This window comes from Labrus mixtus, chromosome 5 (assembly GCF_963584025.1).
Source record: "Labrus mixtus chromosome 5, fLabMix1.1, whole genome shotgun sequence".
NCBI classification, from domain to species: Eukaryota; Metazoa; Chordata; class Actinopteri; order Labriformes; family Labridae; genus Labrus; species Labrus mixtus.
The window spans coordinates 7,511,794-7,629,214 of record NC_083616.1 but is presented as its reverse complement, the minus strand read 5'-3'; the positions used below and the strand labels follow the sequence as shown (position 1 = coordinate 7,629,214).

At 39.5% G+C, this 117,421-nt stretch overlaps 4 protein-coding genes across 5 annotated transcripts; 3 read left to right on the top strand and 1 right to left on the bottom strand.

The window, feature by feature from the left end:
- Window positions 1-21,190: 21,190 nt before the first annotated feature.
- Window positions 21,191-72,616, bottom strand: LOC132973885 (leucine-rich repeat transmembrane neuronal protein 4). 2 transcript variants are annotated; one of them, XM_061037533.1, is made up of 3 exons: window positions 71,998-72,616; window positions 69,999-71,551; window positions 21,191-22,555 (listed from the first exon to the last, which is right to left on the bottom strand). In XM_061037533.1, exons 1-3 carry the CDS (start codon window positions 72,047-72,049, stop codon window positions 22,337-22,339), a joined length of 1,824 nt encoding a protein of 607 aa, XP_060893516.1. In that variant the 5' UTR covers window positions 72,050-72,616; the 3' UTR covers window positions 21,191-22,336. The 2 variants fall into 2 exon arrangements, with proteins under 2 accessions (XP_060893516.1, XP_060893517.1); XM_061037534.1 differs by having other exon boundaries at window positions 22,418-22,555; window positions 69,950-71,551; window positions 71,998-72,615.
- A 12,354-nt stretch (window positions 72,617-84,970) lies between these two features.
- On the top strand, window positions 84,971-88,692 carry lrrtm4l2 (leucine rich repeat transmembrane neuronal 4 like 2). Its single transcript, XM_061037532.1, has 2 exons — window positions 84,971-85,294; window positions 85,691-88,692. Exons 1-2 carry the CDS (start codon window positions 85,240-85,242, stop codon window positions 87,310-87,312), a joined length of 1,677 nt encoding a protein of 558 aa, XP_060893515.1. The 5' UTR covers window positions 84,971-85,239; the 3' UTR covers window positions 87,313-88,692.
- Window positions 88,693-103,566: 14,874 nt separating this feature from the next.
- vsig8b (V-set and immunoglobulin domain containing 8b) lies at window positions 103,567-110,374 on the top strand. The gene is made up of 8 exons (XM_061037531.1): window positions 103,567-103,721; window positions 104,066-104,145; window positions 108,149-108,318; window positions 108,511-108,712; window positions 108,937-109,089; window positions 109,197-109,319; window positions 109,531-109,669; window positions 109,759-110,374. The coding sequence occupies exons 2-8, from the start codon at window positions 104,073-104,075 to the stop codon at window positions 109,997-109,999; spliced, it is 1,101 nt and encodes a 366-aa protein (XP_060893514.1). The 5' UTR covers window positions 103,567-103,721; window positions 104,066-104,072; the 3' UTR covers window positions 110,000-110,374.
- A 2,613-nt stretch (window positions 110,375-112,987) lies between these two features.
- Window positions 112,988-115,783, top strand: LOC132974961 (uncharacterized). The gene has a single exon (XM_061039318.1). The coding sequence runs from the start codon at window positions 113,297-113,299 to the stop codon at window positions 114,272-114,274; it is 978 nt and encodes a 325-aa protein (XP_060895301.1). The 5' UTR covers window positions 112,988-113,296; the 3' UTR covers window positions 114,275-115,783.
- Window positions 115,784-117,421: the final 1,638 nt, after the last annotated feature.

Genomic DNA, 117,421 nt, shown 5'->3' with positions numbered 1-117,421 from the left:
TGAGATTTATCTGCCTGTGCAGTTGAGCGAAAGCCAACAGCAGGTGTGAGATTATGGTTTCGCTCTTATTTTGAGGTGAGCAGATGTGATGCTATTAAAGCCTTACAGGATACAAAAGCTTCTCTTTTGTATCATTCTTATCGTCTGTCTAATCGACACCAGGACCTCAACATAAAACCAGGCAGCTGGGATGACAACTTTGAAGAGACAAATATTAACCACTTACGTGCACTTTATCATTAAGGAAATCCATTTCAAAGTTGTCACATAGGACTCACGAGGAAGGCACTTAAATCTTTTCTATCTCTGTATTGTTGTTTTGATAAGTGGGATTTAAGCAGCCTTAACATGGATGATCTACATGATGTGACAAAAAGCTACAAACAAGCTACAGTGTTAGTTTGATGAAAACAATCCCAGAATGATGAAACGTTTTAAGCTCAAACTTTCTGTGTTAATAAGTAATGCATTTACATTTGTAGATGGCTTCAACAACAATGCCAACTAAATATTAGCAACTCACTTTTAGCCTGCGTTTGCTTACACATGTTCACAAATGACAAGCTTAAAGGAGCTGAAGATTTAACATTGAGCCTATATCAATATTTACAGTTGGCTAATTGGGTTAATTGATAAAGGCAACACAATAAACTAGAAATATAGCATTAGCACACAACTGTATCATTAACGTCAAATAAGCTGTTTGTCATGTTTCAGTCCTGAAGTATTTGTTTCTGTTTTGATCTTCAAACACGTTAGACATTTTGTCTAACTATTCAGTCACTAAAAGCTCCTCTACCACTTTGTCTTCTTGTCACCTGCAGCTTGGAAGGTATTATCAGATGTTTTAAAGCATTTTCTGATATCACACAACAATACCAAATTGATTGGAAATAGAAAATAGCCAGACATTGATCAAAAATAAATTTGCATGCCAAACACCCAAAATATTAGCTGTAGATGCTGAATGTTTTATAGAGTTATGGGTCACTACAACATGGATGGTAATCCTCCTTTAGATCACTTCTCACCATGGCTATATATATATGTATATATTTATATATATATATATACACACACATATATATATATATGTGTGTATATCTATTAGTGATGTAAACATTTTGACTAGAGCTACTTTAATGGAACATTTGAGTTTAATTAATTTCTTTAAATTGACATTTGATTTCTCAAACATGGTTTTTGTTCAACCTTCAGGGAACATGAACACATCACCACTATCAAATAGCACCTAGCTTATTCATTCCATATCTATATTTACTGAAATGTGTGAAACTCGTCTACTGTGAATCGTTTCTCCATCGAGGGGCTGAGTCCTCTCTTTCTGCTGTTCCTTTCCCTCCAGACGCTGTAGAAACGGCTGATTGGTGCTTCATCTCAGACAGATTTTCTTGCTGCCACTCAGGCGCCGAGCAGCTCGCAGAGGTCTGGGCTCAATGTTCTGGTCGTTAGTTCAAGACCATTGACTTGATAATCTCACCTGGGAAGGACAGGTAATGGTTCCTATCGGCGCAATTATGGCTACTCACACAAACAGCTATCCGTACTTGTCATGTACATACCTGCTAAATTTCTCTGACCTCTGAGGCTAAGTGGTGGAGCCTGACATCTGGCTCAGACCCCGGGGGCATCGTCATAAAACACAGTCACATTTCTTCTATTGTTTTCTAAAGTTTGACAAAAACTCCCACAGAGAGTAAATCATTTAAATATTCATTTTAGATGACATTTGCTACTTCTACTCCTCAGTGTTCATCTCTGCCCACAGTCTCTGCTGTGGACCGGTGTACTTGGGATAGCACACTATTTATGTAGATGTCAGATGCCCTTTTAAGCTATGGCTAATGGCTCTGTTTTATTGGCCCTTTTCACTCATGCACTCCTGAAAATCTTTAGAACATTTCAGGACAGGCCTTTTCTTAAATCTTTCTGATTTGGGGGGGGGGGGGGGGGGGGGGGGGTCTAAGGAGGCAGTACAAGTTAAAAGCAGTGGTGTTAAAAGAAACGATGAGGAAATCGCAGACATAGCAACAGCTTCATGTGGGAATTTTACCGGTGGGCAGGGAAAATTCTGGGTAAAGTTGGGATGAAAAAAATCAGCTCAACAGTTTTGTATATCTGTAAAAACGGCAATAATGTTACGCATCCGGAAGATAATCGTTCAGTATAGCAAAAAAATAAAGTCTTCATCGTACCTACATTGAGAAGTAATATGAGTCTGTAAAGAGAAATGGATATATTCTGTACTGTTAAAAGTCAGAAAGAGGGTATCCTGGTTTGGCCTTTGGGTTAGGAGATGTGTGCCATGTAGGCTAGTCCTGGTGGTCGTCCCAGTGTTTGAGTCCGGCTCTCTGCACAATTTGGTGCTTTGCATCTCCCACTCTCTCGTTTCCCAGCATTTCTCGTCTCTCTTCTAATGTTGTAGTACTCAAAATGTGTCTTGGTCTCAAGAACGTACTCGAGACCATCTTTTGAAGGTCTTGGTCTCATCTTTGAATCGAAATAACTTTTACTCGGTCTTGTCTTGGTCTCGGACTTGGCGGACCCCTGATCTTAAATCAAGACCACCACTGACAGGCTATTCTTCTACATCTGTGATTTGAATGAAAACGCCCCTTTGGTAAAGAACAAATAACTTTGTTTAATTTGTAGTTTGATTTTTATCCTCCTGTTACGACTGCAACCTTCCCAATGTTCCGGTCTAAGTGAGTGACAGCACACCCAATGCACACAAGATGATGATTTTTCGTTGATATTTATGGTCTTGGTTTTGTCTCGGTCTCGGAGCACTGGTCTCGGGTAAGTCTTGGTCAAGGTAAGTGTGGTCTTCACTACAACACTACTCTCTTCACTGTCCTATCCAAATAAATGTAAAAATGAGCCAACAACACAAGAACACATTGTGACAGAGAGAGCTGTTATCCTGTGTTGTTGCACATGGACACACACACATGCAATGTCCTCCTCTCACACTGCACCGCTGCACTTACCACATCAGACTTTTTTCCTCCTTTTTTTATTTGTTTGTTGTTTTCACCTCCAGAATACAATTACAAAGGCATCCAGGATAGTATTGTGACATTTCACAGGTATAAGTGTTAGTCTTTTTCTCAAACCACCGAAAGGTCAGGGCCAGTGACACAGTGTAGGCCATTATTATTGGCTGAAATACATCAAAACAAAGAAGAAATCGGTCCTGTGACTTCAGGCAGGAAAAAGGGAACAATCCTCCGTTTCCACTTGAGATAGTGTCATTGCCGGGGATGTTCAATTACACACTTTTCAAGCACTTCAGTACCTACACAGCAGTTAAGTAGCTTAAGGAGGATTATATGTACTATTGTCTTAAGAATTCTTTAATTTATATCGTCTGCAGATAAGTAATCCAAAGATCAGTAAACAGATCATTTAGTTGAGTTTTGTAGAAAAAGCTGAGCAGCGTGAGTACAGTTTAAAGTCATTTAACCTGCGACACATTGAAATTAACCTCCCTATCCTCTGAGATGTGTGCTTTTCCAACAAGACTGAACCTTTAGAGCTCCAAAATTGACTCCTGCTCACTCCACTGCCCTACATTTCTCGCCTTTCAAATGGAATGTTTCAGATTTGATTGATTTCCGACTTGATCCATCTCCACACCTGCACCCAACCACCTCCATCAACTTGGCAGAAATGCAACTAGAGAGCTATTGATTTTTGTACCCCTGAAATCACTTAGAAGAGGATATACACTTTGCTCTCACTGTACCAAAATAATTTTATCTCTCCAAAATGGTTTTTCTATATTCTCAATTTTACAAACCCATTTAATTCGGGAGAACATTACTGTGGGGGGAAATTGAACATGGAAAGTCAATGAAACTTTAAGATGAAGAGCCAACATTTCCTGTGTGTGGAAACACTTTGCAGCCCACTGTGCTCAGTTTGAATGCCGGGCCAGTATAATAGGTTTCGATGGACATTTATAACTTCAAATAAAGGATGGCTGGGTTCATATAGTGTGATTGCTGCTTTAATAAATGCAATATTTCATGTGAAAACTCCAGAGAAGTTAATGATAATAGCCTATGATGTCCTGGCTCTACAGTATCCTAAAAAAAAAACCCTGACAGATTACATCACAGATTATGCCAAGAGAGGCTCTCATTATTACAATAATACACTGTCAGAGATTTAAAGGTCAATGTTTTACACACCAAAACAAGCCAATGACCACATCTCTTGCAGTTTATCATCCACTGTTGCACTGAAATTGCAAAAGAAACCCCAGCTCAAACATGACAGAGTGTCATCCGCAGCTCTACTCTTTGTGTCAAAGTCACCTTTCATGTCATGGCTTCATGGAAAGCTGCCCAATGATGAGCTGCCAGGTATTAAGCATTTTTAATCTCACTTAATCTCCCCCGAGTTTCACCCAGCCTTCCACCTTAAAGAAGGGAAAAGTTTACGATATGTGATTCGCTCTTACGATTCTCATCTCCTCATACTTCCCTTTCCTTTCCTGGTCCCTGAGGTGACATCAAGTGCTCCTTTTTCTTTAATATATACTGTAAATATATATTCTCACTGCAACATAGAGGCCAATGGCCTGGCCTGAATAGAAACAATCGCATCCTTGATTATTAAATCTTGCATTCTGTGCAACACTCAAAGTCTGGCTGAAAAAACTCTCAAGATGGATTAGCAGTAAATGAGATAGAGAATAATCCCATCTTTAAGAAAAGTAATCTCATTTTTTCCCCGTGTCTGGGTGTTTAGTGTGATGCTCCATGACCGGATAAGTCACCCAAAGACTAGAAGACAGAGCTGTAGTCGCAGTAGCCAAACTCTGTCGGCACATAAACAGCAATATTAAAGCTGTTTCAATTTTGCAGAGCTGCATTTACTCCACACTTGACTGATTATGTTATCCAGTGCACTAAACAGTTCTGTATAGTCAAGGCCATGTACAACCCACATGCAATATGAAGAGGACACATGCACAACCAGCCACAAACCTGAGGGGTCTTCATACATCCGCTGATTGTGGTCTGTGAAGCCTGTAAATCAAATCATTTGTTCATTTTCAATCCAAATTATATTACTTCAAGGGGATATAATTAAGTAAATGGATTCCAGAAGAAATGAAATTGTTCAACAAAAACAGACTCCCTGGCTTCAGAGCACAGGCTGATGCTCTGCACAGCCCTGCACACGCACCATTTCTTCTTCTGGTCCCTTTATCTTTATCTGCCTCTCCTTTGTCTTTACCTTTTAGCCCTATAACTTACACCCTGCAAGAGGCCAGACAAGCCGGCATAGCTTCAGTGGAGATTGATGTGTTCTGCTCATAGGTCAAGTCAGTCTCAGATGCAATTGAGAAAAGTGGATATGACGCTGACAGGGAAGCACAGCTTGAATCCGTTCTCTGGATGAGTGAAAAATGTCACAGAAAAGGCGACGTATCCCGCACAGGTCATGATGGGAACAGGCTGGAGACAGGTTTGCATAGTAGCTCAATATTGCCTGCAGGTATTCCAAAATGTTCTGTGCTGCAACTTTTTCATGTAGCGCTTATAAGGCGGATAAATAGAACCGCAGGAAGCACAAATAGATTTCTTTCTGATTTCTGACGAATTAACTGAAGCGTTTCCTAGGCCATAGTCGGTAAACACAAATAACCAAAATAGATTTTTATGTTCCTGTGTTTTGTTTGTGCTGTATAATGTGGAGGAAAATTGGTGCAATGTTCCTCTGCTCTGAAGTACGAAGAACTATTTGAATTCCTGCTGTGCATAATTATGATGGATGTGCACAGGTCTGGGTGGCAGTGGAGGCGGTGAGACTGTGTGTGTGTGTGTGTGTGTGTGTGTGTGTGTGTGTGTGTGTATGTGTGTAGTCCACAGAGCCTGTAGCTGATGAGCTGTTACTCGGGGCAGACAGACAAATGCAGAGATTGTGTGGGTGATCTGTGGAGCTGACAGGTGTGAGAGGTTCTCTGCGGCTTGTGTAGGAACATTTTTAATAGATTCAACATGATACAATGGAGCAGCTCTCAAAAAGGACTGACAATTTAGATTTTTCTTGTCTGACAGGAAAGAATGCATTTTTCTTCATTCATGTCTCTTTCAGCCTGGACATGCACATCACAGCTGTGAAATGTTATTATGTTTTTTGTGTGTGCACAGTGTCATCCTTTCTACTGTATGTGTCTAAATAGGACATTAAAAAGCTTCCCTTTTCTCTTAATGTCCTCGAGCATAAAGCACTTTAAAAGCAGCTTTGTTTCAATTTTTGGCGGCCCCAGTGGACAAACCAGTGCGTCTTTATCGTTTCCCGAAACAAGCTTGTATTGAATTTGCCAAAGCATCTCCCTGCAAAACTTTGGGGAAAATAAAAACATAGGCTCTTTGGATGCTGGAAATCCCCTTTGTCAGAATTCAAACTGGTAACAGTGTTGTGTTGAGAGGCATAAAAAATATCCACAGAAACAGTCGATCCTCCAGTTGTAGTGTGGTTTGCCCATGTGGGCGGTTAAAACTGAAGAAAAAAAAATCCTTAAAAATGACAGTACTATGCAATTTAGTGGGACATTTGTATCTGTCAAGGAAGGTAACAATGTCCTAAATTAAACACTATCTTTGAGGGATTATATTTTGAGATATGTAAACAAGATTAGAACTGTAAAAATCCCAAATCTGTATAACCACCTGCATGAGAAATATCTTCCCCTCATGCCAATCCAACCTTTCAGATTGCATACTCTATCCACTGTCCTCCCTAATAAAAGCATAACAAGCCAAATAATACATCTACAAAATAAATGCTGTTATTGTTTGCTGCTGTAAAGGTTGATTTACTCGTTTATTTGAGACAAATCCCACAGAAACACAAACACCAACACTGAATGCGTCCTAAACATACAATAAATAGTGTGTGAATCAAAGTCATTATTTCCGAGCTCTGTTGACATATTTTCATTTATTTATTACAATGAGCTGGACATAAGGAGCAATTTATCTACTTTGTATATAACTTCTGGTAGAGATCAAGATCAAGCAGCTATACAAGATGTCAGGAATTTAATCATAGATCCTGCAGTAAATGTGACTAAATGAAAATATTTTGTATATACAGCTGTGATCATTTAATGTAATCGTCTCCTCAGTTATGTTTAAAAGTAAAGAAAGACTACAGAAACTAACACAGAATGACAACTTGCTGCATCCAACATCCTCCATATATTGACCTTAACAACAAAACAATAAGAAACCATTTCACGTCTTATAATAATTATAGTAATATATTAGACTTACAGCGCTTTTCTGAGTACTCAAACGCTTAAAAAACAAACAGCAAACTTATGACAGATCAAACATTCAGTCCAACACAAAGCATGATGGTAAACGAGGCATGGCGGCCTGTCATAATATCTTGTATGTATGTTTGTTGTTATACACTAAAAAAATACAATACTATTTTCTTTGTCTGTTAACTTGACACAAATGCTGCTGCTAGCATACCGTTATTAAAAGCTACAGTGAGCAGGTCAAATATACAAACTCTATCACATGTCTAATGTTATCTATTGAAGATTTTTTTCTCAACATTTCGTATTCTGAGTGCATTTATGAAGAAGTTTGGGGAATAGATAGTATGGAGATCTCAAATGATAGGAGCCAATACCTATTCTTCATTTTTGCATTTGCAGATGAGGTGCATTCGTTGCATGTTAGCATCTCTGACAAATCACTAAAAAAATGTTTTATGTAAAAATCTTATCTTCTGAGATTTTAAATAGATTCATAACTTCCAAAAATCTGGCTAATAGCTAACCAGTCCATCTCTGCTGAGTGTTAAGGCTAGCTCTTTAACCCTGAATGCCAAATGGAGTAGCACGAGTTTCAGCCAGTCTCACAGATCAATGGAGTAGATCCTGAAGTATGTACTGATTCAAAAATAGACTTTGAATCCATGGATCTAGAATCATTTTGAATTGAAAATATATTCTGAAAAGACTCATGACCCCGAGAATGAAATCCAACCGTGAGAGACCCAAAGATTTCCAGCCCTACAAATCAATAACATGCTTTCTATGTATGTATCTGTAGGACCTGCAGAGACAGTTCTGCATCAGTCAGACTAGTATTATCACAATTCTTGTATCACTCACAGATCTGCAATCTCTGTCTTTTATGAACATAGTATTCTAAGGTAGTCTTCACGCAAATCATTTGCAGAGTATCATTTACACATTTGTGGTTGATCCGTTTCCCCTGTAGCCTCAAGTAAACTTGATTCTTATGTCACAACTCCATTATCTTTAATACCTTTGGAACATAAAGGACACCATGCCGCTGAAGTTCAGTCAGATCACCAACTTTTCAGCTGGCAGAGGAAACGGACCGGCATGAGAGCAGCACATTGTTTTATCATCCACCTGAGCAAACATCAAAGCCTCTCACAGTTATTGGGTTTGGTATGGACATACGGTGGTAATCCTGGAGATTTAGGGACATCTTTGATGCCGAGTCCTGTGGTGTTTATGCACCGCACATCCAGAGATCTCTCAGGTTTAGGCTTCTGATGGCGCTCTTTAATTTAGTCTGTTCAGCCAAGGCGACTCCTGCTGCTCATGCTAACTACACAGCTCTAGTATGTGGCTACTCAAAAGATACTTTCAACAACAAGCACAAGAGAATGGATTGAACATACTGATAGGATCCATCTTTGTGCAGTTTACATAAAGCAGCATAGAAGCCTCTGAAAGAACCATCAGCTACAGCAGATGTGCTGATCCTCTCTTATTCACTATAGAAACAGAGCAACATATGGATGCATCACATTTTCTTTCTGCCATATTTTACATGAAGCTCTCTGAGGAAATGATTGCTTTTTCAGTCAGAGAGAGAAAGAAGTAAAATAGACATGATCAAATTAGTTGCCCAACATTAATTAAATTAATAGTTCACATTAAAGCCACAAGAAGTAATCTAATGTTTACCAGAAGGACTCACGTCCTGTAGTCGGGTTACAGTTCAAGTCCACAGTAATGATACAGCTAAATAAAAACAAACTCCAGAACAAGTTAAAAAAAAAACTGATCTCTGATTCTGTAGTATTTGCAACATGAATATAAAAGTGTATCCTTGTTTGTATTGGAATCTCAGAAGCTCATAAAGACCTTTACCTTACAGGATTTCCCTCTGGGATCAATAAAGTATTTCTGATTCTGATATTCTTACTTATTTATACACACAACACTTTTCAAAATCCAATGAACAGTTAATGCTTTACAGAGGTTGCAAAACAAATAACCATGTGTTAAAATAAATAAATATCAGTGTAGGCAAAAAATATTTTTTATACAATTAAGGTTCAATGTAAGTGTGTGTTCCTGTGTCGCAGGATGTTTGTGCACAGGATCTCACTCTGCTGCTCTTGATGTAGTTTGTCATTTTTCAGCACCCATGGTCCAGTCAACAGTCTCCAGCTTTCCTGTCACAGCTGTAACGAGGGGATATCTGTGGCTGTTATATGAGGTAAACAATTTTATAAATCATCAGTTCATGGCAGGACACACCATATCCCTCGGCTTTACACACAGACAACATGATCTCAAATCAAAAATACTCCAAAGGAAAGAGGAGAAAAACAACTACAAAACAGTCCTCTTAAAGACACAACACCACAGTGCATCTCAACATTTATATTCCCAGGGCCGTGCTGAAGATAAACGAAGCATTAACTGAAAAGGCTAAACTTCACAGCAATAAAAGTATCATTTCCTGCAGCATTTGCAATTGTTTACAGTAATTTCTATCTATTAAAATTACGCTAAATTAATTGTGCGCCTCTTGTGAACATAATAGAGAAACAGGAGATTAGCTGTAGATTAATTGAGGAGGGTAAATGTAATAAGGAGAGCAAAGTAGGGTGAAAACAGCCTCATATCTTTAAATGAAATAAAACAGCTTAATAATTAGTTGTTATGCTTTCCCTTTTTTTCTGAATTCCTTTTAAACGCCTATTTTCTGAACTTTGTCATCTGTGAAGTAGGATAGCATTAAAATTTCATTGTGACATGAAATAAAAAAAGCAAAGAATAGTTAAATATCCATTATTCATATGTGAACGAGCTGTGAAAAGCGTCATTGACTTCTTATGAATACGCACAGAAGTTAAACTTGATCTGGTTCCAGGGGGACAAAAGCATTTCGTACACATTAAAATGATTACATAAAAAGCATTACATAAAAATGAAAGCGATCACAGACAGACGAGTGTTGCACACACACCTCAGCTCTCTCTAATGGATTTCCCCCCGCCTGGCCTGTTTTGTATGTAACCCAAAAAGATGAGTGAGACCATGCCATTCACAAAGAGCCCTTCATGCTGAACCTCCTCTGACCCTCATTATTACGAGCTCCACCAGCGACAGGATCATCCTGTCACTGAACCAGGTCCAGTCTTCTAATTCATTTCTGATTAAACATACAATCTCACTGATTAAAAAAAAAGAACAGATTCTTCCAGTAGCTGTTCTTGACGTTCTTGATTAGATCTGCCATGATAGATTCCCGGCCATGTGGGGGTAAAAAAAAGGGGGAAAGTGCTGGATTTCTGCAAGTCATGAATTGCCTTCTGCCAGGGAGATGTAAATCAGCATGGCTAGCTAAAATTGATGGAGCATCCTCTTGTTTTATCCTCCTCTCCTGAGATCACCCCTAATGCTCGGGCCGGTGCATACAGACACTAAAAGATGGATTACAGGCAAAAATGAGAGGTGTGAAACAAAGAATTTCAACACTGAAGCTATCAATCACATCGATCCTGTGCTGTTTTTTTTTCCAGCTTTTTAGTTTGTTACATAGACTGTAATTATAGACACCGCTGAATACCGGTTCTGTATCTGTTTTGATCCCTATTGACAGTGCTTATGTAGAGTTAATTGAGCTCATATCCCTGGATACATGATGAGAGGCTGTAACATTAGCTGCTTCCTGCATGCAGCTCATTGGGATGCAAGGACAGTGCTGGCAGAGTAAACTGCGCCTTGGCAGAGATGCTGAGCAGTGGTGGAGCTGCTGCTGCAGGGACATGACAGCTACAGTCTTCCTGGCCATAAATCCCCCCACTCTCTGCAGGGCACACAGCAGCACCTGTGTATTAACCTGAAAGACAGTTGAATTCAATCCGCCCTGTCGTGCTCTGTCAGTGGTCAGTGGGTCTGTCAACCTGCCCGAGTGGAAGACATTTGTGCCGTTTCATCAACAGACCATTATTTATTCTGGGTGATTTTTTTTTCAGAGGCTCAGATTGGAGGGAGGGGGGTTGAGAGTCACTCAGTCTCCACCGAGTGCGAACCCAATTACACCACCTCCTTCTCTTGTCCCACTCAGAATCAGAGCAGCTTGCTCGAAGCCACATCCCAAGCTTTTCTAACCCCACTGTCATGGGTGTAAGCATGTAATATCCTGAATAGAGTCTGATGAATGTCAAGCTTTTGTTTTCTTTCCCTCTGAAATAAAATAATCAATCACTGACTAATTCAAAGAGGGCACTTAATTGTTCACGACGCCTGTTGATATCAACCACTTGCTGCTGCACATGAGGACAGGAGGTAAACAGCTTCATTCAGCAGCTCGCTCCTCTCATTCTGCTCCATCGGCTCAGCGTGATATGACTTTGATTGTCTACTTGCAATTTACCCAGCAACTGCCAGCTCTCTGTCTTCACCACATCTCATACAGACCTTTTCTTAGATCTCAGTGGATTGCCTAGCAACCTTTTTTCTTCAATACAAATACCAGTCTGTGCACTGAGCTCAGCGTGGTGACCAGAATAATTATTATGCATGGGGAGATTAAACAGAGATATAAAAATAAGATTAAATCACAGGAATCATTGAAGACATGTACAGATCTATAGTTTAACAACTTACTGATACATACAAGATATACTAAAAGTTGATCTATTGATTCATGTTATCCCCAATATGAGAACAACTCCTCCCCTCCCGTGAGATCTTTGGCATCCACCTTAGTAGGGTGCGGACCCCAGGTTGGGAACCATTTGACGCTACAGTACAGGTCATAAAGCAAACCTCCTCAATGTTAACAGATGGGATGTGTGTCAGACTACAAAATCAAATTACACCTCAAATCAAGTTTTCTCAAACCCTGTTTCACAGTGATAATTATGATCTTTTTTAATTAGTTATTGGATGCATAAAAAGGTATAAAATGCCATGATTTACAGCTCTGTTTATGAGTTTTTTCCTCTGGGGCTGTGTGCACATGATTAGCAGAGTAGAGGGGAAACGGTGAGGGGATACTTAACATACATTAACACACAAGTCATTGAGCTTTCATAAATGTGAGTGTCTGCTTCAAACCGGCACAAGAATCTGTTCTACTGTAGACTGCACCGATCTGAGGGATCCTGAAGTTTTCGGGGGAGCTGGATGTCTGAACACAATCTAAAAACATTTTTCAATATAGCTTTAATCGTCAGTCTAAGTGAGCTGATGTGAGAACACAGCAGGATATAATCAGGGAGTGGGAGAGGGTGGTGACGTTTATAACCTGCGATCGGTGCACAGCCAAAGACTGTCTCCAGGTGACCATTGCAATCTCTGTCTACGTACTCAAACTGCTGCATTATGTTCTCTGTTTGCCAGTATATGATTGTCTGCTCTTTTGTTGATTTTGTGATTTTTGATGATGTAAAAGAAAATATTCATGTTATAGCATTACAAAGCCGACTCTGTGTCTTCGTCTGCCACTTCCGAGTCTGATTGGATAAGTCTCCCGCTGTGAGATGCATATGAATGGCCAGATCCAGTCCTGAAAGACTCTTGAAATATTCAGGAGTGCTGTGTGAAAAGGGCTTATGTCAGCTCCCATCACATGGCTATTTTGGCTTCATCTTTGAACAACAGGAGGAGATTGAGGTGCAACGTCCATCTGTATACAGTCTATATGCACTAAACCTGCAGCAGCATCTGGGTTAGCATTATGCTACAGGTAGAGGTTAGATAGAAAGGATGTTGGCAGGTCTTTTAAGAAAATGTGCATTATTAATTACAGCCTCAGAGCTCTTCACATTCTTCATCTCTTCTACATCCATACAGTCCATAAAGTAGCAGATATACATCCTGTTGCAGATTATTTGAGGTCATGTATTCAGGTCATTAGTTTAAAGCAGAGTTACGATAATCATTTCTATTTTTGAGTGGAAGCTGCGTTGTCACAATCAAGTCACATTAAGGATATTCTCAAGATTGAAAGGTTGATAGAATCAAATAAAATAAACAATTTTTTGAATTTATCAGGTTAACAAAGACATTGAACACCACTTCCATCTAGTATCTGAGTCTGCATGGAGGAATCTAGTAAGGAATGTATTTAGTAGAAATCCTTGAGGCAGTCCGTCCCAGCAGCCCTTTAATCTAAACTGCAGCTTAATGTAAAACTAGATTAACTACATTCATGAGATGGGGCTTGATGGAGATTTTTCACATTATATTGCGCATACTGCAGCTTTAATCCTGAAGCGAGCATGTGTCTGGTAAAGTGAGGGACATTCAGCCTTTAATACAAACCACACAGCACAATACAGGCTTAACTATGCCTCTATTTACCATAATTGATTTGTATTTCAACACTGAACGTGGCATTGAGGGAGATGGATTCTGAAACTATTTAAATAGCAGCAAATGACAAAGCGTTATCCCGGCTTTCAGGTCTCAGCTGCAGGAGCACAGAGTGAAACAGCTGCAGCCCTAGATTTTAAACTTAATTTCATTGTTTACTGGCTTTTTACAAAAAAAAAAGGAAGACACATTTATTTCCTTCAACCACAGCCACCAAATGTGCTTTCAGTCAAGCATCATCCAGCATTAACCCTGATTTGAGTTTTAAGTCGACTCGACTTTTCCCAATTGTGTTACGTTGAAGTCACGTTCTGTGCAGGAAATCTGTGGAAAGCCTTTGTTATCAAATCTTAATCCAATAATGCCAGCAATCCTCATGTGAGTTGTTTATTATTATTCCAATAAATGAAGATGTATTTTTTATTAGGAATTTGTTTCTACATAAGCAGATGACAGCGGGTAAGGGACAGTACCACATTTATCAGTGACGAGAGGAAGGGAAAAGGTGGGAGAGGTTTTTATGTTAATGCATTAGGGCAGTGGTGTAATGGTGCCTGATGATGCCTGATTTCCCCCTAAATGTTTTTTTTTGTGACCCATCCAGCAGAGGATAACAGCCTCTGTTATAAACAGTGGCATGTAAGACTACTATTGTACATTTAGTTAGTGCATACTAGCCAATTAGAGAAAGAGGCAGGACGGTTATCCCTTCACCATTGGAAAATAATTACTACTTAACATTGTCAATCAATTAATGATGTGAATCAGAGGAGATTTAGAAATGTCTAAACTGAAAAATAAGTGTGTATACTCCGTATACCTGCGTGTACCCTGCACTACACCACTGCATAAGAGTTATGACTTTTGGAGGACAGGGTAGATTATTCAGGATTTTCCTCACCAGTAATAGTTTTATAAATCATCGCAATAAAAAGCCTTTCTTTCTTTTGAGATAGTTCATAAAGAAGCACATTTGATCATTGTGTCAAATCTTGTTACAAATTAGAGGTTACATTAAAGTATTTAGATTTAAAAATCTGTAATCATTTAACCCTATTTTTAATTCTACTAAAAAGTTCTCAGGTTGTAGATGTCAGTTCATTTTTGTGTTATCAATCTCCATTTTTGATTGGCTGCATAATTATAGATCTATAGTATTATGCTGCGCACAAGACCTGCCCCAAGTAGTTGTATTCTCTAATAAGTCATGTAACAATGTAATGCTGTTTTTTGAGGTTCATGTTAGGTAACAGTCTAACATAATATACTGGGATAACTTCTGCTGTGTGTCTGATACACATTTCATGTCCGTCTCGGGTGTAGTTTCAACCATAAACACATCAACGCTGACAGCTGTGATACATCACTCCACTTGTGAACAATATCACGTCACCAGCATTAACTAGTCACCTCAAAGGCACCAAGTCTAAAAGTTATTCTTTCAGATTGATGTCAGAGAATGCGAGATAGTTTGTTCATGTCCATTATTTAGAGAAACTGGATAGAATCTGTAGGCTGAAGCTGTGTGTGTGGTGCAGGTTATATATAATTATATATTGTTTAGATAATTCCATAATTCATGTTTTGAAAATGTGTTGTTAACCAGCCAGCAGCTCTGTTTCCTACACACAAAGACCAATTGTTCAGGTCAGTGGCTTATAGAACAGACAACAAACAAAATAAAAATCGTTATAGAAATGATGAAATGTTTTTCGCAGTGGAGACAATTATATTTTTAACTGGAGACCCCAGAGGAATAACTTTTATAGACCAGACTGGCCAACAGAGACATGGGAGGTGAAGTCTGTGATAGTTTAGTGATATTTTTGTTGATTTAGTACCAGCTTTCTTGATGATTCGGCTCAGTGGCGCTCTTTAGCGGGAGACATTATGGTGTGGGTTAAGCTTGCCACAGCTGTCTGAGGCAATTATCACTCAACAAAACCCAATGCAATCCATAAAGTGACCAGGGCACTGTTTGTTTGAACAGTCTGGAAAAGCACAAACAAGCACCATGAAGTGATATCTTCAGACCTCAGTTTGTTTCAAGTCCGAATAGAATACAGCTCGGTTGTATGGATAAAATAATATAATAATTTGATATAATTTATCATACAGAGTCACTTTAATCACTTGTCACTTTACCTTGTCATTCTCTGTAAATACTGTCTCAATTCTCAATTCCCCCCTGCTAACTTCATCATTCATTTTGTACTTGTATATACCCCTTGTTTTTTTTATTTTTTTATTTTATTTTTTTATTTTTTTTAATTTTTTTTTATTTTATCTTTTTATTTTTTTCATTTATTCTGTTTAATGTGTATTTTGTATTTTTGAGCTTTCTTGTCTGTGCTGCTGTAATGCCCGAATTTCCCCTCTGGGGATCAATAAAGTATTATCCTATCCTATCCTATCCTAAAAACCAAGCAGCTACCGGGGCGCTGGTGGCGCAGCGGTTAGTGCGCGTGCCCCACGTATGGAGGCTATAGTCCTCCAAGCAGGCGGCCCAGGCTCAAATCCAGCCTGTGACTCCTTTCCTGCATGTCATTCCCTACTCTCTTTCCCTGATTTCCATCTCTATCCACTGTCCTATCTCTCCATTAAAGCCACAAAAAGCCCAAAAAGAAACCAAAAAAATATTGAAAAATGAACTGCAGTTCATCAAGTGTCCACTTGAGGCTGGTTACAGAAGCCCTGGGAGTCCTATTAACACTGATCTAAAGATGTCCAGTTCAACTACAGAAATTGATTGATTATATCAAGGCTAACAGTAATGCATCATTAGGGGTGTGGCTGATCTGACTGACAGGTGGAGGTGTTGTAGATGTTAACCAGGAGGTTAAAGGCCCGCCTCAGCTCCACCTCTCTGTCACTATAGATAAGTACCTCAAAAACACCAAACTTTCCTTTATGCTTCAGCTCAGTGAGAGGGCTTGGGTTGGGTCCTCTCACCTCACAAAATAATGATGGCCTTCTCTGAAAAAGTTTTTATTTGTGAAATGCAGACTAACATCAGCATGTGGGAGTTATAGAATCCTTCACTTCAGAAAGATCTCTTTATTAAAGCGACTAAGATGCAAACCGACTGATGAGTCATGGGGAGCTTGAAAGGCTGCCACACCTTTGACCCTAAAATGTATCAGGGAAGCAGTCGATTGCCTTGTGATTCAGGAGACAGTTTTAAAATAAACTAGCAGCAACAGTGTCATAGTGAGCTTGTGAGATGGTAAAGGTAATCTCAAAGTGTGGGCAAAGCGGCTGTGTGGCTCTCTGGGGAAATCAAGAGCTTTCACAGCTGCCCTAGCCGCCAGCAGTGGCAACACAACTTCAAAATGACACAGCAACGTGCAGGTGGACTGAGACGGACCCAAACTTTAGCTTGACCTTAAATTGAAATATATCGAATAAAGTTCAGAGACAAAGCTGACTGTTTCCAGATAAATACACCCAACTTAAAATGAGTACAGCTACACCCTGCAGGTTTGAGATGAACTGTTCGAGTTCTGAAAGGCAACTATTCCCTCTTGTTCTTGTTCTTACCACTCTGTGCAACCATGGAGGGAATATAGATTAGACTATACCCAGAGCAGGACATCTGGCCCTGTTTTATTGAATTTTAGATAATCTAAGTAAACAAGTCCACAGAGTTGCTGTATTTTAATCACAGGCGATTGTAAAGTAGTGCAAAAGGGACATAAAAAGAAGAAGCTTTCATGACTTTTCAGACTTCTTATCCTTTGGTGTATAAGGGCTTTTATGACTCTTGTAAAGAAGGGAGCTTTCTCGATGAAGTCCCGAATCCCCGCAGAAATAAGATCACCGGATGAAATCAATGGAACAGAATGAGGGATGAGAGGATTTTAAGCTCCACATAATATCAAGCGTACATTGTCTGTCTCACTTCTGACAGCTCAGAAGAAGTGGGGAAATGGCTCGGGTCTGATTTCGACAGAGTGCCAACAGACTGTCAGAAAGACCGATACGTTGTCCAAATAGATAAAATGTCAAGTGAATAACAAACCCAAAACAGCTCCTGCCATTACCTGGACACTTTTCATATCTGAGGAGTAGAACTGGGATAGAATTGAACATAAACAACAGCCAGGAGGAAACAAAAATCTGTTTGCAAGCCACACACACACACACACACACACACACACACACACACACACACACACACCTCACTACCCCCGTGCACCTATTGAAGAGTTTGAATTCCAATTTCCAAATGTTTTGTATTCTGTTTTTCAGCCTATTATTCTTAATTCTTAGAATTAGTTGAATCAGTTCAAGGCTTCAAGTGAGAGCGTTTCTTCTCTGCTTTCAGATAAACTAAAGAATTGAAGTATCTTGCACTTCTTTTGTGACTATTCACATAGTTGAATTAAGATGTTGTGTGGGTGTATATTTTTCTTCTTTTCCCATAGTTTGTAGAGAAAGAACAGCTCCAGACATTGATACTGAGTGAAGCATTATGAGACATCAGCCTGTTAGTTCAAATGCATGTGAGCAAATAAGTCTGAACATCGGTCGCTCCTTCTTTCCGTCCTCATTCTCTCTACAAGCCCTCATCTGAACACTTGGAGCGAGTGCAGTAAATATGCGATCTATCAGAGTCGTTAAACTGTTTCGTGTGTGCAGCCACAGAGCAGTAAATCCTCCAGCAGCGTGAATCTGTCATGTGTCAGAGCCAGTTGTCATAAGCAGATATATCTTCGCCACTGCCTTTTTTTTCTTTTTCTTTTTTTTATAAACCCGTGTTTCCGTTCAAAAAGGAACACAAGGCAGCTTGCTTACGAAATGTCACTTATTTAGGACTCATTGAAAATCTGACACACAACCATCTGCAGTGGTACACAAACAAGGCATCATTCATTTTTTCTTTGGAATGAGATGACTGGTTTGAAACAGTCAGCTTCAAAGCACATTTGGTTTACTGTTGAATGATCGGCAATGGATGAGTTTTTACAATAAACTTGAAGTACCGTACATCCGTTATAAAAGGACAACATTTTAATAAACCACAAAGTGTTAAAGGAAGAATGTGTGTATCCTATGTAAATATCTCTCTGAGTCATGACTGTCTGGAATGAGTGAGAAGTGCGAGTCTGTGTTGTTGTCGGAGCCATATTCACATCAGGTTTATATGGACGGGACGGTTGACTCCTCCCCTTGCGTATAAAAGATTAGGGAAAAGAAAGAATAACATCTCACTCTATTTTGGATGTCACATAATCGTTTGAGATCACGCTCATTCCATGTCAATTCATGTGCAACATGAAGCTATGAGCTAACTATAATGTGCTAACATTAGCGTGCTAACAGAACAATGCAGGCCACAGGCAATTACAGCTCGAGCCATAGACAATTTTGTGCGACTTGTGCGCTTAACTCCTTTGTGCAAACATTTTTCCCAGTCCACAGGTCAGACTCCGTTGGAGTCTGACCTGTGGTTCCTTTTCCTGCATGTCATTCCCGACTCTATCTCTCCTCAGTTTCAGACTCCACCACTGTCCTCTCTGAATAAAGGTTCAAAGAGCCCCCCACGTCACCAGTGCGAAATGAAGTCTCCATAAACTAAACCTGCGCTTTATTTTAACTTAAAAATACAATCTGTCTCAGATGTTGTCTTGCTGAAAGATTTAATCTAATGTTGCATGTCAGAGTAAAAAAAGTCCCTCATCTTCGTCTGCTGAACCCAAATGTAGAAGAAAAGGGAAAACAGAATTAACATGCTTACAGCAGTGTTGAGAGCTAGTCTCACTTCTGATACAAGAATGATAAAAGTTTGATTTTACCTTTTTTATTTTTTACTGTCTGTATTTGGAAAGCATGTTTCTCATTTGATGTCTAAAGAGAAAAGCGTTTCTGACGAGGATTTACATGATGCTATTTTTGCTAATGACTTTGACAGGGGTTACTTGAGTGTGAATGTCCTTACAGTATGTCCAACAGTACAACAGGAGCAGGACAGAGCTGCTAACAATATCACACTGATTTATTTGGATCCAGGGCTGGCTGCCATGCAGCGGGGGCATACTTCCTGCTGGTTGTTATATGAAGAATGCTTTTTGTCCAGCAAAACCTGTAAACTTAAAAATATAGTAGCCTAAATAATGAAATGCTCAAAATCAATATCACTGTAGGGGAAAACGGGAAATTCAAAAAAAAAAAATAACAAAAGTGGTTTTGATGTCAAAAGAAGCTATCTGGGTTAAAAAAAATGACTAGCAATGACTACGCTTACATGGACTGGAGTATACCGGTTATGAGCCTAAACCCAGGTTTTGACCATATAAAGGACATGCAACGCACACAGAGAAACCTAGTTATTTATTTTCCTGTATACATAATTAATTCAAGTATTGCGGTTTCTGATAATCTTATATGCGCAGGTTTTTAGAAAAACAAACTGCAACAAGTTGGAAATCTGAGAAAGTTAGACCACGATGGCTTATTGCATATTTAGTAATAATAAATACCAACATCAAGTTGCAATTATATTTAATTATTGCATTACCAAAAGAGGGGCTGCACAGTGGTGCAGGGGTTAGTGCTGTCACCTCACGGCAACAAGGTTACTGGTTTGAATCCCTGTTGGTCAGAGCCTCTCTGTGTGGAGTTTACGTGTTCTCCCGGTGCATGCGTTGGTTTTCCCTGGGGACTCCGGCTTCCTCCCACATGCTCATTAAGTTAATTGGTGACTCTAAATTACCCGTAGGTGTGAATGTGAGTGTGGCTGGTTGTCTGTCTCTATATGTCAGCCGAATGGCTGGTGAACAGTCCAGGGTGTACCCCGCCCCTAGCCAAATGTTAGCTGGGATGGCCCCAGCCCCCCCGAGACCCCGAACGGGAAAAGCGGTATGGCTAATGGATGGATGGATGGATTACCAAAAGACAAAACTAAATTTTAAGCGTTGCTCCATCATGCCATGTTTGGCACTTGACACATGATCCCATATTCTTTTGGAGTTCTCCAGGTAGCAAAACCAGGCTTATCTGGCAAGAAGTTTAATTAAAGACGGCACACATTGTGAGTTTCATGGTTCCATCTAGCTTCTGATTGGTACAGTTGGAGTTGTTACAATTGCCCCACATAAACAATTTCCCCCGTCTCACATTAGCAAGCTAATTAGATGGGGATGCTAACGGTTGTAGCTTGCATTAGAGCAGATAAACACTCTGATAACTTTAATTATTAAGCATAGGCTAATGTGGGAACCAAGAATTTAAAAGGAAAAGACTCTCCTCACTATTAAACTGCGAAGGCTAAAGCTCTCACAGCTCGACGAACATCATGTGTGTTGAAGTCCAACACCTGACAGGTCGGCTGCACCTCTTTACGGCTGCTAAGCTATGCTAAGACAATTTCTCTTAAAAGGACTGGCTTAAATTAAAGAATTGTTTCACATTCACTATTTTGAAAACACACTTTCTGCATGTGAAGAACATTAGATTTCTTCTCCTGCTTAATACAAACATAGGAAATCCATAAAAGTCCACGAGCCAGGTTCAGAGAGTCCAGTAATCTGTATTTGGTCACGATAACAGTAACAAACAGTAACAAGGGGAGAGAAATGCAACGTTACCATCAGGGTCTTGATCAGTAAAAACAGACACATAATCAGTCGTGCCTTCAGTGCTTCAGTCTCAAACACCGACGCAGACAGTGTTTGAGTTTAAACCACTGATCTTGAGGAATGACACCAGTACCGGTCAGTTACCACAGTTTATTGACCATATATTATATTGTAACATCTTGTAAAAAGCACACACATGTAGATATATGAGTGCACAATCAGAAAGTTGGTAGAAGAACACACTTAAAAAAAAAACATTAACTACAAGAGTGATTTAAATGGATGATGTAAAGTAAACATCAGAAATCCCAGTGCATCCAGATCTGAACTTACTGTTTATTTTGTTTATTTCTCAGCTTGATTAATTAAGTTATGATGTGATAAACATCCCAAATCATTTAGGAAATCAAAAGTCACCATGTAAATTCAACTTACTGCCGGCAAGATGTGTAGGCTGTACATTTTATATGACAATTAAAGTCCGTTATTTTCTTCTTTCCTTCGTCTTGGGTGATTTCATTAGGGCGTCTCCTTTCTGGAGATGAAAAAATGCAACAGGGGATTTGAGTTGGAGAGAGACCTCTGACTGACAACCTGATCAGAAAAAGCAGCGGCAAACCTTTTAGCTTGGCTGATCTTTCATTTGTTCTGCTACTCAATTACTTATCATGCTGTTCCCCCGCTCTCTTCTTACCATTTTGCATGTGATTACTTTACCTGACGCAGCAGAGAGTTGCCAGGACGAGGAGAAGCTGAGGAAAAATGTTTAATAAGATTAACAAATCATTAAATTATTATCCTTAATACTCCTCAGGAGGCAGAGCAGAACGTGGAAAGTCATGCTGCTGCTCAGCCTCCTTTGCTAATTGAGGACACTGAGGGTCAGGTAGGTGAGAGGCTCACAAATCGATACCGCTGCAACCCTTTATTTCCACTGAGAAATATTTTCATTTTCATTACTCTCAGTCCAGGAAGATTAATTGTCTCCTTTGCTTCTTGACCAGTTCCAGTTTCTCGCACATAGCCTTGCATTTTTTTTCGGAGTGGTCCAATGACTGTGCAGCATACATACAGGAGTCTGGAGCCTCTTTGCCCCAGCTCACTGGTGGAGGGAGTGGGTCTGGGGGCAAGGCAGCACAGGCTCAGAGGGGAGGGCAGCCATTATCCCCGGGTGGTACCTGGCTGACCTCGGATCTCCCAGTGCCTGAGTCGGGGGCTCCATGCCCATATTGAGGTGCAGCGACAGGTGGGCATGGCAATAATCCAGAACCGACTGCTCACACCTGTACAACGTAAGAGCACTCAGCTGGCCCGGAATCTAAACAAAGACAGGAAACACAAAAATGGAAAGAAGAGGAAGAAAAATAAGAGCCAAGATAAGCTTTTTAAATGAGCCAAGAAAGCCTCCGTTTCAAAATTTTCTGCTCTCAGAATATTTGGAATTGGCTTAATTTACTTCATGCCATGGCACAGCTTTGTAATTAATGTAGCCTTGGCCGCTGATATAGTGCGGGCCCCCAAGACCTGAAATCTGTGGTGCTCAAACACCCACTTTGAGCTGGAGTGATTTATATGCAAGATGAAAGCCTTAAGCAAGAGTGCACACATATTTTCTGCCCTCTTTTAAATGGAGTCAAGGCTCCATTTAGAAGAGAGTGCTTATTACATTACAAGCACTTTGCTGATTCAAAGACCCCTCTTAGTTTTACGTGCTGGTACAGTCTGAATTATGTCAATTAAACGACATATGGCTGCATCATGGTCTTTGGGAAATTGATATTCTTATTTATACTCATGCTGTCATAGAAAATATGGATGCACTCATGCTTCTTGAGATGCACAAAGCCAAACGATAAAGTGTACAGAAACATTCATATATGACAAGAAACACAACACATGCAGCAGTGCACCACGGTCAAGCTCATGGAGAAACTTCAGTCTGCATTTTACATAAGTCTTATTCAAAGCAGGGGACTTCCCCATTTTTCCCCATCAGAAAGTGATATGTGATAACCATGTATACAAGTTCTTTGGTCATGGTGAATAGAACTGGTATACATAGAACAGACTATTTCTGTGTGTTTTTTTTCTGCTTTGGAAACTCTTTGGATATACTCTTGGAAGTAGTGCAACAGGAAATTCTTCATAAAACACAACAATTCATCATTTAACTTAAAAAATTAAATTCATAGTTTCGATGAAAGTTGAGGATTGGGTAGAAGACCTACTGTAAACATTCTGCCTTGAAATATTACTTTGCATTATAGAAAAGTTGAACTTCAAGCTGATCTAAAGAGAAAAAACGTCTTTGTATTCAGACCCTTACGTCTGAAATCACAACTTCCAAAGGTTATGTTTTCCTTTCCAGGAATGATCCTGCTCTGTTTTCCCTTCTCTTTAATGTGTAGATGCTTGGAAACCCCCCTTTTTTTCTAATTCAGCTGCGTTGCACACTAGTTCAGAGGAATTTACAAAAAAATAGATGGGGGACTGTGTCTGTGTCGGGGAGTTTGTTAAGAGAAAGGCTGCACTGTTAAAGCTCCACTGTGGACTTGTTTTTTCCAATTATTCCAACAGATGAAGTCAAACATGTAAGTGGAGAAGTCAATGTAGACTTGGTTGGCTGGTTGAACCTATAGCCCTCTCTCTCTTTCTGTGTGTGTGTGTGTGTGTGTGTGTGTGTACACAGTAGTAGTTGGCAGAGCTCTACAACCTTTGTCTCTTCAACATCTTCTCTGTTTAACTTCCTCATTACCAGTTTCTCTTGACTGAATAAAATATTTATTACATAAAATAAACTGAGCTGCAGTTACTGAGACGATTTATTTCGATCTAACCTACAGATCTGTAAACACAAATAAAAACAGCTTTGAGAAAAGTATGCTTATAAAGGTCTCCTCACTGCGAACAATATGAATAGTCCTGAGGGATTGAAATGAATTGTTTAAAATAGTAACGAGGAATAATGCAAGTTTTGGAAGGACTGAAATAGCATTTGTGTTTTCTTGAATATTTTGTGTCCTTTAATATGTCGAAAGAGAAAGTATAATATTCAAAAACTGCGACGCTGAGCTTTGCCACTGACTGCCTGTGTCACAGTTTTTCTGCTGTGTATCAAACTTTAAGTACATCCTGCTTACCACCACGGCACAGATGGATTTAAACTTGCTCTAAGAACTTGACTCAATTGGCGCCTCATTTTTCATCATTATGTTCAGCCTGCAGGGAATGCATCAAAGTCAAGGTTTCGTCTCTGTTTGCAATTTACTCTTTGGAATTGGACCTTTTTAGAGTCAAGGAAATGAAAACGACATTTTATATGTGATATGTTTTAACCATAACATTTACCAATGACACGGCAGAGGTTCAAAATCGTGCCAATGTCTAACTCATTTTTTCTGCTCGCCCAGGAGGTACAGTGTGATGCAACATGGTCGCCTGAGCTTCCGTTTGGAGTTTCTGCTGCTAGAATGGGACATCTACTCAGGTAGAAGTAGATTCAAAAACCTATTTACAATATAGCATGTTAGCACAGTTAGTGGTTTGTCTTTCATTGATTTCATGCTGTCAATAAAACAGCACACCTATAAATATACATACACATACAAGATCATATATTGTAACAACAATCCTAAACTTGTATTATTCTTATTGCCTCCTCCTCTTGCAGCCTCCTTCAGCACTTTGCTTGAACTGTCACCTGTAAACCCGTCACCTTACATAAACTTACATAAAATGTCAGTCTGTAGTCCGCTCACATGTTTTATTCTCATGGAGCAGCTCGGCATGAAATAAACTCTAATTTCAATTAGGCATGGTAAGCATGTAGTTCTTTATTGACAGCTGGGGGGGGGGGTGTATCAGTGACTTTTCACTTTTAATTTAAGTAAGTAAAACTGAAAACTTGACCTCATGTGACTTACTCACTCTCCCTGAAGCACTTCATAAATGCACAAATTCAATATATAAATCCATTACAGTGGGTGTTTTTAAGAAACTACAAAGTTAAAGACAAAAGCATCTCTGTGTTTTGTCTCAATGCTCCAGAAATTCAGTTTCTGAAGAGGTGGGATGTGAATCAGCAACAGGAAACCAGGATTAAACATCATAGGTATGAATCAATCTAATGTCACTTATTGATCGTCTTCTGGTCTGCTGTATATTTTGGCACAGACTTATATATACCAGCATATATCTGTGTTAAAAACAACAACAACAAGCTGCGTAGGCGGTGGTGTGTTGATCCAGACACTGCTCAGAGTCAGACATATATAATTTATAGTCCAGTTTGAGGAGATCCCTGCATTTAAACTGTTACCATGATGCCAAATACTAATCACCACTCTTTACCATTCTTTAATCTTTCATTACAAGGATCACAGGGTAAACGGGAGATATGTGCACTTCAACCCAAACATATATGCATTTAAGCAACTGCATAATTTGCCAGATGGTATCTCTTCGCCTTTGAGGCCTCAATTAAAGAATGAAAGGGCTGCATTATTGGCAGAGCAAGGCTCTCACTTACATGCAAATGTTGACATCTTATAATTACAATCCATTCTGATGTTAAGCAATAATGTTTACCATCTTATTGATTCTGATCTTATTATATTGACGAGTGCTACGATTTGGTAAAATGAACTAAACATTGCATTGTGATTGTCCATTTTACCTTCAGTTCAAAAAGTGTTTCAATTCAAATCAAATACCAAAGTGATGAAACAACCCAGCAACATTAGCACACATAGAGCATTAGGTTTGCTTGCTTAAAATCTTCTGTAAGCTTTCAATCTGGTTAGATGATGAGAATAGAAGCATCGCAGATTTGGCCTGTTTCAAAATGCTACGTCTGAAATAGAACCACTGCTTGTATATCTGTCAAAGTAAGATGAAAACCAGCTTTCTAATGTACAAACGGTCACATTTCATTCCTGCAACATCCTAATATATCTTTCAATTAGCTAACTGATTATTCTATTTTAGTGAAACATATCAAACTGCTTTTTTAATTCACTGTCGGGCTCTCTAACAACATAAACTCATTACTGGAAAACTAAATGCAAAATGTCAAAACAAAATCAATTCACTAAATGTCAGCTTTCTCCACAAGTGTTATAAAGTCTAAATGCAGTTTAGAGCCATTTAAGTGGATTACATTTCGTTTTTGGTCATTTTCTTACATCTCACAGGTCAACACAACACTGCATTGCATTTTAAACACGTTATTTTTTCACACCAAGCAGATGCATCTTTTTCTCACTTCTTCATGCCTGAGTTAGCTATTAAATATGTGTTTCCTTAATCAGTAAACTGAAACAGGATCTGTGTCATGTCTTAGCAAAGAACAAAAGAATAAAAGCCTTTTTGGCCAACCGAGCAGAGTGAGCGTTCAGCTCTAATTAAGAATATTGGGGGAGCGTTGGCTGTTATGGTTGGAGCGCTTAGAGAGGTGACTCATTGGCTAGCTTCGCTTGGACAGCTGCCAGCCGAGCTGCTTGGAGCAGAACGCAGCATACAATACAGTCAGATTTTTTCCCAAGGTATGATCACCATCTTTCCTCAACTTTAATGGCTCAGGAAGTCGTTTCCAATCTACTTGTAGAACACAGCAGCGGATAAATATGAAATGAATTCAAATATCTTGATTACAATAGGTCTCTAAGAATAGCCTTGTTTCCTCTTGACAAGTGTAAGTCGTTATTCAGTGAGTCACTGGCTAACGGCCAACATACAGTAATAAAGCTGGAATCTGGCATGAGCCTGATCTTGTCTTCACTTTGTGTTAACTGTTTAAACTATAGCTCATCTGAAGTGAATTTAAAGAGAGGACAACTCATGTCCTGCACAAACCTGTATTCGAAAGTACCAAACCAGTCCAGGTAATAAATTTATGTTCCTGTAATGTAATACATGTAAACCTGTAGTCAATATATCCAGTTTAAAGTGATGATACAGTTATTGTTGTATCTTCTTCTGCCCTGAATTGGAGTTAAGCCTAATACTAAGAAATAATCTTCTTAACTGTCTGGAAATTTAGGCTAAAGTGGCAACAGCTATTAAAATAAATAGATAGACAGACAGACTCTTTATTGTCATTATATAATAGAACACAACAAAACTTTGTTGGCAGCAATCCTGTGCAGCAGCATTTACTAAATCTGTTCACATATTATAATAATATATCCCTAGTTAATAAATAGTATCAATGTATTTTGTATGTATGTATGTATTTTCTTTAATCTCCAGTTTTTTATTTTGTTGTTTGACCGTCTTTACTTGTTTAGGGGTTGACAAAACAAGACTTAAAGTTACAGTGTGTTACATTATTTCATTAAGTTTTGGTTGGTTAAAATACATTTGATCATTACGTCCATAACAATATATTACATTTAAATATCCCTTTGAATAAATGTGTCTGATCTATATCTGTGAGCTCCCTTATCTGTTTATTTATTTATTTATTTCACAGAACTGAATCACATAACCAATCAGGGTTAGCTTGCACGTGAAGAGCTGGTCACAGCGACATCTGTGAGGAAAATGCTCGGGTTGCTTGGCAACAGCCAAGTTTCAAACATTCATCCTCTGGCTTCTATGTCGTTTTTTGTAATGCTCATGTTGGTCACTGCCATTTTATTTTGAAAGACAAAAAGTGATTGTCAGAGAATTCATGAGAGCAACCCATCCGGGTACTTTACCCAAACGATGCCGGCCCCGCCCCTTTCTGGGTGAAATCATTTTATCTGAATGAATGGCGGTTAATGGACAAGTTGGGGTCATTACCGATTTAAAGTCTTAAAAAATGAAAACCGTACTTTAAAACGGCAAGTATGAGCCTAAATCTGATGACCAGCGATGTAAATATTTAAAATATGACATTTCTGAACTGAGATCGGCATCATAACGGTAGAAAATTAATCATGTACGTGAGTGTCTGTTCAATCTCTCTCCGTCAAACTGCTCAAACGAGTCATCAGAGGAAACTGACTTTAAACACCTGATGAGTCATTATTAACCGAGTTACCTGAGAGGGATCTTTATTTTTAAATAATATTTATTTGTAATAGTTTCTAACAGTGTTCATAGCTGTAATGGAGTGGTTACAGACGTTTATTTTAGAGAAAAGAGGAAATAAACTCTGAGTTATCAGCTGATTTAGAAAAGAATAACACATGTAAAGTCACCTGGATGATATTAAAACATTTTGTATTCATATGTGAGTGTAAATAATGATGAATGGGGCGAGACGAGGTGTTATATCGAACTAGCAAACTTTTATTTTGACATTTATTTTTCAGTAAGAGGATTTGGTGTAGTGTTCCTTTGTTTAGAGACATTTTCACCAACATATCTATGTGATGTGACAGTCTAAACGTTGTTAATACGTTAGTGAATGAATGTGTGAAGAATCTGTTAACAGACTTCTCTTCTGTCACGGAGCGATCGCTGCTTTAAAGCTAGCAGGAACATGACAGCGGTCCCACAATTTACCACTTTAATCCTCTCTAGTTTCACACACAGCTCTTCTTTTACCCTCCTTTGTCATTTGTAAATGAAAACCCGATACTAAATTGTGTTTTTAAAATAGTTTGAAGTACAAAAAGCTACGCAATCGCGTTTAATCTCACGGCTACCAGTGTTTTCTAATCCACCGCCGATACATTCTCAGGGCTTGTTTTCACCCAAACGGGGGCGTGGCCACTCTGGCGAGCTGGAAGTGACGTTCGACTGCTCTTATGAATCTGCTAAATATAAATGACAAATGATGAAATATAAATGACAAGAAGCTAGGGCGGCTTGATTATGGCAACAATCCTAATCATGTTTATTTTGATTGATATCGAGATCACGATTATTAAACATGAATCATGATTAGTCATTGATGTTACAACATCTGCGTCACATCCATTTATCAAACTTAACACTTTAACATCCTGAACTCTAAAACAAGCAATACATTAAAATAAATAAGTAAGAAATATATAAATATATCAAAATACTAATATACAACAATAATAATAAATACATGAAAATAAATTAAGTATGTTTTCCAGGTAGTGGTGATGGACTCTTGAGGCCAAAAGATAAAAACAAAACATCTGATCACAACGAGTACATAATTTGGCACAGTAATCGTTTAATCTTGATTATCCTGTTTTCAGGATCGTTAGAAGCCAATATTGTAATCGAAATTGAAACTTGATTAATTGCCAAGCCTTACAAGAGCCTTCAACATGGAAAACATCATCTAAATGGCAATTTTGAGGAAAATAAATCACAGTCGTCCTGATGCAGAGACTGAGGTAATGGGCAAAATAGAAGTCTGGTTTTCATACATGTCTGAGTCTGCTCTCAGCAAAACATAAGCACAGAAATCCTCACCTCAGGCAATATGACAAATTATTCAATCCCTGTTCCAGTGACCACTTCTAGAAAGGACTGCAATGTGTGGTACAAACTTTTTGCTACAAGAAAACACTATAAATCTCATGACACAGAGATCAATGCAAAGCACATTTGAAGGAATAGCTGCCATTTAAGGAAGTTTGCTTATTTGCTTTTTTGTCAAGAGTGAGATGAGATGATGGATTCTTCCTCAGTAAATATGAATCTGCCATCTGAGTTACCTTTTCCCCTGAAAAAAATGAATCTGTCCCTCCTTTGCTGTGATTGGCTGGTACTCCTCAACTCAGGGGGACTCAGGGATTTATGCTAAGAAGCTCTTTCATCCCAGAGTCATGTACATCTATCAGTGAGGAATCAGAGCCAGCTGTTCATGTCCGACGTATAAGTCTGTGTTGACATTTAATCTAACCATGTTAGTGGAAGGTTGTTGAACGGTCATAGCTAGGTCAGGTTTGGATACCAACTGTACTCTGTAAGGTTTAGCTAAAGATCATTGTTAGGGTCAAAATATAGCCAATCGCAGAACAGGACGGTGGGGTAAGTTTGAGAATTGATGGAGGACAACCTTCTGCTGGCTAGCTATCGTCATATTTAGCCAAGCACTAAGACTAGAAACAGGGAAACATTTAAATAAGCTGCATTTATATTTTATACGGATAACTGAATAGATTCCAATCTCTACAGTAAAAAAAAAAATGTCAGAAGGATTGTAAGGCATACTTTCTCTTAATGCTAGCTGTATTATGCTATGCTAAGCTAGCAAGTTGCTGACGCAATATTTACTGAACAGATATATCAGAGCGGTTTGACTCTTTTAATCCGACTTTGAGCTGAAATGTGAAAAAAAGTACACATACAAAAATGTGAAACTGTTCCTTTAAAAGAAACCATCTAAAAAAAGAGCTATGACTGTGTTCCTCTTAATGAAATTAAAATATTCCCAATGTTACATAAAACTACCACTCTATCAAATTCACTGTTTCTAACAAAGCCCTGATTCTGTAATAAAGCACTCCACTAACCCACTCCAAAGCACTCTACTGCAGGTGTAGAAGAGGAGAATGATATAAACTCAGCACAGGGCAATTAATTGTAACCAACTCCCGAGTGATTAGCTTTGGATTGCTAATAAAACCATTCACATAGGTGGTCCCCCCTTTTGCACTGCTCTGAATGTAGGTCAAGCTGCTGCTAAATGATTCCCAATTATGTGATAGGCAGCTGCACCATGTCAGCATGGCTCAGACTGGCATGGGAGGCTCGAGCTCTCATTGGCATATTAACAACATCCTCCGCCTCCTAAGCTGCGCTGCTGCTCTCTGTCAGCTGGATAATTCACTCAGTGGTCAACGCCGCGGCGAGAGAGCACAGACAAGCCTCTATTATCATCGCTGTCTATTAGGATACACACTCATGGAGGCTGAATAGCATGCTAATGGCCACAAGACCCCGCTTCCCTGATTGTTGCTTAGGTTGGTTAAATTGAAAAATGAGTTGGGTGACACAGACACAAAGCAGATAACAAGCGGTCAGTGACCATGTCGTTAGGGAAGGCTAAACATATTGTAGGTGAAAAAAATGTTCAGAAACGTGGCATATAGTTCATTTTTTATTGTTAAAAAGTGACTAATATGCATCCAAAAGCTAGCATGAATATTCTCCTGTTCAAAAACTAATATTAAATAAATGAAAGTACTGACATCACAGACAGAAGATTATTAGCTTCCATTCTGTGTTTTAACATTCATGAAAATAGATAAATTGACATCCATCTGAAAAGAAACCAAAAGTTTTACATTGTAGTGCTGCATTTGCTGTAATTCCAGAAAGATGATCTTTTGCTGACTTTAATATTCAGCATGTAATTACATTTCTATTTGAAAAGCGCTTTGCATTTGTCAAAATAACTATAATCCTTCAGATGTGGGGATTTATCTTCTCCTAATGCTGCTCATCCCATTTTCTGCTCATCAATGTGGGCAATGCATGCTGAGATTTACAGTTATTTAGTGGATAGACAATTTATGAGTCACTACTGAGTCTTTTCTGATGTATGTAGATATAAGTAACCTGAATGTGGATGCCAAGAAGTATAGATGCAAAGACTTATCCTCATTCAAGGGTAAGAAGATATCTGCGCTTCAGTGCTTCCCTCGCTGACTGTTTCTCCCTCTTTACACTCCCACACACACACACACACACACACACACACACACACACACACACACACACACACACACACACACACACACACACTCCTAGTGCACACATGAACACACACACATTAACACACTTACACGTATAGCATGTGCCAATGCTGCTTGTCAAAACAGATATGAAATGCGTCAAAAAGAACAAAAATCACATGAAAAATATGTCTCTCAGGGTTATTCTTGTTTACTTGGTGAGTTGTGTTGGTATCATGTTGTATTATTCTTTCATATTTATTTTAAGCTTTATAGATCGCTTACGTAACAAACATCACACACAATGTAGGGCTAACTGCTGCTTTTATTCTGTAACATGTATTGTACTCAGGACTAAATATTGCTGTCCTTTGTGCAATTCTTATCATTCTTATGAAAGAAAATAAAATATACAGCATAAGCTGTTTTATATTCACATGCAGACCTTGATTAATTCCATTTGATAGGATGTCCCATGCTCTGTTGGCATGCTTTATAGTACAATATTTAGAGTTCCCATGAAATGAAAAATATATTTTCCTTGTTTTAGTCCAGCGTTCCTGTTTTAAATATTAATTTATCTGCCAAATATATTTCAATAAAGCATCATCTGAGTATTTTTACAGAAAAATAACTGTATTTTCTCTTTCTGTTAACATTTTAAATGACTCATGACTCATCCTGCACTCAGGGGCATTTACCATTTTTCACGCAATTAAAAAGTTTTTGTTATTTCAACAATCCAGTTAAATTCATCCCAAGGTTATGTCCCACCTTCTATCTTGTGATTGGTTCTATCCTGTTTCAGTAGGAAATACTTCACAACACCACAGTTAGATACTCTCGAAGCTCCGTTTCATGTGGACTTTAACTTGAACTTTAGAGCTGCAACCCCAAATAATTCTGTTTTGTTCTCTTTGGCACACCTTTGGCAACAAAAGTGAAGTGCAAGTGATTTTTTTAAACCTCATTTGACTCTGAGAATCAAACAGTATTGCCTCCAACCTTCGTCATCTGTAACATAATTTGTCTTTCATTGTCCGTTCGGTCGTAGTAATAGTAACTCTTGAATGTGTAAGGATACACTAAATAGAAGAACAATATGATGAGATTTGGCCTGTGAGAGTCAAGTTGTAAACTCTATTTATGTAGTATTACAGCCAATGAAAGGGATCCATCATTGGGCCTTGTTCAGTGATAGCAACTTAACATTAGGGAACCAGTTAAACAACACCCATGCTGGTCTCTACCAGAATTAAGAATCGGTTAAACTAATTATAAATATTTTGGTCCAACTGCACTGCAGTCACCCAACACTAGCTGGGGTTTGTTTTTCCAGTAAATGGGCCTGCTCTCCCCTCTCTACTACCTGGACGTAAACAAGCACAGTTAACGGTTAGCTTCTTGTAGGAGCAGTGCGGTTAGGCAGTATTTTGATCTAGAAAGTGGAGATAAAGTTGGATATGGCAGTATCAGGTTGTGATAGGTTGTCTGTCTCTCTGTGAGAGAGACAGACAACCCAAAAACATAATATTTTAAAAGAGGCATAAAAAACCCCCAGCTTCAAATGATCCGTCCATCACTAAACATAAATGCACACTTTTGCTTCTGGTGTTGAGACCAAAAACAGAGCTACGAGAGTCATGTTGATTTCTATTGGCCTGAAAACCAGAACAATGTCTTCATATGATTGCGAATGTTGCTCCCAAGTAACTTCATTAGAAAAAGCACCTCTTTTCTGGCAAATAAGCTCTAGAAACGTAAAAGATTAAAGTGTCAATGGTGTGTCAAAAAATAGTACTAGCGTCATAGCTCTAGCTACCTTATTGATTGGGAATGGATGGTGCCTGGCCCAGCACACACTGGAGGTAAAACAGAGACAATCAGGTGGTTAGTCCATCATTCTAACAATAAAAAATAAAACGTAATTACAGGCAAGATATTATTGAGGCTGGACTCATTTTAGAATCACATTGTTTTTTTAGTCAAAATATTTTTATACCAGAGGTAATGAGTTTTGTCAAGAGGGGCACAGTAAGTCAAACTAAAAGAGAGCCTTGAAGGTATTCACTACGCCTGTTTCAATCTATTTCACTCTCTAATGGATCTCTGGAGTTGATCAACCCTCCTTCATCCAGATGAGATACCAAACTAATGTTGCAAATCAAAGATCATTTAGAAGTCTCAGTACAAAAAACAATACAAAAGACTAGACAGACAGAGGAGTGTTTAATGGATATGGTAATAATACAATCACCTGGGTTCAGATTGAAAGCTCATTGATCGTGCGGATGGTTGCTCAAGAAAAGTTGGGTGATATTTTGTTTGGGAGGAAGATTTCACAGAAACTGTGTCTTCAGTTAGAATCTATACCCTTCCCATATTTGAACCCTTATCTTAGATCTGTGAAAATGCTGATATGCAGGTACTCAAGGACATCACAGATATGCTAATTTTACCACATCTTCTTTAGATATGGTCCAATTAAGTGATTTATTTTATTAGTAACAGGTCTGCAGAGTTTAGACAAAGCTACAATTTATGGGAAAAGGGTAAGTGATATTTTGGGGGGTAAATATGGTAACTGTACTGGTACTATGGTACTGTTGAATTTATTTTTAATCCTAAATCTCAACCTCTATGCACTTTATTTTAATAAAGTGCATAGAGGTTGAGATTTAGGATTAAAAATATTGTTGGGATAAACCACAATTTAGCTTTAGGGGCTACACCAGTGTGACTCTAGAGAAGCTGCAGCTTTAATCCTCTGCTCAACTTTTTCCACTTCTTTTTCTGTTCCTTCCACTTCCACTCTTTTCCCCAGTGTTTGTAGTCATTGTAAAGAAGCCACAACAACACTACACAGTCAAACTGTCTGCTAATTAAAGAAAACTCTGACAAAAACTTGAACTGTGCACAAGGCAGGTAATTAGTCATGTATAAATTGTTCCTCGGTTACATTTCCCCTCCAGTACAATTTTTGATTTTGAGCACTGCCCAAAAAGTTCTGCATTTGAATATGTTGAAGTTCTGGATCTGAGTTTACAACTTGTGCTAACTTTTGTGAGCCAAAAATGTTAAATGAATAGACAGCAACTACATCTTAGACAACTGTTTATAAACTTACATAAGCTACTCAACTTTCAACCAATAGAAACATGAAAATAATATTATGAACTTGTTTTGTGTAATGAACTGCATCAACTTAATTATTTTGACTCCTGGGACTCCAGAAACAGGCTAAAAACTGAACTGAGCATGAAAGCACATTGAAATCAGTTATGGCTAACTTGTTAGCTAACAGTTAGTTTAGGACATTAAAAGAATATGGACAATCTTAGCGTATTTTGAGATTCTGTCCACTTGGGTATAAGTCAAATAGTCTCCCTTTTTGGCTCTGTATTAGTCTAAACATGTCAACCACACAAGCTAATAGCTTACTTTATCTAGCTGGAATATGGCTCTTGGTAGTAGCATTCATTATGGTAATAAGAGCTTTTTTGCCATACAGAGAAATTATGCCATGAGTTTTAGTATAACTGTGAACCAAATCAGTAATTTTAACTGTAAAACCATAACACTGAGCTGAAAGATGTTAAAGGCCTAATCCTCTGTAAAGTAAAATGTGCCAAAGCTAATTAAATTAATACAAGGAGGATGTGTTGAGTTTCTGTCAACTTAGCTTAATCAAATAGTCTCCCTTTGTTTTACTCTATTTTACTCTAAGCAAGTGAAATATATCTTTGTAGCAACTAACAACTCCACAAGCTAGCTTACTTAAGTCACTTTCTGTATGATGCTAGTTAGCATATGTAGAATCCTTTTGCCATAAGTAAAAAATGTTGCCATGCATTAGATAGCCATGAACCAACACAGTAATATTGTGGGCTGTAAAACCAGCTTAATGTGCTAAAGCTAATTCAATTAATTTAGCATAACGTTGAATGTCTCAACTTTAAATTGGCTGTTCTTTGCAATCCGTATCATCCTGCAGAGAACCAATGTAGTGCAGGGATGGGTAACTGATGCAATGTGAGATTTAAGCCACATACCCTGAAAATAAATCGAACTGCAAATGTGACACCCTAAGACATTACTTCTCAAAGTGTGGCCTGGGAGTGTTGTGCTCAGTGTTTCCTACATAGGCAGACTATCCAGGTATATTTACAGCTGCCCAGGTATATTGTGTATATTGTATATACTGTATATGTGTCTGATAAATACTAGAGATTTGAAAAAGACAAAAATAAGGACAAAAAGATAGATCATAACCATAAAATGTTCCTCCTCCAAGGGGGAACCACTGCCTTAAGTCATCTAAGTTAGATTGTAATATTTGACGCAAATTATTATTCAAAACAGAACTTTAAAGTTTCCAGAAATATGGATATAGAGTGCTGGCTTTCTGAGGCATGAAGGAACATTGGTAATACCTTTAATCCAGCCATAAAACCATATGAGAGCTCAGAATTAAACCATGAAAACCTCTTTGGATACTGATGTGAAACTGAACAGTGTTGCTGAAGAATTCTCATTACTGCTATCACTTTCACATTTGTCCTCGTACATTATTTGAACATCTCGGTTCTCTGCATCTCAGGTTGAATTGGGATCTGTGGCGCTCAAGTAGTCAAAAGGAAGAAAAAATGCTTGAGTAAGAAAACTAATCTTGCATTTTGTTTGTTAGAGGAGCTGATGGTTAATGTTTATTCAGTGTGTTAAAACATTATATGTAAATGTCACAGTATAGGACCCAGGATGCTGTCGAGCCACTGCTCCATCCACAATAATAAAGCCTCTTCAATCCTGTCCAGTTTCCATGGTGATAACTCTAAAGAATGGGCTGTATGTCTAACTCTTTATACTAGGGGAGATTGTGTATGTGTGCGCATGTGTGTATGCCACAAAATTTCTAATGTGCTCTGTCTAAATTTGAATATTCACTTTAGTTTCTACTCTGATATTTAATCATAATGGATGTTAACATGAACTAACATAGAGGCATGACTCTCTCATCATGACTGGTTGAAGAACAAATCCATCCTCGAGGAAACAATACGTGGCACAATCTATTCAAGACAACAAACATCAGGGGAGAAAAATATAGGATTTGCTTTATCCCTGTTGCGTTTGTCTGCTTCCTCGGAGGAAAAAAAAAGGCCAGAGGATGGCCATCTGTTTAAGTGCTACAGTCTCAAACAGACGCTGAACTTGAACAGACTTGTCCAATATTGATGTGGCTGAAAATGTGAGGCGACAAGAGATGAACTGCAGCCAGCTGTTGGCCTCCCGTGGTATTTCCACAGAGAAACGATCTGCACTCTGAGGGTTGGCCTGATATTAAGGGCCGAAGATTCATCTGCGGTGATGAGATGTGAATATTGCAGAAGGATAATATACAACTCAGGGAAAATGGCGTGAGGCCAAGTGGCTGTATGAAACCATACATTATCTTGTCGCTCTTCTCCCTGTCAAACAAAAGGATTTATGTAAATGGAACTATGTTGCCCTACTTTAGATGGTCCCAAACTGTCATCTCTAAGATTTATGTTTTTTTTTAGTTTTAATTTGGTGTCAGTGGTGTTGATCGTGCCACTTCCACACAGATGGACACTTAAACCATTAAATCCTTGTTGCACCTGCACCCCTATGGAAGTGGGTATGACTGTGCATCGCCCATTGTACTGAACACAGAACCCTCTTGTGATGTCTCTGTTCTCTACAAACTGCTTCAGTGGCTCAATGAGAAACCCTATTTTCAAAACAGTAAAGTCATTGTGTTAACTTTAAATAAAACATAATGTGATGATTTTTAAAACTTCAAAACCCAATATTTAAGTGAAAATAACAGACATATGAAATGTTGAAACATTTTTTTTCAAAAAAACATGACCATTTGGAATTTCATGCCAGAAACAAAAAAAATAAAAATAGGACAGTGGAACCAAAAGACTGGGAAAGTTGTGAAATGCTTAAAAACACCTGATGGAACATATTGCTATTAATAAAAAATAACTTGCAGTAAAAACACGATTGGTAAACATGACAGGTATGTTGACATTACTGACAACAGCACAATTAAAAAAAACCTGTTATGTTTTCTCTTTACATTGGTACATGATGAGTACAAAAAAGAAAATCCTCAAGCAAAAAATAAATAAACAAGGAAATTACAACTTGGCACATCTACTCGGCTAAACTCCAGTCTGTACAAGCTCATCTTCAGAAGAAATGGCTGCACTACCTTTACTATTGTTGCCACCTCAACACTTTTATTTGCAGCTCTGCATGCCTTGAAGTCTCTCCACCTGCCAACAGTTGCAAATACCTGAAAGGCGTTTACTTTGTAGTACCAAGCTATGCAACAAACTGTTCACTCACAAAAAAACATCAAGAGGCAGTTTTTGGATCTTTTTTTGTAAGAAGACTAGCACTGCATATTTTCCACACTATACCACTCCCTTGAAAAGTGAGGGAACTTGTGCATGGCGACCAATCATAGTGCTGTTAACGATGTGTTATCACTGCTGTGTGGTGTTTTTGCACAATATCAGTTGTCACCTATTTCCTTGCATTTTGAAAACTTTGAGCCTCTGAAGGTTGTGCTATTTTCCGTATTTGCTTACTGCTTGTGCTAACTTCCCAGAATTTATTACAAACAAACTGCTGCCAACAGAAAATGCATCATTCCCCAGTGCGGCAGCACATTTCTTATGGGAAAAGACCTTACAGACAGTGATTGTTTAAAAGAAATATGCAACAGCCTTTGTGAAGTGACAACACTTTGAATCACTGTTGTGCAACAGTATGTCAGCAAAACACTGTTATTTATGTGAATGTGGGACAGATTTTTACTTAAAAGAATAATTGTGCTGCCAGGCATTTGGGAGTCAAATTAAAATGCGCTTTGCAGCAGTTCTACAAAATAAGAGTCTCTGCCAGTGATGCCAACAGGTAGACAGGTACTGTGCTATTCAGAGAAGTGTTGCTGGGAAAAGAACATTGTGTTTACAGCTGAGAAATCTTTCCTATGGCCCTGTCTGCTTCTCTCCTCTCCTCTCTCCGTCTCCCTGCATTTCTCCTTCTGTCTAAAAAGAACCTCTGCAGCCACATCAGTTTGATGCTCAACTTTATTAAGATGAATGAATCTCATCCATGTGACGCCCTGCTTCATTTTACTGCAGAACATTCCCCATTTGCGCGGCGTGCTTTAGCTGCTCAGCTGTCACCTTGGGAAGCCTGACAGGATCTCCCTGGAGGTCACCTTGGGGATGTAAGTTCACATTCCTGGTGCAAACGTTTCGATACCCTGACAAAACTGCTGCAGCATGACTCAGTTACAGTCTCTGTCTGTCTGGTGCAGTGCAATGTACCCCGCAAAACGCATGGTAATAAATCACTGAGAAAAACAAGTGCTGAGAATGAAGGCAACAGGGGAGTGGAGGTCAGGAACCTCAATGTTTTTCTGAGCAACATATATTTAAATTCAGTGATATGATGAAGAAGAGGTGGGCGTAAGAGAAGTCAGTGGGGTCCGTCTGCTTCCTGCACGGATGGAGATGAGTTTCTGTTTTTATGAAGGGGCAGAAGCACAAGTCTGCACCTGTTTTTTAATCCGAGCAGGATTGGAGAAAATGTAATTGATTACAAGATCTGGAGGTTGCGATAGATTATTCAGCAGTGCTCACAAAAGGGCATAAAAAAACAAGCAGATTAAGGGCTGACTATTAATCTGCTACGCTCAGCAATCACATTAACTCAGACACTTCCAACACTGCTGTGGCTGGACGTCCTTGTTTTGAAACATGTCAGTGGCGTGACAGTATGGATGTCAGGATTGATTGGCAGATTTGCTGGTCAAGCCTCAAATCTGACCAAGACTAGTTGGAGTTACAGCTACAACAGTAGATCAAATGACTACATGCTTGTTGATTGTAATGAATGACCCACACATGAATACCACCAAAGTTCCCACAGCTGAACAAAATCTTTCAGTTTTTTTTTTTTTAGCTCTGTTTTCATTCAGTCTTCCCCCCCTCATTTTCAGCAGAGGCAGGAATGAGCAGATTTCGCATTAATTCATTGAAAAGAAAGCAAAGTAGACGTTTCACATCCGTATTGTCCAGACTTTCCATTTCAGTGTTGCTCACAGCATGAGATTTGTGTTGCACACGTTCTCACTACTCACCACTTGTTTGTTAAGTGAAAGCAGCAACCTCCAGTGTTGAAAAAATGAAGTCAATACAGAAGTGCAGAAAAACCTTGCAGTGTTCACTTGATACTGGCTCCAAAAACCAAGGATCGACCATTTGAGCCCATATAAAAAAACATCATTTTTTTTACTGTTTACAGCTTGGTACAAAACCAGTTTTGCTCTCCACAGCTCATTTCTTTATTTGTAGAAACTGTACAGAGGGTTATATTAATACAGGAGGAGTCTCCTGTAATGGTGACTGTTTCTGTGATAAAATCACCACAACATGTACAAGGAGGTTTCCATGATACAAACGCAAAAGTGGAAAACAATATAGAGGCACCTAAGATGAGCAGCTATGATTATAGAGCGTCAATGTGAACTGTTTCATTGACCTGTCCATTTTCTCGCTGTGTATGTTCCCGACTATTACCTGCTGCATTCACAATTCTAGCCAATCTGACATCATATATATTGTGTACCATGAAGTTGCCAGGAAAAGGACAGTCCTACTGTAAGTCATGGTCAACAGGTTCAACATTTGCACTCTCATGATGTGGTCGGTCTGAAATGTCTTGGCATTGTCAGGACTGCAGTGCATGTGAGAAAGGGGCTTTAGACTTAGAACTGATAGGTTGGCACTAACACATTTTACAAAAAAAGAATGAAAAGTCATTCAGAAAACATCATAAGGTCATACTATGTCCCTTAGGTGTCGGCATACTGTTTATCTGCGGCAGTGAGAAAAAGATCCATCAATGACAATTTGGAGACAAAGTGAAAGAACACAAAATGATTACCCAAACCCTAATCTTGTGTCCCCATTTATTTATGTCATTATATAACGTTCCCTATTTAAATGTTGAAAAATCCTTCTCCAATATGTATTTTTTTAACATCAAAATCCTTCTCTTTTCTCTTCCTGTAAAATGTTAGATGACGCATCCTGAACTCGGAGGCGGTTGCATACATTAATTCAATTAAATGTGATAGCTAGCAGTGGGTGTCATTGTAGGAGGTGTGTGTTTGGATCCCTGTTGGCAAAAACTCTGTTTATGTTTCCAAAGACTGGTTGGGGCTTAATTTATTCATTTCTCCCTTGTCCTCCTCCTCCTGATGTAATGAGGTGTCTGAGGGAGGTGTAGGTGGAGGTCAACGATCCTCCACAGCTCCGTCTCACTGTAGCTCCATATCAAGGGCCTGTATTTGCTCAGTCACACCCACTTCAGTCAGTTCCCTCCAGTACCACACCACATCACACAAGATAAGAATGTTTAAACTTCTATTTGACGACGGCTTAAAGTCTGAAAATCTGGATCACAGCCTGGCAGATTGATCCTAAGTGGATAAACCCCCTTATTATGAGGTAGAAAAATGTTTCACAAATGTAACTCTATTTTATTCAACTAGTGGTTAAGGTCTCAGGATAGCAAACAATTCTCAATTTTTCTTCAAATTAATTTATTGTTTTCTGCTTTGTAATGACCACAAAAGCATCACAGGGCAGCTAGTGTGGCTACAGACTTTTACCTTTTAAATGTGATTAAACGTGGCACTATACAGAGCACTTTCATTAGCCAGTGTCTACATTCTGTGAGCAGACTCTTCTAATTACAGGATTACAAAGCGTGTTCTAGTCCACCTTAACAAAGATCATGGGCTGCTCAAAAGGAATAAAACAAGACAGAGGCCCTTATCTAAATGAATACCATTGAACAATACCCAGCTGTTTATTATATCTATAAATAACAAGAAGGTGTCTTTTAAATAGCAATTAAAACATCACTGTTATATCTTTCAGGAAACAAAAGGGCCATGAGGACTATTTTTTCCGAGGTCAAGAATATCTCACTAAAAAGGAAAGTTGTCTGTTTTTTTTTTCCCTTCACTAAACTTGGGGCGTTTTCAGCTGTCTCTCTCCTTACCTGCTGTCACACACAGCTGACATTAGTATTCTGATATAGCCTCCTGCAAGCAGTGTTCGGTGCCAGCCACTTAATTTGTCATTTATTGCTCCATGACAACTGAAGTAATTGAACGTCTTGCCCATGGACGGGATCTGCCAGCCTTGTGGCCGATTTCCCTCATTGTGGGAGAGATGGAGCTACAGGACCTTGGTGCAAATAAGGGCGCAGATCTCATTTTATGGGGCTATGAGATGGTGTGCATGTACCCAGGCCACAGGGGCCTCTGAGATGCTTATTGCAAGCTCAGAAAACCAGGAAGGGGGTAAAAATAGAGGAAATTAAAAAATATAAATAGATATGAAAATGAAGGAGCAATGTCAGAAGATATGAACACAGACCTGCTGATTCTTTGTCGTGGAAATTTTTGGGTTGAAATAATGGACTTTTCAGAAATCCTATCACGGGCTGTAAGAATGAGAACGAATTGTGTAGCATCAGACTTCAATCAATCAATAAATAAATCTATCTATCTTTAATTGTATAGCCCCAATGCATAACAAATATTATCTCAAGACACTTTACAAATAGAGCAGATCCAGACCATACTCTTTTTTATATTATTTACAAAGAACTAACATTAATCCACCATGAGCACAACGCTGAACAACATTTAGCAAAGTGACAGTGACAAGGAAGACCTGCCTTTCAGAGGCAGAAACCTCGAGCAGAACGAGACTCAAGTTGAACGGCCATCTGCAGAAACTGTGTGACGTGAGAGCATTTGGGGCATGCTTAGATGTAACAAACATCATGCACCTGGATATGAGAGTGCTTGGGTTCCAGATGAAGGTAAAACAAAAATAAAGATTTTTGTTTAATCTGCTGATTTACTTCTTCCAATGTTCCCGCAAAAGAAGTAATCACCCTGTTCCATCTATTTGTGTTTGTGTGTTTCCCTGTTTGTCTAATGGCTTGATTAACATGAGATGCTATGAATATTCACGCTTCAAACAGAAAGAGATGTATTGATTCACATGACGCTGACCTTTTCCTGCAGAGCTCTCACTGAGGCACATGTGCATTCTCTTATTCTGGTACGTCTCGTTTTGTCATCTTCTCGACACAGTGTTGACTGTGAAAGTAACATATTGTCTGTGTGGTGATATTAAACCAGTTTAATGTTGACTCCATTCATGTCTTCATGTATTTTTCAGCAAAAACAATCAAGTCACATTAAAAACAGATTCAGATCCAATTGTGTAACTGCAGGAAGTGTTCTTATCGACATTAATGCCAGATAGCTAACACTGTAAAGTTTGCATATTTATGTCCTTAAGCAACAAATTAAAGTGTCGCTGCCTCACATGTAAAAAGTCATATTATACTCATGTGGATGAATGAATAAAGCCAAATAATCATCTTAAATAAGTAGGGTCTAAAACAATACAGTTTAGTTTAATAAACACACACCAGTGTTTCCATAAGTTAGTAATACAGCTCCATTGGATCTAGGTGTTAACTTTATCACTTTCTGCTGGACACTTAGCATATTATGAGTTTATCAGAGATTGTATAAAAAGAAAAAACTAACGTCTGTGAGTTTTAGATTGGGGTGAACAGGCAGATACAGTGAACCAAGATATTAAAGCTGCTTTGAGGACCTTTCAGTTTGTTTCAATGTTGGTGACCTCTGTTGACAAAAAAAGTGTGCCTTTACTCTGTGCTGATCCTTTTTCTGACAAAAACAATCTCTTCCTGAATTCTTTTAAAAGTCAAACTTGTCCCTCACTGTTTCCTCCACAGTGCCGTCATGAAGCTCTGTAGTCACTCCGCCTTTGTACAGTTACATTGAATCTGCAGTGGCGCGGGGCGTGGGGTTGCCTAGCGGTAATGTTGCATGACTTATCTTCAGAGGCTATAGTCCTTGATGCAGCAGCTGTTGGTTCAAATCCAACATCCCCTCTTTGCTGCACGTCGTCCCCCACTCTCTCTCCTCCCAAAGTTTCCCGTCTCTCTTCAGCTGTCCTATCCAATAAAGGCAAAATGGACCAAAAAAAACAAACAAACAAAAAAAAAGAATCTGTAGCGGCACAATATTGATGTCCCAGTATGTGATTTCCCATTGTGTTAAGATATTGTGGAAACACGAGAGGCAGGACAATAGACAAACAGCAGGAGCTTCACCCACACACTCAGACACACGCACACACACACACACACACACACACACACACACACACACACACACACACACACACACACGTATTGCGGTTCTATTGTGATGTATCCACTGCGAATGAGCCGGCTCTATGTGTTGCCTCTCTCATGTTAACAATGAGTGATCAGTGGTCTTACATTAATGTTTGTAATATTGCTATTCTGGGTTTTATGAGGAGTCATTTGGGATCCGAAAGAGCCGACTCCTTTTACTGATCTGAGCCAAATTGACCGGATAACTAAAAAGAGCCCTAATTCCCATCACTACCACTCTGACCTGCTGGCACCTCCATTCATCATTCATAGTTTTCACCCTTAAGACACCCCTGTTACGCCTCTCTTACTACCTCTGATGCCGGCTCAGAAGCATAACGAACTTCCAACCTTTTCACCTCTGAGGCATTTTTATTGACAGCATGGCTTAACAGAGGCGTATCAGTCCTATACTGTACAGACAATGTAAAAGGGGCTTGTGAAAACTTAAACAAAGGCCATGCAGTTCTGTAGTGTGCAGTCAATAACCTTTCCTGTAGCAGCAGATACAGATATTTAAAATTACTACACAGAAATTCAGTCAAAAAGCAGATGTATGGAGTGCTGCATGGGTGTAGAAAAATGGTTTCAAATTGTTCACAGAATGTGTCCCTCTGGTGCTCTTTAGTGTGGGTATCCAACTTAGAAGGTATTGAAGAGGTCTGAGGCCCTCAGAAGGGTAGTTAATAAAAAGCCTTTATTTCATCAGGGGTACAGACTCATAAAAACATGCCAAGATGTTTCAGCCATGCAAGAAGCTCTGTCACATTATTTGGAAAATAGACAACCAGAACAAAACCTGCTGCATTCATCTTGCAACTTGCAGGATGGACTTTATCTAACAATGTTTTTCTGTTTCAGAAGCCGTTCATGGGGTATTAGGAAGACAAGTTTGTCCAGCCTGAATGTTTACCTTGACAAAATCATTTGGTGGGGCAGGTAGATGACATTCTTTTACTTTGGTCAGAGTTAGAACTTTTACAATCTCATTTATATCTTAATAAAACAAATAGCAATTAAAAGCTAATCCTTGACATTTCATCAACTGTAATCCATTTCCTTGATCTAATTATCTTTAAAGGTCCCATATTATACTCTTTTTCAACCAGTTTAAACAAGTCGAAGAGCTCCCCAAAACATGTCCCCTTTTTGTTTCTTGCCAAAAATGCACTCTGATCCTGTATTTTAGCATATCTATAAACCCCTCTATTTCAGCCCTGCTCAGAACAGGCTGTTTATTATCTGTAGCTTTAAATGCAAGTGAGCAGTGTTCGACTAGGGGATGTGTCTCGGGCTTTCTCGCTCCATGCCCTATAGTTTACGGTGAGAAGGCAGACTCAGAGAGCAGAACAAACACCTAGTTGTGGGAGTGTCACACACCTGGGGGAGGGGTTGCTGCCCTTTGTGATGTCACAAAGAAAAGAAAAATGGGGTTGGGGTGGGGGGGTCGACTTTGGACCCATATTAGTGTTGGAAAAACATGGTAAAGTGTATTTTGCATAATACGTGACCTTGTGACCTATGTGATCATAATGGTGACTTACACTCGGCCATTTTTTTTTTATAAAATGTGGGCATCCAACTGATGTTAAAGCCATTCTGAGGGCAGACAGTTTCCATCCTCCTTGGCTGATGGATAATAAACTGTTTGGCGCCTTCACAGAAGTGAAGCATCTGAGGGGAGGAGAGGATTTTGAGAGAAATGCGCAAGATATGAGCCAAAGATTTAAGAAAAGAGGATATCAACATACGACTATTGCTACAGCTTATCAAAAACCAAATGTCTCCCTCGAGAACAGCTACTAGTCCTAAAACAGAGGCAACAACAGTCTTCTACTTTGTGACAAATTGCAGCTGCAGCGCAAACCAAATTAAAGAAATAATTGAAAGAAACTGGGACATATTACAAAGTGACAGTTTTCTTAGAGAAGCTTTTCCAGATGCTCCTACCATCATCTGTAGAAGAGCTCAGACCCTGAATGACAAACTGGTAAAAAGCTATCTCCCCCCTGTAACCTAGAAAAACCTGGTTCGGTTTTAGAACAGGTAACCACAAGCGTGGAAATTGCAATCACTGTGATATTATGACAAATACCAGAACCCTAACAGATGTTACTTGAGATTGTAAGTTTAACATTAAGTCTTTCATAAGTTGATATACTTTGTGGTCTATAGACTGGAGTGTCCTTGTGGTTGTTTTCACATGGGCAGCACTACATGTAAACTGAAGGTCAGAATGGCTGAACACAAACATGCCATTAAAACTGGCAATCCACAATATCCCATGGCTTTACAATTGAAAGAGGCTCTTCATGGAAGCTGCAACTCTGCAAATGCAAGTACAACTTTTATTAATAGCCTGGTCTTTTATTTTCTTTAGTCTACGAAATGACGCTGCCATTTTTGGGACAGGCATCCATACGAGATGGGCTTTTAATTATCTTAAAGATAGATGGGAATTGTTATAGAATTGTAAATTTACACCAGAAAGAATATCTGTGTACAAAATGAGGATATCAATTAGCAAATTAAATAACAAATCACTTATTTGATCTGACTTTGTAAGATAGTATGGAAAACTGCTTCACGGCCTGAACGCATACGAGCATTATTCAATCTTTATTGGAAGGATGTTGAAGTTCAGCTTGAATTTTTGTGGGCTTCAGCTTTTTCTCCTTAATTTTGATCCACACACTAAATCTGATTGAGAGCTCCCTTTATTCACCCAAACATGTGGCAATAGGCTAGTAAAAGGCAGTGGGCTTTAAATTGGGATTGGCTTTTATTTTATGTTATTGGGTATTAATCACATACCAAGCTCAATCAAAGTAGTAGACAGATTAAAACATCTCCTGCAAAGATGGTCTTTTTGGATTTATAAATTGAAAGCTATACAATATCCAGGTCTAAAAAAAAGTGAACTGCACTTCTCTCTTTTCCTCTAGTTGTCTTGCTGTGGGATTTCAAAGTTCTTTTCCAAGTTTCCAAGTTCTTTAAAGAGTAATTTGCTTGTAAATTCAGTCAATTATATATGTCATTTTCATCTGCCTTGGCATCATGTGAACATTTACAGTAGATGTTTGGCTTACTTTGTTTAAAAATGTAAACTATTTACTTCATCACCAGACTTAATATCATGTGACTGGCTGTAAATCTTTAAAGGAAGTAGTTTGGCAGCAATTGGTCCTAATGAAGTCCTGTATGGCTAAAACATGTTGGTATATGTTTATGAGTCTGTAGCTCTGATGAAATAAGTACTTTTTATTAACTACCCCTCTGAGGGCCTCAGACCTCTTCAATTACTTCACAGAAATATTTAATCTTGAAAGTGTTGGTCTAGTAGTTCAGTATGTCGTAAGGAAGAATCAGTCTTCATTTCAGTTGGTTTCAGAACCTGTTTAACGCTCCTCACAGGAGTTTTAAAGTCACGGGCCAAAAAATGCCAAATGCTGCTTAAAGTTGAAAACTGCTTAGTCAGAGTTAAATTAATTGGTTGTCACTACAAAAGACACTTTTATCATTACAGATTGTACTTTAAGTCAGTGGTGGTACGAAAAACCATAGAAGCTTTAAAAATGTACACTGCATCCAAAATGCAGAAAGCCAATAAGCTAAAAATGTGCTGAACCATTGAAACCAATCACATTGAGGTGGAAATGATTTAGGCTCGTCCCTGTAATGATCTCCATTTAGAGTGCTGGAGTTACTAAATATAGCAATGAAACTTCGACAGCTGATGGAGACACATTAATTTCCAGTAGATTCCCAATACACTAACAACAAACCCAGTAGCCTGTCCTTACGTGTCCTTTGCTAACATTCAGATTCAGATAAGAAGGGCTCCCGGGTTTGAAATTAAACTATCTAGCAGGGAGATATGTAGAAATGCACATCACCATTTCTTAGGTTGGTAGGATACAGCAGCTTTGTACTGTTGTTGATCCATCCTTTAGGGAAAATATGCCTGGACACATTTCTTTTAACTGATGTGTGGGTTATACGAAATGACATTTCTTTCTCCAAATTGTTGTGTTATGGTTCTCTATTTAATTCTGTAATCCATCCCCCAACCCCCACCCTTTGCCCTGGGCCAAGTCAGTACATTTTAATTGCTGAAATGCAATAGATAGAGGTAAAAAAAAATGCATGTTCCCATGCATGCAGGGTTTGGATCTGTGGAGCGATTAGCACATATATGAGAGAACAAATTATTAGCATCCCTTCAGGCATGCATTATCCATGATGAGATGTATTCTCCCTTATAAAGGAGAGTTCAGATTCTGTAAAGTGGGGCTATACGAGGTAATTATCCATAGTGTGTTTTCAACATTAGATAGCGAGTCAGCAAGGTCCCTGTTTGGAAGAGCCACCAGAGGTACCAACATGAAAGCTGAGCTGAAACATTATAGACAGGGTTTGAAGAAACATGAACTTAAAAGCCGTAAAAAAAAACTACATCAAACCATTTTTAATATTTTCACAGCTTCACTCCGCCTTCAAACAGCCTTTTCCTTTGACTCTACTTTTTTTAAGTACTGTGTTCCTACACATGCAACATAGTATGTTAGCTGTTTATAATTCATAATATAATCAAACTTCACTTTTCTAGAGATTTCAAAAAAGGGGCACGCACACATATCTAAAGCTCTTCAAACAAAAAGTGTCCTAGTCATCATTTAGGTTTCAACAAGTTCTCTCGAGTGATATTGCTCTCAGACAGCTTTTGCATGCAGCACTTCTTATATACATTTTAACACTCCATGTGCAACACTGAGGCAATTTTTTTTAATTATGTAAAACCATAGTGAAATAAACCAGCTAGATGCTTGTTGAATAACACTTGTGTCAATGGAGACTGAAAAATAAAACCCTCGATACCCTACACTACACCACTGTCAGCCCAATTTACATAAATCCGAACTATTCCTTCAAAGCCGCAGTATTATCAGAGGCATTCAGAGAGTATTCAGAGAGAAAACCTCTGACCAGTTTGAATTATTTTCACAAGTAAACATATGTCTACATTCATAGTAAATATTAAGATTTAAGAAAAAGTTAAGATGGAATTCATCATTCATATTAAATCAAATTCTGAAAAGTGTTAAATGAAGTAAAAACAGAATGGATTTTTATATGACCAGGTAAACTTGCATTGATAAGATAAATGCTGAAATTATCAATTCCAAGACCTTAGAAATGTTCAGAGTCTCTTGAGAGGTAATTATTTAAAAAGAAATTCAATATATGATCCAACTTTCTCCTCAACTTCTCTTCAAGGACTCAGAGAAATAGAATATTTTCTACCAGAGAATCTGACATCTTTGTACTCCGAAAACAATTCTCAAAACTTCAAGGCCCGATCCAAGCTCATGAGTCATCTCAGGGCTTACTCATTCCTCAACATCCCTGATATCAATCACTTCATCACATATCAAGACTAATTAGCCCTGAGGTTTTGGCACTCAATGAGCTGCAGTATCATCAGCAAAGGTGAAAAGTACAAAATATGTGAACTGACTCATCTCTCGCAATGTCATAGTTTAGATAAAAGTTTCATGGCACCATAAAAGCACTTGTTCACTATTAAGGTAGCGATTTAGATATGGAGCTAATGATATAGCTGAATATATCAAACTCAGCTAATTATCTGTGTTTGTGTCAGTGATAAAACATTTTGTTGTCAACAGTACATGTTTTCCCAAAGCACTGCTGACACTCTAACAAAAGTGGGATAAGTTAAAATAGACAGAAAAGGTAAAGTAGAGGCTAATCAGAAAAGATTTTGCTTTGCTACTGGTTTAAGTCTGGGGTTAGCAATGTCTGAGTGTCTGCTACTTTTGTTCAAAATGAAAATTACAACAATAAATTGCACTTTGAGTAATAATTGTGTAAATAGGGGCCTACATACATGCTACCGAGACTGAGGACGAAGGCTCGAAACTTTAGTACACTCCTCGAGCTCTTCAGAAAAGACAGCGTGACAGCTAACTGTTAGCATACTAACATTAGCCAGAAAGGACAGGACAGGTAATGCTAGCTTGTGAGTCACAGGCAAACAAACAAATAGGCCCAATTGTTAAATTCCGATGCGTAATAAAATTACTTTCCATTGTAAAATTAGTGGGATATAACATAATGCTTTGGGTGAATATAAAAAACTGGACCTTGTACATCACAACTCAGCTGTAGTAATTGCTACTATGATAACATGCTAAAGTAAAACCTAACAAGTAACCTATCTATCCTAGCAAACATCATCACATTAGCATTTATAATTTGAACATACAGTATTAGCATTTAAACATCATTTTTTTTACCGAAACACTGCTGTGACTAAATACAGCCAAAAAAACCCTTATACGGCTGAAGGCTTTTAAGTTTGCAGTCAATTGTTTTCACTACAAACCCTTCAGAAATGTATGTCAGACCTGAAAGTCATTTTTTATATCTAAAAATTCCTAAATTATGTAAAAGATAAATTGTTCCTGTGTAAGGTCACAATTACGTATTTACATAAAAAGTCATGATTATTATGAGGATATAAGTAAAAGCAACTTCAATACATTGAGATCTGTTGACTCATTTCTGTGTTTCCTGTCAGTCTGAGGACATAAACACGAGGAATGTGGGGTATAATTTCTGCACATGCCAACCAGAAGGATTCACTATCACTATCCTGACAAGAACATGAGCCGAAAAAAACAACAGTGTTCAATTGCTGCCCAGCTAAGAGTGATGTGTCATGTTTTTTCAGCTCTCTGCATGTGTTTGACTCACATGCTGTGTTTGTACATGGACGAAGTCTGAGCGACGGTTTCTGAAGTGCTGCTCTGGAGGCCTATCGATGGCCATTGTCACATTGGAAATGCTGACTCTATCAACCTTTCACTCAACGTGCAGTAACAACATGCAAAAAGCTGGAGCTTAGGGGGGCCTAAAAGTGTCCGCTTGCCGTTAGATATGTCACGCCCCTAATTATGTACTTGTATTCTTCATCAAATGAAAACGGGTGATTTATGAATACATTTACTCCCTGTACAGTCTGTTGTAGTGTTGTCGTCACAACAACACAAACAGAGACCAAGACATACCTGAGACCAGAGTGCTCCGAGACAGAGACCAAAACATTTAGGGATCGAGACTGAGTCGAGACCAAGACCAAGGCAGGACGAGGCTGAGACAAGACGAAGACCAAAAATATCAATAAAATATCTTCATCTTGTGTGCAGCAGACGTGTCACTTACTTAGACTGTAACACCGGGAAGGCTTCGGCTGTAACTGGGGGATAAAATGTAATTATGAATGTATGAATTTAAGTTATCTGTTCTTTCAGAAAGGGGCGTTTTCACAGTAATGATGTGCAAATAGCCGATCAGTGGTGGTCTTGACTGGTTTTGATTGAAAATCAGGAGCCTGTCCAGTCTGAGACCGAAACAAGACCGAGTAAAAATGCTTTCAATTTAGAGATGAGACCAAGTCCTTCAAAACGTGGTCTCTAGAGCGGTCTTGAGAACAAGACCAAATTTGAGTACTACAACACTAGTGTGTGGTTGATAAAAACATTAACTTCACCTTTAAGAAAAATCACCTTTTGTACCAGGCTGTAATAATGTTGATTTCTGCTCTCAAAACTGACATTTTAAAACATGGACTTGTATGGGACTTGCAGGTCTTTTGGATCTGGCCTCAAGTGGACACTTGAGAAACTGCAGTTTTCTGCAGTTTAACTGCTTGGTTTGACTTCACTTTTATGATGGAGCTCTATGACAGTGTGCATCCAACAGGGTAACGGACAGTAATACTGGGCTGCCTTTATCTTAGCCTTGTTAGATGGTGCAGACATTTTGCTTCCTTTTCACTGCACACTTCTTATCTTAATGATGCTCACAATATAATTTTCACTGGTGTATATTTTACCTGGATTTCATAATGCATCAATCAAGGCTGTATCCAGATGCAGTTTGTCCTCATTGCTTTCATATTTGTCAAAACAATTTTTATCAGCTACCACATAGACCTATCATAATGTTTTCACCTCTCCGTGCTGTGCTTCTCAACACGAAAAGGCACTTTGCTTTGACAGAACTACCTTTCTCCGTGACAGTTTACATCTGTTTTCATTGTACTGCATTGTAAGTCTTGTCTGTGTCCAATGGCTGGAGCCAATCCCAGTGTGCATTGGGCGGAAGGCAGAAAAACACAGCAGACAGGCCTCATGTCTACTCCAGAAACATGTAGTCAAACACACACACACACACACACACACACACACACACACACACACACACACACACAGGCAGTCATAGTCTTAGTCACACAGCATGAGTGTCATCCATGCACCTGGTTTGGTTGCAGTGATTGTGTGGATGTGTTGTGCATCTGTGAGATTCACGTGTTTTCTGAGGAGTTCACAAAAAATAATCACTTTTTGTTAATACTCAGTGTGACAAATATTTACATAACGAGGAAGGCCACTTGTGATCAAACTGCTGTTAAACAGCTGCGTGGTACAGGTTGAAAACAAAAGTGGATGAAGTTCTATTGTTTGTTTTAAGAAAATATACATATCCTGTCTGAAACGGGGTCAATGCAGGTATGCATGTTTGTGTTTGTGTACTTGTGTGGGTGTACCATAGACTGTATAAAAGAAGTGGATGTAGCCTCAAGTTCTAAGTCAAGCATGTGCAGAAGTCTTAAACTTGCAATCTTTCTAATGGCCAGCAGGGGGTGACTCGCAGCAAAAAGGAGTGTGACTGAATAAGGAATGGGAAAATCAAAAACTGCTCGTTTGATTTATTGTCCAAGTAAACATTTTTGTGTTGGGTTTATGGTCCACAGTTTTAAATTCCTCTTAAATACAGATAATGATTTTTCTCTATAAGTTATGGTTCTAATTAGAGACAAATAAAGCAAGTGAGCTGTGGGGCGTGGCCTCCTGTGATTGCCAAGTTGCTACTGCAATTAAGTCTATATTGTCTGGTTTTCTTCATAATTCTTTGCTACTTGACAAGAGCCTGAGGTGAGTTGCGGAGCGCAGCAATACATGTACAAAAGCTGTTTTAATGTCCGTATCCACACCTGATGGACTGAAATGCGTTTGTAGAAATATTGATGAGATAAGCCCTGTATGGGTAACTGTCATTTTTAAAAGCTAAAATGTCAAAATAACAGCATTGTACATTTATTAACCTTCTAGCTTCTGTGTTTAAAAATCACCTGCTGTCCTTTTGTAGTGTGCTGCCCGACTGCTGCAGTAATGAGCCGACTGTATGCCAGCTCCAGTTCAGATATAAATTGAATATTGAACCAGCCAGCAGAAATGAAATGTAACTAAAGGAGGTAATATACAACAACAACATGTCAAACAGGATAGAAGTACACTATATCAATGCATATACAGCCTGGTTTACATGTCCTTTGGCCGGGACAGTCTTGACAAAGGGATTTTTAATCTCAACGTGTTTTTTTCCTGGTTTAAAAAAGATTAAATGTAAAAAAATAAATAAAAAATGTCCTTTAAAAAAAAAGATTATGGTTCTGGTATAGCACCATGCAAACAGTTTATTTTTCTTTCAACTAAAAATGACCAGAATGTGAACTTTGGAATAAAAATCTACCTCCAATGGTATCAAGCTATTATCCATAAATAGTTTAGGCATCATTAGAATTAATATAGCCTAGAATTGAAGGACATGGAAGTAAAGACTACATTTGATTTATTTCAGCTATTGGTGAGAAGTAGGACTCTAATAGGACCCTCGTCGTGAGCTCTGTATCTGCTCCTGTAGAAGAGTGAGTGGGCAGCGTTTGCCATCACAGCAGACATAACAACCTGTTAAGATAATATGAAGCTATAAAATAATGGCTGTGGCTGAAATCACTATCTAACCATTATGAAGGGCTCTTAATTTCCTCTCCAACATTTGGATTGAGTGTGTGCATGTTCAGTTGAAAATGTATTCATGATGTAGTGTCATCAAAGAAAATGCCACAATATTACAAAGAATTAATTTTGTCCAATGCACACACAATCATTTCTGGTAAAAATTCCACAATGCCACGTTTTGTATTTTGTAGCTGCAGAATTAACAGTTTTGTAACACTACATCTTTCAGTGAGAGCGCAGAATGATGATGATTATTATGTGTTAGAAATCTCCATTTACTGCTCCCCAGTGATCAACTGAGTGTCTGTTATAGAGAATTATAAATATTTGGACAGACAGAAAGTAGTTCTGACGACATCGCGTCCTTTATTTATTTAAAATGTTAAATAGATTGTAGGGCTTTATTATGGTCGTTGTAAATTACTTGATTAGTGTCTAACCCATCAATCAACTTTAAACTTTAAAAATCTTTGTTTAAAAATATTTTTATTACTCATCCTTTTAGTTTATGAAAGATAAGAGTTATGCATAATAAGGGAATTACTGATATGACCGCAAGCGGGTACGTTATAGCTGTTTACCAGGAGCTTTAGGGTCTGCCTCAGCTCTACCTTATTGCCTGTTGCTAGGCGGACCAAAAGTGATTTTAAGACAGAATTTGCAATATGTTGACCACCATCGTTTGGCTTCAAAACTCCCTATCGGTAACCAGTAAGTGACGTCACTGAGACTACGTCCATGTTTTGTACAGTTTGTGTTGAAATAATAGAAACATGAAACTCAGTCAGCATTATCAAACTTTCCTTTTTTAGACTTTCTCTGTGTTTAAAATTGAAGTCTGGCTAAATTAAAAGTTGTGAAATCTAAGAATCACGAGTCAAATGTTGTGTTAAAACTTCAGAAATTGAAAAAGCAGATTCAGAGATCAAAGCTTAAATTCCCTGGCTGATCGTTATTCCAGCTTTACGCTGCAAGGCGTTAAAGCCCTATCATTTCTGACACAAGCAACCAAATGAGATTCCCTCTCAGAGCGTCTGGGCCCACTTTGCATAACAACAGGGTGAGAAGTTCAATGATCTGAGCGAGGCCCCGGTGTCCTGCTGCTGCTCAGCCATGGCTGAGGTTTTATAAGTTACAATATCACCTGCAGCATAGATTCCTATAAACAGAGCCCATGGCCTCCACATAGGTGACACATTATGAAGGTTATTTGACCATGTCAGGAATTTCATCTTTGAGATTTTCTTTCCTCAAAAGTTACAGTTATTACACAATCACAGTTTTCCTTTTCTAAACAGTGGATCTAATTTCATCATGAAATCAGGTCCCATAAATGTTTCAAAATTTGAAAGACTACTAAATAAATTCCACCCGAAAGAGGCCCTTGCTGCACTTGTTCTAATCCTACAGGATAATTTATAAGTAGTGGGAGAAACCTCTCTGTTAGCCTGACCCGTAGGAATTTAAATACAGTTTACCAAAGGGAAAATTCATGAGAAAAATCTCTCCATTCAGCATCTTTCGAGCACATTAACAGGAACATGATGGGGTGTCAGCGAGCCCTTTTGCGACACACAAGCTTTCGGTGCTGCTTTAGGGCTCTTGTCATGGCTTTCCAGTATCTGTTGTGGTAATTGTCACTGAATTGGAAAAATCCACCGCCAGCCCCCCCTGGCTCTTAAATGCTGACAAGCGCTACATGATAAAGGATTTATACATAATTTCCTTAATAAAAGGAGAAAGTTGCTTTCCTTACTCTGCTCTCAGATGTAACCGCCACACATGTTGGCCTCACACGACTCTTTGCTGATGAATGTTGTAGCGTCAGTGTAAGTGCGTGTTTGTGTGTGTGTGTGTGTGGGTGGGTGCTTGTGAGTAAGCAGTGGGGAGAAGTGGAGCCACACATGACTCCAGCAGTATGTGTGAACGTGCAGCTCTCTGGCTTGTACAGTAACGTCTTGATGCAGACCGAACTAAATGCTGCTTCTCATAACCATTCATACCAGCAACCTTTTTGTGACACGTCTGACTGCATGGAGCCCGTTTCTCGCCTCTTTAAGTGTTCAGCGTAAATAGCCATATTTCACAGAGTGTATCACTTAATGTGCTTGGAAAACATTACCACTTAAAATACATTGTGGCCAATAAAATGCTCCGCAGGGGAAGGTTTATCTTCTTTTATCGATTCTATAATATCTTGAAGAAGACATTAAGGTCCAAATGAAGCTGCTTTAACAGATAAGACTACATTTAATTTATAAAGTGCACAATTTTCTACATTTGCATTGACACTACACCATAAAGCCGGGCTTGGGAAAAAGAAGAATAAAAAAAAATGAAATAGCTAAGAGCTGGAATCTTCTTTTTAAGACACAGTACGAGAGAGTTAAGCTGTTACAAAATAATAAAGAAAGACGTTAAGAAGGTCAAAGTGTGCAATACATTTAAACTATTACGACAAATAAAGAAAGAAAGAAAAAACAAAAACCTCAAATCCAGCTTTTGATGACTATAATGCAGCATATTACATAAAAAAAGAAAGAAAGAAAGAAAGCACTGCTTTTGAGAACAGAGCCTTTGTTGTACAGGTTACATACTGTATAAAAAAAGAGAACAGTGTGACAGGTGGGTGGAAAAAAGAAGAAAAAATCTACCTCTGGAGTATCGGAAGCACACAACCTCTCAGCTCTGCCGCTGCAGCCGGCTCACACCTCTGTGCTCTATGGAAATTGGGATTGACTGAAATCCAAGAGTCACCAAAAACAGGGGGGTTTCAGTAATGTCAAACATGCATGGGCTGCCGGATCAATACAAAGTCCTGATCTCCAATTGATGAAATGCCTCACCTCCTGGCTGCAGGGATAATCTCACCCACTGATTTATCTGAGGAAGAAACGCTCTGCACAACATGCCGTGTTCCTGCACTCTGGGCTCTCGTGTTTGGAATCTACTTGTTACAGCAGGTTTGGATCCAATTAAGCACAAGAATCACATCGAGTGCAGGTGGGAGACTGTCTATAACAAGGAGCATCAATCATTTAAAAAAATTACTTAAATCTCTCCTCTTTCCTGTTACAAGACAAGGACTGTGTCCTGTGTGCATTTTAATGACAAGGATCATCCCCCTCACTTCAACCATGCTAAACAAAAAATCTGATTTAACTGGATAGAAACTTCATAGATCAAGACGTCAACATCATAGTATTTCTTTTACCATGATCTGTGCCTGAATGCAGGATATTTATAAAGCTGAATATGTTGTCAGTAACTGTTATTGGTTGGGAAATAAAATAGTATTTTAAGAGGGAGAGTGAGTGACGACCCGCTGCCACACCGAGGGGCCACACGGCCTCGGGTGCAGGGATCTACCGGTAATGATCCACATTGGCTTGCAGCTCCTCTATTTTCTAGAGAATAATAGATTGTGACCCAATCAGGACAGGGAGAGCAGGAATATATTTCACTGTGGTGTATACAGACATCTGACCACTGTAACATTAGAACGGTTTGTGTGATTTGATTCTGGAGAGTTTGAGGAGAATCTGATAACTGAAGCATAAAGCGCTGTCAGATTAAAACACTGTCCAGTATAAAGGTTCTTTATAAGGCAATGCATTTTGTTTTTTACATGTTGGATAAAGCAATATAATGTGTGTTTGCTTTAAACAAACCTGACATTAAACTGCTTCACACAGGGCAATTTAACATCTAGTTGAGTTCATGTGATCAGGACCAAAGCAACAAATATACACATGTTGTATTTTAGAGGATCGATGGTACACCAGCTCGTTACTAATCAAAACCTTCAAACATGAAGTAAAACAGACTGAGACCATTATCAGGGGCATGCATTAAGGTCCTCTAGTGTCACAAGGAGCTTGTGAAAAATGAAATAAAAGCCTCAGTAGGGTTATGAAATGCTAATGACAAAAATGGCTTTTTACAGGGGGATTCCTTTAATTTCTAAGTTTAACATTTTGAATGGATTTTGAATGCCAAAGTACAAAGAGTAGAGAAGTCTATTTTGGAATATCATATGTCTGATCTGAGAAAATCGCAATGCTTAGAAGCATACAGTAAGTAGCGGTTAGTGCGCGTGCCCCATGTACAGAGGCTTAAGTCCTCACGAGCAGACGACCCAGGTTCAAATCCAGCCTTTGGCTCCTTTCTTGCAGGTCATTTCACACTCTCTCTCTTTTCTGCTTTATGAGTCTGTCAAATCTCGAAAAATGAAGCCAGAAAACTCCTAAAAATGAATCTTAAAAATAAAAGATTGCAAACTGAGTTCACTATCAATCACTATCTGATTTCATTCTTTTACTTCCGGTTTGTTTTCACAGCAGTTCAAACCAATCACCCAAATAAGGCATTCAAACTAGAGTTAAACTGGTTATGTGTGAAATCACACATACAGCTACAACAGTCTGGGTTCACTTTAGGAAACAAGACTTTTTTTCAAAATATATTTGAATGATATCATCTATCTAGCGCCGCATTGCTGGACCAATATGTTAACCTGAATTAGTGTGGAACCGCTCGGTTCATTTTTGATTTCAAAGAGGTGTTACCAAATATCTATGCTACCACAGATAATCAGCAGGCTGATTTATTCATTATTGAGGCATCCAATTCAACATACAGTAGTAGACAGGCGTGTTTCATGACTCTCAACCTTTATCACTCACACAAATATCCTGAACATCGCCAGCCCTTATTAGATAAAGAGATGTTATTGATAGGACATGAATTGGGATGGCGGGAAATCTGTCTGAATCAGAGTTTAGCTTGCAGATTATCTGGTTCTCAGCCTTTAACCTTACAGTATCATATGTTTCAAGTGTTGCTCATTTGACCAGAACTCCTATGTTTCAATCCACTGCATCAGTTAAATGAGAAGTAAAAAAAAATGCTGCTTTTATGATTATTATACCTCAGAAACAACTTCCCTTTAACCTGGCTGTGAGTGTGCAGAGCCCCAGGTCTCAACATTTAAACCAAATAAATTGTTTATCTCAATGTTATTCTCTAGATGTTTTGATACCAGCGTCAAATTAAGGGAAATTAGCTCATGGAAATTGGATCATCAAGCTTCGCTTTTGCGATTTCCTGCAAAATATCCGGCACGTACAGGCCTGCAGAGTTTTCCTGACAAAAACAAGGCCAAACATACACTGAAGCACTGTCAAGGATCCCATTTAAAATTCTGCTGGTAGCAGATTTCTGTTGTGCAGTTTTTGTCTGTTTGTCTGCAGGTTACCTGGTTTGTTGGCCTGTTTATTTTATTCCCCTGTCTGAGAAAACATGGAGAAGAGAGGGTGTTGGTAAAACAATATGGCAGAAACAACCTGGAGTCAGATATCTGAGGATGGGAGTACTGAAGTGAGAGAAAATCAGCCGAGGTCTGTTAAAACTCTGCACTTGTAATCCAAACAGGATGATCTGAGCCATAATGTTCTGTGTAGATACTGCTGTTTCTCATTTCTGTGAATGAACACATTTATTATCTTTTTTTCGGATGAGGTACTCTCACCACTGAATCCTGCAATCAAAGCGTTTTGAATTCTGTCTGCTGAAACTCCACACTGATCACAGTGTATTGTGCCTTTCAGACAGGGCCACCAAAAATATTCTTCTGGAATAAAGAGCTGACCCATTTGTTTGAACTGAAAGGATAGATTGTCCCCAGAGGGAAAAGGGAATCCTTCTTCTTTTTCCACCTATGCACAATACATGTCACAAAAAATGATACGCCGCAAATATCCAATACTCTACAGAAAGTCTGGGCTCCAGATGATTGACGTACATTCAGGCTTTTCAGAAAATGAATCTTAATGACTTTTGTGTTCCCCAGACTTAACTCCAACACCAACGTGATGTTTAGATTTCTATTTTTGGATCAAATATCTTGTCAGGTGTTGCCATGACATTTGGTTAAGACATGTATTATCTCCAGATGATGATGAGGAATTGGTTAACTCTTAACTTATCTTATGAAGTCAAAATATAAACTAGTGGTAATGGTTTAAAAGGAAATAATGAATTATCATCCATATGAAATGTCTGTTGGACTGTGCTATTCAATATTGATTAACTGTAGCTTCTTTTACTGTTAATTATCTGAAGTTAAAGATGTGAATATGCAATAGCATCATCCCTGCAAAAATGGACCATGTTTGCATCGCCAAAAATCGAATTTATGGCCAAATAAAGCATACATGTTCTGAGATTATTGCAACTCTTCTATAGGAGAGTCAAATGCAATATAACCCCAATCACTACTCCTAAAAAGAAAACAGGAGTTATTCACATCAACATTAGCATTTAGTGGTAATTCTCCAGTCATGTGCAAAAGAACCATTGAGAAGAACAGAGTGATGATTAAAATACATGAAAATGAATCCTGTGGAACATCTGATGGAACATTTGCATTTATGTTCATGTGATGTATTTATTTGATGAATTATTCAGCCATGTCTGATGTTATTTTATAGTCTTTTTTTCAGTCAGCAGCCTTAGAGTCATCTTTTGTCACACTTTGTCAGGACTTGTCTGTTTACATGGCACTTTGTTTTGTTGGTTTCTTTCTGATGCACCAATTTTACGCCTCAGACAAACATCAAAATATATTTTTTCATATACTAAAAAGAAGATATCCTTTCATGTTTTACATGTAATTTTAAAATGTAGAAAAAACAGGTGGACAAAAACCAACTCTTTGTGGAATATATGTAACTGATATCATTGTTTATGCTGAAAGCAAAGCTGCATGTCTGTCCTACCGATGGTCCAGCCTCAAAGAGCTGTGAGCATGGCGGCAGACTCATGGATGTTGTGACTTTTTTTGTCTTCTTGCAGATATCTGTTTTTGTGTCAGCAGAGCCTATGTATATACCCAACAAAAATAAGAACATTTTCAAATAGTAGGTACCAGAAAAATATGCCAGGTAGGGCTTATTTTAAGGAACAACCCCCACACACATCACACACACACACACACACTCAAAGCTTCATGGCGGGTATTTCACAATAACCTAAAAGGAGGAGAAGTTGGCAGAGATGCTGCATCATTGTCAGTTTGTGCTCACTGACTCACTGTTTCCTCACGTCAGTCCGACTGAGGAGGTGTAGCTACGTGATAAAGGAGTTTTAGTTTCTGTGGAAACCACAATACTCTTCCTGAGTTAGACATCAACAGTGCATCAAAATCCTTCCCAGCAGGGAAAGAAAAAAAAAAAAAGAAAGCGTCTTGTTTCTATGCAGAGGAGATGCAGATAGAAACTACTGTCCACCAACTCACTGGGACACATTATGTGCAAACACTACACTTCAGTCTCTGTTAACTTTCACTCTCAAGTTCTTTAGCAGTGAATGGAAGTGACACAGTCTGCACAACTATACAGCATCTCTGCTGAATTGGCTTAATAACCCTAATTAAATGAATCATAATACAATCACTGGCTAAATAGGAAGTAGCTGCTTCAAGCTGAGTAGAAAAATGAACATGTCTGCTGTGACCATAAAACAGCATAAAACGTTACATCTCATATTCCCATGTTATATTATTCATTCTGTCTGTGGCGCCCAACTTTCCATGAAGTGCTAGATAAGCTGTCAAATCCCATTATAGGCGAGGTGTCACTGATTGATTGAACAGAAGCTTAAACTGAGGGAATCCAGGGCATGTGATGACTGACTGATAGATATGTCAGAATAACAGAGGAGCGCTTGATGCAGGATTCAGATTTTTAGGATGTTTTTAGAAATGTACAGTTCTCTGAAAATACATTTTTTCAGGGGAAACATTTATTCTGACCTAGGGAGAATTGAAATAGTTCTTTTGTTTCTCGGCTCTAACTCAGACTGAAGACTTAATGGGAAAATCCACCCTTGGATACACTGTTATGTATCATCAATCTGTGAGGCGCACTGCACGCCAAGAGTGCTTTACAACAGAGGTGGCATAAATTATTCTTTGGGAACCAAACTTAGCCAAACTCTTCACATCAAGCTTCAACTTTAGTTTGTGATTTCCCGTTTGTCCCAGAACGCATTTCGACAACTGCCAGGGGCAGTGAGGGAGAGTCTGCTGCTATATGTTGCTCCATGTGTTGGCAGAGAAACTGAAGTTTATAGTGAAAGTCAAAAAAGTCACACCCCTGACTCAAATCACTGCATATCATGAGGTTGCATTGCATTGTGGTCTGTTGAGGCTGCTGTCAGTACTGAAATTGGTTTCCGTGTCTCTTCTATAATGTATTTCTCCTTTATGATGGATTGTTGAATGCCTGTGTGAAATTGTAAGACAATCTTTCAGAGTGTCTGACACCGAAACTAGATGTTGCCCCCTGAAGTTATAGCCACCTGGAAATGTTGCAGACAATGAAGCATTACTTCAAACAACAAAATCTGTCCAGAGAAGCCGGTGTACATCCCCCATGGCGGATGATTAAAACTGCTTTATAAAGTAGTTCCTTTAGGGCATATGTATTAATTGCTAAGATAAGAATGAATATTGATAAAGACTTAAGACTTCACTTCTCCAAAGGAAAACATGAAACCACCACAAGAAAATCAACAGAATCACTTTTTATGTCATTGCATGCACGATAAGGACGTATGTTTCACGCAACAGTCCTGAAGCAGTTGTAGAATTATGACTATTGTCTGTGGGGAGCAAGGAAGAAACGGTTTGACATGATGGGGCGACAAATCAGCAGAGAAAAGAGGTCCTGGTGGTTTGGTCTTTACCTAAACCCCAGTCAGCTTCTTATATCCTGTCAACAGTCAACGTTGGTTTATTTGAACTAGAACTACATTATCTCCTTAGCCTTGATCACTACTGTAACCACGGTGGCACGCATTTGCCAAACTTGCACCAAGTACTTTTAATACAAATCATAATGTTTTCCTGTAAGCTCGTTTTTGTCTATATCAATCCAGACATCAACCAAAGCTGTCAGAGATCAGAAAACTGCTTCATTTTAGCATTTTTACAAAAATGCATGACTTTTTGAATGCACTGTCGCTATGCACAAATAGTCCCAATCACTAAAGAAAATGTATTATGTGTGTAAACACAAAGTACTAGATTGCACTGAATGTCAATGGTGGAACCAAATGCCTTAAGTCTGTCAAATCTTTGGGAGTGATGGCCAACTTCTGAGGGGCTTCCTTTGCAGCTAGCAGTAAAGACTAACGTGTGGACATTGTCATTATTTTTGGAGAGACAACTAAATTACAAGTGCAGGTGGAGTTAGAATTGAGTCCAAAAAACAAAGCGTTAGCTGCACTAGCAGGTAGACATTAATTATAGCTAAATTGTTGAGCGATGATAGCTGATGGGTTCTTGGAATGCAATTTGGCAGATTGTGTTTCCACATGGACTGTTTTCCTGCATGCAACCAGTGTCTACAGAAATGACAATTACAGAAAAAAAACACTTGGATCTTTCAATAGAGATAAATTGAAAATTTTGTAAATTTCAAAGTAAATGATCAGCGTGAAACAGACATCCACTACTGATTGTTGTAAATTTAACAAGTTATTTTTTCAGTGTGGTATGAGGACTTGTTTTTTTTCTTTTTGCCATGCTAGCTACATTTCTCTCTGGGGGAAATTTGAAATGATGTTTTCCCCAATAAACCCTAACAGATCAGTGGCAGAAGCGGCCAGAATAAAATAATCTGGTACTGTACAGCGGCCTCAAAGATTTGGAATAACTAAATTTGAATTCTTTGAAGATCGTAATACTTGAAAACAAAGTCCACCAGAGGTATAATTTGTAATTGCTGGAATTGAAATGCCTCTCAAAAGCCTTTTTTTCTGCACCAAACTTAGTTCAGCCTAGGTTTTCTCTGCCAATTAACTTAATTTTCATAAAAAGTTAATCCAGAGAACAGCGATTGCAATAAGTCTTCTTCAGTAACAGAAACATAAACTTTCGGCTTCAATTGAGGGAGAAGTCAGATTGCCAAATTGGGTAACTTTATAATAAATAATAATAGTAAACTTTATTTATATAGCACCTTTCCAAAATAAGGTTTACAAAGTGCTTTACAGAATAAAACAACAAACACAATCATGAAATTGTTAATCATAAAACAACAAGGACAACTTGAAGCTTGCTTGTGATTGGTGTGCCAGACAGCGAGCAGAACAACGCTCACCCACCATGGAGATGTGATTGGTTAATTTTACTGTCATATTGTTATTCTCTCATTGAATTATTTTTACTTGACTCTCTGTCATTTTTTATATCGGGACCACCAATCACAGAGCTGGAAGTAAAGCATTTTCTGCCTAGCAACAGCAGACACTGAACAATTCTGATTAGATTAACAAATTGACCTTCATCATTTAACATTTAACATGCATTCATCATTACTGTTAGCATCGTCGTAGCATCATACGTGTTAGCATCTCAAACCTCTGCTGGTGGTAATAAGATTTAGCATTGCAGGGCTGCTAGCATAGCCGTAGACTACTGTGTTGCTGTTGACCCTTAAAGCTTCTTTCCACCATCGCATCCTTTTGAATATTCACATCAGCTGTTTTCAGTGACTGAACTAATTTCCCACAATTTTCAAGGATTTCCATCAAAGCATACTTCTAATTAGCACCAAACTGATTTAAGCTGATTCACCAACCCCTCAACAAAATGGCCCAGAACTCTGAAGTAAAGAGAAGTTTAATATCACATTAAATATTCATTATGGTTTATGTGTGGCTGCAGGAGGGAAGGACCACTGGAGATTGTGTGATGGGAAAGGATGAATTAGTTTGATTTATCTCTGTGGTCTTTTCCATTTCTAACCAAATTAGTTTGGATAGAAACGGCTGTGTCTGCTTATGCATTTTTATACTTCACAAAGTTCTTTGTTGCTTTATGATGCACCTTTAATCCTAAAATACACAGACTCACCTGATTTGTTTATATCAGACAAGTTAATTTGATTTTGAGCTTAAGCGAAGGACTAGGTTATTGTGTATTATAAAGTGCATATAGGAGTTAATGATGTTGTCAATCAATGCTGACCTCAATTTAAAATGGAGGTTTGGAGGTCAACAAAGTGATGACTTTCATTTCTTTTCCCTCAGCAGCAGAGTGTTTTCTCCGTGAATCTACCTGCAACTATCACTTGTCTGACTTTAGGCTTCTGCCAGACTCTGTAATGACGGCGAAAACATCAATTCATCGTATATGTTCTGTAAATAAGAACATCTAACCCTGAGTGAAATTCAATACTGTCTGTGTTGAAGCGTGGAGAGGGAACATCATATTTTCAGCCTGTGCCAGATTAAGCCATTAGCAGGCTGGGGCTTGTACTATTAGTGCATCATAATGAGAATAATAAAATCACCAAAACACCAATTGGATGAAAGATGAGATGCTGAGATTAATTACTATGACACAGCAGAAACGCAGTATTCATTTGAACAAGCCATGTTAGATTACAGGGTATTATAGCACAAATCCTTGTGTTGCCTCTCCCTGCTGCTAAGTTTGTTAAATGTATTCCACCTCCTCACCAGCGCAGACATCCCACCTCCAAAAAGGAACATCTGTCAAAAGCCAGAACCATGCATATCGCTTAGTGTGTGTGTGTGTGTGTGTGTGTGTGTGTGTGTGTGTTTGGGGGAGATCTCACCCCACGCACACAGCAGCCTGAGAGGTGCTTAACACAAAAAAAGATAAGTCTGACGTCTGATTATGTGCATTTGTGCAAGAGCATCCTGCTGCAGCGTCTTAACTCAGCATGAAATCACAGCCTTGAGTTGAGTGATGGGAGGTATTCTTTATAAATCCAGCTCTGTGTTTATACATTTAACGCTTAAAGTATGTCTTTTTGTGCATTGAGAGGCTACTTTATGGTTATATATTCTATATTAAGAGCTTCTACCGAGTAAGTTACGCGCTGGATGAGTCGGTGCTACAGCTGATGGCAAAGGATGACTCGTTCAATTCCAGGAATAGTTTTGGGAAGCACTGTTTCTCTTTCATAACAAGTGCATTTTCCCATAATGTTAAACTATTCCTTCAAAAAAAACTAAAATATGAGTCATAGTATTGAGCCTCTTGCTGTCTGGAGCATTTTATTTGTCTTGTTTGATTTAAAAAAAAAAAATCTGAATTTTAAACCTGTACTTTAAGAAATCAGATTTCCATAATTGTGTTTGTGTTACCCTCCAACAGGTTCCCAGTGCAACACAGCACCTTGAGCCTCTGTGATGTGCTTAGTCATACACAAACATCTATTACAGGGATTTTTTATACAGTACCAAATCTAACAAGATGATGAGTGATACAAAACACCAAGAAAGGTGTTGTATATTTGTTTTTGCAGCCAATTTTCTCTCAAGGCTTTTTTCTTCCTTTTAGTCTGTGCAGTTGTGTTTGAAAGAAAGCCCATTTATCACAAAATCATCAGGTATGGTAACAGCTAAGTAGCCTACTTAAATGGACCCATGGATCATTGCAATCCAGTCTTGCATTAAGTGTAATTTTTTAACCCATCAAATAAGAAGAAGGCCGAACAAAATGAGAATTAATAGCAAAAAGATACAACTTTTTTTTGACACAAATGCTGTGTCTATTAATTCAGCTTGTATTTTACTGTGTGTTGTTCTGTTTTGTTTTTAATATGTCAGAAGATGCAGCTATGTGTGTTGTCCTATAATGTATGTAAAAAAACAACAACGACGTGTTAGAAATAATGACATCCCTTTTTTAGAGATTTTACTCACGCGGATACTCTTCATTTGGCAAGTAAACAACAAATATTGAAAACTATCAGACTCTCTCCACATGATGGAAGCCTGCCGTCTGTGCATTTACGCACAGATGAAGTCCAAGCTGCCATACTGGCAAGCCAAAGCAGTATATTTTGATTGCTCATCATCTTTGTTTCTTATTTTTGAACATTTTAAAGACAGGGTTTAGGAACCTTAATATTAAGCAAATGTTTGTTGAGTAAAATGCACCCACAGCTGCAGGATTTGTAATATGCAAACACTGATTAGATCCATAGGAGCTATTAGTTTTTAATATAACCAGGAGGGAAACACGGGGAGCCACATCTGCAGTGAGACATAAAAACAACTTAATTAGTAATTACGGCTTGTTCTGGCCTAAATTGGTACTTTCAAAACTGGGTTGCTCATCAGAAAGTTAACATTACTTTGCTTCTGACCCTGTCTGCTTGAAGAATTAGTTAAGCTGAAAACTGTAATTATTTTTGGTCTAGTTTTTTAAGGCAGTGTTTGTAACCATCGGTTAGATGCTCCTTCCTCTCTGCTCTCACACAGAGCACATTAATTATCTGCGAGCAGGAACTCCTCACCTCACTAATGCTTGCAAATTCTGCCCAGGTGCACGAATCGCCTTTGAATGAGACACTGGGTTTTTCACCTTGATAATTTCTGAGCTAATGTTGTAGAGGAGATGAACCCTGGTTGGACGACAACCGCTGCAGCTGCTTTGTGTGCACAGAAGTGGCTGCCATAGACAGGGGAGAAAGGGAGAGAGGGCTCCTCTTAATAATGGGCCACAGGAAGAGCATGGCAGTGCACAGTTCAAAGTGTTCATCAAAATTCACACTGGCCGAGTTCAGCTCGCAGAGTCGGGGACGACCTGCTGAGCTGTGCTGGAGGAAATCTATAGAAACAAATTTACTCCAAGTCTGTTGGTCTGAGCATGTGCAGAAGATAACTGGCTTCAATTACAAAGCCCTTTCTCCTAATTGAAAATGCAGCTAATAGCTTAAGTGCTTACTATCTGGGATAGCTAAAACAATGTGAAGGGGGCTCCCTGGGGTTGAGCATTCACACTATGCTTCTGAGTGTGGGATTCAACCCTAAAGCTGCTGTTTTTGGGCAACATCCTCCCTCCCTCTCGACACTCTCCACTGTGTGCCATTCAGTAAAACTGAAATGCCTTCTGATATATCAGGAGGGACTGTGTTGCACGGCCGTACTGTGATGCAAATAGCCTGAGACACAATCACTACACATAGTTGGCCTCTCGTCCTGCAACACGGACTGAATTCTGATGCAACTCATACGGATAATAAACACAATACTACACAAGATAAAAGATTGCAGCCGTTTGCAACAGTTTACAGAGTGTGAACGCACCGCTTGAACCTGAACTTGCATAAAAATTGGGTGGTGATTTCAAAAGTCCCCCGCTGAACCCTGTGTTCTGACTTTGCATTGCAGCGTTTGGCACAAAATGTAACACACACAGAAAAAGAAGAAAATCCCATTACATTTTTAACTACTCATGCTGCTCCCCTGAGCTGCAGAGGGCAAGGAATAACAAAGCTGGGGGAAGTCTCGGCTCCTTACCTCTGATGGGTTATTAGTTATTCTAGCTAGCAGAAGCCCCATTAGGTCTGCCATTTAATGCTCCCATGCCACCTTCTCACATGAAGGCTACGAGATTGATAAGCCGACCATCTCACCTCAAGCTCCCCTTGTGCTTGAGAAATGCTCTGCCACAGATAATCTGACAAAGAGCTGATTTAGGCGCCTGTGTACCTCGCAGTGTGTGACATTACTGAAAAACAATGAAACATATTTGTGGCAGCCCCTCAAGTGGCCTCAGCAAAGGCCAAAACAAGAATGAAGGTACAATCCACTGACTTAACACATTATTATATGAGTTTTAGGGAATATAGGAAATAAGCAGTGTGTTGATGTGAGATAAAACTTTGTCTCTGAGCTTTGCTGACAGATACAATGAAGAAGAATGTCTCCTGCTCTCCACAGCATGTCTGCTTAGACTGACTGAAGGTGCAGCTAAGATTCCAGTGACACAACATATTTTCCAACACAGCATGTCCTGTTAATCACAGTTAGCTCCGATGCTAAATGAAAATAAAAGCTGCTGCAAAGGAAGATGCATGCGTAGCAGTAGGGGGGGGGGGGGGGGGGGGGGAGTATACAGACCAAAAAAAGTGCCTAATCAAGCAGGAGAAAATTGATTAGCTGTTCTGTCTCAATCCGTCTTTGCTTTGCTTACAGAAGTTGTGAGTCAGAGATGTGAAGGAGTCCCGCTGTCGGATGGGAATATAGGTTTGAACTCTTGGGCCAAAATTTTGCAGAATACTTTTCTTTATGTTTCTTTAACTAATTTAACAAAGTGTAATGCAGTTTTATTTTTACTGCAGCAGTAAACAAAAGCCAGACAGAAATCGAGCCCAAAGGCATAATTTATCTTTTATTTGGCTGCTGGTCTTTATAGTTTCCTCCAGCCTGCAGTAACTCTTTGAACTCTGTAAATTAAACTAATGAGTTAAATCCTAAGTAGATGATTCCTAGAGGAAGAAAAGGAGGATGGGATCCATGATCAGTGAGTATGTAGGTAAGTATGAACATGTGAAGGACAGCTAAAAACACAAATATCAAAACTCACATGACTGATGTGTTTGCTACTACAGCTGTGGTAGCAAACACACAGGAAAGGAAAGGACCACCTGCAAAGTGACTTGATCGAATAGCGCTCTTTATCATTCCACACAGGGCAGCAATTCATTTATGAATAAATAACAGACTGGCTGATAATACATAGATTCATCAATGGGCTCTTTTATGTCAGGGATGACAGATGAAGCCACTTTGGTTGTATCGCATTTCACTGTATGTAAGTTATCCGCAGAGAGGAGCTGCCGCTGCAGTTTCAGCTAATGGGACTCATATTTTAGCAATAAAACTGCATGATTCACAACAACAGCTGGGTAATCATATGGAACCGAACAAACCCAGCATATTGCAAAACAAGTCACTGTGCACTGACCTTTACTTCCTTATCCCAAACCGACACAAGCAGAAAAAAAAAAAAAACAAGTATTCTTCTCTGCAGATTGTTAGAAAATTTACCTCTCATGCCTCGCAGTGGAAATGGATTTTTGGAGGGCAACGGTCATACCTCGCATTCCCTGGAGCCTGAGATGGTGTATGTGTAAGGTCCTGTCCCATTAACCAGCACATCCATAGTCTCTGAGTGTGAAGGCTTGTAGTCCACATAGTACTCTTGCAGTGGTGAATTAAGGGAGCGCTCGGTCTCCCGCGCCTTTTTCTGGCGCTTTTTGACCGCCGAGCGCTGCTGAAGCTGTTTGATACTGCTCGGATAGCGCTTCCAAGACACATAGATAACCAGGAGAATTATAGCCACAGATAAGAGGAGGGCCACAGTACCAGCTATGATCTTGTGGAAGGACACATACTCAGTGTCTGGCAGAGGGATGGTGGGGGAGGCCTCGGTGGGAGTAGGGGACGCTGTCCTGTTCCAGATCAGCTTCTTATCCACCACAGGCAATGTGGGAAGAGGAGGCAGCGCAGGCTGAAACATAGAAGTGAGAGGGGAAGTGGTTGTTGTTGTGGTGGTTGTGATAGGAGAAGGTGTTGCTGTACAGATATTATAAGTCTCCACCACATCTGTCACTTTCTCTCCTTGAGCCTCCTTAGGACCAGCACAAATCATCGTAGTCTCCTTGTTACCCTTAAAGGCCTGGAGCCAGGCCGCCAGGGGACATATGTTGGGATTACAGTACCATAAATTACCAGCCAAACTAATGGTGGTGAGGGAGATCCAGGCCTCTACAGTCTCCTGAGACACATTGCTCAGTTTGTTGGAGTCCAGGTTAAGTGTCTGCAGATTAGGGAGACACTGAAATGTGCTCGGGTCCAACACTTGGAGCTCGTTCCCCGAGACATCCAGTTTTTGCAATGAAGTCCACATCCACGGCAGGCCCTGGGTGAGCAGTTTGATACGGTTCCACTGCAAGTAAAGCGCCCTGAGGTTAGTCAGACGGGGGAAGTGGGAAAAGTTTATCTTTGAGAACTGGTTGTGCTCCAGGTGAAGCTCTATGAGCTTCATGAGTCCCGCGAAGGCGTTGCGTGTGAGGCTCCGCAGCCTGTTGTAGCCGATATCGAGAAACTCAAGGTTACGACAGTCGAGGAAAACTCGCATGGGGACGGTTTTTAAGGAGTTTGACCTCAAGTGTAAACTGAGAAGTTTCCGTAGACCGAAAAACTGCTTGGGTTGGAGAACCTGCAGCTTATTGTAGGAGAGGTCGAGGTTACGTAAATTAGGAACATCATGAAACGTGTTGTTCTTGAGCAGTGTGATCTTATTTGAGCTGAGGATCAGTTCTTTGAGCCTCCGTATCCCATGGAAAGCCTGACCATCCACGGCATTGATGTAATTATGGTCCAGGTAGAGCCAAACCAGTTGGCTCAGACCTGCAAACTGGTGGCTTCTGAGGTTGGCCAGGCTGTTGTAGCGCAGGGAGAGGCCCTGTGTGCCTACAGACACATTGCTTGGCACATCACGGAAAGCATTGGATTCACAGTATATTATTTTCCCATCACATCTACAGCTCAGGGGGCAGGGACGCTCACGGACGCTGCTTGGAGAAGCAAGCAGCCAGGCGGGCACCACAACTGTGAATACAAGCCATCTGAACAGCACGAGAAGTCCTGAGGACACACAGAAAAGTGAAATACTTAAGAGCATAACATATTTATGCACAAATAAGTACCAAAATACTGGGACTACATTAAGACTGAATAAACTGCAATAGAAATCTATTTGAATCAGACAACCAGCCATTATTACCCATCCTATGTTTTCAGGCAGGAGGGGTTATTTACAGCTCACTTCACACACACTTACAGTCATTATCACATTCAAAGTCATGTTCTAGGGACATTGGAAAGGTGATTGATATCCACACGCTTCAGTCTAAACCTATCACATAGTTACTGATCCCCCTCAGATCCCCCTGCCTGCAGTCATCACTCACAACCCGCAGGAGACAAAGACACCGGCAACATTAGCTTTAAGTGAAGTGTAATTATCCAAACGACTGAAGACTTTGCGCAGAAATGCAGACCATAAGTACCTTGCAGAGCAGCGTACATACCCATATTTGTGGCGGGTCGGCTCATCCTCGTGTTTAGGGCTGTTTGTTGCATGCGTCCCGGGTCCACATGTTAGAGGTTTTGTCCAAAATAGTTGGACACGCACCCAGGACGTCTTCAAGGAACATAAACGCAATTTGCGTCGCAGCCGGATCCGATTTGCGCACGGCCGCACACCTGTCGGAGATGTGAGTAGCTCCAGAAGGTGTGCATCCACCTCTGCCTGTAGTTTCCTACGTTACCGCACAACATCAGCCTGAAAAAAATGCATATTTCAGACCACCTTTCAAAGTCCTTGGATGGGCGCACTCAGGCTTGCAGGCTCGTGAGAATGACACTGTTTAGCGCGCGCTCTGGGAGGCTCTAAAACACATTTGAAAGACCGAGTCGCCAAATGTTAAATCTAGGTTAAGTGACGGAAAAGACTCTGGAAACCAACCAAGGGGAGAATTTAGTGAGGAAAAAAACTGCGGTCCAAAGCCGACAAGTTGGATGTTTCCTGATTTCTTGGAGGAGAGCGGAGGGGAAAGGCGCAGTCTGCTGTGGATTAGAGCCGTTGACCGTGGCATCACGAATAAATCAGTTGTATAGCAACAGGAATGATGTTGGAGGAGGATTAGACTGAGATCCTGGCGCTCGTTTCAGGACTTGAGATGCCCTCTCCTGGTCACTGAGTGATTCTCAGCAGCCCACATTAAAGCAGTCTTCATTGTCCTCATGGACACAGGCTGCATGCCAACTAAGGCTGGAGGAGAGGAAGTGAGCTTCTCCTGCTTTTAGATATTTGAGAACATTTTATACCAAATCAAAACCTTTAGGACAGCCTGCTCTTGAGCTTTTTTCACTAAATATGAAGCCATCAAATCTTAGATTATATTTTCTTCCACCCCCTCTTATTATATGTTAACATGAAGTGGAAGATCTTATACTATACACAATGTATTTGTATATCATGTTGTAATTTTGTAGTTTTCTTATGCATTTAGATTTAGAAAGCATTTTGATTCAGCTCATTCTGGTCCAGCGGATATTTCTGTTATTTGTGCTTTTTTGGTAATTTTATCCATAAAGAATCAATTTTTTAAATAGAAATGTATGATATGTTTAGTAATATCAGTAAGAATAATCAGTAACTTCAATAGAAGAACTTCATGACTAGAATGTTCATGCTTTCTATTACTAAAATCTACTTGAACAGAAATATTGTTGCAAAAAAAAATAACAGATAAAAAAAGGACTTTTCATCCCTTCTACAAGAAAATGTACAGTTTCTTCACTAATTCATCCAAACTATTCATTTACATGCTTTGGTGATGCCTGCTGACTCAGTTTCTTATTCAAAGTATAGTGTCCACATTATAGCATGTGCTGTTTTTGATTACATTGCCTTTCTGCACAGTTTCAGTTTTAACTGATAGCGCCCTCCACGCACTATCTTCCTGAAAGCTCTCCGGTGTTAACATGATTCCTAATTAGTGTTTCATAGTCAGGTATGCCTGCAGTGAAAAGGTCAGCGTGTTAAGGTTAACAGTTTATGTCTTCTCCTGGTGTCTGTGATCCACTTTTTAGTCATTTCTAATAAAACATTTATTTTTTATATTTTGTGAAATTAAAGATTCATAAAACATCAACAGATGTGTAGAGTTTTTGTGTTTTATCTCAGTTAGTTGGTTTGGAATGTATCTTTTCATCATTGCCAAGAAAAAGTTAGAAAACCTCAGTGGGTATTTTTTCACTGCTCACTGTTGTGTATTGACACTGAGATGCATCGTGCGTCAACAAAGGGTGCTCTCAGGTCCATAATGGGACTCTGTGTCAGGGTCAAAGTCATCACTTTTAATGGGTCCCTCTGCTCCTGTACTTAATGAGTGGCGTAATTACCAGTGATGGACATTAATGAACATTTGACCTCAAACCGCAGATAGTTTGTGACAAAGAAAATTGGTGAAAACAAAAATAAAACTGATGCATGTAGCACTTCAGCGGCGGTCATTGATTTAATTTTCTTTGTTAGATCAATCTGCTAACTGGAGTTGAAGGACGGGGCAGAAACCTGTACTCATACACACAAACACACACACTCCCTGTCTCTCAAACCATACCAAGGCCACTGGAAGAATGGCAGCTACAGCACTCAGTACACTGCCCACAGCTTTGAATGTCTCATATCTTCTAGTGTGATTCTTCACATTAAGAAGTGGACAAATGATGCCGCATTCAATATTTCAAACACAATGAAAAATACAATTCTTAGATTGATGCAAAAATAGAGCCGTCACAGAGAATTGGCATGTTTGTTACTCCAGATGTTCAGAATGGAAGATAAATGAGTTTATTTTTTCTCTAACTCGGGCAGGATTTTTAACAATGAGATGTAGGTAAACAGACTACAAAGACTTTGTCAAGAGGCAATCATAAGAGCAGTGTACCAGTACTACAGTATTTTACTTTAATTTAAAATAGATTTTTCAGAATATAATGAAAGATAACTGCTTGTTCTTGCTGTGGTTGCTTTTATTTAATTGGAACCGCCATGAAACTTTTATCAACCAACTCCTTTGGATGGAAACAATTGCATTGAAGGATCATAACACATACACCAACTATAGCCTTTAAATGACATACAGTTACATGCAGAATAAAATAAACGTTGTTTGTAAGATAGGGCGAGAAAATTGTCTCTGCTATCAACTCAAGATAAGATAAGATAAGATATACTTTATTGTCCACTTGGGGGAAACTCCCCCGAAAGGGCCCAAACCTCAAGATGAAACACAACACTTAGATTAAAAATCTCTTGATTGTACAAAAGCCACAGCATAATACCCACACTAAATACACTGAATAAATACACAAATGAATACGTTACAGAATAAATGAAACATTTATTGCCTGTAGGTGGAAATTCTTTGCGCCCAGAGCATAAAACTTTTTTTAAACAAACAACAACTCAACATGACTCCACATGAAAATAAATGAAAACAAATCAACAGAAATACATAATCAAAGCATGATGTGGTAAACCATGATGATTTAGAGTGCCAAGTTCAATGAACGGCTCACATTAGACTGTGGTATTAGGTATGTAGGATGACGTAGTTTGTGTTTCTGTAAGGCCATGGATTACGATTGGGATAAAGAGTTCTTGTGAATATTTCTCTCTGCCTGTCGATGTTGTGCGTTTGCCTCAGTGCACTGCCTGTCTGCACCTGTTTCTGATCGGACTTAAAGCTGTTCATTTGCACTTAGTGACGTTGTTTCCTCCTTTCTAAATCCTCTCTTGTGCTGTTCTTACTCTCAGACGTACGTCGCTTTGGATAAAGGCGTCTGCTAAATGAATTGTAGAATTGTAGGTTGAGTGTAACCTGAAGACAGTAACTCAAACTCAAGGTAGAGAGGATGTGTTTTGTCACTGATGACTGACAGGGCCTTCCCGTTTACAGCTGTGATTTAAAGGTCATCTATGGCTTTTGTTGGCAGCCTTCAATCTTCCATTATCAATCCTGTTCAGCTTGTTGCTATTACCAAAGTGAAGTGCCTAAACCAAACAGAGAAATCCTAAACAAGGATGTTCTCCGACTGTCAGTCTCTGTCTTTCTTTTAGTGGTGAACTTATTCATCTAACCTCTTTACAACACATTTTCCATAAACTTTGAGTTCTTCTTCAGCGTGTTACAGAGAACCTCTGTATTGTGTTATAGTGGGATGATGAAACTTTTGTCATTAGCTAAAAGCTTTTTAGGTTGTGGGAAACTTTTAAGAGATCAATTATAAATGTCTGTGCAGTCTGGTTACCCCTAAAGAGATGAGAGTTGGACTGAGCGTCTTTACAGTGAATATTTATATTACAAAGTATTACATACAGTCATAAAAACATTAGAAAAATTTAAATTTTAACCCAGATCTTGATACTTTACCAATCTGTCTAAATAAACTTTGCAGAGATCACAAAGTAGCCTATATGTTTTCTGATCGAAGGTTTGAATAAGAAGTGAAAAGACAGACTGTTCAGGAAAGAAGCATTTTATAAACTCTAAAAGGCATAAAGAGTGTTTGGTGTATGACACTGTATCTCTGACATCCTCTATGTTCCAACGATGCACTGTGGTGTATACTTAACCACACAGGAGGAATTCAAGACGTAGACTTCTAGAGAAAAATCTATTTCTTCCCCCAGGCTGTCACTCTGATGAACGCTAAACAGTCACAGAGTGTCAGACCAGTCGCTGTGAAATAACCCTGGAACCAAACTTGTCACTGTGAATGTACATATAGGCTACGTATATATATATATAATTTAATTTAAATGATCAATCTATGCACACCTTCAATGTAAATACTGTAAAACTCTACCTCATGTAAATTAACCCATCTGTCACATCATGTTTACTTCAGCATCTTTTGCACTACTCACCACTGCACTCTGATCTTATTTAGTCTTCTACACATTAGTCTTTGCTTATTTGTGTTTATTTTTGTGTTTATTGTTGATATTTAAAGTTCTACTTGTACATAGAAAGCACAGTTCATCAAAGTCAAATTCTTTGTGTGTGTGGGCCAATAAAGCTGATGCTGCTGATTCTACTGATATGCACACATACTGAACATAGCCAATGCGACTTTAGCCTTTAGTTTTTGGAATAGTCTTTCAAGTTTTGAAGCCAAAAGGGACCATGTTTGGACCATAGGTTGGAGCTGGAGAGAAGTGACTGATTGGAAAACAAAGACTTATCAGATTACTATTTCTTAATTAAACATAACTAGGAAAATCAATGGGAACGCTCGTTTTTTCACTATACACTTGGCAGAGGCAATAAATCAACGAGAGGTCTGGTCAACTTTCTCAAAGACTTCTATACAATCAGACTTACAGGTTTTATAAACAGCGGGGTGGACCCCTGCTACAGGTTTAGGGCACATCCAAATGGATTTGATCGGACTTGGAAGCTCTGTTCACTTTTTAACCACGGCCTATTATTTTACAAGAAAATATCTAAAATTTTAAATCTTTAAATCTGATCAAATCTGATCATGGAAGGAAAAGCCAAAAAATAAGAGATAAGTCTTCAGCATGTATTTAAGTCAAGGGTCAGGGCAGATCTTATGTGACGAGGTTAACTGTTCCATAGTTTTGGTGCAGCTGCTGAAAAAGCTTTTGAGCATTGTCTTTAGCACATCCAGGAGCAGCTGGTTGGTGGACCTAAGTGCTCTGGCCAGAGAATGGACACTTATCAGATTATTGAAATAAGTCGGTGCCAGTTTATTCCAGGCTTTAAAAGTCAGTCACAACAGTTTAAAATCAATCCTGTAGCAAACAGGAAGCCAGAGGACAGAAGGCAGCACAGGGGTAATGAGGTCCCTCTTTTTTTGTGTCTGTTAGGAGGCGTGCAGCCGCATCTTGGACCAGCTGCAGCCGTTGGATGAATGACTGGTTCAAACCCACACCTAAAGAATTACAATAATCAAGTCGAGATGTGACAAATGCATGAATCCCTCTCTAGACCAGTAGGTGGGAGAGAGGCTTTTACTTTTGCGATGAATCTCAGCTGATAAAAGCTCAACTACAACATCTAAAGATCATCTGCAGCGCTGATTACGTCTCTTAAGATGTTATCAACTAAGAAATCAAGAGTGTCCCTCTGTTGACATGAAAAGCATGGAAACTCCAGAAATCAACAAAGGTATAGTATACCTCCATATGCACTCACCTCACTTTGCAAATAACTCAGCCACCAAATTGCTTCCTATGAATCTTTAATGACTGTCTGTGACTGACTAAGCTCTGAATAAAACAGCGAAGTAAGGATCTTTTTTTTTTGCAGCATAATGAATCCCACGGAAACTCTAAAATGCTTAAATAGTGAAGTAATCAGGACAAAAATAGAGGTAAATCTGTTTTATTTACTCCGCCCCTGACCTCTAAATGTGTGACTTTAATTACCCAGCAAATTACAAGCAACATATCCGAGCAGCAGGTTAATATTTGTGGGCTCAACCCAAAACATCTGGCACTTTGTCCCCTGCTGCCTCTGCGACTCAAATAAATAAAAAATACTGCACACACTTAATTTTATCTTTTGACACCTGTATATTGACTTTTCTCTCATTATATGTAAGAAGCGATTCCCTTCAAATCGATCCTCATCTCAGCACAATTCAGTGTTTGTGTGTGTAGTCGTGCCTGTGATGGAAGACACTCAGAACCCCAGAAGGGATTCTCAACATTTTCCAAGGCTCAAACACTGAGACTTCATTTGACCTGGATTCATATGTTGTTATATTTAATTTCAAGGAACTCTTTTCTCAGTGTCACAAATCATCTCTTTAGACCGATTCGCAGGTTGAAACACAGGCAGCAGAGGTGCTGCAATATTCATGAGTTAGTTCCATGAGGAAGAGGTGATGGAAAAAAACAGTTAAAACACCGCTGTATTAAAGGTTGAGAGCTCTTCAGAGAATATTCCCTCAGTAACATTTCCCAGAAAGTGATCATATCATGCCTGTACATGGCAGTCTACCTTTTTAAATATATGTCATGCATAAGAAAGATCACATCTGCCAAGCCTGTGAGGATCAGCTGGTTGTGCATTATAGAGACGATGATAATGGGCTTCTGCATTAAAATCCTACTTCAGATAAAGAAGTGTCGGCATGTGAGGGAATAGGATCCAATGCAGACGCTGAAGCAAGAGTAGGAAGAAGAAAAAGAACTCCTCTCATTTTTTGTGGAAATAGAAAAGCTTACAGACACGAGAAGGCAATGCAAATAAGTAAACAGATGCAGGGGAGCAAGACAGACAGGCGGGCAGGTCATAAACAGGCAGCAGGTCGGAACACAGATAGTAGGTATCAGGCAGAAACTCAGGCACAGGTGGCTGAACCGCAAGAGCACAACATGACAAACTGGCAGAGGGGAAGGGCTGGTGGGCTGGTTTTATACACAAGAGGACTGATGAGATAATGACAGGCAGGTGTGTCAGCAGGATTTGGGAATAAGAACAGGTGAGCAGGTGGATGCTGATGGAGTCAGGTAACAAGGGGCAAATCCGTCTGCAGTTTTCACATTACGCGTGTGAGGACTATAGAGCTATCCTGCTGTCACACCGACCGTGATGTGAACTTGAATTTTGAAAAACGGAAATTGTGCTTATCTGTGTGTCTTCCTTTCATCACACTTTTCTGTCAGACTTTCACATTGATTAAATCCAAATTGTGGTTTAATGCGGTTTTCCGGCAGTTGTTCATTGACCAGTTACTGAAAGCTGAAAAATTGAGCCAATGCAGAAGTACAAAAAAAGCTGCAGTTACCACGTTTCTGGTCGTGGAGCTTATTAGAAAAATGCAGAGGCTTTATAGGTCGGGTAGAATCCGTTATATCTGAACCGCCATGCTTGCCCACTTCCGTTGCTCAAACCGCTGTTGGTTTGCCAATGACTTGCAAACACAGGGCCAATCCAAAACGGCTGTGTTGGCGTGCCTTAAAACAGCCTACCTTCTCCGGTCAAAACAAATACAGGACATTTTGGACGAGAATCGAAAACTTAGGAGGAGGACATACTTGCTGAACTGTTGTCGAAGAAGCCGACCAATATGGCTAAGTATGATAATTTTCTGATTTAATCCAGTAGATATGTTACATATTAGTCCTTTAAGATATGGGTTTTGTGCCCAGAGGGGTCAAGATTGATGGGAAAATGTGAGGACATCTCGTGGACAGGTTGAGAATGGCAGGTTTGTGAAATTTCCTCTGATATTAGTTGGACTGAGACTGAGCAATATCAAAGATGCAGAACCAACAGAAGCAGCAACCAACCATGATGAGTTCTTGCACCGTGAGCTGTTTTCCACATCACAAATGAAGGAGTTCTTCCTCTACAACAGTTCATTTATTTTTCACCAGAGTGTTTCCTTACACATGCATTGTAATGGCTAAACACAGAAGATGAACAAGCAAAGCAGGGATTTTGCTTTTTCTCTCTCAGGAAAAAGACAAAAAAGATATACCTGCAACAATCACGTTTACATGAATAAACAGGTAATGTATTAAAGTAACACATCAGCCAACAAAGAGAAAGAACTCTGTCTTCTTAAGCTCATGTTTTTTGCAATGGGTGGCATTTATTTCCTGAGTTTCAAGCTGAAAACCCCCTCAACTTTTAAATGTTTAAAAACATATCCACATACCTGTTGTTAAATATAATTCAATGATGGAGAGGAAAGAAGAATAATCAATCAAAACTTTCCATTTGTTGTTAATTTATTGGAGTTCTTTCTTTCTTTCTTTCTGTCTGTCTTAAAACCACAGAAACCAGTGTATGTTTTATATCTTGAAGAATTTAGTCATGTAAAGTGATTCAGCTTTAAGTAACTCATTCAGTGGTTTCTCATGTCGCTCATAGCCTCCTGTTCAGTTCTCTGTTCCTCTTCTTGATTTTTGTTGTTGATTGTAGTCTGAAAGCTGTTTGGATGTTGCCAACTTGTTTGTTCTTTATGGGCAAATAAAATTTTAATGAAACACCAGAGTTTGAGTGGGTGAGAGTCGAGTATTTGCATGAGTGACAGGATGTTGTAACACTCACTGTTAGTCTTAAAACAGGTTTCCTATGCACATAATTCCTTCTATTGATCCTTTTCTCAAAGAAGTGAAGTACAAAACTAATATTTGTGGGATAAGAATCAGGGGGGGTCATTACACAGAAACCCCTGCCAAAAGGGGTTGGCAAAGAAAACATGCAAATAAGAATGTTTCAGATCACAAACATCTACTGTATTTTTCCAGTTTCTTTATTGTTTGGACATTAAATTCATCCAGAAAATTCACTTATAGGTCACATATAATGATTAACTGAAATGCAATCACCTTACGATATTAAATGCAAAAGGACTATTTGGATTACTGCAGAGCTTTGCACACATCTCAAGACAAAGGCCACTGACTTTTATCAAGAGATTACCTTCCAGCTCAGATATTTTTAGATATTTCAAATATCACGAAAGGCCATTTTCAGAAGATAAGCACGGAAGATTATCTGCTGTTTGCATACAACAGTGACTTTAATATTATGACACGGCTATACCTTTTGCTCTTACAAACTTATTTTGGAGGATGGAGCTCCATGGGAAGAGTGAAAGGTCAGTAGAAGATGGCTGAGAGAAGGAATAAATCTCTTTATCCATCTGTCGATCCATCTGTCTGTAAATCAGATAACGATGACATTCTGCAGATATAGTACACTATGTAGTGCATACAGCATAGTAGACCATTTTCATCAAAAAACCTTCTAGATATTTACCAGTCTGGTTTTCAGTCCCACAACAGCACAAACAGCACTTATTAAAGTTGTAAATGATATCCATAAATAAACACAGGCGCCAATAAATTACCCGTTCTTGTGCTTCTGGACCTTAACCTACTGCTGCAAAGAGTAGAATAATGGATGGGCTTCTCAGATCGAGTCCTATACTGGTCCGGAGCTTACCTGAAAGACAGGCAATTCTTTGTGTCAATTAGACACCTTGAACATAATCAGTGTAATGTGTGGTGTTCCCCAAGGTTAGATTCTCAGACCACTGCTATTTAATCTCTATCTGATCTATTTGTCAATCAGAAACACAGAACAAATTTCCATGTTACGCAGATGACTCAAACCTTTACATTTCATTATATCCACAGGACTTGGTTCCCATTCATCCCCTCACTCAGTGTCAGAAAACTTTTTGCAACTTTACAAAGACAAATCTGAAGTTCCCATTTTTGATGCAAGAAGTTGGAGACAAAATATTGCAGCCCATCTCAAGTCTTTGTCCACAGATAGTAAGAAATTATTTTTAGTCATATCGATAAAGTCAGAAGATTTACTTTTTACCACCTTAAATATCTAAAAAATAAGGGCTTTGTGTTCATTTCAGAGCTAAAAAATGTAAACATGCTTTTAAAACAAGTGAACAACTAAGTAGACTACTGCAATGGTCCATTCACCCGCCTCCCAAAATCAGCTGTCCACAAGCAATCATTGAATTCAAAATGCTCAACAAAACCAAAAACTTAGCTACCCCCTAGAACATCTCAGGTCCATAAGCATAAGGTATTCTTACTTTTCCACCAACAAACTCCAAAGTAGGGGAGGCTGTTTTCAGCTTTTATGCCTCAAGATGGAACACCCTGCCTGAGGACTAGAGAGGGGCCTCAACACTAGCACTTTTCAAGTAGATTAATAAAAAAAACTTTTTTCACCAGTTTTAGGCTAAAGCCTTTAATGTGTGTGCACAGGCTTGGTGTACTTATCTTGAAACTTGATATTTATATGTATGTTCATGTAGGTGTGTATGTACGCATGTGTATGTATAAGTATGAGCTCTGAATCTTTTGACTTTTTTCTCTGTTTTCACTTTATAATGGTGCTGTGATTGTCTTTTTCCACTTATTTAACTTATTGTGAAGCACATTGTGTTGCTCTGTGTATGAAGCGTGCTATAGAAATAACGTTTGACTTGACATGATTTGATTAGTATATTTCTATTTACAGTTATTAACATAATTTGCGTTACATTCTGAGCCCTCTGAATGAATCATTGTGAAATATGTGAAAGTGTGATGTGCTGTATGCTCTCACTATTAAATGTAATTTGTAATTTGCAGACAGAAAACTGTATTTATAATTATCAGTCATACTTGAGTAGTTATTATTTTAGTCATAGTTCAACTATTGGGTATTATTATAATTCTTTATTATTTGTTCTGGTAACTCCCTATCCGTCTGTCTTTCTGTTTGTTTATCTCTGTCCATTTTCATACGTCTGCATCCCCCTGTGCGCCACTTTCTTGGCCCAGCCTGTTGTGGCAGATGGATGTTAACCAGTGACTCTGGTTCTGCTCCAGGTTTCTGCCGGTAAGAGCAGGTTTTTTCTTGGCAAGTGTTTGCTAATGGTTTTATGTTGGTATAATGGTTGTACTCTATGCCGTGTTGGTTAGAGAGGACTGATGCTGTGACACCAGGATCTCGTTTTGGTTGACCCACATTTCTCCAATAAACATCCAGTGAAACAGAAGCCTTCATTTTAATTGTACTGCATGTCTTACCTACACAAGTAAAGAAATGCACAACACAATAGTTGTACTTCCTGCAATTACTCTTAACCAGCTATCTTTCCCTGACAGTTTAGTGAAATCAAGTTATGAACAGGTGGCTGAAGACATATTAACATTGTGGGAAATTAAAGTATGCACATAATAATATGACAAACAGGGGATAAGGACAATAACTAATTCAAAACAAGTGACACCTATCCCACAGGAGAATCGTACATGAGGGGACAGGAAGAATAAGAAGAAGAGAAAGAAGGATTTCCTTGGATTTCCTGTATTTGTATCATTGGTTCTATCATATTCTGATCCCTGATAGTCACAGCACATCACTGACATGTATTTTTTGGTCCCTGCCAGGCAGCACACTTCTCCACACTTTAGTTTCACATTTCTTGAATAGCATTTGATTTCCAGAGACACGTGTGAGGCAGCCAGGGTACCCTTTGAAGAGCAAATTGTGTTTGACATTTCATGCTAAATGTGCTACCCTTAGTCTGGGAGGTATTATCTTAACAGAATGGCTCATTTTCACAACTTGCAGATCCCCCCCCCCCCCCCCCCCTGCTGTGCTGGATCATGAATGTATTCCTTCTCCACACAACCTGCATGAGAGGGAATGCTGTTTTTCCAGGAATATTTCCACACTCCAAGCCAAATATTGATATGAATTCATTAGCTCATTTTCCTTTGAACCACATGCAAAATCTGGATGCTGATTTCGCCCTTATCTTTGATGGATTCATTAAACCAGCAGCTCTTAGAGCAAGACATTTCTTTTAGTGTACACAAGGGGTTGCTGTTCCCACACATTTCAAGTCAGACTCCACGAGGCTGTGTAGTCAGAAATGGTGTTTTCCACCCTGCTGTGTTCACTGTGATGGATGTCTGTTCAAAGCCAAGTACGAAAAATTAGTATGAAATGAACACAGAATTACCGGTTTTCATATCTCCTCAGACTTTAAACACATTTCCTTCTCCTCCCTCTGCTGTCTGCAGCCTGCCCACTTCATGAGGGCTGTTAATCTGAATACCAAATAATCCTGGTGTTGCCACCTCTTCAGCAGCATCTCCAGACGCCACAAGGTGTTACCTGTTTATCTCGCTACATAAACTCTCCCTGCTGCCTAGGAGTGTGGAGGGATGATGTCACAACATCACACTAAAGCTGTTAGCGAGATCATCATTTTGACAACAAGCAGCTGATAGGGACCCAAACACTCTTATTACACAACTTCCTGTTTGCGCCTGCCAGTCTTAGATGAATGACTGGAGGTATTAATGAATGTAAGGTGGATTTAGTTCTCCAAATCTTAGATCGCTACCTCAAAGTAGGCCTACTCATCATCATTGTCAGCAGCATTGAGTTATTGTGTATGCCGCCTTGTGTTTACTTGGCTCATCTCCTGACTCCAAATTCCATTAAACTTTGGATTAAAACCAAGTTTGATGAACTCTGGAAAAAAATGAAACCCCATCATTCACAAGATGAAACATCAAATATTGTCAGTTATTTTTTAGAATTCATATAGCCCTGCATAAGCAAGATAAATGGGCTATAGCTCAATATATAATACAGTATTCATATTTGATACATGTAGGCTATGTTTTAACTTTAAAACGACGATGGCCAAAACCATAGACAATACATCAGCAACATATGTTTCGTTAAATGATATATTTGAATAACAGCTAAATAAACATGTAAATATGCTGGTTTTTACTTATTTTGGGTTTGTTTGTGTGCAGAAAGACGCCTACGCCTCCGATGGAGAGAGAGAGAGAGCGAGAGGAGAGAGAGAGAGAGAGAGGAGAGAGAGAGAGAGAGTGAGAGTGAGAGAAGGAGAGAGAAAGAAAGAGAGAGAGAGAGACACACTGTATGGAGAGGGGGATTGTGCATCAGTCTAACGGCGCTCAAATGGGTTATTGCGCACACAGCGGGCTGAACTACAGCCGCGGCTCCAACTACAACCCAAGTGTTCAGGCAGGCGTCTCTTTCACCCGGAGCGTCGGGCAGAGATCAGGCGCTCCGAACCGCTGCGGAAAACTTGCTTTGTATTCGATTCCCTCCTAATTGAAAAAAATAGGCTAAGTGATGCTCAGCATGCGGACCGACTCAGAGGCTGAATGAACTGTGTTTTTCTCATCTCAGAGCAGTTTCATGTGCTCTTTATCCGTTTATTTCAGAGGATTACCCCTTCACACAGTAACGATGGGTAAGTCTTTATGTTCTCCAAAACTGGCAGCTCCTCAGCCAAGACGACAGCTTAGATCATTTTTTATTCAATGATGTATGAGTTTTAAATGGAATTACTTGCATTCAAAGAAAAACGAGTATGGATTTAAACATAGGCTATATTCTTTTTCATTCTCTTGCTCCTCTGTTGTTGATTTTTCACATATTCAAACATTAAAAGTAGCTCCCTCAAACACTGAAACCAATTCTTATGATTAATATATTCTGTCGCCTCAGACAAACCCTATATGCAGCTCCTCACAACAGGATCTTCTGTTTGAAGGATTCATTTTCACCATTATCTCTTGGTTAAACGTCTTTGAGCACTCATTTTCTGCAATCAAGTAATCCTTTTGATTGCCCTTGCCCCCAACAGGTTCTGTGATGTTGGACTGGAGGTTATCGTGTCTTCTTCTGCAGGCGGCTGCTTTGCTTCTGCTCAGCAAGGGGGAGAGGATGTGCCCCGTGAGTTGCCGCTGTGAAGGAAAGATTGTTTATTGCGAATCCGGCATCTTCCAAGACATCCCAGTAAACATCTCCACAGGATGCCAGGGTCTGTCTCTGCGCTATAACAACCTGCTGGTTCTGTTGCCCTACCAGTTCGCTCATCTAAATCAGCTTATCTGGTTATACTTGGATCACAACTCCATCCATACCATAGATGCTTTAGCCTTCCAGGGTGTGCGCAGGCTTAAGGAACTGATCCTCAGCTCCAACAAAATATCCCATCTGCACAACAATACCTTCAGCGCCGTACCAAACCTGCGCAATCTGGACTTATCCTACAACCAACTGCAGTCGCTGCAGCCAGGACATTTTTATGGTCTGCGCAAGCTACAAAACCTCCACCTCCGATCAAATGGCCTGAAACAGATCTCCCTTCGCACCTTTCTGGAATGCCGCAGCCTGGAGTTTCTGGATTTGGGATACAATCGCCTGCGGAGCCTCACTCGCACAACGTTCTTAGGCCTGTTCAAGCTGAAGGAGCTTCATTTAGAGCACAATCAATTTTCCAGGGTTAATTTCTACATTTTCCCGCGCCTTACCAACCTCCAGGCTCTTTATTTGCAATGGAACCGCATACGATCTATCAATCAAGGCGTGCCTTGGACCTGGAACAAACTAGAGAAACTAGACCTGTCGGGGAATGAAATACAAATGCTGGACCCGGCAGTTTTCCAGTGTATGCCAAACTTACAAACTCTCAATCTTGAATCAAACAAGCTTAGCAGTGTGCCTATGGAAGCTGTGGCAGCTTGGACTTCACTGACCACCATCAGTCTAGCCGGGAACTCCTGGGACTGCAGCCCCAGCATCTGCCCGCTCATGGGATGGCTGAAAAACTTCAAAGACCCCAAAGACATCAGTATGATATGCAGCAGCCCAAAGTCTGTGCAGGGCGAGAGAGTAGTGGATGTCGTGAGGAATCATTCGACCTGTGCAGAAATGTCAAATGTTCTTTCATCCACAGCTGTCCTTATTCTCACTTCAACCCAAATATTGAACATCACAACTGACGTGTCTCCCTATGATTATACTGACCTGGATTTTACCGAGTCACCTGTTGATGGATTAACTCCTTCTTCTGTCGATCCTACTGAGTCAGACAGAAAGACAACAGAGTCCACCACCATGAGCCCCACATCCCCCATCTCCCCTGACCCCCCTTCCTCTTCTGTCCCGGAGCTACCGTTTGAACATATGACTTTCCATAAAATTATTGCAGGCAGCGTAGCGCTGTTCCTGTCAGTAGCATTGATCCTCCTGGTAATTTATGTTTCATGGAGGCGATACCCCAACACTATGAGGCAGCTGCAGCAGCACTCAGTCAACCATAAGCGCAGGAAAAAGGCCCTAAAGCAGGAGCAGGACCTAAACTCTCAGCTGCAAGAGTACTATCTGAGCTACCATTCAAACTCAGAGGCGATGGATTCTCTGGTGAACGAGACAAGGCCGTGCACATGCACCATATCTGGATCCATAGAGTGTGAAGTCTGAGCTGCACATTCCACCATAAGAGACTAAATCTGCAATCGCTAAGCAGAGGTAAATGTTTTTTTCCCACAAAGTTAAGTGGTTTTTATCTCTAATGTGAGATGATAGACCCTGCAGCTCTGAGGGAAATTCTTGGAGGCATAGTACAATATAATTATGTGCACAGAGAAGAAGACTAGAGCGGGAAGATATATTTGGAGCTAATTATCACCCTGACTGACACGAGGACAGTTGTGGGGTCAGCCAGGTTAGCTGTGTCTGAACTAATGTTACCACTGGACCTCTGCTACAGCAGAAGTCAGCTCTGCAGAGAGACTGACCTCATTCTGAGACAAACTACATTGCCATAGAACAAATGAACCAATGAAGACACTTTTTACCTGCTAGTTTTGATTTTTATTGTATAGCTTGTAAAGCAATTTAGGACGTGTGTGTGTGTGCATCTTTGTGTGTTCTGTTTGTCTGTATGCCTGTGTTATTTGGAGGAGCCGAGAATCTCCTGGGTTATTGATTTATGGTCAGAAGATTTACAGTGATGCACCTTATTCCTCCAAATTTAACTGTTTTGCATTTGGCAGTCCTGTGCAGCTATTAATATAGCACTACCACACAACAAAACAAGGGAACAACAGAAGAGGGAATACTTGTCCTGAGATCTTTTGCATGAGTTCATTCACCCAACTTATTAAATGATCCGGTCTAATTCATGTTGAAGTTGCATTTGGTTCATTGTGGTACTAGCAAACGAGCTAACCATACTTGAAAAAACACATCATTAGTCTCAGGACTGATCATTTTCCAGCTGTAAGAAACTATTGGGTCCAAGGAAGGCAAAAACCAGGGCTCAGTTCCAAGTCGTCAAATTCTCCTGGTTGTCACAGCTCTTGGTGTCAGATGAACCCATTCGTGTCACTTTGCAAAGATTTCCAAAAAATTGTGATGTGGTCGAAAGACCTTAAAAAATGTCTGAGTGGCGATAAAAACTCTCAACCAAACCCACCAGACTGGAGTTTGAGTCTCTTCCAAAACCAAAATGAGGTGTCAATTTTATTTTCTAAAACTATTCCATAAAGTTCAACCTATCATTAACCATGTCAGTTTTTTTTTTGACATGAACCATCTATTAGACTTGACAGACGTTTACTGAATAGGATGCCAAAGGGATACGACAAAGCACGAATATTTGACGACATGGGATGTGAACACATTGGAAAGCCCTGATGAGTCAGAAGTAAAGTTGTTAATCTTCATAATGAATTTTGTATTTCATTCATTTCATTGCGATTATGCATTGTTTGTGTAAAGACATGACAATATGGGTACTTGGCATTCTATGTGACAATGACTGTATAATTAAAAGAAACACTGTCGTTGGATGAAAGATTGTGTGTGATGAGAATATCGAGGTGCAGGTGCAGCTCTTCTCTTAAGTCACGCTCCTCATGAAGTACATTTCATTGGATTTGCTGCTGCATGCGTGAGTAGCTGACATATTTTCCATCATGTCTCTTGTATTCAGGCTCTCATCTTTTCAATTCTCTCCTAGCACCACATTATTGACAAAAGTATTGATTCTATCTGGGATACACACCTCACACTCAGGGTAAGGGGGGGGGGGGGGCCCAATTCAGTCCTTTGTACATAACTGTGCTGGTGCAGAAATGAGCCTTTTTTTTATATTTTCAGCTTTCTCGTAAACAGGTTTGCTTTTAGTGCAAATGGAGCCCAAGCAGGCGATGGCTTTCATTGCTAGTCCAAGAGACAAAAACACATTCCCTGAAACCAAAAACAGATTAAGAATCGTACTTTTATGTAACCATAGTCTCTGTCGGTTTGGAGATATTGCTCTTATACTGTGAAAAAGCAAAGGGAGAATAGAGGGAGACGAGGAAGGGACAGTGTGTTACGGGTCAAAGCAGTTATGCTATTAAGAAGATATCACCCGCCGTGGTCTGCCTTCTTCGAGCTCTCTCCTTCCTCCTTCTCGCTGTCTCATTTTTCTTTCTTTTTTCTGGCTTGCTCACTGAGAGGAGAGAAAATTAACCTGTGCCAGGGGACATATATGCATGTGTTAAGCCAGGCAGGATTAGTCAGTGCTGGAACCAGTATGCAAGAGCTGTCAAAAAAAAAGAGTATATTACAGTGTGACTTAACTAAAAGTGGTAAAATATTGGTTGCTACAGTCTTTCCCCTCACAGCTGTAGGTTTGTCAGACTTTTTGTGCATCAGAGGGACAGATTTATCCCTTCTCCTTGTTATCAGCCATTTGCATGTCCACTCATCTCATGTGCAGTTCGTTTAAGGTTTAGACTGGTCAAAGGTGGTTTAGATAAGGATTTATGATCTCCTATTCACTTTCTAAACATGACTCAGGCTTTCTTTAGCCTCCAGGCAGGAATGGAGGCAGGCTGCCAACAGAATTTATATCCATATATTTAGTTTCCAGCTCTTGCATATATGATGAATTTCGTTTGAGGGCCAACAGGAAAATCTGCAAGGCCATACAAAAATGTAATTTCAACAGAACAAATGATTTGTTGATCTAGTTTTGTCAGTTATCGTAATTAGTGTTTGATTTGTCATATTGTGAATGATGAAAAGCCAGTGTTGAGAACATTTTTCCATGTGTTTGGCTAAGAGTATAATGTTGATTACTGAGCTGTGGTCTGCATCATGCTGATCATTATTGAAGGTATTTGTTTGGCTGGAAAATTGTAGAAGTGCACAGAATTGACTTAGTACAACAATGCACAAATAGAAGCACACTCCACCTGCAAATCTTTCTTTCTTTTTGAACAATGGAAAAAAATTATTCTCAAGGGACCTTACACCACAGGGTACTTAAGAGCCGAAAACGGCGTAAAATCATGCCTGAAAAACGTGGAGAAAAGCAGAATGATTTCTCTGAGCTTTCTGTAAACACTAGCTGTTAGGGGTGAGCTGCTTAGTCCTCACTGGCAGGCATGAAATCTTGATTTGCATCTCACTGGGGATCTTTTCTAACGTAACATGTGTGCAATGTTGTGATATCTTTGCCAAAGGTTATACTTGGGGTTCAAGAGCATAGAACAATACAACAAATGGATTTTTGCCAATATATCTCAAATGCATATTTTCATTTTATTTAACCTGTTTACCATCCAGGGGGTCGGCCTAATAAATAGCTTTATATTTGGGGAAATGTGCTTTTTGCTTTCACACTGGGGTTTGGATTTAATTATCAACAACACATGTCTCTTTACTGAATTTGTAGTTACACTGTAAAAATAACCGAGTTGTTTGAACCTTAACAAAGAAGTGTCCGGGCTTCCTTCCAATTTGAATTTGACAGAATTTAGGCCAAGTAGAGATACATTTGTACTCATTCAAAATAAACAAAACATTTCCTTGTCAAACTTACACTGTAAAAAAAAATGTAGACAAACAAAAATGTTCTTTTCCTGGCTGCCCTAAATGTTTGAATTTGCTGAATGTTGATAAATGATACAGATGATAAATTGAGGTAAATTTGTATTCATGTAAAAGAAGAAACGCTCTTTGTCAAATTAACTTGTCATTTATATTTTACTTAACTTTAATTTACAAATTGTTTTGTCAACGCAGTATTTCCTTTTCACCCATGCGCAAGCAGACGTGAACTAGAGACTTTTAAATTGTGAGATATAGCTCCTCTTTGTGTATTGTCATTTTAGTTATAGATTTAGATTTGGGGTATTCAAAAGTAAATCCTTTTGACTTGTTTTCTAAACTTTAACTGAATAATTTTTGTAAGGTGAAAAACTTAACATGGTTGAGATGACGTCAACACCAAAAAATTGAGTTATCACAAGTTACAATAACTTGGAGTTAATGTTAAGTTACCTCGACTACGTGTTTTTACAGTGTACAGAAAACAGCTGTTAGCTTAGCTTAGCTTAGCTTTAAGAGTGGGAACCAGGAGAACACAGCCACCAATGCTCTGTCCAAAGATAGTGTGGTGTAATACTGAGCTGCAGGTCACAGGTTGATTATGTCCTGGAGTATTTTGCAGCATGAATAATAACCCTTCTGAAGTCTTTGTTGGTTGCCTGGCAACCTCAGAGTGACCAAAACACTGCAGGACTTTTCAGCTCAGGTTTTTGTTCTGATGAAAACCCTCGATTATAATTTTGCAATTAGTCAGCTTTGGATGCGCTCATGGGCGGATTTTGTTATTTGACAGAGCACAAGTCGATTGTTTTTCCAAATATGCTAAGCTAGGCTAAGTAGCTGCTGGCTGTATAAGTTAAGCATACAGACATAATGGTGGTCTGGTATATTGTATATCTCAGCTAATTAATTGTGCTAATGCACAACGTTAAGTTTCAAACTTGCTCAAAGCTTGTTTCCATGACCATATGTCATGATTGCTCTCCCTTTTGTACTTAGCAGCCTATTGTCCACTGGAAGGGATTTCTTCATGGATGAAAGAGCCAGGGAGGTTTGAAATTGGATAAAAAGAGCTCACCAGACGGAAGAGATTCCCTTTTTCTTACTCAGACTTTCTTTCTTTCTTTCTTTCTTTCTTTCTGTCTTTTTCTCTTTTTTTATCTTAACAACTTGCAGCATCCCATCTGCTCTTAAATGAATTTGAAAAGCACATGTAGTCCCTTTGAGCGTGCTAGCTAAAATAATGAGTGCCAGGTAATTAAATTCAAAAGATTAACGTGACTTGAAAATAGAGTCAGTGAAGTATGAAGGTATTCAAAGACAGTGGCTACATTTTGGGTGGGTGGACAAAGTTGTCCTGCTCCAAAACATTATTTTTTTTCCAGTTACACCTCCTTTTGTGGACTGTATCCCACCTGTGAAGTTCCTTTGAATACTAATGCTTTACTGCTTTTGTTACATGTCCCAGGAGGCTCTAAGAGGAGAGTCCTCGCTGGCTCTGCTCATGTCAAAGTCCTGCTAGTCAGAAAGACCTTTCAGCATGAATAACATCATTGTTCCAACAAGACGACACAAAGAATTCTGAAATAGTTTCCAAGAAAATGATTTTCTACTGTAACATATTCATTTATTCACATTCATATTCATCTTTCCAATTCATTACTCACTCGAGACTTGAACTTCTACTGGATGCTTAATGAAAGCAAGAATTCAAATTGGTCTGAGTGTCTCCTCAAAGCAGTAGGAGGCAGAAACCTCCATCAGTCTAAATAAATTTGTAGTTTGGTCTGTCTAGTCAGAACGTGTTTCTTTCACACAGCAGGGTTTTTTCTGCTGCGCAAATGATTCCAGTGGTCAGACAGTTTATCACAATAAAACCGCTTTCTATTACTGTAAATTCCTTTCACTAATGTTTTATAACATGACAAGACCTAGAGCATGAAAGGCTGTCCCAACCATCCAGACTGATTTATCACATTTGCTGATTTACTTTCTCATTCATACACACTGATCTCAGAGCAGCCTCAGTTTACTTAACATCAGGAAATCATTCACAGCTTAAACCCAGTTAACAGCTTGACCTTTAAAGCTTCATTTTTACTTCCCTCTGACGAGATGTCTGCTATGTTCACAGCTCCATGTAATATTTATAGATCTTGTAGCCACAGATTTACACTAAGATTAAGTTGTCTTGTATCTAACACATGCCGCTCATGGTCACTGTATGATATAACCGTAATATAGTTCTTTCTTCAGAGATGATACCTTGTTGTTTCTTTCGATTTATTTCCCCTGATTCTGCCCTGGCTCTGCTTCTCACACCGGGGAAATCAACCAAAAGCCGACAACAATTAAATGTATAAGATTTATAAGCAGTGCAGTCTGTCATATTGTTTTTTTCTGAGTAATAAAACATCAGTGTGGTACCTATGATAAAGAAAGCAGGCAGTGTCCACAAGAGGATCTACTTCAGAGGTTTATACCGTTATACTTCTCTGTGAAAAGACATTTTCTCTGTTTGGTAACCTCAAAAACTGGTACACACACACACACACACACACACACACACACACACACACACACACACACACACACACACACACACACACACACACACACACACACTCACGTACACACATACTCACATTTGTCTCTTCTTCAGAGATACTCTTTTGATTTGACAGCTGCCTATGTGACAGACAGACAGGCTGACTTGACAAAATGGAACAAAGAAAAAAATGAATAAAACATGTGAAACAGGTATCCTTATCCAGATTTTTTCTATTATAATTGTTATGATTTAAAATCTAGCAAAGCTGAAATAAAATGCAAAAAAAATTGTGAAATGTACTGAAAAACCCAATCAAATTGAGTGAAAACCGAGCAATAATCACCTCTCTGAAAGTTTGGAATCCAACACACTGGATGTAAAAGTAGCACAATGAACACTGCCAACCTAAATAGCTGTAAAATATTGCACTTATTAAGTGTTTACTGCATTGGGACTCTTTGTGACATAAGTCCCTCAGGCTCCGCTCCCTCGGCTTCTTTGTTACTGCATGAATGATGGCAGCATTAGTGCAGCAGAGGCATGAAGCCCCACCGTCCTCTGAAACATCCTAATAAAGATAAAAAAGTACCAAACCCACTCTTATCACCACGGAGACTCCACACTGAATGCTGTTAGAGGGCAGTAAAAATGGGCGCTGGATTGCTGCTGGATCAGAGAGGTTTGACTGCCTTTGAGGAGAGGAAGCTCAGAGCGTCTGGGATTTCCCTACAGGGCTCGTTCTGATCTCCGTTAAGTAGCTTCTTCTTCACTTGTTTGTAAAGTGGAATATAGTGTTCAGTAATCTGTGGCATCTTTTGGCAGTCGCTGACACTGTGGCATAAATAATTAAAAAATAACATTTTCTGCAGAGTTTGTTTGCTAATCAGAACAAAGGTTTGTCAGCAGAAGAGCTTGTACTCCATCACATTTTAAAGTAGTGTCATTTTAACACTGTCTCCTTATTTGACATGCTTCTGCCTTGAGAATCACATTTCCTCCACTTTTGCTGTTGCCTATTTTGGCCAATGAGGTGGTAAAACTCTCACCTGGATGGATCATTTCAGCTGACAAACAGTGCAATCATGTATTGATATGATTGAAGGAGGCGTAACTGCTGGAAGACTCACAATCACCCGTCATCACAGCGAATGTTTCACAAACCTGCCGCCTCAACACTGATTTGAGTTGCCATTTTCGGTTGATTTTTAGTTTTTTTTGGGAACATGCTTTAAATATCTTTAATTGTGAATGGCAGTGATTATCATCCCGTTTCAAAACAGCAAGCCAGAGTGAGAAATGCTACTCATGCTGCATGCTGTCTATAGAATACAATGACTCCTCCACAATCCAATGCAGTATTTACATCAATTACACACTAATCAGTTGAAGTAATGATTGCTCTACATTTTCACAGCCTAATCTATAACTCATGACATTTATGAATAAGGGTCCAACCATAAAGTACCCCTTTGCACACAGTGTTACTCCTGAGACAGAAGTGAGTTTCTGCACGCCGTCATGATTACTGATTACTGCGGCAAAAGGAAAAGTGAACGGATTAATTAGCTGCTAGCTGATGAGAATTAATAGAAAATAAACATCCATCACTGTTTGGTTTATATTGAATTATTTTATTTTGGCACAATTAACATGGTGGTAATTTTAATACCTTATGCAATATGTTAATATATATTTTTTATTAAAATACACAAATGTAATTGCCATGCACTCTGTCCTTAATGCAGCCATCTCAATAATATTATGATAATTTGTGTACTCATGTGCAACCAGTGTTGTCATTGCAAATTGCTTTGCCTAGTTAGACTAGAGAGACATTTTAACATTTTAAACAGGTTTGTTTTATTTATCTTCCTTACACTGTGCATGGACAGATTCATTCATGCATACCTGATGAGCAGCTAAGCCGAAAATAAGTGAGTGAGAGCGCAGGGTCTTCATTTGGTCATTTGGAATGTGCGGCACTCGTTTCTCGAGGACATCCATGTAGGCTGGGAGTTGTCCAAATATTACAGTAACGTTTGAACATGCTATTATTTGTACATGACATACAAGAGGGAATTTGACTTGCAAAAACAGCATACACATAAATAAAACATGCTCATGTTTAAAATTCACATATTAGCCGCTGTTCTAATCTCCATATTTACAGCGTTATGAAGTGGCTGTTAGTCATTTCACATAAACAGTTAAAGGACGAGGCTGGAGATTTTCTATGCATGTATTTTTTTAATTGAAAGGATGAGCCACCAACATGTTACTCTGTCCGATGGTATAAATCTTTATAAAATGGTCACAATCAGATACATTAATTCATGTCACCAAACATCGGGGCACTATAGTTTTTATTAAACATGTCTGAAACAAGATTAGAAATGGTTGGGGACCAGTTTAAGCCATATATTTGGAGCCAATCAAAAATAAATCAAATTATCAAAAAGACAGACATAATCTCATCATAAAATAATTCTAAAATATAGTACAGTGATGTTATCATCATAATGAAATGAAATATTACATGAATTAATCTATAAAACTTTCAGTAGGGAATGCCGCAGATATCACAACTTGTTTTGCTTGAGAAAAAACATGCTTAATAGACATTTCTCCACACATGGAATTTAATTTGCACATGAATTCTATGCACAAATAATGGTTATTCTATCTTTAAAGGAAGAATGTGCAACATGTTACACATAAATACAGCAGGAATCTACTATATCCATATGTAAACATCTGAGTCATGACTGTTTACAATGAGTGAGAAGCTTGAGTCTCACCAGCTGTACTGTTGTCAGGTCGTGTTTACATCATGTTTACATGGATGGGACGGCCTTGAGTATAAAGCTGTTTTAGTCAAGGACTAGAGAAAAGAAGAATAACATACTCACTGCTTATTTGGATGTCACATATGTGTCTTTAGATCTCAGTCATTCCGTGTCAGTTTATGTGCAATATGAAGCTATGAGTAAGTGTGCTAACATTAGCCTGCTAACACAATAATGCAGGCCACAGGCAATTGCAGCTCGAGCTGAAGACAATTTTGTCGACCGCTTGGGCTTAATGATGCTTAATCATCGTGTGTTAATTCATAACTCCTTGAGTTATGTGAGTGGAGGGGGATTGGGCATGTTCCGCTGGAGGAGTGCGGAGGCTTCAGAATAGTGGATCTATTGTGAATCTACTGGATCAAAAAGCCGCACAATCTTCCTCCAAAATGAATCACTTGAATATGAATACAACTTCACGTTTAAAATCAAAGCGGGATCAATAATGCAGCCTTTGTAACTCTGAGCAGGTTCAAACAGCTGGCCTTCTCTAAAAGTCTATAACCTCATCACATCCCTTCAGCTAATTTGAGCAGTGGGTCATTAAAACTCTCATTAAACATCTTGATGAGGATTGACCCATGCAACTGCTCAAGCATCCAGCACCTTATATCACACATACACAATGGGTATTGAACTTCCCCACAGCAGTGTTTCAGCTGCAACATAACAAATGAGAGCTCGAGTTCTTTTCAATGTGGGGACCACATCTTTACTTGCGACCAAATTCAGCACAAACATTGTTTTTCATCTGGGAAAATATAAACTTCAATGTGGGAAAGACTCTATATCTGGTTAAAGACACAAAATATTATACTCAGAATATTTTTGTCCTTCATGAGAAGATTTCTATGACTGGATTTTATCTTCAGACTTGATTTGGTCCCATGACTTCAGCATAAACTGACTGAACAAATGAAACAGTGTTTAATGTGTGTCACCATTTTTTTAAATCCACACTACTTTTCTTACATCTGTCCATGCAGAAAGAGGTAAGAAAGAGTCGCCCACCTAATCCCCATTGAACTGTGTTGTTGTGCGTCTGTGTGTGTCTTCAGGGGAGTAAAGCTCAATCACTTCTATAGTTGAAGTTCACAGTTCAGCAGCATCATAAAAGTAAAGCATTGAGTATTTCTGTCAGATTTTTTTTCTTTAAAGCTCTCTAGATTCACTTTTCTTTCCAGTTCAAATGGGGTGCTCACTTCATAGCAGGCAATCCACCCACACCACCCATTCATCTGGGTAGATGGTGTGGGTGTATGTATCTATGGGTGAGAGAGAGAGAGAGAGAGAGAGAGATAGAGAGAGAGAGCGAGAGCCTTCAGATATAATGAGTTCATTTTGTAATGTCTCCTGGTTGTCCTTGCTTCTTTACAAGCTTCACAGTTTCATTCAAAACCTCATTTGTTATAACGCTAAGCTCCAAAATTACAAGTATAAGCAGATCTAATCAAATGTTTTATATTTACAGCTGATCAAATGACTGTGTGTAAAAATAAAGTTATCTTATTATAGAAACAGAGAAGAAGACAGAGAAGTATCACCTACTTTGCATATTAGCATTGTCAAGAACATTGTTTTGACACTTTATGTATTTTTTAAGTCTCTCCTAAACGATCACATCCCTGTTTCATCATTAGCCTGTTTTTAGTGGGAAAAGTTTTTAAAAAATCTAATAGATGCAAAATGTCCAGCATCAGCTTTTAGACAAAGCCAGCTGCTAGCTAGTGAATATGGTTAGCATTAAGCTGCTGAAGACACAGATATTTTCCCTGGATTTAGTGAAACCAAAACAAAGCAACAAATAACTTTTACTACAAATGAATGCTAATATTGCTTTGCATTTGTTCGATTTTGACCTAACTGTTTCTAGCATATCAGAACAGGCAACTTTATTTGCCCTATTTAGGTGTAAGTGAATAAAATTAATAAGTTAATAACTTGCATTAATTAAACCAATAGCCTAAGTTAGCATCACAGTTATTGTCACATTTACCATGAAAACAGCTACTGCAGCACGGGCTAGCTTAAGCTAGATGAAAGGCTTACTACCATCTTTAAATGTCAAGGCTATGTGAGCTGTTCAGAGACCGGTAACTTGAAGCAGGATATGGTGTTAGTGAGGTAACTTCAGGTTTAGTCCTGGGTTTTCAGGTCTAAGGTGTGAGTTACTTCTTTGTATAGCCCTACAGCTCCATACTAACATGCTGCACACCTAACCTGCTAGAACCAGTGCGTTAGAGTAGTGTGATCATACATCCCAGTTTGGGACCATCTGGTTTTCAAGCTCTGTGTCCCGAGTCCCCTCAAGTATCTATAAAAAATACACATGCTTGCAACACTGATTTGTATCCTACAGTAGGCTATATATGAAAATCAATGTTGTTACCAAGGCTGTTGCTGTTTTAACTGAAAGAAAAACATCACTAATGCACCAGTTGTGTGACCAGTGCAGATCACTGATCTGTGGATCGATAAATGTGGGTTTGCTGTAAATTATAGTGTCCTAATTTGAAGCTTTAAAATTCTGGTTACCCTAGATAACAGATCAACCTGTTTTAAGGAAATGCCTACTGGCCAAACAACTCTAGCCTGGTTTGGGTGTAGAGTTTTTAGAGAACTTTTTATTTTATTTTAGAGATATTCATTGTGATCATTTGACTGATAGCTACGACAACTCTCAATCTCAAACAAATTTCCCCTGGGGAACAATAAAAAATCGTATTGTGTGGTATTGTATCATACCGTATCATATCATATCATATTATGTCATATCATATTATATCATATCGCATCGTTTAGCCACTATAGCCTGATATTTGTGCTTCAAATAAGATATGGAAGTAAGCCTCTACCCCTCTGAGATATACACTTTAATATTCCTTTTTTTTATTTGCTCCAACCTCTGTTGGACAACTCTGGGGCTGCAGCTAAAAGAACAGCTGCAGAACATTTTTAATCACAATATCACAGCTAATGGGTTGTTAAAGCTAATGTCCAAATTATAATTTCATGTCTGTAAAACAGAAAAAAACAAAGAGGTGGATTGTTGGTAATATTAAATTGAGTTGTTGGCTATTTACTTAACAAAATCAGAAAATGTCCTTTAGAATAAGTAGTGAAGAGATGAAGTCCTGCATTCATAACTTTGTTGCTATAATAGTAGGCTATATTACTGAACAATGAGAACAATTTCCTATTATACTGAATGGCTCAAAAATAATGTATAATATGTATTTAACAATAATAACATCCGTACATATTGAATAGTTTTGCAAAAACAGCAAATTCCACCTTTCATTTTCTGACAAAAAAAAAATGTTGTGGTGTAAAACTCACGTTACATTTCACTGTTATTGCTGTTATGTCATACAACATTTGGCATGTTGGAAAATATTTATTGTTCCATGAAATTAGTTATTTAAAAAATGTAGGTAATTTATTAAATTAATTAAAAACTTGCAAGGAACTTTTTATGTCACTATTTCTCTGTGAGCTGAGCAGCCCTAAAGGTCTGATCCTGAACCCCTGACTGATAGTATGTCAGGCTCTCTCTTCCTGACCAAGATGTTGGCTTTTGTATGTTTGGATTATGAATTCAGTCTCCCCCAAAATGTTGAGCTGGCCCTTTAATATTTGGGTTACATCTTTTCGACATCAGGTTGTGTAATGGTATGAGTGCTTGTGTAATTGCTGTGCGAGGGTGTTTGTTTTTACAAGAGTTTATGTTTTCATTACTACCCTACTTATATAACTCTCCGACTACAACAAAGTGAAGTTGGCTCATTTGTTGCTGTGACAGAAAACAAAGACAAACCGCATCAAACGAATGCAAATTCTACTCCACAAACTATTGTTAGAGTTTGGAGGGAAATTGCCGTTACTCTATGAAATATTATTTTGCTTTCAAGCATGGCCGAGCATGACTGTGAATCCATTCAACGCAGCTTCAATCCTGCAGAAATAATTTCCTTTCCAAATGAATGAGTGTTTTTATATTGACTGTGGATAAATCAGACAATAAACAACCAGTCTTTTGCCAGAGCACACTCAGTGCACCAGACTATTATTCTCTTAATTTATGTGTTAAAAAAGAGAAGTCAGCGTTTGATTACATCATTATATCATAATTCTCCAATGTGTGTGTGTGTGTGTGTGTGTGTGTGTGTGTGTGTGTGTGTGTGTGTGTGTGTATTTGTGTGTGTGTGTATGAGAGTGAGTGGGAAACAGGAGTTCTCGTAGAAAGCAGCAGAGAGGGGGAGAGAGATCTGAAGTTCTTTTTTCACAGAATACAGTTTCTATCCCACTCCTGCGAGCGAGGCTTAGGGGACTGCACTCTCCATGGACTCTCTCTGTGTGCCAGACTTCACTGGGTTTAGCACAAGAAGCACAACTTATTGGATTACGGGGTCCACCGTGCTCATTTTGCTGGGGGCTGTGAATGTGTGCGGGGGTTTACGTGGGTGGGCAGCTGGTGAACCGAGGCAGGGATGGAGTGTTAAATACATGATAAAGTCATATTAGCTGTCCTGTTTGATATGCAGAACTTCTAATAGAGCTGTGCCTTTTCATGTTTAGAGGTTAGAAGTTTAAACAGGCCAGTGGGGCGGCCAACAGTAAATGTAGCAGGACTGTGAAAGCTCTTCTTGTTTCACGTGGATTTAACTGCACCTGTTTCAGTTCAATCCTCGGGAAGTGCATCTGCATGGACAGGATAAGGTTTTGGCTCAAATCCTTGGTTAGATGAACTCTCTGCTGATGATATAACTCTCCATAATTGTCTTCAAACAGAACAGACACAGATTCACAGTGGAGTGATGTACTGGAACAAAAAAAACATGTGTGTGTGTGTGTGTGTGTGTGTGTGTGTGTGTGTGTGTGTGTGTGTGTGTGTGTGTGTGTGTGGTGTGTGTGTGTGTGGGTGTGTGTGTTGTTGGTGCCTATTGGATGTAGTAACCCTGCTCACCCCTTCACAGATTTCAGCCCAGGCAGTGTTGGATGTTCTGTTTAGCAGCTGACTTTAATCTTTCTCTCTGTTTTCTCATATTGCCCTCTTTTTTTTTTAGACCCTCTTTTAATGCCATATTTACAAAAGCTTGAATCACCAAATGCTGTTTCTATAGCTGTGCTGCTTTCATTTTCATTAATACTTGAAAACAAAAGTACGAGAGGCAACAAATGGGTTTCTGTCCTGCTGTGTGGCATGTCAGGCATGCTCTGATGGTGGATGTGCCCTTTCCTGAGCAGGTTACTTAGCGAGATGAAGAATAATAGAAGCTGTGAGGCATCCTTGCATTAGCCTCTTCATTATTTATTCTGCAGCACGAGACATCGGAAGCATGCAGGGCCAGAGCCGCTAAAAAGGCTCCCTGCTTGGAGAGAGGGAGTAATCATAACAGTTTCACAGTGTTACACATGGTGACACTAATATTGATGCTGCCTCTGTTCTCATTATTGCAATGTGTGTCTAACATGAGTTTATGTTTATGACTTGAAGGACATCTTGGATTTACAACTGATTATTGTAAAAGAGACAAGAATCAATTTGTCTCTCAATGTGAAAGTTTAAATGCAGAGATTCAGGGGTTGTAAAAATGATGTGCTGGCTTTGTTCCACCTACGTACTGGAGACTCTTTGAGGGCCTGAGTGACGGCCTCCCTCTGCCAGAAGCGACGTCTTCATCCCAGTGGCGTTCCACCTTAAAAAAGATGAATATATGTGCCCAACTGGCTCCCTGACATTGACACACCGTGACTCACGCTGCTGTGCTATTTCAGTATGGCTGCTGGCAAGCCCAGCCCTTCTGTAGCCTCTCCCTTCCCTGCTTCGGTCGTTTGTTTGCCTCTCCTGCTTGGCTGTTTACTTGTAATTTGGACATCTGTCAAGGTATTTTGTTTGCAACCCTGTGGTGTGATTACGCTACCTTTTGCCAAATCTGGAGAGATGGATGGGGTAATACCAAATCTTGGCTGCAGAGACAAAGGCCAGACTTTGGCTTTACTTTTCATCTACTCAGTTTAGAGGGATAATTAAGAAATCGTTGGGTGACAAGAAGAGCGCCGGGATTCAGAGGTCACAGATGTATTCATCGGGCTTGTTCACACCCGCCCTCCTGCAGTGTTAATGGTGACATTGTGCTGCGTCCCGGTACTGTCTGTGTGGTCCCTCCCTGTCCTGTCTCACAGTCTGTTCAGTGCAGCGTTTTCGATGCCAGGACCTCCTCCTACACCGGGGGGGGGCAATTAAACACCTGCTGGGAAAGCAGCCACACACACACCTTAACAGTTGCAGCATCGCTCATGAACACATTCGTCCACAGATTTATGGATTGGTGTCAGTCACTGAAAGTATCCAACCTGCAAACACTCAGTGTACAAAAATAAAACAGGGGACGAGCTGGTGCTGATTTGCTCTCTGATCATGTTTCATCGTGAGCGTTTCTAATTTGTTCATCTCCTTAATGAACACTATTGGCAGGATTGCATTAACCCAGCACTTAAGTTTGCTAATGGCTAACGTCATGCTCCACGCTCACATCCCATACTGTAGACTCTCCCACAATCACTGCTGAATAATTCCACCGACACATCCAGCTTCATTAAACATGTCTGTCTTTGGATCATCAGCCTCAGAGAGATTTTATACATTAAAAAAAATAAAAAATCTGATGAATAAAGCTGTTAAACAACCCAATCAAAACTCTGCATTTGGTTAAATTAATTACGGTTGATAAAAGTTGTTAAATTGTAGGCTGGTTCAAATAGCTCAAAGTGTTTTTACGATTCTCAAACTTTAGAATCTAATAAATCCTTATTTACAGCCTGAACACTGCAGTAGTTGCAGTACTTCAGCTCGCAGCTCTGTCACTGTGTTGGCACTAACGTACAACTCAACACACGTCACATTGTGCTGCGTCTTTCTGTAAACATCAGGGAGTGTGTTTTCATGGGTGTGTGAGGAGGGTGTGTCGGGGAAAATTTAACAGCAACCATGCAAACAACATGATGTCAAATCACTTTCAAACTACACTACCCTGAGAAAAGAACAATGTAGGAGAATTTTTTTTTGTGGATTATTATCTTCGTGCAGCATACAGAAACTCCTGTTATACTGAGGGACTTTTCCACACACAGAGATATGATATGGATTGTTGTGACGCAAGATGATAGGTATGTTGTCCGTTGTAAAAAAGCAGCTCAGCAGCATAGTTGTTGAACTGCTCGACACTGACAGCTAATCAATCGTTGTCTTCAGCCTCTGACCTGTAAAAAATTAAATAAAAACAGCTGACAGAGTAACACAAAACCCTTCATCTGGATTCTGAGTTATATTATTTCACTATCCCTTTAACACATTTGCACTTTTTTTTTCTTTCTGTTTTACATACAATGCTGAGTTTCAAAAACAAGAGGCTGAATTTGAAAGAGGCGTGAAAGTTCCCAGCTTTAGGAGTGGCCAACTGTTGCACTATGGACAGAGAGGGTGTGGCCATGCTGACTGCTCCTGAGTTTCACCTGAGAACTAAATAAGCAAGCTTCACCAGTCCTGCCACACAGCCAGGCCTCACAGGATCTACTCTTACTCTGGATTATTACCTCACTTTAAGGTACGTCAAAGCAGCTTTATGTTCCTCTTCTTGATTTTTCCTGGAAGGGTGTACTTTAGACTAAAACATTTTGCCTCATCTTGTTATTTTTAAAGTGATATACACATTCATTGTAGACCTCACTTCAAAAAAGGGGGAAAACAAGAGCTGCAAATCCTCCATTCCAAGGTACATGTTTGATTACAGATAAACAAATGTGGCAGAGAAGTGGACGCCGACCGTACTATGACAGCATTTTACCTTAATGAAGTTGTATTACAGATAAAAAAAATAAAAAAAACTAGCATTCAAAGATAGCAGACACTGAATTACAGTCTAATGTGTTGCCTTCATGTTGCTCTCAGGGTTATAATGAAGCCTGAATTCACAAAGAGGAGGCTAAAGATGGCTGTGTTGCTGCTTCTAACAATCCAGATGAAAACAGGTGAGTGCTCTTTTTTTCAAAGTGCAGCCAAAGAAAAAAACAATATTTGACATGTCTTTAAACGCCCCCTCTTGGACTGTCCTGTTTACAAGAAGGATTAAATGTTCTGCTCAAAGAGAGTGTAGGGTGTGTGATGAGGAACAGCAGGTGGTTTCTGTGTTGTAAAGTCTGATCAGTGATTCACACTGGCCAATCTGGCTTTGCTGAAGTTCCAACAACAATTCAGTGGGTGAATAGCATAGCAGACAGTCAATGAACCATGCGATTATAATGTGGGTGTCTGACAGGTACCTTACATAGCATTCATAGCTCTGTCCGTATCTGCTTCAGTTTGGGGTCTAACTTCTGTGTGTGTGTTTTTTTAAAGAACATCTTGAGAGACTTTATTAAAAAAAAAATAACTGATTATCCAAGCTGTCCATTTTGATACACAAACATGATGTGATTTTTGATTTTTGATTTTTGATTTTTTTTTGTGTATTCCCCATATTGATACACTTTGAGATTTATTTGCTCCTGTGTGAACATTTTGGTCTTCAACAGCACTTTGGTCAGCTGCAGCGGTTTTTGAAACATACTTTATGAATAAAATAAAATAAATGAAATATAAATGAAAAAAACCCTCCAGCCCTTTTAACCATAATGTGTCAGCACCTCATGAGAGCCGTGGTTTACCGCCTGATGTTGAAGTCCTGATTGATTCTTCAAGTTTCAGTTCTAATCCCCATTTTCAAACTGATTCTTCAAGTTTCAGTTCCCCACTTTGATACACAAACATGATGAAAACAGAATACAAACTAAATTGAATGCAGCACAATTAAAGTAAAATAACATATGAAAACTCTTATCATTTTGAAAAAAACACCGAGCTGGGGGAAGGCCAGTGGCCTCGGCCGGCTCAAATGGCAACAATCCTTCCGCAGGTTCACCTATATGGAAACCTTGTTACGACTTTAAGTTCACTTTCAAAGCTCTTAGTCCAAGTCCCTCAGATTGTCTGACATGAGGTTCATGGCCTTCCCTCACTGTAGACTCGAATGTTAAAGTTACTGCGCTTTTGAAGTCCTGAACACTGAAACAAATCAGCCACCATCATGACCATCACATGCTGGGGGGCGCCGGTAGCCTAGTGGTTAGTGTGCGCCCCTATGTACGGAGGCTATAGTCCATCGAGTGGGCAGCCTGGGTTTGAATCTGACCAGTGGCTCCTTTCCCGCATTTAATCCTCTTTACAATAAAGGCATAAAACAAAAATACTGATAAAAAGACTCATCACATGTAACCATAACTGCAGTTTGTGAAATAATCTTGAAATAAAAATGGACAGATATTTTCATTTTACAATTCTAGACAGCATCAATTTGGAACCAATGTGTTTGGATAGGACTTGCCAATATGTCAAGCTTTACATGTCAGAACATGTCCATCACTTAATGGTGGCACAAATGATGTTTCACAGAAAGCCATCTGGGTTCAGGTAATCTGAATGAAAGCTCTCCCTCTTTACCAATGACACTTCTGCGTTGGTGCTTTCACACTTGCCTAAAACTTCTCAGAAGTTTTCGGGGTGAGCTGCAGGCGTGAACACAAACAGATGAATCTTCACTCCGACTTTACGTTTACTTTTTTTCCTGCCAGCCCCCTTGTATGGAAATATTCAGGATAATATTCCGTAGTGAGCGGAAGAGAGTGGTGTTGTTTATACACTGCTTTGGTGGCCAAACACTGTACTGCATGCAGCCAGTGTGATCTCTGAACGTAATGAAACTTCTTCATTACGTCTGCCAGTATGTGCATCTCCATTCTTTTTGTTAATAGTCACAGTCTGCATGGTGGAAGGTGCAGAGATGGGTCAAACAAAACAGGACTTTCTTTCTTTCTTTCAAAGGTCTTTTTATTGAAAGATAATAACAGAAAATAGCTTTTACTGTACAGGGAAATATTTTCCCACCCACCCTTAACAAAAACACTCATACATGTCGCAAAACATCCAAACATGAGACAAGCCTAATCCAGACGACAAACAACCACAACTGCACCTAGAAGTCACATTCTGAATAATAAAAGGTCAAGGTCAACAATAAACACATCTGTACAGATAAGGGCAGTCCTTCCTGCGAACTCTAAAGGAAGCCGAGTTGCATTTAAGAACTATGTTGGTATATAGGATGCAGTAACACACCCCAAACTAAAACAGGACTTTCTAAGGAGTGGTGCAATTATGAGAGACCAAATTCAAAGCTCCATGCTCTAAACGTAACAGAGAGATATCTCTTTCATAACCTGACTTTAATCCTGCTAGTAAAGATAACTTAACTGATAATTTTCTTTAAAGCTAACAGAGTAGTTCTCGGGCTCAATTACAAAAAGTACAGTCATGTTTAGGAGAAGATCATGGATGGGGTCTTAAATAATACTGCAATGTTCACTTCTGGAAACAGCTGTCACCTTGGTGAAAGACGAAGACGAACTGCCTGGCAGAAAAGTTTTGTGGTTGTTCTGACTGACAGGAAAAGAGTTTGTGGTGTTTCAGGCTGGAAATCCAGTAACAACATTTAAAATACGTCAGTCTGAAATTCATGCTGACTGACTCCGGGGGAAAAAAGAGAGAACTTGTGTCTAGGTACAAGAATCAATAAATTATTATTTCATGACTATTGCACTGACTCATGTGAGACTGGGTGGGCTCAAAATCTGCCTCACACACAAATGATAAAGTCGTCCTCTTTGAGTGCAGCGCCTATGTGATTTTTGATTTTTTTTGTGTATTCCCCATATTGATACACTTTGAGATTTATTTGCTCCTGTGTGAACATTTTGGTCTTCAACAGCACTTTGGTCAGCTGCAGCGGTTTTTGAAACATACTTTATGAATAAAATAAATGAAATTAAATATAAATGAAAAAAACCCTCCAGCCCTTTTAACCATAATGTGTCAGCACCTCATGAGAGCCGTGGTTTACCGCCTGATGTTGAAGTCCTGATTGATTCTTCAAGTTTCAGTTCTAATCCCCATTTTCAAACTGATTCTTCAAGTTTCAGTTCCCCATTTTCAAACTGAAAGTAACCTGTTATTGGAGCATGTAGTGTGGGCCAATGAGGAGGTTGACCGGATTTGAATATTTGCAGCTCTTTATGCAAAGCTTACTTCCTCACTGGCACATTAGCTTAGCTGCCCCTCCACATGGAAAACACGTCCTCCTTGGATCACACTGTTTCTCGCCCAAGGGGGCTTCCACAGTGTAAACATTTGACTGACTAATTTGAGCTTTTTGTCAGACTGCATTCATCATGTCTGCGGTTCAAATGCTCTCGTGAATACCTCTGACATTCTTTGTTTTGTTGCAGTGGCATTGAAGTGCTATAGAAGATATAACGCGTGAAAAGAGAGTCTGCGTTCACTTATCTACATGGTCTATGAAGACATTTGGAGACAGATAAACATCTCAATGGGAAGATGTTGAAAATAAATATTTCTCTGGAGATGTCTGGGAACAACAACATTAGCAAGATAAATACGTTGTATTTGTAGAAATGCATTGCAATGTGATAATAATAAGCACTGAGTTCGTTCTTTAAACATGAAGCCATCAGCGTTAATTAAAATCTATGGCAATAAACAATGAGTCAGCGGGGTGTGTTACAACTCAGAGACAGCTTCTAACTGCCACTTGTCAAGTACATTTTTCATGTTTGCTCATGCATTCATTTTTCATCATCATTTACGAACAGCATTGTGACAGCTAATGAGCCTCGAGAGGTTTAAATTAAAACGTTACTCCATTTTCGCAAAAATAGGCCGAACATTTCCACTTTTATTCCAGCAACCAAATGCTCGTCGGTTTGACTTAAGAGGCCAATTAGTCTCAGATCAGCCCCCCTTTTTCTCCTTTCTGAGATGTTTACGAGCACATGCAAGCTGTGGGCTTGGAAAATCAAAAAATATGGATGCATTGGAGGGGGAACCATAAAAAAACTGATTTGAAATGTTGTGTCCCTTCAGATGTTTCAAAGGCAATGCAGGTGACCTCATCAGGGCCACAGACCATCCAAAAGGCTCAGGGGGAGTCTGTCAACTTGGGTTGCACATACACCCCCGGCCCCCACGACACAGGAGAGCTGGACATCGAGTGGTCCAACGTCAGCCCGGATATGACGCAGAAAGACCAGCTGGTGGGTGTTTGTATAAGACAGAAAGGGGAGTTGTTGTGAAACCTGTCTGTGAGGTCTGATGAGAGGTTTTAGCTTTGAGAGGGGGGGAAGGGGGGGTTTGCTACCTTCAGGTTCTGTATGTGAAAAAACCTGCTTTTAAAAAAAACCTGCTTTTAACATGGTTCCCCACTCACCAAAATGTTTGCATCTCAGATCTTATCCTTCACAGGAGGCCTGATGCACCAATACGGTGATCCAAGTATCTCCAGTAGGATGAAATTCACAGGGAAACCCCTGCTGGGCGATGCCTCCATCTCCATCTCTGCTCTGAAGATCAAAGATACAGCCACCTATCAGTGCAAAGTGAAGAAGGCACCGGGAGTGGATGTGAGAAAAGTCACCGTGGTGGTGATGGGTGAGGAGGAATTCCTTTTGACTGGTTTTACTTGTTTGCTTTCTCAGACGCCTCATTCTTCTTTTAAACGTTGTTCTCACTCGCATGGCATGTTGAGGCTCTTTGAGACTGTAATCACACCTCTCTCAGCATAGTATTCCCTTTCATACCTTGATGCCAAAGCATTGAAACGTTCCTCTAAAAGCAGCTTTTGTGCCACGCGTTTATTCATTCCCTTTCACCAGTTCGCCCGTCAGTGCCAAAGTGTTGGGTTGATGGTGGCGAGGAGAGGGGCGGCACCGTCTCCCTCCGCTGTAAATCCTCTCAGGGGTCCACGCCTCTGAGCTACACGTGGAGGAGAGAGAGCGGAGGTGCTATTCCGGCCACAGCCACCCAAGGTGAGGAGAAGACTTGAGAAGACAGTGAAAAGGGCTTTTATGTAATGCAATCATGCTGCTAAATTAGTATGGTGTGCTTGTGTTTAATGTTGTCTTCTTTCATTAAGACCCGCAGACTGGGCAGCTTTTGATAAGGAACCACTCAGACAGCAACATTGGAAGTTACGTGTGTGAGGCGCAAAACGCTGTCGGCAAAGCGCAATGTAAATACGCTCTGCATGCATACAACCGTAAGTCTCTTTTGTTATCTGCATATTTACACTTTAGTCCTCAAAATGCATTCGCCCGAAAGGGATTTTTTGTAACGCACGGTTACAGTAGGCTATATTCTGCAGTCTGAGATGCAAAGTCACATGTAGCGTAAGCCTCTTGTTAAAGCTGTGAAATTGTGTCTGTTAAGAGTAGAGTTGCATTTCTTTGATCTCATGTCGTCTCTTTCAGCCACCAACAAGGCGGGTGTCATCGCTGGGGCTGTTATAGGAGCATTGCTGCTGCTGCTCCTCCTCTTGCTTCTTATCTGGCTCCTGATCTGCTGCTGCCATAAACGGCGCTACCAGAAAGAGGTTGCAAATGAAATCAGGTATCACATCAGAGCATAAACGATTTATCCTTCAAAAATCTCAAATCTAAGGATGGTGTTGTTGAGACCTGTGTGACTTGTCTCCTCAGGGAGGACGCCCCGGCCCCAGAGAGCAGACCCACCAGCAGAAACTCCAGTCTGCGCTCAGTGTTAGGGTACCGCACCCACCCTGGGGTGATCTACAGCTCTGTGAGGAGCCACCTTCCCAGCAGGCAGTCAGGCCGCAGCGCCGTCTACGCGGGTGGTAGCAACAACCCATCATATCCTGTTACTGCAGGAGGGAAACCTGCCGACCTCAAATACGATCCTCGATATGGTTACCCAGTGTGACATCAAAACCAATTTATTTTTTATTGTTAAGGAAAGTATTTTAGGAATACCCTGTTTAGTGTTTATATGACAGATGGTGCAATACAATAAATTTAAGTAAAGAAGTGCTGGTCTTCCACTACAGGGGACTTTTATTTAATCTGACCTCAGCCGTTGGACAAAGCACTGTCTGACTTTCATAATGCACTGTGGCACATCATTACTATTGTAAACTAGAAAAAGACCACATAATACACAACTCAGATTATGCCCAGTGTTTGTAAAATGTATGTATATAAAATCATTTTTTGTTCTTATCCTCTATGGTGTACATGTAGCTCATTGAATTCATGGTTTTTATAAGTGTGTACAATAAAAATAGTTCCTCTTTTTTAAGATTTGTTTTGGAGGACTTCTTTCTTTCTTTCTTTTTTCACACTCATCCAGGGTCGGGTTGCAAGTGCAGCAGGACTGAGCAAGTAGACTTGTTTGGATTTCTTTCTTTGTTGGATACAAACAGCTTAATGGACAGGACAGGCAGGGAGAGATAGAGAGATGGAGAAGACGTGCAGCAAAGGCCCGGGTCTGAACTGAACATGATCTGCAGTGATAATAGTACATGGCCTAGCAGGGGCGACCCCAATAAAATCGTTTTCAACTGACAAGACAAGAGTAGAGTCTCAATCCCCTTTAGGGCACATTCAGAATTTCTTCCCTTGCTCTGTCTTTTTTAGTGGGATGATATGCAGGCTTTACAAAAAACAAGTATATAGAATAACATCTGAAACAAAGTCCCAAAATATAACATGTTATTTTCCTCAAATTGAGTAAAGAGAATGAGTTTTCTTTTGCCATGAGTTGTCTTTGATAAGCAAGATTAGATCAATTGACCAATGACATAACACAGTCAAAATATATATATATCTATATATAGGCCTATATATATATATATATATATATATATATAAATATACAGTCTGGAGTATTTTTAGAAATGTAAATGAATGCATCAAAAATGAAAATGCTGCAAAACTATATGTTAAAATTCTGACCTTTGGGCATAAACATGTTCAAACAATGTGTCTGTTTCCACAGCCTGCTGGCTGTCTTCTCGGCTGTAACTGGGTAAACACAAATTGAAGCTTTGCGCTGCTCATGAGTCAGAAAATTGGGAGACAGTAAAGTTGTTTTGCTTCAGATCCTCGGTGTGTATTTGCCTCCTGGAAAATGTTTCACTTGCAGAACAAAGTGTTTGGAAATTGCCTTTTTGTGTTGCACTTTCCTTTCGTTTTTGAAAAAGCAGCCAACTAGTAAACTAGTTATTAGTCAGCCAGTAGCTGAGACGCTAAGCGGCACAGTCACAACTTTGCCCACAGCCCCACCTCTCGCCCGCTGTGGCCTCAGTCCATCCTCAAAAGGTGTTCGTTGAGTTGAAAGAGCTGCAGGAATTGGTGACAGTTTGAAGGCCCTTGGTCATATATTCTGCTTAAGGCCACTTAAAGGGCCAGCGCTGCTCTTCACTCATCTGCTACACTGCTTGACCTTTGTATAAAAAAATAATCTGTTTATTCAAAATGAAGAGGGGAAAAACATAAAAATAGTATTTTCTATTTGCCTCTGCCGTGTTTATTTCTTGTCTTCCTCATAAAACAAAACGAAATCTGTCAACTGCTGTGTATGTATATTTATCTTGCTGTTGCACATCCATCACAGGGACACATTCTTGATTTAAGAAAGCCTTTTTATGTACGTACACGAGTCTGTCCTTTGATCCAAGCATGAACATGGGGAATAGGAACATTAATTCATTACAAATTATTTTTTGGCAACTTCTCTGGGAAACCACATAATCTCTTCTTTTAATAATAAGTTTCTTAGAGCGCAGAGCTTCTAACAGGCTTGGTAATTATTTTTAAGAGTGCACTGCAGCGTTCTTTCACATTGAGTTCAAAAAGCGTCAGCGTGTAACAAAAAAAAATCTGGGGTTCTTTTGTGCCATTGTGTAAAAAAGGCAGTTCTGTCCTAGAAATTCACCCCTTGACTGTTTTGGAGTGTTTGGTATAAAATGTATTATTTATCACAGTAATAAAAAAGTAGCTTAATTTAAGTGCTATTCATGAAGAAAACATGGCGAGCCACACTAACGGCTAATTTAATAAGGATTTAGTTCTCTGTATAATTGGATAATTATGATGGTTAAAAAAATCATAATAGAAACATATGAAAAAAATAATTCAAGTCATCATCTGGTTGTAAAAGCCTGTGTACAAAGTTAGTGTCCTCCACATCCAGAATATAGTGATAAGCTGCTGCCTTAACAAAGCTCCTGAAGGTGATTCAGAGGTGATTTGCTCATCTTATCAGTAAATAGGTGTGTGTCTTTATGTAAGTGTGTGTGTGTGTGTGTGTGTGTGTGTGTGTGTGTGTGTGTGTGTGTGTGTGGGGTCTGAGGTTTGTAAATATGTGGCCGGGCAGCAGGGATAACCATTTGCATGCAGAGTTTGGTCGAGAGTGGTCCGAGCTGCCACGCTGCACCGACTGCCATACAGTAAAGTCCAATTATATCATCACATAATGAGCACATATCCTGTCTGAGTCCATGCAAATACACAATCACCACAACCTGTGGTCATTCCTGATGCAAATCAAACCTATAACGCTGCTATATAAATCCCAGTCCAGGAACTAATCTCAGGACTTCACCTTGGTGTGCGATCACACAGACAACTTGAGGCGAGGATTAATGCCCGGATAAACAGAACAAAACAAAACAAAGGATTTGAACGACTGCAGCCAAAGGTGTCGAGTCAGACACATTTTGACGACGTGAAAGATCCGAGGCAACAAATTTGTTTTTGACGAGGCAAAGATAAAAAGCCTCTTCCAACCCATGGGAGCTTCCTTTGAGGTAAAAATGGAGAATGTGTCTTCCTGTATTTGCTCTAACCTTCTTACCCCAGCTTTCCTTTTTTGCACAAGCCAACCTCAGTCGTAGATTTCACATTTATCTAACAATGTTACAAGATTTGAAACGAGCACATATTGACCTGTTTTGATGTACCTAAAAAAAAGAAGCTAATTATGTGAATCTTTCCTGCCCCCAGGACCTGCTGACAAAGAGTGACTAAATCCATTCTGAGTCAGAAAAGAAGAATCATCTGTTTGGGAGCGTGTGTGAATAATTCTTTTGCCTTTTTGTCTTTGAATGCAGCAAAAACAAAACACTCCAGAACCCACACACTGACTTCCAAGACAGACATTTTAACTTATTCCCAGAAAGTTTACCACTGCATATGTCTTTTGGGTTTAGTTGAAATCATGTACGGTGGAATTAAGGTTACCCTCTGGGCGCTGACAGGTCTGCTGTCCATCACCACCGTCTTCTTCAACGTTTACATCCTGCTGATGAGTCTGTGGAACTACAAGCAGAACAAGAAGTGGACTCCAAGTGAAACCATCATCCTGGCGCTTTCAATCGCCAACATCGCTCACCAGCTGATCTGCTACTTCTGGATGACCATGGCTGAGGTGGACAGTAGCTGCCACATCATGCAGATGCCCTACACCATGATGCTGCTGCTAGTCTACAGCCTCAAGTACACCATCATGTGGGACAGTAGCTTCCTCACCTTTTACTACAGCACCAAGCTGGTGAACACACCCAACCACTGCTACACAAACATCCAGGGGGTTATCCTCAAACATGTAGCTTTAGTTGTGTTTCTCATCCCTCTTTGTGGCCTTGGTACATGTCTGCCCATGATGGCGGTGTTTCACCCTGACAACCAGACCACAGTCAACCAGGACTGTGGGGTGTTAATGCCCGACACCTTACCCGGTAAGGTCTACGAGGTCCTCTACCTGCTCTTTGCCGATGTTCTACCAGGGCTACTCATGATCAAGTGCTGCATCTCCATCTCCGTCCACTTGGGCATCCACCTGCGCCACATGAAAGCCAGCACCAACGGAGCCCACGCGCCCAAGCTGGGCGCTCAGATGAGGGTGATCCGCATGGCTTTGTCCCTGGTGGCTGTCTTCATCCTCTTCCTCATAATTGACCTCTACGTCAACTACCAGATCTCTGTGAACCACGATAACATCCTCATACTCACGTTCTTCTTCACGTCCATCTACACTACCGCCACTGCCATGGTGCTGATCTACGGGAAGAAGCCTTTTTGGAAAGCCCTCATACATGAATTCAACGTCAGCATGGATGAATATCCGTGTTTGTCGTGTCTGAAGGTGCCTGAACAGAAGGCCAAAGCCAGCACAACCGCAAAGATTAAAAACTGAGAGGCAATCCGCTTCACGCTGGAGTTCTTTGAGCTGAAATCAATTTGTCATTGTCTGGACTTATTAAAAACTCTGCAGAAACTTATTCTTTTATCTTTTGTGTGAGCAATTTCTGTAATGACCGCTGTCCTGCTGTATCACCATAAAACTTCTTACATCAATGCAGTAGATAAAAAAAAAGGGCTTCAGGAGCTGTTTAAGTGATGCACAGATAACAATGGTCAGGTAACCTGCTTTCCATCCAAATCACTCACTGATCCCACAATTATTAATATTTCAGTAGAACAAATAATAGTCAAGCCTGTAAAATAGATCCCCAAGCATGGCTGCCTGGACATGATGCAACTCTGCACCCATCTAAAAATGTTAAAAAATACATGTGACTGTCGTGAGAGTACAGAGCATATTAATAAAACAAGAAAGTACTCACAACCTGAATCCCTCTTTTTGGTTTGCATCACAGAGGTTTTATGAGATTTTTCTCGGGCAGGTTGCAGAGATTTTAAGCTGCACAGAGGGACAAAAGCAGCCGAAAAACTGGAAGGATGCCAGTCAAAACTCCTGCACTAGTTTGTGGAGAAAAAACATATACTTGAAGGGGAAAGGCGTTTATAATCTCAATTTTGCTCCTGTGGAAGTGTTCATTGATCCTCAACAGAGGTGTGCAGGGCTGTGCTCGACATCTCCCAGGTGTTATTGTGTGTAGCTGCAGCTTTGTGCGTGTGGCTGTGGGTGAAGCTGGGCGTTCCTGACAGAGTGCACTCAGGCCGAGCAAACCTTCCCTGAGTAAATAGAGGTTTACAGAAGTGCAGCAGACCTCTTTGCAATGCTCCATCAGTTCACACCCTCTGGCACCACCTAGTGAGGTTCAAAGTAGAGATACAATAGAGCGGCTAATCCCTCTCCACACACCGCCCTGCTCCCTCCGGCTGTTAAATGGACAAAGTAGGGAAGGGCAGCACTTCCTTTGATGCAGGGGAATTAAGTCGTACAGAGGCCTCAGTTTCCATCGTGACTGTTCTTCTCTCTTCAATTGAGGGAGCAGGTCGTGACATGACAGCTGAATATTATAAAAAAGTGGCAAGTGACGTTACAAATCCTCACTCTATGGAATTATATCCTTGATCTTTATCCTTTTAGGAAATGACAGCATGGATGTCCAAAACTTGTGAAAAATGTGAACTACAAGGTCCTGCAATCAACTAACCAAAGTGTTGAAGGAATATTGCTCCCCTATAAGTCACACATTATCACAATTTACTTTTTGGTTTATATAACGTTTTTATCTACACTATTGTGTTCATGATAGAGCCACGTTTCATCGCTGTAGCTCGTTGAGGTGGAGCTAATTGACTGTCACTACTGTGTAAACAGTTGGGTAGGTTAGTCCACTGGCTCCAAACATGGGGCTCTGACCCCTCTGGAGGGTCACTAGACACATCTTAGGAGTCATGAAATTCCTAATGTGGTAAAAAAAAAGAAGAAGAAGAAGTCACATAATAAATAATTGTACCGTACACAAACTTGTGAAATTTTCTTTACTTTTGTCATTTCTCAATTTTTTTTAAAGATTTATTTTTAGGCTTTTGCCTTTATTTAGATAGGACAGTGGATGTAGCAGGAAATCAGAAGAAAGAGGGGAATAACATGCGGGAAAGGTGCCATAGGTCTAACTTCCTTTTTCATTGACTTTATTTATCAGGGGACAGTTTGCAATGACATTGAAATACAAAGAAAGATGAAAAGATGGTTGCACAAGCTATAGCGAGATGCTAATTTCCATCTGAACGCAGGCTGTTCGCTTTGAGGACTACAGAATCTGTAAACAGAGGCGCTGCTTGTCAACAGGCAAGGCCTGCAACTGCTTGAGGTCCCAGACCATTAGGGGGCCCCTGAGGGCTCACAAACTTTAAACCACAACAGTGACCCAAGATGTGCAAATTTTGCAATGACATTAGGGACACCTCCCTAAGGGGGCCCCATTTGACAGCACTCACCCTCGTTGCCCGGCTAAGCGCGGCGTGCATTATTGCAGTGAAAACCAAAGGTTGTTAATGAAAGTCAGCAAAGGAAAATAAAGAGGAATTATCAGTCTACAGGAGAGAAAACAGAAACAGGAAAAAAAAGAGGAAGAGGAGTAAGCGTGGGGACACTGGCAGACATGATGGTGATAAATGCAGGTTGTAGGGCCCCTAATTATTTCTTGCCTGGGGCCCCAACAGACTCCTAAATCACCAATGTCTGTAAATGGGGCGTAACCTAACCGCTAGGCAGTCAGTGTCCTGACATTTTAAAAAAACAACAACCAAAAATCATAAAATGTTACATCTTTTAGCCGTTAACAGTTATTCAAATCAGCCGTCTGTAGAAATCTCTTTGGTGGTCCGACTTCAATGCTGAGACATGTAAACAACTAGACACCGCTTTTTAGCCAGATCTCCATCAATGCATGTTTGGAACCACTTACTGTATATTTTACAGTATGTATGACAGTTGCTAATTATTGTGAAGTAAGACATTTATTTGGTTCTGAATTTCTTATCACTATAGTGTTAAAAACTCAATAAAAAATACACAAAAACTGCACTGAAGAACTTCACTTAAGGAACTATACAAGTTCAAGAACTTAAAAATTATATGTAAGCTACCATCTGTGTATGTTTGAGGTCGAAAATCCTCCCATCTGCTCCAATAGCTGGTTGTCTCAAGGTGATGGAAATTCTGCCCGTGTGTTTACAGCCTTAGACTGTGTAAGAAGTCAGATTCAGACACAGATGTGTCATCGGCCTATTGTCAGCGGGGTCGATGCCAGCTGAGGGAAAAGCAGACTGTTGTGATTGATGTCCTCATGTTCTATACATCATGAGGCTGTAAACATGTCTGCTGTATAGAGACTGGTTCCATGGAGATGTTCCTCCCAGAGAATCTGCTGAACCAGGCTGCTGCATCGTTGTCCCCTTTGCATGGCTGAACATAGTTTCAAATAGTTATTGCTCCGGAGACTTTGCAGGCAGAGTGATATCCCCTGCTTCACTATCTGACAGGAAGGAACAGGCCATTAACAATCCAGATTAGCAAGACTAGCATCATCACACAACTCCCATAAACAACTCAAACTCCTCCCTGCAGACGGACCCCCACCCAGAG

Bases quoted from the DNA above. Each gene is read 5' to 3' on its own strand.
- vsig8b (XM_061037531.1), top strand. From the start codon at position 104,073: ATGAAGCCTGAATTCACAAAGAGGAGGCTAAAGATGGCTGTGTTGCTG. The intron at 104,146-108,148 runs GTGAGTGCTCTT...GTGTCCCTTCAG, and splicing joins AACAATCCAGATGAAAACAG to ATGTTTCAAAGGCAATGCAG. The intron at 108,319-108,510 runs GTGGGTGTTTGT...TTTGCATCTCAG, and splicing joins TGACGCAGAAAGACCAGCTG to ATCTTATCCTTCACAGGAGG.
- lrrtm4l2 (XM_061037532.1), top strand. From the start codon at position 85,240: ATGTGCTCTTTATCCGTTTATTTCAGAGGATTACCCCTTCACACAGTA. The intron at 85,295-85,690 runs GTAAGTCTTTAT...TGCCCCCAACAG, and splicing joins CCTTCACACAGTAACGATGG to GTTCTGTGATGTTGGACTGG.
- LOC132974961 (XM_061039318.1), top strand. From the start codon at position 113,297: ATGTACGGTGGAATTAAGGTTACCCTCTGGGCGCTGACAGGTCTGCTG.
- LOC132973885 (XM_061037533.1), bottom strand. From the start codon at position 72,049: ATGCAACAAACAGCCCTAAACACGAGGATGAGCCGACCCGCCACAAAT. The intron at 71,552-71,997 runs GTATGTACGCTG...GTGTGTCCTCAG, and splicing joins CCGACCCGCCACAAATATGG to GACTTCTCGTGCTGTTCAGA. The intron at 22,556-69,998 runs GTATGACCGTTG...GTCTTTGTTTAG, and splicing joins CAGGCTCCAGGGAATGCGAG to ATTCCGGGCCAGCTGAGTGC.